The following is a 144,179-nucleotide window of genomic DNA, read 5'->3' as shown; positions in this document are numbered from 1 at the left end:
AAAAAACAATAAGTGCCATCATCACTGTACCTTTTGTTAGGTACTGGTGGCAACTGAAAAAAGTCACCACTGAATATCACTTGGATGCCTCCAAATATTTTATGATGATTTTTAATGCCACAAACATTTTAAATGGACTCAAATGTACCTTTACTTATCATTGAGCACTCGTCAACAATTAATACATCAGTGTCAATTATTGCACTTACAATGTTATCATATTTAGCATTGTTCTTTAATACGGATGCAATTTCAGTGGGTTCATGTCTTCCATCATCTATACCAGTGAATTTGTGCACTGTTAATGGACTCAAATGGTTGGGGTAAACAGCACAAGCTATACCAGTGCTGCACGTCAGTTGCACTTTTTTACCATTTTTAGTAAGCTCCTTACATATTTCTTCAATAACATGGCTTTAACAGTTCAGGCCGATCCTAATAACAAAAGGCTGTGACCTCCGATTGCAATATCAAATCCAATCTTTTGTTTTTTATTCAAAATCATTTTTACTTTTTGTGTTTTTAGCTCCTCTGGCCAGAGGCCAGCGGGGCTTATGTCATGGTCCTGTGTCCGTCGTGCGTGCGACCGTGCGTTAACTTTTTCTTTAAACATCTTCTCCTAAACTACTGGTCCGATTCTGATGAAATTTCTCAGGAATGTTCCTGGGGTGAATCTCTTTCAAATTTCTTCAAATTTGACCCTGCTCGGGGGTCAAAAAATTGAAAATTTGCTTAAATAAGTCCTATTTTGTGAAAACTTTAAAAATCTGCACATCCATAACCATTGGGCCTAGGGCTACCAAATGTGGTATGTAGTGACAGCTTATAGTCCTCTACCAAGTTTCTTCAAATTATGCCCCTGGGGTCAAATTTGACCCTGCCCGGGGGGTCAAAAATTGAAAATTTGCTTATATAAGGCCTATTTTGTGCAAACTTTAAAAATCTTCTTGTCCCTAACCGTATGGCATACTGCTTCCAAATTTGGTATGTAATGACTTCTAATAGTCCTCTACCAAGTTTGTTCAAATTAAGCCCCTCAGATCAAATTTCACCATTCCCCAGGGGTCACAAAAATGAACATATGCTTATTTTGGGCCCATTTTGTGCAAATTTTAAAAATCTTCCTGTCCGTAACCATTGGGCCTATTTCTACCAAATTCGGTATTAAGTGACATCTAATAGTTCTCTACTAAGTTTGTTCAAATTTTGTCCCTGGGGACAAATTTGACCCTGCCCTGGGGGTCACAAAAATGAACATATGCTTAAAGAAGGCCTATTTTGTGCAAACTTTAAATCTTCTTGTTCATAATTATAGAGCCTAGGGCTACTAAATTTGGTGTGTAGTGATATCTAATAGGCCTCTACCAAATTTCTTCAAATTATTCCCCAGGGCTAAAATTTGACCCTGCCCTGAGGGTCACAAAACTGAACATATGACGTTTACCAGGGGAGATTACTGCGGCCGTGTGGCTGTGACCAACAACAACAACAACAACATCTTGTAAACATGAGATAAAACCCTGTCATTTAGTGCCATTTTTTGATCAGATGGTGACTGCTTACAAAGGAATTGAAGTAAGAAAAAGTGTTATGATTGTTTTTCTTATAAACTGAAAAAAGTCGGGTTTTATTTAAATATGTCGAAAGTGAACATATATCCGGATAAAAATATTTCGGATGACATGTTCATTTCATGTCTTTTTTGTAGTGTTTAAGCCAGTTTAATAATATCTTATTGATTTTAAAAACACAACTTCCATGAACATAATTATTTCAAGAAAAGTCAATATATGATACTGCATGGTAAACTCAAACTTTGTATCTAAGAGAAGGTGTTTGAATTAATGAAGAGCAATGTTCTTAACTATCGTATATGCTGCTTTTTAATAACAAATGATTCATTGTTCCATTTGTGAATCGTGACTCATGAATTGTTGATATGATTGTCAATTGCTCAACGATCCATATATATTTCTGACCATTTTATAATTTTCTTAAAATAAGTTATGAATTGATCTTAGAAGTTAAATGTATTACTTAATTAAATACATTTATAAATATAAAGAAATAATCTTTAGATTATCATAATATTCTCAGGCCTGTTGGTCTTAGGGATGTGTGGGTTGTTAATTATGCCCCCCTTCAAAGAAGATGGGGTATATTGCTTTGCACATGTCTGTCAATCGGTCGGTCTGTCGGTCCGTCCACCAGGTGGTTTCCGAATGATAACTCAAGAACGCTTTGGCCTAGGATCATGAAACTTAATAGGAAAATTGATCATAATTCGCAGATGACCCCTATTGATTTTGAGGTCACTAGGTCAAAGGTCAAGGTCACGGTGACTCGAAATGGTAAAATGGTTTTTGGATGACAACTCAAGAACGCTTATTCCTAGGATCATGAAACTTGATAGGTAGACTGATCATGACTCGCAGATGACCCCTATTGATTTTCAGGTCACTAGGTCAAAGGTCAAGGTCACGGTGACCCGAAATAGTAAAATGGTTTCCGGATGATAACTGAAGAACGCTTATGGCTAGGATCATGAAACTTCATAGGTACATTGATCATGACTGGCAGGTGACACCTATTGATTTTCAGGTCACTAGGTCAAAGGTCAAGGTCACAGTGACAAAATAACCTATTCACACAATGGTTGTCACTACAACGGAGAGCCCATATGGGGGGCATGCATGTTTTACAAACAGCCCTTGTTTGTCACTTGATTTGACAACTTTCCTTCCAAAACCTCACGATACTCAACAAAACTGTCGACTAAAGGGTTTATTTTATGTTCTGACCAGTTAATCTTTCTTCTTTTCACTACTTCCATTTTGTAAACCCTTTTTTACAGACGACACTGTCAAATGCTCTCTTAGAGGTCCGCGCATTCACCAAACTCCTTTAAGAGAGTATAGAAAATCACTTACCCATTCGGAAAAATGTACGTAACTTTATACGTACGTAAATTTTCTTCCATAAAGTTACGCATTGTACCAGACACGGTCCCATGGGATATAAGGCAATGAAAGTTAGATCTAGCTACATAAATCTACTTATTTTAGCTCAATCTATAATATCTGTTTATTGACTGCCCGTCTGTAGATCTGCCGTGGAATCATATGGAATTCTATGGAAATCGTTAGATGGATTTCCGTGGAGTATTGGCACTAACTTTCCATCCGATTCCATGCAATCAATGGAAAAGTGAAAAAAAAACAGAAGAGGGACTTGATATTGGATGGAATTCCATAAAATGCCGTGGAATTCCATAGAATTCCGTGGCATTTCATATAATGCCGTGGAATGCCATAGAATGCCGTGGAATTCCATAGAACGCCGTGGAATTCCATAGAATCCCGTGGAATTCCATAGAATTATATGGAATTCCGTGAAAAGCTATGGAATTTAATAAAAAGCTGGAATAAAATAGAAAAAACCAGATTATAGATCAAAGGCATTTTATTGATTTTGAAAAACAAATGTGAATGTAACTAAAGGTTTCATCATAGAAGTTAAACAAGAACAAGATCTAGCATCCATCATTAACCACACACATGCAGTCACAGTACATATTCAAAAATGAGTGGTTTTACATGTTCATAAAGTACCAACTCTCTTAACCACAGGCATGCATGCACACATTCAAAAACACATCCATAAACATGCACGCATATACAGGTGAAAAAATAAAAACTTATAAAAGGCACAATATAAAACATAGAAGTAGAATTTTACATTTCTCTTATGACAAGTATATACTTCCTTTCTCACATATGTTCATAAACACACACAATTACATGCACACACACATCACGCACAATTGTTCTAGATTTTTTTTCTCATAAATTTTAACGTTCAACAACTGTTCCTTATTAATTCTAGAACACTTTCAGTATGATAACAGAAGTTCAGTTCTAGTTGATGTGTTCCAGTACAATTCTAGAAAAGTTCCGAAGGTTAACTTCAAATATTTAAGTCTGAAACCAACTTTCTGGAAAACAAATTCCCATGCAGACAGCCAGTATTCAAGTACTGAGCATAGTTAATAATAATACATAACAAATTAACAACTGTTGTAAATTTGTTATTTATTATACTATGCTCAGTACTGTTGAACAAGGACTTTATTCAATTATCCAAGTTTCAAATTCCTAAATTCAAAAAACAAACAAATAAATTAAGACAAAAACAAACACAAAATACAATTCACAAATAAATAACTGGTCTTTTTTATACAAGAAGTAACCAAAATAAAACATGTCACCAGCCACGGACTGCCAGGCTTAACACAGAGGCTAGTTTTTAAAAATGTTTGTCCAAGTCTTCCACTGCCATTTTCCTTTTCTTCTGAGAATACAGAACACCAGTCACTGCCTCCCGGGGACCTTTTTGGTATGAGGTACATTGTATACTGCTCACATGTGCTCTACAGAATAAAAAATCATAAAAATGTCCAAAGCAAAGAGTTATTTACATTCAAACTATAACAAGAGATTGCAAAGCAATATGGTCCCCTACCTGTTAAACTTCACTATTTTAAGTTTGTTAAATATATTTGTTGCCATATCAACCAGAATTCTTGCATTATAAACAACATGAAATGACGTGTAAAATGTCCTTATTGTCCAAAGCCATAAAGCGACAAATTTCTCGCCGACAAAATTGGCTTCCTTTGTCTTGCAATCAATATGCTGAACCAATCGTATGTTTGTTCATTAATGGCAATCGTCCAATTAAATAATAGCATGTGCATTGCCCCAACTTTCGAATCTTTTGCAGAGAACGGAGGTGGAGTTTAACGGTTAATTGAGCAAGTGTTTTACGCAAGTTGAGTTCCGATTTGCCGTAATTACTCGGCCTAAGCATTAAAACGACTAATACATTTATCTATGATTTTCCGAGAAATACCGACTTCCGATTTACAAACTAAATGTACAATTCCTTACAATGGCCGACGCTTGTGTTTACAAAATTCCTAAACACATATATCGTAAATAATGACGCAGTGTGTTGTTGGATTGTTACTAATTATCAAATTCAAGGTAAAACTATTTTTAACTACTATAATATCGGGTTTGTTTAATATAATAAACATGTTAATCAATATAGTTGCGTCACAAAATCGGAAATAAATTTGATGGGGTCGCAATTTTATTTACGCTGATTTTCCAATTGTCTGTATTTTTTTACCCGACTTATGAAGTGAACGTACACAAAATGTCACATTTTCGAACCATTTTTATACCCCCGACTTATGAACGGGTAGACCTATGACTGCATTTTTACGGTATATTGAATTCCAAAAAGACAAAATACTTTCAGGTGGTTAACATTAAATAACTTATCCTGCCCAGGGCATGACAATATTTACCATGAATTTGTGGCCCTGTAAGTCCTCTAGGTAAATGCGCTTAAAAAACCGCTTTGCTGTTGGGTTATTTCCCTGCCAAACTCTGCAGTATCTTCCATCAACTGGTCAATGGTAATTAAAGCACATAATGAAAATGTATAGGGAGGGGACGTAATTCATGAATTGTTTTAAATATTAAGTTGTTAAATGGTCTTTAGAAAGAGAACTAAAAACGAAGTAAATACATCGCAAAGCACTAAGCATAACTTAATTTGTTGGTATGATTAATACAAATTTATTATTGCTATAATTAGAATGATGTGTAATTCTATTGGTATGAAAATGCACACTCAGATACCTAAAAACCAATTCCATTGGTTTAATTTTTTATTTAAAGCAAATACGTTGAATTGATATCCCCCGCCAATATGCTTCTGGACACATAAGTATTATATTTGACACTCAAACAAGCATTTTTTAAAGATACGAAGGGCCTTAACCCCTTTATTAACAGATGGTGTACAATTCCATTTGGCGTGCATCATCTTCTTATCCATATATATACTCGAACCAGGTTTCAATGAAATCCGCCAAAGCACTTCCAGGATATGGCCTTGGACACACAAAAAAGCATTTTTTTCAAGATACAAAGGGCCATAACTCTTTTATTAACTAATGGTGTACAATGCCATTTGGCATGCATCATCCTCTTATCCATATACATACTCATACCAAGTTTCAGTGAAATCTGCCAAAGCACTTCCAAGATATAGCTACAGACGGATGGAAAGACAGACAGACGGAAGGATGGAAGGACGGACAGACAACGCCAAAACAATATCCCTCCGCCTATGGCGGGGGATAATAATAAACATTAACACCATTAATGAGCATTGAGTGCTCAACATGCACAATACAAAACTTCCTTAGCCTCAGTTCCATAACCTTGCATGATTAAATTCCGATACTACATGCAACGTTATTAATTTCTCCACATAGGTCTTATTACTTCCTTTTTCAACCTGCAAACTCCACTAAGGGAAAATTTGGGTGACAGCTGCTTTTAAACTAATATTTGCCATACTAAAACCTCAAATAACACATAAAAAGGTCTTCAATAATGTCATAAGAAGATTAAATTTAAAGGAATATTTAGAAATAATAAAAATCACAAACCTTCAGTTGTTCTATTCCTAGACATACTGCTCAAACACTGTATGCATCACTCTTTAGCAATATTTCATGTCACTTTCCAAATGATATAAATACATAAGTATTTTAAGAAAGTGTTTTTAATGGAAAAACTAATGAATTCTTCTGTTTGTTAAATTTCTTTAACTTTATTTTAACAAGTTAAACCAGTACATTGTCCACCATGTTTCATGTTTCAATCTAACAGGTAAACTTTCTGTATTTGAATTCAGCCAATTAGAAAAGGCTGTTATATCTTATAACCAATAGATTTGCATCAAACATACCCAACATCTGATGCACAACACACGCTGGGCTTGTCAGATAGATTGTTATTTGACAACCTGGACTGGCTGAGTTTGATATTGAGAAAAAACAGTGTGTATACCACTTGGACAGGGTTAAGGAATTTAAACTTGTAGAAATTGCTTTGAACGTAACAACTACTCCTATTTCTGCAGAACTACTACTTTAATTACTGCAGCATCAACAACAACACCAACAACAAAAACTATAACAGCAGCAACAACAACAGCAACAACAACAGCAGCAACAATAACTGCTACTACTGCAACAACTGCTACTACTGCTACTTCTATTGCTACTACTAATGCTACAGAACTGTTAATGCTACTATTTCTACTACTACTACTACCACCACAACCTCTACTGATATAAAAAAACACTACTGCTACTACATCAACTACTACAACAACAACACCTAATACTACAACAACTACTACTAATAATACAGCTACTACATCTACAACTACTACTACTACTGCTGCTGCTGCTGTCGCTACTATGAAGTCTATTTGGCTATTTGTAAGTGTAAGGTGTTCTATACGTGTTTTTATTCCCTATTAGAACTTTTGTAGAACTTACTGGTTCTTAAAGCGTTCTAGATGTGTTCTAGAACTATATTTTAAAACATTTTTAGAAATTTCTTGACCATATTTTGTCCTTGAAATGCTCTAAAAATGTTCTTGAAATTATTGGAACAGTTCCAGTACTAAGCCATTTTCCACAAATGTTCTGGATTTATTTAAAAAAAACTGTTTTGGAACAATTCCAGAACATACGTTTTAGAACACAAATATGGAACAGTTCCAGAACTGTTCCAATTTCTAGAACAAATTTATAATTATCTTTATTGAATTTTCTTTTAAATACAAAATACGTGATGCAAATAAATTCATACATGTATTAAACTACAAATACATTTCAGACAACCAGCGAAGATTTTCTAAGTTATTTTCCATTGATTTCCATCCAAGAAAATGTATAAGTTATTTTCCATAACGATTTCCGTTGAAAACAATGGCTAAGTCCAACTTTCCATGGTGTTTTCCATACATTCCGTGGAAATGCATGGAATTTTAGTCTAGATTCCGTGGAATTCCATAACAGCTTCAGATGGAAAATTGGCAAGTGGATGGAATTCCATCAAATTCCATGGATTTCCATCGATTTCCGTAGAATTCCATAATATTTTCTATGGAATTCCATAGAAAAGTGCTAATGACTATGGCAGATCTACAGACGGGTAAATAACCAGATGACAAAACTTCATTATCAGTACTATAGACTTTCTGCTCTGACTGCGTAATGATGATGAAGATAATGATCATTAATCAACTTACCTGAATATAAATTTATAAAGATTTGCATCATCCCATGTCATGGACAACAACGAATGTTTTTGTTCAGCATCAAGGGACCAAACCGACACAGATTCAGTAAATGGATTGGATACGTGGCAACCCAGGTGAAATGATTATGAATATATCATGAACAAAGTTCATGAACATTCAACACCCAGTTCATGAATGATTCTTGAACTGAAATTGAGACTATTCATGATTTTTTTTCATTTCATGAATTATTCATGAATATGAAAAGTTCATGAACTTAAGAACATTCATGAACATAATTATTGAATGTTTATAAGTTCATGAACTTCTTAAGTTCACGAATAATTCATGAAATGAAAATATCGAGAATAGTCTCATTTTCAGTTCAAGAATCATTCATGAATGATTCAAGAACTTGATGATTACTTTAAATTTCATGAATTTTGTTCATGCACTGTTCAAGAATTATTCATGAACTATGTGGTTCATGAATGTACTTAAGTGCATGAACTTTCCATGTTCATTAACAATTCATGAATATGAAAAGATCATGAATTGTCTCATTTTCAGTTCAAGAATCATTCATGAGTAATTCAAGAACTGTACGATTACTTTTCATGAATTGTGTTCATGAGCTGTTCACAAATTATTCATGCACTTTATGGGTTTTTTCCTTGTACTTTTTGGATGTTCTGTACTTTCTCAACAATACCTTTTTGGCTTGCTTCGTTAGGGAATTTATTCATTACAATGTCTTGTAGTAAAGTGAGTTTTGCCCGATCCATTGGAGGTCTTGGACCATCAGCCACGCATTTTGCTGTTCTTTTACCAGACACAGACTGGTTTTTAAGGTCTTCTTCAGAAAAAAGTTTTAACTAATAAGTTGTGGGTCTTCCAGCATAATTTTCCCGTTTGTGCGCTCTGTCTTGTCTTCTTTTAACTCTCATTAGAAATTTCCTCGCTTCCCTCCTCATCCTTTGTGACTTAAATATAGCCTTGGCATTCTCCTTCAAAGGGGCCCTGGGCCTATAACACGAGAATCTCCACATGTGAGCTGCCTGCCATGTTGACTTTAATCAGGTGTCGACATTTCTTTTTCAGCAACTTGCCTTGCAGGGCGAGTAGCTTAGAATTTCTACTTGCCCTGCTGAAATATGTACTTGCCCTGAAATTTATTGAAACGAAAATGCAATAAATCAGCAACTTATATGTTTAATGTGATTTTCTATTGGTTATCAAATAGAACTGTTAGTGTTAACTCATGAACTTCAATAAAGTTAATAAACTGTTATAACACACTTTTAACTTGTTTGTTTTTCATTTTGCCCTCATGGTCACGATCATTTTATGATTACACTTTAGGAGCAATTGGAGAGTCCGAAAGGCATTGTGTAAATCTCAAACAAGCCTCTGTGTGTACAAAAGGCAGTTTTCTCTAGAAATTAATACTAATTTTTTAGCAGTATTAAAAAACCGTATACCGTACTGTACAGGATACATTTAGAAACATACCGGTATCGATGCGTAACAGGAACAGGACTAATTTTAGCGCCGTGTGCAATAATCAACACCCGGTTAATTTTTAATCGCCTATTAAACGTTGTTTTGTTTGGCGCAAAATGTTTTAAAACGTGGAATATTTTTTTTCGGCCAGAAATGCCACTCGCCCTGCAGGACGAGCGCTGTTGGAATATTCACTCGTCCGGAGCCGATTTCTACTCATAATTACGAGCGGGCGAGTGGATTTGTCGATCCCTGCTTTAATGCAACGGCGTCTTTCAGTTCACTGTTTTGTCTGATCTTCAGCTTCACAAGAGTTATTTTCTAGCAACTGTTCTTTAAGAGTCTTCATCCTCTTTTTCATCTTTTGCATGTCTGATTTCAGCTGTTGAATGCTTTCTTCCCATTAATTCCTACTTACTATCTTCATATGTCCTCCTTTTACTGCAATTAAATTTTGCAATATATAAGGAATTGCATTTCACTATAATTCAATCAGTGGTTTTACAGCAAAAAATAGGCACATTCAGCACTTTTTGTGTGTGTATATTTTGTATATTAAGATAAAACAGAAATCCCAACAGTTAATATTATAGACTGATGATGTGCATGATAGATGAGCATTTCATAGTTTGTTAGAATAAAAAGGTTATGCTATAAAATGTTTTTTAGTAATAGTAATATTTTGGTGTGTTTGTTATTCATACTTGAGGAGTATGTACATTACCAATGTTTGAAATTCAACAATCTATATGATACCAGTCCGGTCAACCTACTCAAACAAATAAGGTTGTACAAGTGGATTTGGTCTTGACCTTCATGTAAAAGTATTTTTTGACTTTTGCAAAATGCTGTCAGAATGCAAACAATTGACAATAATTATAGCTCACACCTGGTGGGTTCTTTGGTTCAGGTGCGCACAAAATGAGACAAAAACTTACCCAAGTTTACTGGGGTTTTCCTGAACTGTTCCTTCATCAGACAATTCATGTAGATAAAAAAATAAAATGTATAAGTATGTGTTCAGTGTGTTGACTTGACATGACACACTTTCCATCACCATGCAGATCTTTAAGAGTATAGTGTATTAATACATCAGTTTTTGGATTAAGTTATCATTATACTTTGTACTTTACTATGTGAAAAGTCTTGTAAAAATATGTGACATTGATTTTCCCTCATAGCTATAGCTACACATAAAACAGCCAGTTTGAAATATTGTTTAAAGTCAGAGAATTTTATTATTCAGTTAAAGTTTGTTCTTGACACAAAAACATATGTCTCCCCTTTCCCATTGTCTACACACTTCCACATTAGGCGAGAATTTTTTAATAAAATGATTTTCGGACCCGCCGACTCCAATTTTTGACGAAACCAAAAAAAAAAAGGAAAATCTTTTTTTTTCGGATGCCAAAAGGTGGCTCTTAAACACGAAACGCTTGCCGGGTTTTAGAAAAAGTTCAAATGAGTTATAAATCATCATAATTAACCCAGTTTTAATTACCCACATTAATACGCGAACCTCCTTCATCGTGTGCATGTGCTGGAATTTACCAACAGCTACGCCATCATTGTTTGTGCAAGAAGTTGATGAACGCTACAACGCTTTAATCAGCAAAGTCTTCTAATTTCCCAATAATTATGCAACCGTCAAATAAAATCCCGAATGGAATCGATTTGTAAGTAAATATTTTATTATTTCTTTACAATTTTATAAAATTGATAGTATTAAAATGACTAAAAAATATTATGAAAGCAATAAGAAAAGAACGATTTTAATTTAACAGGTGCTCGAAATGCGAAACCCATTTACGCCTATCAACTTTAAACATTCCATATTTTACGCACAAATACTATTCATATTTTAGAGAATAAAATTTTATGTGTTGTTTATTGTAGTTGTAGTGACGAATTTGTGTGCATATAATATGTGTTTTTTGGTTATTTTCAATGGGTACGAAACTTTGGTTTTGTTCCGAACTGGTTCGTACCAAAAGTTCAAAAATCGCAAAATCAACAGTTTCTAAAACGATTTCAAACCATGAATGTCCAAATAAAATAGTCAAGTTTATGGGGGTTATTATCGGATTAACAGCTCCTTTATGACATTGAACTATCAATTATGTTATCCTGGGATAAACTGTCACGAAGATCAATAATTATAACGATTATTAGGTACGCTATTTCTTTAATCAATACCATGACATAAACACATGTTAACTTGTTTCAACAGGCATTGGTGTTTAACAAACTCATTATTAAAATGTTCTGGGAACGATATATTTTAATTAAGATACCAACTAATTCTGAAATCAAAAGTAGGTCCTTCACTCGATGTACTATATTTCGGATATGTTAATATTCGGATATATATAAAGATAGTGGCATTTATGTGTTGATTTGTTGTATATAGTTTGTACAAATATGTTTTGTGTTGAAGTGTTTCTACTTAATAATACAACTCAAGTCATTTATACGTTACTAATAATATTCTTTAATATGGTTTATATACAGTAAAATCTGAGAGTTGTAATCGCTTCGTCTCGCGGTCATGTTATTCCCATGCTACTAGTCTGCGCAGCTCTCGACAACACTTCCGGTTTGGCCTAGTCCCCGTCTCGTCTGGCCCGGTATCGTCTAACGACGTTTCACAACACTCCCCCCGACTTTGATGAGGCGGACCCTCTGCAGGGTGGGAGTAACGGAACCGGAAGTAGTGATGTAGATGGACCAACTACCGTGTGGGAGACCCGAAACACCGGAAACGGAAGTGAAGATGCAGACTGCAACATACAGAGGACTGCATTAACACTCCACGGACAATTTACTTAAAAACAGAATTAAAATATATTTTAAAATAAACTCTTTTTAACTTTATGGGATATTTTAAACACCCAATATTAAAGTTTTAACAACATAGGATTTCCATAGAAAACCCCAATATTAAAATCAATACTTCACAATTGTTTCTTTTGTTTAATGGGATTGTTTTTACATAACCCCATTTTACAAAAACAACGGAGTTATTAATACTTGACAGCAAATGGGATTTTAAATAAAACCCCAATACCGACCTAGCTGAAGTATTAATCCTTGATCCGGTACAACGTCTTGGCATTTTCTGCAGGTACAGACAGGATGTAGTCCGCTGACACTTGTCGAAGTTCGGCCACGATCTCTGCTGTCCTGTAAATTTGATTTGGTGACGAACATGGCTGTCCCTCTTGCATAAAGTAGGGCGCATCGGTTTCCAACAGAAGTCTGTATTTTTTCACCAAATTCAAAGAGTCACGTTGATTCCGGTCAAAATTCTTTACCATGCTGGTGAACCCAAATCACGTCTCGGGGAACTGCTCCAACCATCGCTCCAACACATATGGATAACCAGTAAAACAATGTAGGTGGATCCTCTGCATGCGGGAGATTCTTTTCTTAAGATGATGAAGAAGTAGGTAGGCTTCCGTCCCACAATCATCCTTCATCCCCCTACAATGAATTACCAGAACGTGTTCCTGTTTTACCAGGGGTGTTAGCCGCTGAAGCAGTTCCGATTGATATGCCCATTCGGATTCTGGGTCGGAGTGGTCTATCCCAATTTCTCCAAACGCCGTTACACGCTCTGACCGCAACAACCTTTGTAGACGCTCCACTGCTTCGTCCAGTAACCGGCGAGACTTCCGGGCATGATGTGGGTGGAGGCCCAATGCTACAACGATGTTGCAGGATAGTGCATTCAGCTGACTGATGGTAGGGTAAGTAGATGGGTCACAAAATACCGCTACCGACCCTCCTAGACGTACTCGATGGTTAGGTTCCACTGGTCCAGCATATAGAAGTTTGGTTATATCCTCTGCCCATGGGATGGATGTTTTCTCGGACAACCTATTTGGATGAAAATGACAATCCACCGCCATGGGGAGCTCTACTTCCTGGCATTCATTTGGATGTATTCCTTCCATACTGGCCGTTTCCTCTTCTTGATCACTCTGGGGCTTTTGGAAAATAGGTCCCGTGAAGAAGTTCTTCCAGAACGTACAACGCTCTACCTGAAGACTGGCACTAATGAGGTGTAATACTCTCCAGTGGAGTAATACAGCAACAGAATTTGGCGGCAGTATCTGAAACTTATCCGGAACAAGACGACCAAGGAACTGACAAAAGTGCTTCATTATTTCCGATTGTCTTGGAGATACTTCATGTTCTTTGAGTAGAGTATGCATCTTGACAAACTCCGGAAGTTCGTCCAAGGTACCCGGACGTCCTTTCAGCCATGAGACTACCATCTCCAAAGCATGGATACGGCCTTGAATGATATCTGTATCCGCTTCTGGAAGACTCTCCGAGAAGATGCCAGGAACATGATTATTTAACACATGTTTCTTAAGGTATTTGATCTCTCCTGCACATCCAGGAACAAACACTTAACGATCCTTCTTCTCTCGTTCCTAGTAAGTAAATGGGTATCTATCTTCCGGATCTTTCGGGGAGGTTGTAGATCTTCGGTTTCTCCAACAGTAACCCTCAGAGGAGGCAACTGTCTTCCCGATATAATGGGTCTTGTTGGATACTTTTTCCTCCCGTGACTTACTAAAAACCGAGCATGGAGGTATGTCCCTTTTCAGAGAATAGCTGACAGCAATGGGTTTTTCGGATGAACGTTCTGATGTTCTATCCAGTGTCCGATCTAGTGGTTATGTACGTGCCCTATCCAGTTTAGGTGATCTTTCCTTGGGATAAGGGCGTGCTTGATCCCTCCCTTGAGCCCTGGCATAGGGACGTTCTTTAACCCCTTAACGACTTTGGACATTCCGGTCTCTATACAAAGTACGTTCCTTATCCATTCTGCACACCTCCGCGTAGGTTCTTTGTGTTTTCGGTTGCCTATTTTCCTGAGTGCTCGTAGGACGCATGGAGACTTTGTGGATGGTACGTGTTAAGTCCCTTTCCATTTCTGGCGTCCTACTTCTTGGGATGGGACATGTTAAGTCCCTTTCCCGTTCAGGTGTTCGGCTCATTCTCTTTGACCTACTTCTTGGGATGGGACATGTTAAGTCCCTTTCCCGTTAAGGTGTTCGACTCATTCCATTTGGCCTTCTTCTTGGGATGGGACATGTTAAGTCCCTTTCCCCTGCTGTATTCCTGTTTCTTGGAATGGCACCTGCTATTTCCCTTTCACCTTCTGGGGTTCTGTTTCTTGGCCTTATATAAGGACATCCTCTGTCTGGCGTTCTTCTGTGAGGTTCCTTCACAGTGGGGCTATCGCTCGAGAGCCCTAGTTTGACCTTCTGAGGACTAAATTGGATCGTGAGGGTCGTTGTTTTGGCAGGGCTACTCATCTTTGGTATTCCCTGTAATGGTTTAGGACTGGCCAACAGTTCCTCTGGATCAATATCGAACAGTTCATCTGAATCAATATCGAACTCGTAGACAGTATTGGTTCCTTGTGTGGTCTTGAGCAATTCGTCCTCATCCAACTCGACCTCTTTGACCTCCTTAGTCCCTTCGTTGGATACCAGGAACTGCCTCCGTTCGACATTGGTACGAATGTCTTTCGATCCTGTTCCAGGTTGATAATCTTAAACTATTTTTGTCCTTGTTGGAGCCAAATTCCAAACGTTGTCACTGATCCAATTCCATCCCATGATCTGATAGGTATTCAAACCATTGGCAAACTTCCCAAGCCAAGAGCTGTACTTCTGCTTATCCTTCGAGCTGGCTTTCCTCATCAGATCCTTAGCTAATGCTGTAATCTTGACTATGTACTGATGAGCAAGCTCTTTGTGCGGTCCAGAAAGCAGCCCCTGTCGCATGGTGAAGTTGTCCACATCTTTGTGTAGTTTTTTTTATCCCACAGGTACTGCTTTACCTCTTCGATGAATTTATCGGATAACGCCATTCCTGAAACGAGAAGAATTAAGAATACATGTTATGCTAGCCTAACTACATGGGATTTGACTGAATCCAAACCCCAGTACCAGAAGTTGATGAGTCTTAATCTAATTGGGATTATAAGAATTTACCCCAGTTGTCCCTTTACAGGAAGTGCATTTGTACTTGTCAATGTCCAGAGCGTCTGTTTGTGTAATGTTTACACAAGATCCATGATACCAAGTATCACAATAGTCGCACTGGGTCATAAATCTTCCATCCCATGGTTTACGGCATGTGCAGTATATGTCTGCGGTGTCCGTTGAAGCGTCCGCTTGGGAACTTGTTAACCCGTTTTTTTGACCCAGTTAGGCAGTTTCCTATCCCTACAGGGCATCATCCGGTCATGGTTAACGACAAACACTGAGTTTCTCAATCGAACACGGTAGAGGTACGCAGACAACTTTTGTATAATTATTGCCGGACCTTTCCATGGTGGACACAATTTCTTGCACTTCCCTTTCAAGACGGCCGCGTCCAAAATATACACAACGTCCCCTTCTGCATATGGCCTTAGTAGAACTCTCAAGTCATAATTTCTCTTCATCCGTTTCGTTGAAGATTTCAAGGTTTTTCTGGCAGTGACATGAGCCTGCTGAATATCCTCCATTGACTTGGACACGTACTCTTCCTGGTTGTCATATCTACAGGGAACATGGGGAAACATTAACTGCGCTGGGGTGTTGACCTCCCTGCCTTACATTAACATATTGGCAGTAAAACCGGTGCTTCTGTTCACAGAGGCACTGAGTGCACCCGCAATCTGCTGAATGTTTTTGTCCCATGTATTTTGGTTTTTGCCAATAAAGCAGCGAACAGCATCCATCAGAGTACGGTTAAAACGTTCTACTTGTCCATTTGCTGCAGGTCTATATGGTGTTGTCCTTGTTTTGTGTATATCTAGAGCTTCGCATACTGCATGGAACAATTTACTGTCAAAGTTGCGCCCTTGGTCGGAAAATAGCTGTAGTGGATAACCAAATCTTGCGAAAAAGGTGTCTATAGCCGCTTTAGCCGTCACTTCCGCTTTCTGCGATGGTAATGGAACGCACTCTTTGTTCGGGCATTTAGTTAAGAAACCTTTTTCTAATAAATCCATTTTCCAGAATTTAGAGCGGGTTTTCGAGTTTCACCAGCATGCATTAACTGTCTTTTTCACAGTCCAGGTACAGGTTACAAGCTTGTTGTTTTTTAAAACTTGCAACGATAACCTCCTTATCAGGGCTATAGATAATTTTTTGGGTAATTGGGTTTTTCATCCCCTGTTTGACATCAATAGGGTTTTTGTAAATTCAATAGAGTTTTAGCAAAAAAATGTACCCCCTACTTTTGAGCTGATTTGGGTTTTTCGATCCCGGTTTTTAACTCAATTGGGTAATTTAGGGAATGACATATATAATATAATAAAAATCTACTAAGATTACTATATTATTATGTGTATGTGAAAAATAAATCGACATTAGTTAGTTTTAATTTATTGTTCATGTTTGTGCATAATGTACATTTCATAACTCCACTTTCCATATCCATCACCAGCCACGGGTGTTTGTTTCGCCACTCTATTAAAGTTTTTTCACTTACACTCCCCATAACGTCCGTTTTTGGGGTTTAAACTTAAATCTCCGATAATAACGGGCGAACTAAAATCTCGGGAGAAATGATCACATCGTGCAACAGATCGTTCAGCAAAGCAGCCCAGAAGCTTTCGGTTTCCCCCATATTCTGGCGTAAATATATGTCCAAAGATTTGTTTGTGTGAGATTCTCTTTCTACGGCCACGAATGGCCAGTTTGATATTTTAAGAAAATGAAAGTAGAAATGGGACGGGTCCACGAATAAATTACAGTAATTTACCCCAAAGATTGATAAGCGCTGGAAAGACTGCCTTATTTTCTTCATAAGACGGCATATATACTATTCGGTACATTTTTGTACGGGAAATAACCAGTCTAAAAAAACGCCCGGTGTTTGTAAGATTTGCGTTTCGTGACGCAAGGTTTTTTACGGGAATTACGTTCTTAAATTTATTTTTGCGTTTTTGTACACTTTATTGTGAATTTAATTATGTTTTTGGTTGTTTAAATTGCGTAATAACGCACATGCGCTTGTTATCTATAGCCCTGTCTTTATAATCAAAGTAGCGTCTCTTTCAGTATCACAGGACAAATGGGCAACTAAGGCCAGTAAGCTAATTAATTGCTTATCTGGGTCTTCTTCCTGTGTGGAATCCACTCCAGCAGACACAACTGAAACACACCATTTTCGTTTTCAAGTTAGAGAGCACAAAGCATTTTATGTCATGGCGTGGTTTCCGTCGTGCGTGTTCACAGTTTTCATCCGATTCTTTTCTAACTTGTTCAGTGTCTTTATATTAATGAGGACTCGAACCCTATTGAAAATGGGTTACATCAGAGTAAAAAGTCCAGAATTATCTCCCCTTGAATTTGAGAAAATTGTGAAATAAGGCTTGTTTACGCAATTAAGTCCACAGTTTTCATCCAATAATTTCCCAACATGCACAGTGTCTTTATCTGAATGATGAGTCAACCCCAATTGAAAATGAGCAACATCGTAGTTATAAGTCCAGAATTATCTCCCCTTGAATTTGAGTAAAAAATGAAAATCTTTAACATTTTGCCATAACCTTTGCAATATTGAAGATAGCAACTTCATATTTGGCATGCATGTGTATCTCATGGAGCTGCACAGTTTGAGTGGTAAAAGGTCAAGGTCATCCTTCAAGGTCAAAGGTGAAGAAAAAATCAAAGGGGCGCAGAAAGGGACATAGTATTTCCGACAAACACATTTCTTGTTTGTTTACGTATAAAGTTCTATCCTGTTGAAACTTCAACGGATGTTTTACATCATTAAGGGCCAGAACCCCATTCAGAGTGAAGACAATTTGTCCAACTTATTGTTGAAAAGGAGCCATTGAAGTTTACATTATACGTTTCTTGTTTATGCGATAAAATTTCCCATTTTGGGTCTGTTTATTTAAAACCTACTCAGATTGTTCGTACTATCAAGGGCTTGAGCCCTATTGATTCCAGCCAGTAGAGCGATTCAGGCCCTCATGGGCCTTTTGTTGTTTTTTTAAGCCATTGTGAATTGCCCTAGACCTATTAGAACACTAAATTTTGAGCTTGCAGTTTGACCATTCAAATGAACTGACCAAGTTTCTTTGTAATCAAAAAAAACTGTTGCAGTTATCGCGTTAAGAACCTACAGGTTTACGGATGGACTGACAACGGAGGCCTTGATGAAGGAATAGCTCAGGATGATCAAAGGTCCCTTAGCTAACTAGAAGCAGTCTGTTAAAGTTTCTTTGAAATTCATAGACTGGTTAAGAGTTGCGGTGACCAATGCACAACTCATTTCTATATACCCCCTGCCCATATCTGTTGGGGGAGGGGATTATAACCATCCAGAATTATCAACTAATGATGTATTAGATATTCACCTTGATTGGACTGTTGGTGTGGTCAATTTTGCTGACGTTGGTGTTGCTGTAATCTGATATGGTCTAAACTTGTGTACCTGAAGTGGTGCTTGCTGAAAAGGAATAACATAAACATCAAATTTTAAGACTAAAATATCACACTATTGTTGAATTAAAAGACCTAAATCATGGTTGTTTTCAGCGAAAAACTGTCTTTCTCCATATCAGTTTATCACAATTCACTCTTAGATTTTCCAATTGAGGTTGACATTTGTCACACAAATTGTGCCAAAAAAAATTCTTAATAAAAAATCCCATCACTGGTTTAGAAGTCTTAATACAGAGCAAACAAACGCTAAAAATGCAGTTGACCTTTGACCTTCGTGTGACTTTTTTTCGTCTCTTGCAAGATAATTCAACTCATATCGGGATGAATCAATCAGTATGTGGGATGAAACCCCGCCTGTAGATCTGCCGTAGAATCATATGGAATTCTACGGAAATTGTTCGATGGAATTCCGTTGAGTATTGGCACTAACTTTCCATACGATTCCATGCAATCAATGGAAAAGTGAAAACAAAACAGAAGAGGAACTTGATCTGGTATTGAATTCCATAGAATTCCATTTAATGTCGTGGAATTCCATAGAACGTCGTGGAATTCCATAGAATGCCGTGGAATTCCATAGAATGCCTAGGAATTCCATAGAACGCCGTGGAATTCCACAGAACGCCATATAATTCCATAGAATTATATGGAATTCCGTAGAAAGCTATGGAATTCAGTAGAACACCAGATTAAAATAGAGAAAAAGCAGAAAATAGATTCATTGCATTTTATTGATTTTGAACCAATAACTAGACGTGTTCTGGAATCATTCTTAAAATGCTCTAGAATGATTACAGAACAGTTGTTGAACAAATAAATGACAATAATGTCCAGAACAATTGTTCTAAAACAGTTCTAAAGGTTTGTTCTAGAACAATTCTTCATCCATTGTTCTAAAACTATTCCAGAATTGTTCTTAAATTAATTTTCAGAACTTTTTTAGAACATTTGTTCTAGAGTTTTTTCTCATTAAATTTTAACCTTCTACAACTGTTCCTTAATAATTTTAGAACACTTTCAGTATGATAACAGAAGTCGATGTGTTCCAGTACAATTCTAGAAAAGTTCCGAAGGTTAACTTCAAATATTAAAGACTGAAACCAACTTTCTAGAAAACAAATTCCCATGCAGACAGCCAGTATCAAAGTACTGAGCATAGTTAATAATAAGACATAACAAATTAACAACTGTTGTAAATTTGTTATTTATTATACTATGCTCAATACTGTTGAACACTGACTTTATTCAATTATCCAAGTTTCAAATTCCTAAATTTAAACAAACTATTAAATTAAGACAAAAAACAAACACAAAATACAATTCACAAAATAAATAACTGGTCTTTTTATACAAGAAGTAACCAAAATAAAACATGTCACCAGCCACAGACTGCCAGGCTTAACACAGAGGCTAGTTTTAAAAATGTTTGTCCAAGTCTTCCACTGCCATTTTCCTTTTTTTCTGAGAATATTGAACGCCAGTCACTGCCGCTGGGTCCTTTTTGGTATGAGGTAGATTGTATACTGCTCACATGTGCTCTACAGAATAAAAAATCATAAAAATGTCTAAAGTAAAGAGTTATTTACATTCAAACTATAACAAGAGATTGCCAAGCAATATGGTCCCCTACCTGTGAAACTCCACTATTTTAAGTTTTTTAAATATATTTGTTGCCATAGCAACCAGAATTCTTGCATTATAAAGAAAATGAAATGACGTGCAAAATGTCCTTATTGTCATCTGTTCATGTTTCAAGTTTCATGAAAAAATATTTAGAACTTTTAAAGTTATCCCAGGATCCAGAAAGGTGTAACTGACTTAGACCAATATATTGAATTCCAAAAAGATAAAATACTTTCAGGTGGTTAACATAAATAACTTATCTAGCTCAGGGCATGACAATATTTTCCATAAATTTGTGGCCCTGTAAGTCTTCTAGGTAAATGCGCCTAAAGAGCCGCTTTGCTGTCTTGGATTATTTCCCTGCCAAACTCTGCAATATCTTCCATCAACTGGTCAATGGTAATTAAAGCACATAATGAAAATGTATAGGGAACGTAATTTATGTATTGTTTTAAATATTAAGTTGTTAATTGGTCTTTAGAAAGAGAACTAAAAAACTGAATACACCGCAAAGCACTAAGCATAACTTAATTTGTTGGTATGATTAGTACAAACTTATTATTGCTATAATTAGAATGATGTGTAATTCTATTGGTATGAAAATGCACACTCAGATACCTAAAAGCCAATTCCATTGGTTTAATTTTTTATTTACCAGTTAATTCGTTGAATTGATATCCCCCGCCAATATGCTTCTGGAAACAAAAGTATTATATTTGACACTCAAACAGGCATTTTTTTAAAGATACAAAAGGCCATAACCCAGTTTTTAACAGATGGTGTACAATGCCATTTTGCGTGCATCATCCTCTTATCCATATATATACTCGTACCAGGTTTCAATGAAATCCGCCAAAGCACTTCCAGGATATGGCCTTGGACACACAAAAAAGCATTTTTTTCAAGATACAAAGGGCCATAACTCTGTTATTAACTAATGGTGTACAATGCAATTTGGCATGCATCATCCTCTTATCCATATACATACTCATACCAAGTTTCAGTGAAATCAGCAAAAGCACTCCCAAGATATGGCTACGGACGGATGGAAAGACGGACAGACGGAACGATGGAAGGACGGACGGACAACGCCAAAACAATATCCCTCCGCCTATGGCGGGGGATAATAATAAACATTAACACCATTAATGAGCATTGAGTGCTCAACATGCACAGTACAAAACTCCCTTAGCCTCAGTTCCATAACCTTGCATGATAAAATTCCGATACTACATTCAACGTTATTAATTTCTCCACATAGGTCTTATTACTTCCTTTTTCAAGCTGCAAACTCCACTAAGAGAACATTTATGTGACAGCTGCTTTTAAACTAATATTTGCCATACTAAAACCTCATATATCACATAAAAAGGTCAACAATAATGTCATAAGAAGATTAAATTTAAAGGAATATTTAGAAATAATAAAAATCACAAACCTTCAGTTGTTGTTCTATTCCTAGACAGACTGCAAAAACACTGTATGCATCACTCTTTAACAATATTTCATGTCACTTTCCAAATGATATCAATACATAAGTATTTTAAGAAAGTGTTTTTAATGGAAAAACTAATTAACTCTTCTGTTTGTTAAATTTCTTTAACTTTATTTTAACAAGTTAAACCAGTACGTTGCCCGACATGTCTTAACTCCAGTGTTTCAATCTAACGGGAAAACTTTCTGTATTTTAATTCAGCAAATTAGAAAAGGCTGTTATATCTTATAACCAATAGATTTGCAGCAAACATACCCAACATCTGATGCACAGCACACGTTGGGCTTATCAGATAGATTGTAATTTGACAACCTGGACTGGCTGAGTTTGATATTGAGAAAAAACAGTGTGTATACCACTTGGACAGGGTTAAGGAATTTAAACTTGTATAAATTGCTTTGAGAGTAACTACTACTACTACGTCTGCAGAACTACTACTTTAATTACTACAGCAACAACAACACCACCAGCAGTTCCAGAACTGTTCCAATTTCTAGAACAAATTTATAATTATCTTTATTGCATTTTCTTTTAAATACAAAATACGTGATGCAAATAAATTCATACATGTATTAAACTACAAATACATTTCAGACAACCACCAAAATTTTTCAAAGTTATTTTCCATTGATTTCCATGTAAGAAAATGTCTATGTTATTTTCCATCGGATTTCCATTGAAATAAATGGCTAAGTCCAACTTTCCATAGTGTTTTCAATGTATTCCGTAGAAAAGCATGGAATTTAAGGAGAGATTCCATGGAATTCCATAATAGCTTCAGATGGAAAATTGGCCAATGGATGGAATTCTATCAAATTCCATAGATTTCCATCGATTTCCATAGAATTCCATATCATTTTCTATAGAATTCCATAGAAAAGTGCTATTCACTATGGCAGAACCACAGACGGGACTGGGAGTACCCCGAGAAAAACCCACCTGAAACACAAGCAAGCAGAACTACCCGTCTGTAGATCTGCCGTAGAATCATATGGAATTCTACGGAAATTGTTCGATGGAATTCCGTGGAGTATTGACACTAACTTTCCATACGATTCCATGCAATCAATGGAAAAGTGAAAACAAAACAGAAGAGGAACTTGATCTGGTATGGAATTCCATAGAATTCCATATAATGTCGTGGAATTCCATAGAACGTCCTGGAATTCCATAGAATGCCATGGAATTCCATAGAACGCCGTGTAATTCCATAGAATTATGTGGAATTGCATAGAACTCCGTGAAATTCCATAGAACGCCATATAATTCCATAGAATTATATGGAATTCCGTAGAAACCCAGCAAACAAATGACGTCTTTTTATGGTTGCTAAGACGTTGTTCTTCGACGTCTTTATAGAGTCTTTTTTTGAAATGTTTATTGACGTCTTTCCGTGGTGTGAAAAAGACGTCTTTTGTGACGTCTTTATCACGTCTTATTTTCTTTGTTTTAAAATGGTTTTTTGACGTCTTTTCTCGACGTAAGAAGACGTCTTTTTGTGACGTCTTTATCACGTCTTATTTTGGTTGTTTTTGAAAGGTTTTTTGACGTCTCTTCGTGACGTGAAAAAGACGTCTTTTGGCGACGTCTTTATTAAGTCTTTTTTTGAAAGGTTTTTTGACGTCTTTTCGTAACTTAAAAAGACGTCTTTATGCAGTCATTTATTGGTTGTTTTTGAAAGATTTTTGACGTCTCTTTTTGACATGAAAAAGACGTCTTTTTGTGACGTCTTTATTAAGTCTTATTTTGGTTTGGTTTTTGAAAGGTTTTATAACGTCTTTTCGTGGTGTGAAAAAGACGTCTTTTGCGACTTCTTTATCAGGTGTGTTTTTGGTTGTTTTGAAAGGTTTTTCGACGTCTTTTTGTGACGTTTTCACACCACGAAAAGACGTCATAAAACCTTTCAAAAACAACCAAAATAAGACTTAATAAAGACATCACAAAAAGACGTCATTTTCACGTCACGAAGAGACGTACTATATTTCAGACGCAAAAAGCAACAAAAACATCACATATGTTTTACAAATATAGATTGCAAGTGTTCATGAAGCCAAGCCTCGTTTGCCGGGGTATAGAATAATCCAACAACTTTAACCTGCATATTTACATGCAATTTTATTTGCCTTTAATAGCATAACAAGGGGCAAAATTGTCACAAAACCAGGTTTTCAAAAAAGTATATTTACAACTAGAGCTTTGTCACAGACGTGACGTATACTTCCACATGCTGCATTAACACAGAATATTTTGCATGCTGTCTTCACAAAACAAAAGAAGCAAATTGATGGCGATTTTTAAGAATTATTATGCCAATATCATTTATGGCAATTTTGACCTGTGAACTCTTTCGCATTACACGCCGTCCAATGACTGTGAACAAAATTAATGTACAGTCATTTTAAAATCTCACAATGAATGACAAAGTTATGGCCCAGACAAGCTCATTAATGGTCATTTTTTACTGTTGAACTCTAAGTGTGACCTTTACCTTGGAGATATCGACTTAATTCTTTTGCATGACACACCGTCCAATGATTGTGAACAAATGTACCGAGCAATTTTAAATTCTCACAATGAAATGATATAGTTATGGCCCGGACAAGGTCATTTATGGCCATTTTTTACCTTTGAACTCAAAGTGTGACCTTGACCTCGGAGATATTGACGTAATTCTTTCGTATGACACATCGTCCAATGATGGTTAACAAATGTGCCCAATGATTTTAAAATCTCACAATAAACGACATAGTTATGGCCTGGAAAAGCTCATTTATGACCATTTTTGGCCTTTGAACTCAAAGTTTGACCTTGACCTTGGAGATATCGACGTAAATCTTTCGCATGACACACCGTCCAATGATGGTGACCAAATGTGCTAAATGATTTTAAAATGTCACAATGAACGACATAGTTAATGCCTGGACAAGCTTGTTATGCCCGCCAGCCAACATTCGCCAATCTAATAACCTGTTAATAACAAGGGCTGTTTGTAAAACATGCACGCCCCCCATGGGCTGTCAGTTGTAGTGGCAGCCATTGTGCGAATACGTTTTTTGTCACTGTGACCTTGACCTTTGACCTAGTGACCTGAAAATCAAAAGGGGTCATCTGCCAGTCATGATCAATGTGCCTATGAAGTTTCATGATCCTAGGCCTAATTATTCTTGAGTTATCATCAGGAAACCATTTTACTGTTTCGAGTCATTGTGACCTTGACCTTTGACCTAGTGACCTGAAACTCAATAGGGGTCATCTGCCAATCATGATCAATGTACTCATGAAGTTTCATGATCCTAGGCGTAAGCTTTCTTGAGTTATCATTCTGAAACCGTTTTACTGTTTCGAGTCACTGTGACCTTGATCTTTGACTTTAAAATCAATAGGGGTCATCTGCCAGTCATGATCAATGTACCTATGAAGTTTCATGATCCTAGGCCTAAGCGTTGTTGAGTTATCATCAGGAAACCATTTTGCTATTTCGAGTCACTGTGACCTTGATCTAGTGACCTGAAAATCAATAGGGGTCATCTGCCAGTCATGATCAATGTACCTATGAAGTTTCATGATCCTAGGCCTAAGCGTTTTTGAGTTATCATCCGGAAACCATCTGGTGGACGGACCGACCGACCAACGGACCGACCGACATGTGAAAAACAATATACCCCCTCTTCTTCGAAGGGGGGCATAATAATATCATTAATTTGAAATATGACACAATTTGGTCCTATAAAAACTTCTGTTCAAGAGTAACAACAGAACTGACATGTTTCATGCATAACAAAGTTGAATATAAACAACCACATTCAGTCTTAAGACATTAGCTAAATTTGGAGTTTTATGGAAACTGGGGGCCGTTAATGCGCTTCACCAACATGTAATGTGGAGCGGTTAACATGAAAACAGCTGTTACATAACTGGTAAACAATCAACTGAAAGCAATCATTCAAAACTAGAAAATTGTCATAATAATTGTTATTATTATTAACAACTATAATTCAACACTGGACAACTGTTACAAGCAAAAAAGTCAATACTTGTCAAATATAAAATAATTAAGAAGTATTACAACAGTGTTTTAATACACAATCTGATATTTTTGTGCAGAACATGCATTTATAATGGTCAGAATACCAAACTTTTAGCACTGTATGGCCATTCAAATATTAATATTTTAATAAATGTCATTACAGATGGCTTTGGTATAATACATAAAAATAAACAATTACGCAAACAATATTTCATTATTCCATATATGACCAAAATATTAGTTTATAGTGAGGATTAATTTGAAATAATGTATGAATTTACTTGTTTAGAGGTACAATAATACTCAAACAAGAGAGACAACTCCTATTTAGCATGTCACAATATTCTCCCTTGAAATGTTATTCACTAATTTCCACGAGATAGTTATTGCCTAATTTTATTAACCGAAAAGCATGAAATTAGACAAGGTATTACTTTTGCTAAACGTGTATTTTTATGTTCATAAATAAACATTTGATTAACTGAAAAGCATGAAATTAAACAAGGTATTTCGATTGCTAAATGTATATTTTTATGTTCATAATCCGATATTATGCATGTCTGTTTTATCTATAAGTATAATGCGCATTCTCTATTGCTTAACATAAGATGTAAATCATTAAAATATATGCTTTGCTGTTGATCTATATAAAAATGACAAAATACACCTATATACAGTAACACAGATAAATTTGTTAGGTTACTTACTTATTACATTAGATGAAAAGCTGGTCATCAATATGTCTACATACAAATATATGAAGTATAATGAACTTTTAATGCTAAAATGCAAATGTAAACACAAATGATGAGCATGTCAGTATATAATCCAACAAGAACAATCTACAACCCTAACTAGGATCATTAATCATGAAAACAATCATTTAGAAACAAAATTACTTGTAGAGTAATTAATATTATACATAATAATGTTTTATAGCGAAAGTCCTTTTCTAATCGTTCAACGAACTATCTACATTCAAATTAAGACAACCATCTAAATTTTCACTTTATTTAAATTGTTTTTTCCAACAATGTGTGCTTGAAATATCCAAATATTATAAATTCGCATAGCTTTTATAACGCGCTGAAATATTTTTAATATTAAACAAAGTATCTGTTGTCAATAAACAAATTGACAATTAACAGAAGATTAACATAGTTTGAATTAATCAAATTATTATTTTGATCTTTTACTATTACAACATTTTATGAGATTCTTGATAAAATACTGTCTCAAAAGAGCGAACTAATGAGTAGCGTTCAAAAACAGAGTGACAGACCGATCAAAATAGAAGCATCACTATTCTGAAATGTTCTGATAAATTATTTTACCTAGCACATATTGCTATTTTATCTGTTTAATATGGTCCAGAGTCTGTTGACTTCACATTAAGGTGATGGTTTTTCCAGCCTTCGGCCCACTCCGCCTTTTCTGTCAGGCGCATACTTCAAGATTTTTTAGATAACATCCTCTAAGTCTTTTTCTGTGTGGCTTATACTTTTGCTAACACTAGCTGTGCAGAATAAAAAATAACAATCACAAAAAGGCCTATCGTATGGCACAATTTTGGCTGCAAACTTGATACATTGTAGTTCAAGTGCATCATAATACATCGAGACAACAGCACTTGACACCTAACTGTTGTAGTGCATATAAAATCTGATAAAGGCTAGGTAAGCCCTGCATGGTCAGATACTGTTCTGTTGGATAATTGCCTGTGGTAAACCAAATACCGTATTCGTCCCATCTAGCGATCATGCTCCTATATAAACGCCTCCACATGTTTTCAGAATGCAAATGAATAAGCGCTTGTTCTAAAAAGCAATTGTACTACCTTTCTTTGGGGGAGCATAAAAACTGTCTGCTGACAGAATGCTCCACTTTTATCAGTGTTTGATAGTGTAGTGGAATTTATAAGTACATGTGTATTTGGGTTACCAGCCCATCTACAATGAGTCTCCCCTGTGACATACATTTGACATATATTAAATTTAACGTTATTTGCCCTTGTAAAATGGGTTCATTTTGGACTGTTAACATGCATACTTAATTTAAACAAAATACCTTTGACAGTTTCTGAGTAATAGAAAAAGGATAACCAGCAATTAAAATTTTTTATCCAAAAAGGACAACTCTCATAAAATTAAATTTAGAGTTATCTGCCCTTGTTATTTGTGTAGTGAAATCCAATGAGGTAGTCTGCCTATCTAAAATAAACATGATCAAAAAGGATAATAAATAATTAATAAAAAATGGATAATTACTAGGACAAACTTAAAACTAGTATTATTAGGACAAAAAGGTTAACCAAAACCGATGCCAACGAGATGGTCATGACAATAACTCCACTTTTTTCCCCAAACAGCGAAGCTAAACCATATTTTTGTACAGAACAAACTCAATACCTTTTATGACAGTATACACGGCAGTGGGCTTTACTCCAATTTTTGGTTCTAAGTTCGGCCTTGTCTGTCCGCTGAGGTTGAACCTCGACATGAGGGAGACATTCATCACCCTGAAATCAGAAGGCAATAAGTTCAAGTTTAAATTGTAACTTCAAGAAGTAAGTTCATAGAATCGAGACTTTTTGATGAATGTCATAAAAAGTTTTTTTATTACAGAACCAGTAATATGAGCAACAATATTAAAGAAAATTATTTAAACAAAGAAAAAGAAAAAACAGGTGATTTTTTTACAACTTTTAAAGAAAATGTCTGAATATTCCAAACAGTTTGTGTTACAAACGCTTTAAGATTTTAACTTATGATTTCTAGCAAACAAAACGGTACTTTTTTACAGTAATAATATAAACAAATAATATATATATAAATGACCGGCCAAGCGATTTTTCGTCCAAATGACATCCCAGTCATTGTTAAGAAAAAAATGAAATAATGTGTTATGTTAGATGTTTCCATGTTCTTAAAGTTTAGGAAATCCATTTGAAGTCATGATTTCTATTATAAAAAAAGTAGTTAACTTATTTATAGTTGTCTACAGTCATGAAAATAATATAATCTAAATTTTGCCAGTGTCATTTGGAAGAAAAATTGCTTGGCTGGTCACACTTATATACACACACATTTATTTATTATTCTGATAAATAAAATTTAAAAAATTGTTTAACCCTTTATTTCTTAACAGATCCGTTTAAGAAGCTTTTTATTGGATAGATAGATATTAATAGATATTAGCATAGATAAATTGATACTTATAGTGAACGAGCTTAATATATGGACTTGTATAAAAATAAATAGCAACAATCACAGTTTGATTTGATAATTTTATTACTTGTGATGTGCATTTTGCTTTAATTTTTTTTAATAGACTATTAAAAGAGCATAGTTAAGTATGTTAATATATAAACTTTATTGCAAAACTTATACTTACTTCTGCATCATTCTTTTCACATTTTCGCGAAGTTTTTCCCCCAACACATGACAATAGGCGGATCTAAAATGATTGCTAGAATTAGTTTTGAGAAAGAACTCCGACAGTAACCAAACACATACATTTGGGTTGTGAAAAGGTTATTGTTTACAAACTTTTATCATTTTCTTTGGCCAAAAATTGTCTACTATCATAATCATACTATATAATTATGGTCAAATATTTGTCACTTGACTGTATTCATTTAAGGGGCCTAATTGGCAAATAAGGGCATAGGAAAGCCTTAATCCACAGATACATGAACAGGTAAATGCATAAGCTTTACATAATGTTCCATTTATAAGTATAAAAATGCATATTAAACAAATTCAATTTACGTATTTACCAGTTGCTGTCGCTTTCCACAGATTTGAGCACGTTTTCTTACTACTCAAACTCCTCGACCGTTTCACAAGGGCCACCAGGACTTGAGTGCCTCCTGCCCTCGTGTTATAGGCTGTCCTCTGGCCTGTTCCTGCAGCATGCTCTTCATTTCAGAGAGAATTGAAATTACTCGCTTCTGGAATCCTAAATGAAACATATGAACAATTACAAGACATCCTTTAATACAACGTATAGTAATTTTGATTTTCATTAATTATCAATACAATCAAATAATTTTAGTTAAAATATTACCGATATATACAAATAAACACACAATTAAGATAGAAGAACTTACTAGCTTCTGGCATTGGGTAATTGCTATTGTGTTGGTTGGATTGCCCAAGGCTTTTTGGCGTTTTAGTGTCTAAAAAAGAACATTGCGATGAACAATTATAATCATTTATGTTATATTCAAACCTCCATGAAAGTTTGTATTTTTTAAGGATGCAGTTCCAAGTTCCTAAGTAAACAATATATTTTGTAATGGTTGTTTGAAAACTGTGTCTTGTTTACACTCAGGGGAAGAGGCACTAACCTTCATATGTGGGGGACAACCAGCTTGTAACAAACATATTATGGGATAAGTTTCAATCCATATGTTACTCATAGGAAAATGAAATTTCCAGGTGTACATGTAACTCTCATTTTTGCAAAACAAAATGCACGAATTTAAGAATATTCCTGAGGGGATGTAACTTATATTTGGGTACATCTATGGAATAAAGTCGTGTGAAATAAAGCTAACACTGACTATACATATAAATGTAGAAAAGTAATATTACAACTGTTTCTGTAATAGATTTCTCATGAATAAAGGTAACTAACTATTTGGTGGGCTTCTGATTGGGGTCGAACTGGCGTCATCTGAAACCTTAATTATAATTTTCAATGCACTCAATCTCTGTCTTGTAATCTGTAAAGCACTGAGTTTGACCCCCCCCCCTCCTCATACTTGTGTGGTGAATGATCATGCATGGGATTTTCTATAATCATGTGGTACTGGTATTGGTACAAGCACTTGTTATGTCTAAGTTTATAACTCTGGCAAGTGTAAATCACTACAAATGAAAAGTGTGTCATGCACATCTACATTATGTGCCGATGACCAAGTCATTCACTTAAAAAATGAAAGTCGAGCCATAAGTCTGATCAGAAAGACACACAGTCAACTAAATAACCAACCAACTGACTCCTATACACCCCTTCCACACATTTTTAGGAGGATTATAAGAAATCCATTTTGGTGAGCACAGCTCTTGATCCTTCTTCTTCATTTCAGTTTCTTGATGTGTTTAACTAGTTGTATATATATATATCCTTAAAAATAGAACTTTCATAATAATGAATCATTGGGATTTAAATATATAAAGAAGTGAAACCCCAGCTGCCCCAGCAGTATGGAACTCTCGTTAATAACTACATAAAAAGTCAATTAATTCCTAAGATAATGCTGACTCTTTGACCTGCTTGTACTTGAGCAGAATTCTTCAGAAACAGACCGTGGTTCCAAAGGCTATCTAGATCTTGACTTCTCTGAAACCCAAATAGATATTATGCATTATGCCTCCAGATCAACAGTCTTTACACTAGCTAGAAGACCAACAACACAATGCTGGTAAAACGAAATTTGGGTTATTTGAAATAAGAAAGCAATATATTGGGGCTATTTGATTTTGTATTCTGTTTCTATGAAAGCATTATTATTTAGGCTAGTGGTTTAAATATATTACCATGGACATAGAGACTTCATGAATGTATTATTTTGAACTGCAAGTGTTTGTGATTAGCAATAGAGTCTATACATTATATCCGTGGCTATCGCTGAATACCAAATGGGCTAGGCCAAACATAATGCATATAGTCTGCAATAAAATACTATTTATCATTTAAAAATTACCAAAATAAGATTGAGACAAACTGTCTCGGTTCGCACCACCCTTCTTTCGTGGACTCCTTGGGCTATGTCCATCTGGGCCTGTATTCACCAACCACCTAAGGGAAAAAAATTACCTAAGGTTGTCATTTTGCCTTAGGTTTTTGCTGTTTTTCCCTTAAATTTAAGGAAATGCCTTAAGTCATATTCACAAACTTCCTAACCTTAGAAATACGCCTAAGGTTGACCGTTTTTTCCCTTAAAGTTAAGGGACGTGTACACCTCCCTTAAGTCCAAAGAAATCACCTTAAAAATGGCGCCGTAGCAGACGAATTGCCGTTGTTTTCGCCTTTTTTTGAGCAAACTCCATCCCAAAGGTATGTATTCTTTGAAATGTATCACCGTTCTAAACACAGACCGATATGTATTCCAATTACTTTCAGAGTCCGGCTTTTAAACAGTATAACGGAAGTAACATTGTTGTTAACTTACGCGAATTTTGTGATTACCATAATAATTGCATTTTTGTATCATTTAACGTCATTTTCAGTGCATGCATCATATGTTTGAAGAAATGGAAGGGATATGAGTTTAAAGTGGCAATATGAACTTGAAACTGGGATGTGTTTACATATCTGTCATTGTGGTTATACTGTATCGCATGTCAGATTGTGTTTACCTTTCCCTTTTGCAATGTACGAATGTGTGTTACTGTATCATCTCGGAATTATTAAGTAAGTACACACTTTTTTCTATTAATTTGCTTAAATGATTGACTTTCTTTTTCAGAATGGCAAGACGTTTCATTAATAGAGTTGATTTACTCGACAGTCTTCAAAATTCTGAGTTGATTGAACGCTATCGTTTGGATAGGCAAGGGATTTTATTTTTAAATGACAAACTGACTCCTTTTATTGGACCAACAAGCTTCGGGAACAATAGTTTAAATAGTATTGAAAAGATTTTGATTGCTTTAAGATATTTTGCTACATCTAGCATTCAACTTAATGATGGAGATATCCATGAGGTTTCGCAGCCTACAGTTTCAAGGGTCATATCCCAAGTTACTCAAGCTTTGACTGAGCCTGAAATTGTACGACAATTCATCAGTGTTCCAACTGCTCCCGGAGAAATCCGACAAATAAAGGAAGACTTTTTCAATATTGCAAGGTTTCCAAATGTAATTGGCGTTATCGATGGGACGCATGTCCAGATTCAAGCCCCAGTTGTTGATGAACCGGCGTATGTGAATCGGATGGGTTACCATTCCATAAACACACAGGTAATCCTTTTTTTTTATTATATTTTTAATTATTGTAAAAAATGCTATATAATATATTATATTCTTCGGGTTTGTTAATTGGTGTTCAATGTTTATTATTATGTATGAAGATTTAATCATTAATATAAATCAAGAAAAAACATTTTCAATGTATGCATTTAATTTCATGATTTATACTGATACCATTTGTTATTTGCATGATAAATATGGATAATTGATTTAAAATTCCTAAAACAATCCAATAATAAATTTGGGGCCAATTTAACAGTCTTCTTTCTTATATTTTTATTATACTGAAATGCATGGATTGTGACATTTTTATACAACTTCTTATTTCTTGTTCATAAGTTTTCCAATATGGTATAGTGTTTTCACTATACTACAAATAAAACAGTGGAAACAAGATGCTTTTGTGAAACACTATGTCCCCCATATCTTTGACCTTGAGGGATGACCTTGACCTTTCACCACTCAAAATGTGCAGCTCCATGAGATACACATGCATGCCAAATATCAAGTTGCTATCTTCAATATTGCAAAAGTTATGGCCAATGTTAAAGTTTGACGCAAAAAAACAAACAGACACGGCAAAATCAATATGTCCCCCAGTATAGACTATTAATACTATGAATGTATCTCTATATCATGTTTTTTTACAGATCATGTTTGATGCCATTTGTCTGATTAGAGACATTGTACCGCTGTGGCCTGGGGCTGTCCATGATGCCAGAATCTTAAGGCAAAGTGGCCTATTTCAAATCATGGAGCAGAATGTTGTCGATGACCAACATCAATATCTACTTGGGGATTCGGGATATCCGTGCAAGAGATGGCTCCTCACTCCATTTATGAATCCAGCTGATGAGCACCAGCTGATTTACAACCGGTTAGATAAATTGCATTTGTAAATTCTACAACATTGGTACAGATATTCCCTAATAAACACCATAACCAATATAAAAGCACCCCTCATGCTAAATATAAATCTTTCACTGAAATGTTTGAATAATTAATGAGCTACACAGTCAAGTCTCTACGATTTGCTTATAAGGTAAATGTGAATAAGTGGGTGTTTATTTGTAAATACTGTATTTTGATATTGTGTTTAACTTCCATTAAATGTGTTTATGCCCCCAAAGGTGGGCATATAGTGATTGCAATGTCCGTCTATAAGAAATTCTGTCACACTTTGCGTTTAGGTTTCAAAAAATGTGGAAAAACACTTTGCGTTTAGGTTTATAAAAATGTGGAAAAAGGGAGCATATGTCATTCTATGGTGACAAGCCTTGTTAATGTAATACATTTCATAAAAAAAAAACTATTAAGTTATACAATAATGATGTGCAATTCTAAGTACTTAATACATATTAATGACTGGTGCTTTTATTGCAGGTGAATTACCCACTTGATCATGAACGTGATATAATGCTTTTGCTACAAAAGAGAAAATTAAACATCATACTTTAACCATTACTTTTGTATTAAAGGGCACACAAACGTACGAGATCTGTTGTTGAGCGTTCCATTGGAATTTTGAAAAGGAGATGGGCTATTCTTCACAATGAAATTCGATTGCATCCATTAAAGTCGTGCAAGTGAGTTTAATATTCCATTATAAAACCCTGTAATTAAGTAACTTTGATACACAGTTAACAGTCACTAAGGCCAATGTAATTGTTTAACACAATGTGTTAGTCACTGAGAGATAGGTTTGTTCTATACATGAAGTTTTATATTAACACAATACAGCTTCAAAAAACATATTTCTTACAAAAATAAGCTTGTATGACAACAGCTGACTTACAATTTTAATGTCATATGTTTTTTCAAGTAACATTTATGGTTAATTCTTGCCCCTGTGCTGACCTTGAAAAGAAAACAAAACTCTTAACAGCATTTGAATTAATGTAACTAACTTGCATTAAAAATACATATTTATCAAGTATTATTTATGTTATAAATAATGTTTTATATATTCCATGTTCTTCTGACATTTTAATGCAGCTTGTGTCACTTAATTGTCATTTATATTAACAGGGTGATTTTGTCATGCGCTGTTCTGCATAATATATGCAACATGCGAAATCTGCCAATGGATCCTTTGGACATAGGTGCCTTACAAGATCATCCTGAAAATTACAATGGAAATGAATATGGCCTTCGTTACAGGAATGTAGTAGCAAATACATTTTTTTAGATCATGTTCACGTTATTGAACAAGTCATGTTTTCAGAGCTGTTAATGCAAATAATTTGCATACTAAATACAACTATTTTAGCATGTATGGCATTTTTTTCAAAAATCATAAGACATACACAATGTAGATGAAGTTCATGTGAATCTTTATCTTCAAAACAAAATAAAAGTAATGTTTGATTAAATACAACAACAACATGTATAATATAATTCTATTATTATTTTTACTCCTCGCCCAATCGCACCAACTGGGCCTCATAGAACCGTATTTGAAGTTCTAGCTTCCTCTTCTTCAGACGCTTAATCTCATGCAGACTGCAGTGACTGCAACTAAATGGATATTTAAAACATGGCATTTTAAATATATATTTTTTATTTCCTTCTCAACTCTAAATTTGATTATTTTGTTGTTGGCTTCTTTTTTTGTATAATGAAAAATGGTAAATATGTATAACACTACAGGTTCAATCATTCGAATTTTGCACATGTTTATGTTATCAAGATCCATGTGTAGAATAATTTATTATTTTGTTAAATACATGACATACAATTTACATACCATGAATGTGAAGGCTCGTCTCGAGGAGAAATAGCTGAGCTACTAGAGCCATTCTCAGACACTGATGGGGTATATCTGAAATAAGTGCATCATTTCTCAAGCCAGATGTATTTGCCATTACAATATTTGATATTCAAGATATGTTTGTTATATATTAAAATGTAAATAATGCATTATGATAGCGAGCTAGTTTTTGTTTGCAATTTATATGCATATATATATATATATCAGATTGCTGTTTATACATGTAACTATTTATTAAAATTTCTGTTTTTGAATTTGTATGCAAGTTAATTGCAATAATAATATTTTCATAATTCATGTCTCACCTTCTTTTCTGATTTACTGAAACTGGAGTGGACATCGCACCACTAAAATAAGGTAATGATAAATTTCTATTATAGACCTATTTAAAATGTGTTTTCCCTTTTAAACCTTTATATAACACATTTGTGCATTATTTTCTTGTTTTTATATTGTTATCAATTCAAGCTATCATCAATTGTGACATTATTATGTATTTGCATGCTTACCTTGAGGTGCACGTGGTCATGTTGTTTTCAGTATCTTGCTGATCATCATCACTGTAAGCATATTGAAAAAAAAAATTATCAACATAATTTTTGTCAATAATTCAAATGTGTTGTAACATTGTATTTGTTTCTTTATGTATTTGTGATTTGTATATGAATTGTCAAAATATTGTGATTAACATTCATGTTCATTTCTTTACTTTTTGACATGTTTAGATGAGACATACTCTTTAATTATAAATTGAAGTGAAGAGGGTGTCTTAATTGTTCCATTTATTAAGTAACTGCATCACCTGTGGTTATGTATATATGTTGAATGTGTCATTGTCATAATCTATTAATTTTAAATTAATGAATTAAACAAAATAATCAAATGAATTATTTAAAAACAAACGAATTCGTACTGTTATTATTATTGTTTGTATACAATTTGTTATTAACACTTGCATTTATATTAAGCAAATATCAATTATATCCTGTATATTCAAATATAGCAACATTTTAAGGCTAATTTCTATGCCATTCAATTATGGTATGCTATTTTTACAATATGTACATCACTGAAAGAACTTATAGTAAGAGTAAATTTTCTACATTTTGTATGCATTTTAATGTTACTTGATTTTATTTTTACCGCATATGAGTCAATTGCAGCATAGATGTGTCTAGGCTGCTGGGCTCAATGCCCATAACATCCACTCCCTCTTTCCCGATAACGTTCATTACCGCCTCGGTGAGGATGGTACATTTGGAGTTGAAGGGAGGCCTTCCTGTTCAAAATACAAGAAGATTTATTTAACGTTGGACATGATAAACACTACATAAGCATAAAGCTTTTCCCGACAAAAAAAAGTACATGGTATACATAACAAAATAAAAGCAGCTGTAAGATGAAAGCGAATGGTTATCATAAAACAAAGACATGCATGGCAAGGCATGGTAAAACAATGACGGATTTAAGACATGATGTTATCACAGTTAATACCGGTACATAATCATAAAACATAGACATGCATGGCAAGACATGGTAAAACAATGACGGATTTAAGACATTATATTATTACAGTTAATACAGATTAAATAGTTCATACAATGGGTTAAGATGACATATAATAAGATAAACTATAAGGGAAGTAACTAGTACTGAGTTAAAACATAAGATGTAAGAAGTATAATGTCCCTTGCATTAGAAGGATATTGCATGTATGTTAAAGAATTGCAGTTAAATGACAGTGTTGGTTTAAATTATAAGTAGAGAGTATAAAGATGTATACTGACTATGAAAAATGAAGAATTATGATGAACATGCCTACTCAAAACGAAAAGGTAGGAATGCAAAGTATTTTGAGTATAATACAATAGTATGCACTTAACAAAATGTAATACAAAGCAAAAATAAAAAACTACAAAGTGATAATTTGACAGCTGCACCAACAGGAGAGAACTTTTATTACAGACTGTGATCCTTAGTTTATTCGAAGGAAACAATTGTCTGTGAAACAAAAAAAGTGTACTATAAAAGTGTTCTATAAAAGTGTACTATAAAAGTGTACTTTAAAAGATGCAATCATATATAACAATCACACACAAAATGAACAACAAAAGTTATGTTTGTTGTAACCATTGTTAAAATTGCCACTTTATCATATGCAACATTGTTTTGACAAACTGTATTAATAGGTAATCATAATGTTAATAAATATAAGTTAATATTCAAGATAATGTTGATGGATATTAATTTGAACATTGCTAAATGATTCTGACAAATTAATATGGTCCTTGCAAGTTGTAAAGTTGAATGTTATACTTTGTCTTATAATGTTGTATCAGATCAACTATATAACAAATACATCAACTTTCACACCAATAAATAAAGATGTTATTTTTTTACTTGAGGAAAGGGCTTTCCAATTTGGGTGAGAGTGAATAATATATTTAACAAAAATGAATAAAAGGTGAGACCTTGTACAAGGTCAAAGAAAAAGCCATATTTAAAGTTTCATACCAGTCAATGTCAGCATTCGCTGATGATCTTGGTAAATCTCTTTGGGTAGATGTAAGATTCTCCCATTTCTTTTCTAGGTCACTGCCTTTTCTTTGAGTACCCGTACTGTTGGAATTGAAGGCGGTCTCAACATTTCCCCACATTTCCTTTTTCACAGAGCTAGAAATTTCTGAATAACAGACAACACAGAACTTAAAATATTTACATTATAGCAGGCTTTCTCTCATTTCAATATTTCATGTTAATGTACACTCTGTACTGTGATTTTTTATGTTTAATGAGAGAATATGATTCATCCTTTTTTCAATAGGCAGTGGCTAGAGGTACAGATCCGTACCTCTAGAATCTGGTTCTAGAGGTACGGACCGTACCTCTAGCCAAACCACTGGGGTTCTGCTACAGGTACGGACCTCCCGTTTTCACATATTGTGTGCCCTTTTTATTGTTAAATTGTTCCACACTTATGTAAGATCAATAACAACAAAGTATTAACCTTAATTTCAACCCATTGCCTTTAATATGGGATACATATTGTGTTAACACAATACAAAATTCTAATTAGATACAGTGTAATAAACTTTTCTGTGAAAGGCATTACAAGCAAAGGTTTTTATTTTTTAGTAACTGCGCAATAAATGATTTTACAAGAGGATCGAGGAATGTATTAAATGCAATTGGACATACATATGTCAATAAAATACTAAATTATGCTCATACTTTGAAAGACAGTCATTAAAAATATCTGCAATTATTCTGTTTGGATGCTTATGAATAAAATTATCGAAAGTAATCAATATGTCATTCACACACGTCACTGTTTCGTGATATATACAATAACAATTTATTAATATTATGTTTAATAAAAACACTTACGGCTGGTAAACCTATGCCTGTCCAGTTTATGCCTGGACATACCAAAGTTTGAGTAGTCCTCTCCCATCAAATGAGCGAGGAGAATATTTTCTTGCAGCGTGAAGTTGGGCGCTCGTTGTTTCGCCATTTTTTTTTCAACTATCGTCTGCATTCACTTCCGTGTTTTTTTTCCAAATTTGTGTACATGTGTGTTGATGATCAAGAGATCGACGACAACAGCATAAAATCGATACAGATACTTTGTAACAGCTGTTTCGATAGATGCCGGAAGCGTAAACCTCTTACATTATGCACTTTTTATATTAATTAATCATCATCTACAAGTAATATTTAGAACTTTCTTAACAGCACATTTGTCCGCTAATAACATTCCGCCATTTTGCGAGCACTGTCAGGGTCATGTTACTAAATATAGTAATATTTCTGAGTGAACGGTCAAGTTTAAGAATTTATTACAAACGAAATCACATTAATTTTCCCTAAGTATTTAAGGGTAAATCTTACCTTAGGTGATACCTAAGGGACGTTTTGAGTGAGAAAGTTAAGGAAATTTTTGCCTAAGGTAAATTCTTAGATAAGTAAGGAAATTTTATCCTTAATACTTAGGTGGTTGGTGAATACGGGCCCTGATACTTCATCTGGATATGCAAGGCATTTCAAAGAAAATTGTAATTTATACATTGATTACACTTCAAGTTTCATAGACTTTAAACAACCAAGTCAATAATAGTTCTAGTAATACATCTGTAGACTATATATAGAAACATTTGACATCAATGCGTGAATGGTTGTCACATGATGTCTGGCTAGTCTTAATTTTGGAGATCAAGACATTGGTAAAAAACTAACAAATTGGCCTTGGCCGCCTAAAATAGTCTGCTACACAAAATCAAGTTGTAAATAATAATTAACACGAGTTAAGCGGTCGGAGACTATAAATATAACGCCACCCAAACTGGGCATTGACAGAGACGATGACCTTTGACCTAGTGACCCCAATTTCAATAGGGGTCATCTATTGTCCAAGGCTTATACACATGTAAAGTATCAAGCCAATCGGGCAATCCGTTCTCAAGTTATTGATCGGAAATGAACTGGTCTACTGACAGACAGACCGACCGACAGATAAACCGACCAACATGCAACAATATACCCCCTATTCTTCGAAGGGGAGCATAAAAAGTACAATAACAATGATTTTAGAAGACAAGTAATTTTAAACCTCCTTTGTTTAAAAATAGAAATTTCAAAAAGATTATTGTAGTTGTTTTTGACATATTGTATCTGCTATTATTCTACAAGGTTTCGGGAAAAAAAAATCAACAAATTTGGTAAAATACTTGTGTTTTGCATTGGGGATGAGTCAGATAATTAATTCTGACTCGCAGGAGCTATAGAAAACGTTATTAGACAAGATAATTAAATAGTGTATCATTATGCAATAAACAAAAATAATGTTCCATAGATTAGAACCCAAGTCAACAATTATTATATCATTAACAATGGTTCACGCAGCTATATAACATGTAAACAGGTTGTGTGTAGTGTAACTACAGAAGCAAAAATTTGTTCATCAAGCCTTTCACGATTTAGATTCCATACTTACTTATTAAATTATTACATCAATACTTACGAGATGATAATTTCCTTTTAAATAAAGGAAATGAACGCCACTTCAGGGAAGGCTGGCGGCATTCAAGAATGTACTTCTTTGCATCTGACACCGGGGGCCAATGGACCTTTTTGTCCATGATCCAACACGACGGAACAACACCTTCAATCTATTCGCTTCCCTCAATCCATACTGCACGGGTCCAAATATGGTCTGAAAATAATTCAGTATGGATGCAATTATATTTCATGACATTGATATTGTACGAGAGAACATTTTGAGGTCAGTTTTAGGGGGAAAACTTGTTTTGCCACGGGATATAATGTCAAATGTCAAAATAGATAAAGGAATGAACAAGAGATGTGTTTGTAAGAAACACAATGCCCCCTACTGCGCCAATTTGATTTTTTTTAAATAAATATTTTTTGACCTTTGACCTTGTAGGATGACCTTGACCTTTCACTGCTCATAATTTGCAGCTCCATGAGATACACATGCATGCCAAACATCAAGTTGCTATAATCAATATTGCAAAAAAAAATCCACATTTTTCAAAACCTAAATGCAAATGGTGATGGAATTTCAGAAGGACAGACAGACGGACAGTGGGATCACTATGCCCACCTTCGGGGGCATAAAAAAGGAATTAAATTAATCAATACATAATTGTTCTTTGCTAACCTAGCTGAAACACACTTATAGTTTGTGAAGCAATGGCAGCAAGACAACCACGAGAGACAGGCAGGCAGGCACATTTCCGCCACAGGTCCTGTTCCTCAATGAGCCGTCTTGTGGTATGATGAAGGTTTGATTGTCTTATGTCTTACATAGACAACACCCAATGTCTTTGAATTGATTGGTGATGTAAAGAAATCTTCAAGTTTGCTTTTCTTCAAGACATCACAAACATAATGTCGATAATCGCGAATCTCTTTGACAAACACAAATTCTTCTGATCGCAGCATGAAGCATGAGTTTTTCATCTGTGTCGAAATTTTGGAGTTCAGAGTTTTTCTCTCCCATTTCTTTTGTCCAGAATATTGGGACTCTGCTAGCCTCTTTATCCTCTTTATGACTTGAGCAGCTGGATTTCGCGAATTTTTCACTAGACGTTTTATTATTTGCAAATGATTTTCAAATGGAAAAGCAGAAATCTCATTTAACGAACATTTAAAATGTAGAACATCATCAACTAAGTTTGTCAAATTATGAACATTGTACACAGTGAATGCATCTGTGTACAACCTCTCACTTACTTCTACAAAACTGTTTAACAATTGCCGAGCTTGGTCAATTCTTGCATGCAGTTTGTCGTCATCTGTGTTTAGCAAAATGCTAATAGCAATACTAAACTTTAAGAAATGCTCATACACATGAGAAGAAACAACTTTTTTCAAACATATCAATCCGGTATATAACAAGAATTGACGGAACTCAGTTGCCTTCCAACGATCCAATTCATTTAATGGTCTTGGTTGTCTATGAAATTCAGATGGCAACTGTCCTGAAAGCGACAGTAGGTTTTCTGAAATCTGTGTTAATTGAGCATTTGAAAGTCTACACTCTGGAGGACCAGATTTGAGAAATGTCAATAAACGTTTTACAACACCTTAACATACCAAATGCATATAGTCTAGGCTAAATGCTTGAATACAATTAATTCCAGCATTCGCTAATGGACTCAAACTAAACTGATGGTAAACATATGTCAAAGAATTAAATTCTGCAGTAGTCCTCTGCATATGAACAATTCCAGGGGGGTATGTCACTCTATTTTTTTTTATATTCACCCTTAACAGTGCAACGTTCACATGCATGATAGCCTGTATGAGACTTAATACACTTAAAAAAAGCACGAGCAGGCGCGTCACAAATGAAAGCTTTGATATGCACTGTGAAGTTTTTGTCTGAAAAATTGACACCATCATTGACAACTTGTTGAAGTTCAGTCAAAAATTCCTCAAGAAAATCAGAAAGACAATTTGGCTTTGACTTGCCATAAAAAATTGCAACAAGAAAAGTGTCAAAACCATTGAAATTGCACAATTTAGGCCAGAACTGGTCAAGTGAAGATTTAAACAATTGTATGCCATTTATGTTTATATTAATTGAAATGATGATATTAGTTTAAACAAATTGTAGCTCAGTTTCTAAAATACTTAATATTCCTTTCCGTAATCCAATATAAGAGAAACTCCCACCACACTTGTTAATAATGTTAACATGAACTGGAGTTTTTAGGAGTGTTCTTACATCTTTGGGCAGATCAGTGTGACCTTCTGAGCGAAGAATTGCAAGTAAGTCGTTAGTACCACTTCTACTGGGATTATGTTTGGTAACCCAACAAGAAAGTTTTTTCTTGAAGCGATGGTTCATTTTCTTGCAGAACTTCATCAATGTCTGCATCAGTGTCAGATGTATCTACATCACTTCTATAACCAAAGTCATTATTTGAAATTATGGAATTGTCCGAAGAACTTTCTTCAGCATCAGAATGTATATCAGCAGGAATACTTTGTATTGATTCATCAGAGCCAGAGGTATTTGACAGATCCCCCTCACTTTCACTACTGCTCACACCAGCTAATGCCTCTGCTTCAGCATTAAATCTTCTCCATCGTCTTAAATACATGCAGTTGGTGCAATGAATATATAGTTTATATAAATTGCTGCCTGCATAGTGCTTTGATTAATTCAGAATATTAATTATTTCAGCTTGTGGTTGGATCTGAAAAAAAATAATATTCCCAATGGCAAAAAATATCTTTTTTCCCAAATCCAATAACTTAATTCCAATGGATAGTTTCAGTTTAAAAGTTTTGAATTAATGAGATTTTCAAAGTAGAAAGAGGACTAGTAGGTTCTATAGTCACCTTTTAACTTATTTGTTTTTATTCATATGATTCTATTTTTTAACAATTTACATGGAAATTCATTGGTTTTTACAATATTTCCCAATTTGGGGTGAATTGTCACCTGAATTCCCAATTTCAAGGGTATAGTTCATGTTCCGAACATGGTGAAAAAAAGCCCTTTCACTAGAAACTGTGATTTTTTCAGTTTTGGGGGAAGGGGGTCAGTGCCCATTTGGTGGGGAAAATTATCGTACCTTTTCCAGTAGTCAGTTTATGTTTATTCAAATATATTACGAAATCTCCAATAAATGAGTATAAGCATAAATTGGTATGACGTCTCCGTGGTACGAATTTGCCTCAGCCAATCATCACAATTAAATGGTGAAGACACCTCTGACATTACATGTACATTTTAAATCCGCACAAACTTGAAACACACTTAGCTGCCAGCTAGAACTTATTTTCATTTACTTTTTATCGGAGTTCAAACTGTTACTAGGACAAACAACAACGTGAATAACAAGCTATACAGCTTTGACACGAAAACATATGACAAATCATTGGAATAGAATATTCAATACAAAAAGGAATCTAGATCATCCCGTACTTCACGTTATTATTTGAAAATGCTTACCTGGTTGTTCTTTGTCCATTGTTATTGTGTCTTAAAACCCTATAATAAAGTAGTGACTGTGATAATTTAAAATTTAAACACCACGAGACGACGCAAACGAAAAACAGCGAACTCTATACTTTCCGCGTTCGATGGTGACGTCACTGCGTTATTTATTTCAGTGAAATTGACGTTTTCGAAAAATAACAACAAAGGGAGAGTACTCTTAAGAACTAGTAACGCGCTTGTGTTCTTAATGACAAAAAGGCTCGAAATTCACGAAAAGAGTGATTCCAATTGGGTGTTATCGTTCTTTTGGCAAGTATTAGACTTTTCGGTATTAAGTCATATTTTGTTTGGCCTGTCACAAGGACCGGCAATATTAGAAACTTCGCCGGACCGTAAAGAATTTTGCCGGACTAGACCGGCGGTGTGGCCTTTTCAGGAAGCCTGCCCAACCTTTCCACATAATCTGGCATATGTAGACAAACATGATGCACATTTAAACCCGCCTGATCCTTGACCATAAAATTCAACAAAAGGCTGATAAAACTTTTTCAGCAGTAATTGTGCTCTTTCAAGACCTTCTTCAGTGATTTCATCCGCTAACAGAATGAAATTGGATTCAGAAAGTAAAGCACAGTGGCTTTAAAGTGTGCATAATTCCTCTCTAGGTCTCGAGGCAAACGCTCAATAAAGTGAGGTGGTTTTACTTAACAACTTCTCAGAAATGTGCTTTAGTTCCTTGCCAATGAAATGATCTTTCGCACTTTCAGTGAGCGAAAACCATTTGTTCAAAATGGTCCTAAACTGGACATGCCTTTGAATCCTTTAATTCTTCTATTTATGGATGCATTTCTCATTAATTCACATTATAATGTGACCTGATCGGAAACAACTCATTTTCTTTCTGATATGGATATCTTCGGCAGTGCCCACGACCTTGCACTACAGTAACACCAGTCTCTTCACATGTAATACAAGCCTCTGCTCCATTACCGGTATACAAAGTCGTATTGAGAGCAGCCGCCTTTGCAGGCACAGCACCCTAAGATAAACTGTGTATAGCTCTTCTTCCACTTCAATTTGAATACCACTTTGTGTCAAAGAGTAAATTTCTTGACGAACATGAGACAGAAGCAGTTCAAAGTGTGGTTTCCCTTTTCCCTGCCATAATGCTAAAAGCAGTAAGTTTTCCCTTGAAAACCTCATTTCTGGACCCATTAATTGCCATAAAGACTGGCCACCCTTGATAATGAGTATAAGTTCACTCCATCAGTGCCCATGTGAAATGAATTTCATGAAATCATGCACCTTTCAAGCCACACTTGAATAATTCATGAACTTACCTTGAATAGTTTGTAACCTCACTTCATGAACTTTTAGAAATGAATTGTCCTTAAAACATATTCATAAACTGTTCATGAATAAATGAAGAATCAGATCAAGTTCATAAAAAAGTCTTAAACCGCTAAAGATGCATATAACAAACTGATCAAGAACTGATATGAGTCAGGCAAAGTTCTCAAAATGTTCTTTAAGTGTCCTAGTTATAGTGTCACGTAATTATGTATCGTTCGTGGAAAACACACAGTAACAAACAAATTTCATTTCCGTTTTTATTTATGTTGAATATACTCTAACACAACGCTTACTATTGTTCGTGAAATACAATTTTACAGCGCGGTGGCCAACATGGCCACCACGTCAAGAAGACGTGACAACTCTCAAAGTTCTTTTCCAAATCTAACCACAGAATTTTTTATCTTACAACAACCACACAGCATTTTATTCATGGGTACATAAGCATAAAATTTAGATATTTCCTATCCCATTCTTGATTGGTTGACTATACTTTTCCCTTGATTTACTAAACCCAGCCCCTTCGAATAACCCTTGTTGATTGGAAGGATCGCTCATGCATCTACCATATGTCACAGTTTGTGATGACCATGTGCAGATAATTTCGTTAAGCATACTCGATCATATAACCAGATGTTCTCTATGGACAAACAACATTGGTAATATGAAACCTAACACTTTTATAATCAATTATGTAAACCCCGATACACATTCAATCCGAACTTGTATCTGTTATGTACCTTGGGAAATTGGAATTACACTTTTATAGTCAATTATTTAAATTTCATTATATACTATATCTGAATTTGGACTTGTTATGTCAGGACTAAGACAAACCAACAGATGTTCCCGATAATTGAACTACATTGGAGAAATGAAACCATACTTCCATAATCAATTTTTCAAACTTCATTACATACCCCATCCGAAGACATCTGTTATGTTAATTCCTAAATACCCGCAACATACAGCTACTTTACAAGATGAACTCTCAAATAGTTTGATCACTTTAAACTTTTAACTTCTGTTTACGTATAAGATAGAAATATGGATGTAAATAACCTTTCAACATTTTCTTACCTATCAGTAATTATAACAATTACTAATTAATTACTCAAATATATTATTAAAATATTTCCCTATTATTAAATCTATCTGTACTTAAATTTCTATCATAAGAATAAACTATAAGCATATACCGTTATGTCACAATAGAAAATGAACTGATCATGAACTAATAATGGATTGATACAGTTCTTCAAAAGTTCTTTATGTGTCCATAATGTCAATAGGGAACTGATCGTGAATTGGTAATGGGTTGTCATGGCTCTGTAGAAGTTCTTATAGTACCCATGATGTGTAAAATGAACTTATCTTGAACTTATAATGGATCACGAATGTTCTTGAGTGTGTAACAATAATTTTTTTTATAATATACCTGTTTAATGCTTTTAACAAAATACAGGTTGTATCAATCGTTGAAATAAAAAAATCCTGTATTACGCTACTCGCTGTTTCCAATTCCGTATTACCATACTAGCCGGACTACTTCGACCCATTTAATGACGTCACATTACAAGCACCGAAAATAGAAATATTTTGCGTAAAAATCTATCTCTCAAAATTTCAGGGTCTGTACTAGGTCACTAACTAGTCAAGGAAAGACATAAGTGACTATCGATAAACACTGATTTGCTTCTTATATGAGAAAAAAAACACTACCGAAATAGTATAGTGTCGCGTTCAGAGAAAATCATTTTATTATCTAACCACACATGCTTGCCGTTCTCGGTCAACACGTCTGTAAATTGCTCATGAACAAGGCTACCCTTATTTGCAAGTTTGCTGTATTTTCTTTTTTAAATTCAATTTTATATCGAAATGCAGAGTGCTAAAATACGCCATTGACCACTCGCAATTAGATTTAAAAAGACCCGCGTCATGCAAAAATGGGTCTTATGTCATATGCGCCCATCATAGCTATAGCCAATCCTGCACATCTCTCCGTCTGGTCATCGTACTTTCGCGTTGTTGCATTTTCGCCATCGTACTATCGCATTGTCGCCATCGTACTATCGCATTGCCGCCATCGTACTTTCGCACTATCGCATCGTCGCCCTCTGGATTGTAATGTGTTACCACGATGGTCCTAACGGTATTCCGTAGTATTAACCTGGAAAATTTAGTTCGCAGTGAATATAACACAAGACGACGGCCACGTCTATGTCGTTCGTTACATATATTCAAACTGGTGAATACGTGGCAAATGTAATGTTAAAACTGTTTGTAGATCTAGATTGCACGTTTTCTGTTTCAAAAAGTTTCAGGCCTATCCGCGGGAAATTCTATATTTTAATTCATTTGACGCTAATAAAGGTCATATAAGGTTAAAAGCTTGCTTAAAGGGGCCTTTTCACGCTTTGGTAAATTGACAAAATTGAAAAAAAAATGTTTCAGATTCGCAAATTTTCATTGAAGTTATGATTTTTGTGAGGAAACAGTAATACTGAACGTTTACCATGCTCTAAAATATCAATTATGTGCATCTTTTGACGATAAAAAAAAACTGAAAATTATTAAGCGTTGCAACGCGAAACGATTGAATAATTTGGAGAATTCTGTTCTTGTCATAGTATTTTTTTATACTACGAGGATTGCATATGTAAAGTAAAAATACATTTGTAATGGTATGAGAGCGAATGGTCTAATGGATAGAGCGACAGACTTTTGCTTCATGGCTCCAGGGGTCAGTGGTTCGAGCCCCGTTGAGGATTACTTTTTTTTACTTTAATCAATCTTTAATTGTATTCTTTTCTTTTTTTTACTTGAGAGTTTTAGACTCAATGTTAACATTTATCAATAAAGCATTTAACGACAAACTTCAATTCCTGCCAAAATCTGTGAAAAGGCCCCTTTAAACAGCTACGACGAAAAAGACATAGCATATCAAATTGTGGATTATGATCAGTGCCCTCACACAATTAATTCGAACAAATGTATGACCCAGACATATTAGCGAGTAGCGTGGCTCGTTCTATTTAAATCATAGCCGTGCTGATATTTATTCTTTCACTAATCTAGCTGTTGTGTTGAAAGCAGAAAAACGCGTGTAACATTTATCAGATCCACCGCCTGGTGCCACGCAGGCGCGTTCGGTAGCTCTTTATATAGATAAGAGGCATCATTTAGATGATTTTAGTTCATTTGTCCTTCTAAAAATAAGCATCGATTTCAATATTTTCTATCATAATTTTAATAAATAACATAATTAAACAACGGTATGTAACGTTGAGTTGAAATACCGCGAGTGTATTACAACTTGATAAATTTGAACTTAAAAAAAAATGTTACGATTGTCTCACTTTGAATGTGCAATGTATGACTTACAATTTCTAACACAGAATTTAATCAACGCAACGATAAACTTCAAATAAAAACTACGATTTACCTATTTATATTCAACAAAATTTAATTCAGCACATACTAACAACTGAAAGATAGATATCTGCTTCGATCATCGAGCATCTACTAAGCAAGGGTCGAACCAGGAGTCTCCTTGAGACTTCTGGACGGTGAAGCGTCAGTTCTGGGAAACTGGAAATGGCGATTCGCCAAAAACTAAACACTATTAATCACATAATATTGTGTAGTTCGCAAACTAGGTGCGAAACTAATGTTCTTGTCAATTGTACTGGCGTTTAACAGGATTATGATGGTAGTTCTGCTGAGTTCAAAGTTTTTATTTCTGAACGCTAGATGCGATCTAGTAACATAAATTGAACACGATACAAAAATCGCCATTTTCATTTACATTTTAACTGTAATCGCCAGCGGATAGATACAATAGCTGGCGATTGTGTCGATGGGAAAACGCTAATATCCCTACTTTAAAATTAAATTTGAAAAAATACGTTTTAAATAATTAAATTAAACAAAAAGGTTTGAATGGTTGTTTTTGTTTTTTGTCACCTGTTTGTCGAATATTCCCCCCATGACAAGCGTGTTATTAATTGCAAAATTTATAATAAAAAGCGTTTTTGCTGATACTATTTTTTAATCAAAAGACAAGTATAACACAATTTAATATGGGCTGGTAAAAAGTCTAAACAATATATCAATGAAATCTTACCTTGAAAAAGGATAGTTCATTTAATTTTCTGTTTCATCCAAAACAACCCGACATCAGGGGCGTAGATAGCCTCCCAACATTGGGGGGCGGTCCAGTTTCTGTACTGGGAACATAAAGAGGTTCGTTTGAGAGGGTTGTCCTCTCCCGTGGTTCCGAAAAAAATACAATTACAATTAATATGGTGCGTTTTGGGGGAACTTTCATGTTGATATAAATGTTATTATTTTCTTTCCAAAAACTCTAATTACAACATAAAATTAAGTAAATGATACGAGAAATAAAAACGTCTCTCCGTGGTGTTGTAGCAGCTGCATGAAGTTCCCCTCATCGTCGTCGTGCTCACGTAGCGCGATGCCCTGGCGTGCGAGGAACCGTATGCTGCGTAGGATTTGCAGCAGCTGCTTCCGGTTGTCGGCCTTCTCCTTAGCGTGCCCCGCTGACAGCATCTCTCCCACGTCACGCGTCGTGGCGGGAAGCGTCACCAGTCGCTCGACCGCCTCCTTGTGGCACTCGCTTTCGTCGTGCTTCCGGAACTTCTCGGTACCCGCTTTCCAGTTGGAGAAGCCGTCACTGATGAAGCTGCCGTCCACCTTCGTGTTGCCGATCTTGCCCAACTTCTTGGCCGCCATGCAGAGATGGCAGAACGCAAGGTCCCGGCTCTGAAAAGAATAACAGTGCAATAAATTTTGTGTGAAATATTAATGATAATAATAAGAAACATTATTAAGCAACAAAATTTTTTACAATACGAGTATTTTTTGTATGCTGTGTCTTTTTTTTCTAAATTTCGTTTGTATTTAGATCAACGTTAGGTTCATAAAAGATAAGAACGATCGCAAATTAAAATTTAATACTAATATACATACCTCATCGTAGTGGAGCCATGTGAAGGAATCAAACCAACAAGATTGGAATGAACGCTGTTCTGGCTTTTTCTTCCCGAATGTACGCTTAGGAAACGCAAAATTTCGAGGCTGATTAGGAATACACATTTTGAACATTAAACAATTATTTATATGATATTGTTTCAATGATTTCTAATCAAATAATAACTGATGTACTTAGAGAACAAAAATATTTTCAAACTAATTACTGTTTTTCACGCGTATATTTACTCAAAATTGTTTTAAGTGGCAGTTACCCTTGAATTGAAGCGATCAATTAAAATTAAAAGAATCGCCTGTCCCTAATCAAAACACCGACAGTGCAATCACGGAAAAGAACAATTAAACAATTAACGCAATGACATTTACCCCCGGCCCCTAGTTTATGACACCTAACAAGGGATATTGACACATCACTATTGGCAACCTCAGGGCAGACGGAGAGGGGACACATGGCTTCTGCACTGACGGCGCGTGATTACAAAAATACTGGTTTTGGGGCGGCGATTTTTGGGGGATTTTACGTTTATTTATATAACGATGACTAGCCGAAATATTGGGGGGCGCCCCCCCCCCCCCCCATTATCAAGGCCCTGGACATACACAACTTGACTATGACGTAATGGTCATTGAACGTCACGTCGATGTGTGCTAAACATTGGCGGAAAAAGGTATATAATTGACTTTTCTAAAGTGTTTATGGTCCGCTGTGGAGCATTTTGTTACATCTTACGCAACGTTTTCGCAACATTCTTCATTATTAAAGAAGTAATTATATTGCCAGTCTGGTACGATATGAATTCATCAACACATTATTTGTGAAAAAAGACATTATATACTTTATTTTGATATTAGATTATGAGATTGTGTTTCCTTAAACGATTTTAGCACACTGATTTAGCCGGGAAAATGCCAAAAATAGCGTTGTACGCCAATATCTGACGCGACGTCACGTGTATTCATACCATACGTAAGTCTTCGTAAATAAAAATTATACTACGGGAGATCCCACCATTTGTGTCCTCACATTGCTTATTATGAGTTTATTTTTTCACCATCGAAATATATGCTATTCTAACATTTGATTTACACGCAGTTTTCTTTCGACACATTGAAATCATACTTTTAGAGCCGCGTCATGCGAAAATGGGACCTTCAGGCCGCTAACCTTCTTCTTGCATTCATCAACAGTTCGGCTTATTAAGCTGGTGCTGTTGACACTAAAAATGCAATTTCAGTCTAGCAAAAATTCATAACATGTTATACTTTTACCACCAGCATCAGTTATAAGCTCTAAAAATGAAAAAATGTAGAATACATACATCTATTCAAATTCAGATTTAATACTGTGCAGTAACTTTAATTTAGCAATGACACTACATGCTTAAATTGTACCTTGTATCAGTTTAATGTCAAAACAGGGGCTTCAAATAAATTTATCAATCACCAGTTACTAAATAGTTCATATCTAAATTATTTTCTAAATTTTGTTTTGTTTCTTGAATGTTTGTGACGATATGATTAATCTGGGGCTTTGTATGTTAAAGTTTAAACCACTTACGCGTCCATAACGCTTTCCCATGCTTTCCGTTTGTCCATTCCAGTGAGGGAAATAGACAGACCACCCTCGAGCACGTCATATTTATTCTCGTACTCGGAAACGAGCGTCTCAAACTCGTTTTTGGACCAATTCGCTTTATTTACCTTCGTTTTCGCGTCCATTGTTTACAGTAGATACTGTTGCAGACGAAGACTTTCTTATGCGTCCGCGCGCACCTGACAGGCTAAACAACACTTAGGTGCAGCGTAAATTTTGCGCACATTTTAGTGAAACGGCGTACGCAATAATTTACGTTCGGCGTAAATTATGTGCGTAAACCTAAAGTTGCGTAAATATACGCTATGTTAGTGAAACACACTCTTAGTGTGCATTGGCTAGCGTAGCTCAAGCCATTTCTGCGCAGTCTGGTCAGGAGCTTTGCTGTCCGAAATAAATAACGCAAGGTTTTGTGGTCTCATTATATATTTCCTGACCTACTGTTAATTGCGCAGGCAACCATAATTACGCTAGCCGCATATGTCATAAGACCCATTTTCGCATGAAGCGGGTCTAGAAAATTACTTTGTATCTTATAAATGAAACATCTTAGCACAATACATTTCGATAGAAAATCGAAGTCAAACTATGTTATTTATAGCAAACTGGCAAATTTCGGTAGCCTGAACAGTCTTTCAAGAACGATTTCCATACTGACTTAACGATTACGGCGAACTTTTGGTGTGAGATAATGAAACGATTTCCGTCTTGTCATGACACTAGATTATTTCGGTAGTTTTTGTTTACTCATCTTGAAAGCAATACTATGTTATCAACGTTTATCGATGGTCCATTATGTGTTCCCCGGACGATTAAGTTTCCGAGTACCGACTCAAAATGCTAAGTATTATTTTAACATTGATCACACACAATAATATCGAAAATGATAAAAACAAACAGTTGTGTTGTTTTCTGTCGAGTTTATGCGAATATGGATAAATTATTTCCGGTTGTCACGATTTTTTCCAATGAACTGCGTTATACCTATCATTATGAAACAATAATTAAATTAAATTTATATGCATATTGTAATGCATTGCAGTATCTTCTACCATGTTCATTGTTGTGTAGTTAAAAAGTAAACAATTGTCATTTGTTAATTATTTTAATCACTCATCTATCACTCCTTCATCAGGTTTATACATATACTTTAAGGACAGCACATATAAGCTGAGATGATGATTTGCCATGTGTATTTAAAAGATTATTAACCAAAAGTATTTGCTAAAAATTACTGTCAATGTCCAAACTTCAATAAAGCTAGTCCAACCGTCATCTTGCAATGATTCTTTTGATTATATCCATTTCCAAGTGACTTAACATTGTATAATTATAATAATACAACTACAAGTTACTTTAAGATACTATTTCATTGTCGTTAAATGTTCAATCGTGTTGTTTATAGTGTAAAATTCGCCATTCCTAAAAAGCACTTTTCAGCAGTTTCAATATTTCGGATATATTGTACCGTAATATTTCTTCTCTGTCATAACTTCATTTTTGTTTAGGTCAGAGAAAAGTATATTTGTTTATTGTTAGATGTAGAATCTTTTGCTCATATATATATGCTCATAAATGTTTTGTTAGTTAAAATATAATATTATTGTTGAATGTTTACCGCTAGAGAACTTTGTTTAGGATTTAGGATTTCTAAATGCATTTGATTGGTTGTTGTAATCCGATTGGCTGAGGAAATTCCTAAGTCATTTTGTTTGGTTAGTTCGCAGAATCACGCAGAATCCTTAATCCTAAGTTGCTGAGCGACAGGTATAAATAGCACGGATAAACAACATTTGGTATCTTTCATGATCTCAACAACTTCCGTTCATTACGGCATAAAAATCAGAACTTTATTAATTATTTAGATCTTATTGTCAGATCTTCTCCATTCTGAGAGTGGTAAGCTATTTTAAAGTTAAAACTAACTTTACATATTTGGTTACAGTATTTAGTACATTAAAAATGATTCATCCTATGTCTTATGAACTCCAGAGAGCTCAAGAATTTATCTTCGCTGAAAGAAAATACTTTTGATAAGATCTGTGTTTAAAGTCTGCATTGAAGTGCCCTTTGAAACATGTCGACTCAATAATGCGATAATATTAGTAACTTTTAGTATCTGCAAATAAAAGATGTTGAAAACATGAACCGCAGTTGTTTTGAAGCCACCCTGCCAAGAGCGGCTAAATTATAGGCTGGGTAAAACTAAATGGTAGCGGTACATTACAATATTAAAATAAAACATCTCCTTGTAATGTATTTTTGTTTGCTTTACACAATAAAATAATAGTGTTTTTTTATCACTTAGTACAATAGTATTGGAATTTTCTCCAGTTTATCTGATTAAGAATCGGCCATTATTGAGGTTGGTAACTAATAGCCGCATCTGAGTACGTGTATGTGTGTAGTTCGGTGTTCATTTAGAAGCCGGCTGGTTCTTCGCGAATGCATCTATTGGCTGACTTGCCCATGTGACCTCTAAGAAGAGCTGTGTTTTCTATGATCACTCGTGAAATAACAAACGATCTTACACTGACATGAACACATATCCTCTATATTATTTATACTTTTCGCGGAAAAGTTCATGTATGCATAATTAAAATAGTGCACAATTTCACGTTGTATTTTGCGCAGCACAGGAAGTCATTAAGAACCTAATGCTATAAATAGGTCAGTTTAAAACTTTAAATCATTTTTCTGTAAGGGCTTACCTCCCCTAACTGTTAACAGCGCGTTACGCTTAAAATTAGCCAACTCTATGTACGGAACTTAGAGGTTTACAACGAACAAATTATTCACATATTAATAGGCATCATTCAAGCTTTTTAAGTACATTCCAACCCCAAGGAATTGCGTTTGATTTTTTATCATAGTATAAGTTATCGAAATCGTTCATCGACATCTTTCATTGCGATGTCTTCTAACAAAAACATTATGTAATACTAATGGACATTCCAAGCAAACTGAAGAACTAACAGTTGAGCCGATTCGGTTTCCCTCTCTGTGAAAGTCACGTTTTATCAATGAACAATGCAACATCTTCTAAGGACTAATTAAGTTATACCACAATTAATAAATACATGGCATGAACACGAACTTTAAATACGTGGAGTATTGTGGGCTATGGGTGTAAGTAATGATAAAAAAGCGGATTGCAGATGTGCATTATACGTTTCACAATATTCCTGTTTTATTATTATGATGATTACGGCGAAGATCTTGAATCCCGAATATGTGTTCCAACAAATAATGTTGCATATGCAACTTTTCACACAGATTTACATTGTTTCTTACATTTTATTGACAGTATTGTTTTAAACAAGGGGCCTTGGTTCATACTTTTGTTCTGTCTCGAACGTTCTTAAGTTATATTCATTAGATTTATAGCAGTTTGTTCAATGGAATATATCACATGTTATAAAAAATTAACATCGGTATGTTGGTCTTTATGTAATTTGTGAATATGAATGGTATGCACAAGAAAATTCAGATTTTTTTCATATTTAAAAACATATAATTACAATTACGCAGACGAAAGTGCAAGAAAGAAAAGAAGCATATATGTAAATAATATATATATATATATATATATATATATATATATATATATATATATATATATATATATATATATATATATATATATATATATATATATATATATATGTATACATGTAGAATTGTGTAAACCAGCTATTTACTCGGATATGCGACAAGCGATATAATTTATAATGTTTGTGTTAATACATTTTGTATTTATTTGAATGTGAAATACAAAACGTACAGTATACAAATGATTTTTTTACCTGAACTATGATATTAGGATTGAATTTTGCGTTTTTTCATTGGAATCTTTGTTCTTGTACTGACCAATTGCTTAATAATACTTCGTGACCATTGAGATTAACAATTTCTAGAATTGATTAATATGTTTAAGTAAACTTACATGGCTTTTCTCTTGATTAGAATGTCAACAAGCAGATCGTTTATTCAGCCGTTGCGTTATGTGTCACCCCTAACGCGTCAGTTACCAGTTCATCTGCTTTTGCGTTATCGTCCCCCCTTACAGTTAATTTGATCAGCACTTCGGTTAATTCGGAATAGTCTCTCCTGCAGCGTTATTCACTCTCACTTGCTCTTCAGATGTTGCGTTATTTGTTTCCTGTCTAGCGCCATCATTAACGAACTCCTCGGATATTGCGTTATTTGTCTCCCATGTAGCGTCATTTACAAACTCTTCGACGACTGCGTTATTTTTTCTTCTTAAATCGTCGTTTGGAAGATCAGGTGCCGCTGCAGAATATACCTCCACGTTACCGGCATTTACCAGCTGGTCGGCAACTGCAAAATTATTCTCGCCTTGACCGACATTCTCCGGTTGTTCAGCCACTGCAAATTGTACCGCAACTGGAGCGCCACTCCTCTCGGCTATTCGGCCTACTACATAAGACGGTTCGGAAGAAATAAAGCTCGGATCCAATGACCCATCGTACAGATGTGTCTCCCCACGCTGGGTAATGCCGATGTGGTTGATTTCATGATAAATGTTGTTGTCTTCTGCAAACGTGAGATACATTTTTCTAAATATAATGAATGAAGTTGTGTTTGTACGTTACGGAGCGAAAACGAAATACGGCCAAAATGTGCACCCATTCAAGTAACGTTGTAACTATCAAATACCCGCCTTTGGTGGCATAAAGATTGAAATCTTGAAATCATTTGGGGTTTATTAACCCGCACAGATACAAAATTATGGCACATTGCAATCAACGTGAATGCAAAACGGTTCGGGTGAAATATGTGAATTGTCAAGATGGAAAAAAGCTCATTTAAATGCAACAGCAAACGAATGTGTTATTCAATACGTACACAATCAATCCATTACGCTTTCAATGTTTCAATAGTGACGATGACTCACGAGACGTTTATCATTCTAAAGTTTGATGGAAAAAATAATGTTTGCATTTTTACTACAATGCGTTGTGGGTTCCAAGTGAAAAGTAGAGTACAAATAAATACAATAACAACTTACAAAATGAATCATGCAAATGTGAAGAAATGACGAAATCAAGCAGATATGACGTATTTACAAGCTCCAATGCAGATGTATTAAATTGCTCAATGCAACATGTTCAACACATTCGTGATAACGATAAAATGTGTAACACTATTACAAGCACACAATTTATATTATATCAATTCCATTAGCATATACAAGTTTCACTATGGATTTATCTGCAATTTGGTCAGAAGATTCTTCTATACATATAAAGAAGTGAAACTCCAGCTCCTGGAGTAGTATTGAATTCTCATTATATACAATTAGTTGGTCCTTTATTCAAGGCAAGTAACCAATTGTCAAAACAGTACAAAACAGCACAAAACAACACAGTACAAAACAACATACATAACACATAAAAGAATAAAGCTGGGGTCACTACCTTGGAAGGTCAATGCAACGCATAGGGGGTTTAAACCGGTTTTAGAGCGCTCAACCTCACACTTGGCCCAGCAATATTCATAATACATTTAATTGTAAATAAAATTTTAACCTTATAGCATTGCAACTCAAATTAAACAATAATAAAAGATTATTAAAACGCATTCAATGTATAACCATTTAATTACTCAATGGTAGGAAAGAGACCAGAGCAACAGAGCTACAACTTTTTGAAAAACGATGAAATGAAACTAAGAACAAGTGTCAACGTCATGACATCTTTATCTTAGGAAATAGCACAATAAAGTTAATATTTCAGATCATCATCGCGCACATACAGGAAGAAGCAGCAATAATGGGTGTAACAGTCCAATATTACATAGCTTGTTTGTTTATGTGACTGCTAAAAAATAAATCAAACAAGAAACGCCTGTAAGAGAGAAAAAAAATGAACGCTATAAACTCAATGACCTATGCATATAGATTAAAACTGTGAAAGTTGGTCGTATGAAGCAATATAAGGGCGATGACGTCACAAAAATCAATCTAGCCAGAAACAGAGAAAGAGTATCGTATGACGTAATTGACAAGCGAAGACACGATGACGTGCACAAAATCCAGGGGCAGTAATGTAAAATAAAAATATTAAAGGGGCGGTAATGTAAAATTGAATCACCAATAAAACAAGCTTAGGTGATTAAATATTAAGAATCAAACGTACAAAGTGGTAATTCCATTAATGATTCCAAATTTTAAGAGAAGAAATATATAGTGAATCGAAAACCAACAAGCACGTGTTTTTATGTACGTTAGCATCATATCCTTTTGATAAAAATGAGTAAATTAAATTGAAAAGTTTAATATAAACATTTTCTTTTACAAACTTTAATTTGCGAACACGCTTCAAAACATCTCCATAAAATGATGGGTGGAAAATTCCATTAGTTAAATGCCATTTAAAAAAAGAAACATTATATTTTGAAATTAAGTCATCATACTTTGAGCGATATTAAGCGAATTTAAATCTTTGGTTATGATACAAAAAACCTTGTTTTAGCAATTTCTTCGTTAATATACGAGTTCGATCATTAAAATCTTTAATACATGAACATGCTCTGGCATAATGTACCAACTGCGAAATGTTAATACCATAGGATGGACCTTTAGGGATGTTACCATCTAGGAACGGAATATTCACAGTTTCAAAGTAAAAGTCGTCTCCTTTGTGGTATAATCTAGTTTTTAACATATTATTATTAATAATAATTTGTAAGTCTAAATACGCAGCGTCTGTACTGGATTGATACGATCTATTTAAGACTAGATCGTTCGGGTAGATTTTGTTAATATATTGTTCAAAGAATGGATTATCTAAATTAAAAACAAAATATATTTTTAAAGGCTGGTTGCAGTTAAGATGGTGATGTTAAAACTGAAATGAATTGAAGATGCTATTTCAATAATGTTTCGTGTATATTTCAATTATTTCACACTAGTACACGTGGGTAAATTGTTTTTAATTTGTATTTTGTCAATCTAGTGCAATCATATTTATTTAATAAATACATCTAAGACCTCTGATTCAGATCTAGATGCATGACTGATTAAACAATTATTAAAAATAGCATAGGGGCATGATTCTTATTCAAGCCGGGAATGCGTATACTTTGGTAACAGATGACACTTCGATAACAGAGAACAACAAAAGCCACGCGCGATTGGAGATTTCTTCAGCTTTTTTGCATTTATGTTCTGTTTATTCGGTTTTTAGACACGGTAAATGGTTTGGTCTAGTAATGGTATAGCACTTCGTATTGTGAGGAAAGAAATTCGCAGAAAAACTGTGGATAATATAAACAAAAACGATAAAATCCATCGATAATCAGCATGAATTGGATGATCAGTATGGTTTAAAAAAAATACTTGGAAATAAACAAAGAACGTGCCTACTTTTTGAAATAAAAGTTCAATGTATTCTAAAATGTTTCAACATGTAACATTTTAGTTTACTAACGTATTTGAGAAACTTCAAATATTTAAAGAGTCTGATGCCAAACTTTCATGGACACTTCTTTAACCGATCATCTCAATGACAATGTTACTTATATCCCCGATTAGTTGACACTTTTTACAAGATTAAATACACTCTTTTAAGTGAATCAAAAAATAAAGAATTCGCTTTTGAATACTGTTATAGTATGCAGGCAATGCATAAAAATGTATGTACTGGGGAAATTAAAAACATTTTACCGAATCATTTTTTTATCCCTTTGGAATATTACTATTATTTTATATAAAAGATCAATGTGAAACTAATTCGATATGTCTGATGAGTACCGTCTATATGGCCATATATTTTCCAGTGTTCGCGTCATCCAACAGCCGGATCATCACATAGTACACGAGCACAAACGATTTTAACTAACGTTCCCTGTAGCGAACCGTTTGGTCTCAATCATGTATAATAATATCATTATAAAGCTACTTAGTACATTTACTTATTTATTAGATATCATGTCATGAAACATCGGTCTGATGCACGTAAAAAGCGCTTGTGGCATCGCAACTTAAACTAAAACTATCGGGGTAAACTTAAACTAATGCACCTGCGCAAAGACGTGTGTAACTAAAAATAAATTGTGGACACACTGGTCGAGCAGATGCTCCCTATGTATAGGTCGAGCTGAAGCTCTCTATGTCATGTAAGCATGTTCGGGCGTACGGTCGAGCTAAAGCTCTCTATATATGTGACATGAGTAGTGAGTGGTGATAAGGTGTGGTGTATTATCCTCTTCTAACCATTTACCTAAAATCAATGAGCAGTTTTCAAAGGAAGCATTGAAGTGTAAAGTGGAATAAATGCGGCCTGTTAGGCCTGTGGTCTGTTAGTGATATGGGTAATAAAAAACGTAACAAGCGCTTGTAGCATCGCAACCTAAACTAAAACTATAGGGGCAAACTTAAACTAATGCGCCTGCGCAGGGACGTGTGTTGCTAAAAATAAATTGTGGACACACGGATCGAGCTGATGCTCTCTATATATGGGTCGAGCTGAAGCTCTCTATGTCATGTAAGTATGTATGGGCGTAGGGTCGAGCTAAAGCTAGTGGTGATAAGGTGTGGTGTGTTATCCTCTTCTAACCATTTAACTAATATCGATATGTAGTATCCAATGCAAGCATTGTTGTGTAAAGTGGAATATATGCGGCCTGTTAGGCATGTGGTGTGTTAGTGATATGAGTAAATAAAAACGCAACAAGCGCTTGTGGCATCGCAACCTATACTAAAACTATCGGGGTAAACTTAAACTAATGCGCCTGCGCAAGGGCATGTGTTACTAAAAAGAAATAAATTGTGGATCTTGGATAAATATCCAAGATCCACAATTTATTTATTTTTAGTATACATATATGCATCGGGGTTTAGCATCAGTAAAATATATATACACACCTGTGGACTGACTTACTTCCAACGTACTATCAAACGTTATCTCATCGTAGTCGTCATTAAGCTGTTTGAATAAAAAAGTACACCAAACTTAACATTCCAAAAAATAAAAAAAGGATAAATCAACCTTTGATAATTAAGACACTGTTCTCAGTACAGTTCCACTTTTTTGACTTACGTGTTTAGTATTACAATTAAGCCGAACGTAAGTCTCATTGTAAGGCGATCCAATTAAGTTTGTTTCAATAATAATGACATGGCGCAATCAATTAAACGTCTTTCAGAATTAAAAAGTAAAAAAGTTTTGTAAATCGTTAATGCGTAAAATAATTTAGAAAAAACAAACAAACAGATATATACGTTAGTAAACAAGTATTTTACAATTATGAAAATATTAATTGACAGAAGAAAATAAATATTTTTCGTTGGAGTTTTGCAAGAAATAATATATCGACTTACTACATGTAGGTAGTCATGTGTTGGGTCGTGTGCGACGCTTACTAAGCTCAACGACTGTCCTTCAACGCTTATTGGCCCAGGATCTATGTTGATGATCGCCTTTCTTGGAAATTGAAACAACAACAACGCCGTCTTTTATTAAAGTTAGTTTGCAAACGAATGCCTATCCTTTCATATAGTCATTATAATTTATTGCAATAAATACTTGAAGCAGAAATAAAAGGGACAGCATGATTAAAGGAAACGATTTAATTATACCCATTTCGGAATTGTCTCCAGGTTTGTCTGCAAAGTCGTCGGCAATAACCTCGACGACAGCCATACAAAGTGCCTATTATGCCGACAACACATCCCACTATCCCCATCCCGCCAGTTACGACCCAGATAACTGTCCCGGAGTCTTCGCTGTTATCAGATTCTAGAATATTTATATAAAAAAACACTTCGAAATTCAAACGTAACATTCAATAAACATGCTTGATTACAGAAATGTTTTAGTACTGTCGCTATTTATAATACGATCATGTTTGTATACAATCTTATACTTTACATTAAAATGATTTTAGGAATGTGCAGTACGGCATATGTTAATGTTTATGTTTGTATGGATCAACAAAATATAAGGACTGGGCGGTATCAAACATGTTTTATTTTTTGTAGCTTTCACACACTTCCTCTTCCTCGTCGTTATCAACACATACTTATCTGGTCAATTATTCGTCAAGTGCATTGCCCACGCCTTTCTAATAATTTAAGGGCGATTACGTGATAATTATGAGTCATCTAATAATATAGAAAACTGAAAACAATTGAGTTTCAGTTTTTAAGAAACACAATCAACATTACAATACAGATTTTACAGCAAATAACGACTAAATATAAGGGTCCACCAAACTTGGTCTTTCCAATTATATTAACGAATGCGAGACCTTTTTAATACTTAACACGGTTGCAACAGTTTACTGATTCTCACACAAAATCTTTTCGATTACGTACTTACATTGCACAAGTAAACATGTAAAAAAATAAACACTATATTGCACAATAGAACTTCGGTTACTCTTACAACTACACTAATTTGATTCTTTAAGTCACGGAATCATGCAATGATTCTATAAGTCACGGGATCATGCAATGATTCTATAAGTCACGGAATCATGCAATGATTCTATAAGTCACGGGATCATGCAATGATTCTATAAGTCACGGGATCATGCAATTTTCAAATCGCTTATATCAAGGCTGCCGTGTTTGAATATCTTTGTCCTTTCGTTTAAAATACTGACAACTTATAGCTTTATGAATGGTGTTAGTCAAGTCAACTCAATTTTATTGACTAATACATTAGAAAATAGGCAAACAACATAAAAGGACATGTAATGGCGGTGTAAATAAATGCTTTTTAAACGTGGTGATGAAACAAATGTATAGTATATCTAATGGGCATGCAATAATATTTAATTAAATTTGTGTGAAAAATTGCCACAAAAACATACGCAACTTGAACAAACAATATATGCATGTTTACTTAATTAATACTCATTGTAATTCATACTTACTGTGCCAAGATCTTTGATCGAAGGCTACTCTAGTAAATTTAGCTAAGGTTAATTAATATCTTCCTATTAGTAGTAGATCTAAGTTCCTTAGTTCATCTCCTAAACTTCATTGTATTGGAGATCGCCTACTTGTATTAAGCCGAACTGACACATGTATACGGTATTATTCAAGCACCATACGTATAATAAAACACTGTCAACTATTTCTCAATATAATTGTATAATTTTGATCTTAAACGTATTTTGAAAATTACATAGCGCTGGATACACACAATAATTAATAAAGCGAAACAACGTTTGGGTTATTGAACATATTATCTATTTGTTGTGTAATAATCGTTTAATATTGATTGATCAATATTACATTAGATATCTTTATCATAACAGTTTGTTTTCTTTATAAACGATTCCCTTAATAGTTACACTTGCAAATCTTTTCCCTACAATTATATAATTATGAAGTTCAAATAATTTAACGAGAGTTATTATTGTCTTACGTTACAATATAAAGAAGTGAAACTCCAGCTGCTGGAGCAGTATTGAATTTTCATTAAAAACAATTAGTTGGTCCTTTATTTAAGGCAAGTGACCGATTGCCCAAACAGTACAAAACAGCACAATACAGCACAATACAAACCAACATAAACACAAAATATGAATAAAGCTGGGGTCCCCGCCTTGGAACGGTCAATGCAAAGCATTGGGGGTTTAAACCTGGTTATAGAGCGCTCAACCTCACACTTGGCCCAGCAATATTCATAATACATTTAGGTGTAAATAAAATTTAACGTCATAGCATTGTAACTCAAATTAAACAATAATAAAAGGGAATTGAAACGCATTTAATTTAATTACTATTTAATTACTCAATTGCATTGATGTTACAAGAGTAACATAATTACAACTTTTTGACGAACGATCAAATAAAACTATCAACAATTGTCAACTACATTCCTTCTTTATAGAAAAGATTTGAGAATATAGAATCATAGAGTTAATATCTCAGATAATCATCGCGCAAATACAGGAAGAAGCAGAAATAATGGGTGTAAAAATTCCATATTACATAGCTTGGTTGTTTATGTGACTGCTAAACAAATTAAAAATAATTAAATCAAACAAGAAACGCCTATCAGAGAGAAAATATAAATAAAATGGAACGTTATAAACCCAATGACCTATGCATAAAGATTACAACTGGGAAAGTCGGTCGTATGACGTCACAAAAATCTATAATGACATAATGACGTGAACAAATTCCAAGGGCAGTACTAAATAAAAATGCATTAAAAAATACACCCAATTAATAATACTATTCATCTTATTTTAGTTCATGTATTAACACTTTCATGTATAATGTTATGTTTTCGGATATCTGCACTTTTATTTTTCAAATAAGCTTTATTTGACGTTGACTTGACTACTATTAAAACACTGTATTCGGATTTTAAGATTGTCCATCATTAAACGGTGTACAAAACACTTTCAACACATTATGTCGAGATAACACTTTGATGATTTTTCAACCTAAATATATTGAAGGCTCATGTAAAATGGCTTGCGAGTCAAACAAAAATTTGATATATTTAACTCGTGTTGTTGTTGTTTATTAGTACTAGTTCGTTTTAACTGACAAGACATTGAATTTAGGATGTGCTTCATTTATTGTTCATATTTGAAAAGCAGGTTATACAATCAAACATGTGCGAGGATTGTTCATAAGAGAATACCAAGCATATTCAATAGCATTAATTTGAAAATGATTGCTTTAATTTGAGTCTATCGGGTGATAAAATGATAACATTAACAACTAGAACAACTATTATGATTTAGTGTCGTCGGTAAATATCATTTCGTATAAGTCTTCTAAACGTGACATATTAGGTTAATTACCTTGATTAGTATATTTAGTAGAATCACTCGTAGTGCTAGGGCCGCCGCCATTTTCATGTTTTGGGGATTCTTCATCGAAACGCTGTAGTGCCGGTGCGAAATCATCAGTGTCTAAGTAGCACATTTAACATTAAGCGTTCAAACATAGTTTGTTTGTACCAGATGAAACTCGGAAAACTCTATTTTTTGGTGTCAACCCTAAACTTCTGTGTATTACTTTTCATAATATTGGTATAATAAACGTCCATATATTAAGTTTCAACTTAGTTGCATCAAGAATATGAAGAATTGTGTGATTGGAAATGTTTTATAGTGGGAAATAACGTGTGTACAGTTAAACAATTAACGAAAAATACCTATGTTAGCCGACCTATATACTCTATTTATAGGGCGATGTTAAAAACTTAGAGGAAACACAAACAGTTTAGTTTTGTTTAACTATTGTGGTATTGATAACGCAACAAACACATTTTGACAAACAAATAAAGTTAATATCTTGTTGATATGCCTTCACGTACCGTTCTCGCAGACATATCTGTGAGCGTTAGTGCAGTCATCTATGTTCCGTTCAAAACTCAGATTCTGTGAAAGTTGTTCGGTCGTACATAATGAAAATGGGACACCAGTATCTAAATCGTAAAGACGTAGATCAACTGACATAAAAATGCGAGTGAAGAAGGGCTATTATGTTATGCTTTCCGGTGGTATATAGAGAAATATCAGTGAAATAAAACTGATATTTCACTGTTGGAAACAGTTAAACTCTTTTACAATGTAAATTAATGGTGAAAAAGCAATAAAATAAAAATAAAATGTGTTGGATTTGATGGAATATCGATTTTAATTTACTCGTGATCATAAAAAAAATATATTTTATATGATCACTCGTAAAATAAAATCGATATCTCATCGAATCCAACAAATATCCTCTATTTATTCGATCTTAAATGGCATATGATATCACTTGTTTTTCTCTTTGTTAAAACAAATGAATGGAATTTTTCATCGGTATGTGAACTGTAGGTAACTGACGGTATTATGCTTACATAAAGATAATAAAAACCAGACAGTTTATTCACCGTTACAAAGCCAAAAATACCGTTCTATTACTTTAATAACTATACTTTGCGTTTATATCATACGGCTGCATTGCAATCTGCCGGATATAACATTGCAAGATATATTTTTGATATCAGTACAACAAGAAGTTATTGTATCAGTCGATGATAGGAGGAAGGTCGTATTACTCGGAATCAACTTAAAGGTAATCATTTTTAGTAAAATCGAATCACATTTAACAAAACAAACACTTTTACACCAAAATGTAATATATTCTAAACACAAAATGCAAAACAAACAGCAAATAACAAGTTTTACAAATATTAAGCGCAAGTGCTCATGACGTCATTATCAACACGTCAAATGACAAAAATCCTATCCTTTCCCGCGAAAAAAATGCAGCTTTTAAGATTTTTTGTTATTTCTTTAAAATCGGGGACGTAGAGGTTTGATAAATATATATTCTCTAAAAAATCACATTTGAAAGGCCAAAATAAACTTTTTTACCGCTTCCGATAGAATACCATTAGTTTTTTATTTTTATTTTTTCTAACGACAAACGCCAAAGTAATCGTCACATTATGTTTTTGTTTCGCTATTTACAAATGAAAAGCAACGTCGTTATATTTCGCGCAATAATGACGTCATTTCGCTCCTTATTTAAGAAATCGTGCCTTTAGAGAAAATTATTTGATTTCAAGAGATTATGTATTTTAATCGTATGTATCATAGAAATTTATAACATCACAGGTGACACAATACTACGAGGGGTAAAAATTATGTTATCAAACCTAATTACATGTAACACATTTTCCTTTTCAGTAATGCTTTTTCGCTGTTTGAAAAAAAAAACTATAAAGGGTTTAATTATCGATTTTTGCGAGAAAAATAACAGAATGACGTCATCATTCGAAGTTATATCAAACAAACCAATGACATTATTGTTTCATCCATGTTATTTTCCTATAGACCACCATAAAGTATAAAACAACATTTCTATTTAAAAGATTATTCATCAAATTGCAGCATTTACGTGACAATACTAGAAGTTGTTTATTTAACACAGAGATTATACCATAACATTCTAATTGATAGATATTATATAATGATATAAGAACTATCTTCTTAAGTATTTAAAAGCCGCATCCGTCGTTTTAACAAAGATACTCTTTCAGATTGGCTAAAGTTTAAACACTATACGGGACGTTTTTGTTTTCAGCATATTAGCCTGTTTGCGTCTTAATGTCAACGGTTAAAATTAATTGGGAATAAAACTATGTAAAACCATGCAAACACATGTTTGATTCATTAACTTACCAGAAAGTATATCGTCAATACAAAGATTTTTATATTCATATTGTGAGATTAAATGCCCGTGTTCACTCGTGTCCGTTTTCTGTCCACTAAGTCCGTTATTTCTTTGTTAACTTACCATCTAATTCAACAAGTTTACCGCCTGGGTACTTTGTAAGCCAAACAAGTTCATCGTCGCCAAGCAGTTGAACATATTGTTTTATTGTTGTATTGATATTGATTGATAACGGAGCCAACGACTTTCCGATTGACGTGCAAATAGTTTGGGCTTCCGTCCAGTTCATAGCAGTTCGTGTATCGGCACACTTTCTTATACCTGAAGCCATAACATTATTTATTTTTTTAAATAAATGTTTATACACTCTACCTTAACTAACTTAACAGGTTTGAGGAATTTCTGTACGAACACACATTTAACGATAAGCAGAAGGCAAAATGCTTCGTAAAATAAATCAAATAAAGTAAAAATGTGTGTTACCAACAGTTTGCTCATTTGGAGTGTATTTTAATATCATTCGTTACTGTTAAATAATATTTTAAATAATATTATTATATGTTTTTACCCCATGAAAACCACATAAATCATACTTCCCGAAACAATGTCCAAATTTAGGGAAATGCTTGTAATATTGTGTATTTTATAACAGTTCAGTAACAATTCCCATTAAATTGAGTGATTTTTCCGTTTATGTAAATTCGTGTTTTTTTATTAAAAGCAGTACTTTTGTTTAATATACTTCTTCTCTAATGTTGGTATTTCTAGATAAAAAACCTTGGCTACACGTGTATGTGCTAAACAAAACACGTAAAACTGGTTTACATACCTGAAAGCAAGTGGCAGATGCAATTATCCCCGACCATATTTGAACGAGTATATCCCGACCATAAGGCCACTTTTTTCCCTGTGAGTAAATAAACCGATGAACATGTTTTTAAAACCTGAGTTTTCCATACACTCAATGACATTAAGTATACTATTTCTCTACAAGTGTATTTTTATATAAAGGCGAAATTGAGTCCGCAAATGCTTGTATAAATACTAAGGAAATACATCATGATGCCAATTAAAATCATATTAACAGTTCGATCACCGGTTAACGCAAATAAACCGAATAGCAAAAGCGACTTCCGGCAGCGCCAACAATAAACTAAATAGCGAAAGCGACTTCCAGCTGCGCAAACAATAAACTAAACATACGCTTAAGTTTTAAAATTGTACACGCATATAACAATATGGTTTATGTATTGCGTTGACATATCATTATATGTATGTACCATATAAACACATGCAGATAGTGTGTTAACGAACAGTTTATAATATGCTTCATACGATATATCTAGTTCTATACTAGAACGAAAACGTTCTTCCATATTAAGTAAAAGTTACATTGAACTTGACCATATCATGTGGAATATTTTGAATATATGTATTATGTTTCATTACAATTGTCTTTATGATTAAGTGTAAACATTCTTAAAATCTACTTAACGTTAATTATAACTTGATGTATTGCAACATATACAGTATGTAGTGCCATCATATATCATGAGATTGGCTTAACCTCCCATTCATAAAGGCGACAAAATAGTATATGTGTAACACATTAGTAGATTAGTTTAACTTTGTTTTAAAGTGTAGAATGTATTCAGAATTAAGTTATTAATTAATACCATTTTATTACAGAAACCGATCTAACATAATCCAATTTGGTTGAGTTATTAACAACTGAAAATAAAACTTTGCTGCAAAAATTATATTGTAACATATATAAATATTTAAGTTAGGCGTTGTAATACGTATTATTCTGTTGATATATGTACGTGTTCAACGGCCCATTAAAATTAAGTATCAAAACTGTTTTTGAATGTACTTAAGTGTATATGGGGTTTGTTTGTATAATATTTATGTGGCGTGTTCTGAGACTTTTGGTGCTAATTCGGCAAGTGTCATTATAATGATAATGACACAAACTCATTTGAAATGAAGTCGCTAAACTTGCGCTTAATTTTTGTTTAGATTGCCTTAAGTGTTCTGTGATTTTACTGTTTAGCGTGTTTAAGTAACATAAAAATCGGCACAGACTGGCCTTGGAAAGAATTGTCTATCAAACAAATAGTTGATTTTGACCATTTAATTTCAATGAGCTGACTTGTTACTCCCCTTTTAACGAATTTGGCCATTGCTAGTTTATAGCCGCAAACAAGACTTCAACACATGACGTTGATACCGATTTTATTCATTTAACCACACAAAGTACAGTTGATTAAAAGCATAACACTTACCTTGTTCACAGACAAGTTTAATCATTGTTTATGAATTCTTGAAGGATATGTGCTGGAAAACTTTACAGATAAGTTATAAAATGATTAAACTTTTAGTCATTTGTTAAAACATAATGTTGTCACGTAATCGTTCATATTTCATGGACGACGCATAGTTATAACAATGTTCATTACTCTTAAATTACTGGTGTGTAGCCTATCATTCGATATCTCGTCATGCGCATATTGCCAAGATGACGAGATTTGCATTAACTACCATTATCTCGTGTCGCGCATGGGACAAGTCCGTCCCTCTCTTTTAATGTTAGAGAGAAATAGTTCAGTTAGCGTTTAGACCTAGAGGTGTACAGATGGAAAAAAGACACAAAACTATTTCTTTCTAACATTTGCCCCGTGAAACTCAGTTATGAATCCCATTGGTCAGTGTTCTATACGGGTTGATTTACAACCTAGGCCTGGAGAAGTCACTATTCAAGTATGCACACGCTTATCAGCATTGTGATACAAATAAATAATGCAAATACAGCCCAAGCCTTGTGTTAACAGCATCGTTCCCTTTTTGTTGTTAAACATACACCAGATCTAAATATTTAATCTTTTGACTGTCATGTATACTCGCTATTGATAAACTTGTCAATATTTCTTACATAAAGAACCCATATATTTCACCCAAGTTCCTATCATAATGCGACAATGTTTTTGTTATTTAAGTGTTTCAATTTTAACGTAATTCCCCATGTGTTCGATAACTGGTTCGTCCACCACATTGTCAATAATAACCGCAAGGGGAGTTAGACAGTATAGATAGATAGATAGATAGATAGATAGATAGATAGATAGATAGATAGATAGATAGATAGATAGATAGATAGATAGATAGAGATAGATTGATTGATTGATTGATTGATTGATTGATTGATTGATTGATTGATAGATAGATAGATAGATAGATAGATAGATAGATAGATAGATAGATAGATAGATAGATAGATAGATAGATAGATAGATAGATAGATAGATAGATAGATAGATAGATAGATAGATAGATAGATAGATAGATAGATAGATAGATAGATAGATAGATAGATAGATAGATAGATAGATAGATAGATAGATAGATAGATAGATAGATAGATAGATAGATAGATAGATAGATAGATAGATAGATAGATAGATAGATAGATAGATAGATAGATAGATAGATAGATAGATAGATAGATAGATAGATAGATAGATAGATAGATAGATAGATAGATAGATAGATAGATAGATAGATAGATAGATAGATAGATAGATAGATAGATAGATAGATAGATAGATAGATAGATAGATAGATAGATAGATAGATAGATAGATAGATAGATAGATAGATAGATATCTGACCTTCTTGAGAAGAAGTTTGATAAGTTATTAATACCACACCACCAGAAAACACTAAGCATGTTTGCTAAGTGCATGTGATATATTAAGAGGATGAAATGGAAAACTGTGCAAAAGCAACTCTCCCAGTCTATCCTACTTGCAGATGTAATAATGCAAGTTGCCAACCAAAATGGGACTAATAAAAGCTCATATTACAGCTAGTTGCTGTAACAAATTTACAATCACAAGCAGTCTTTGATTTTGTGCAATGACAATGCTAGATATTAGAGTAACAATAGCTCTCATGTTGATATAATATGTTTAAATGTTGAAGACATTTTACCTATACTCACTTTATTACAGTATGCATTTTTAATGATTTATATTCCACAATAACTGCTTAAAATAACTGCATGAATTAATTAATTTTTAAATGGTTACCATGGTAACCACAAAGTTTTAATCATAGTCATGTAAAAACTCTGTACTATTTATGATGCCTGAATGTTTTGTTTTTTTGATAAGTTTTATGATATGAAATTGTAAAATTAAATTATATATATATAAAGCTTATAAGGTTGCATCAACATATGAAGTTTGAATGTTGTATGTTCATTTGTTCAAAATTTATTTCATGAAAATAAATCGGGTGGACAAACAGACAAAAAATCGGGACGGACGTAACATACTGGGACAGGGACGGTCGGGGAAAACTGATTCCTATATAGCCCCCAAACAGACTTTGTGGCGGTATAATAATGTGTGTGGGGGGGTGGGGGGGGGGGGGCAACACTAGCATTGTGATACAATGTAATTTTAGCACAAACTGGCAAACGAGTTAGTTATTAAGATAAAACTGTCAGCTTTACATATCTACAGTGGACATTGAATAACCACATTTTATATAAGACAAAGGATTCAAGTTTCTGAAATGATGTTGGATGAAAGCAAAATAATATCATTGAATGTATTAATAAGCATTAAAAGTAAATTTGTATGCATATGTGCCCACATACACTTACTATAGGCCTCTACAAAGCAAAGAAATTGCATTAAAATGGCTGAAAATAAGGTTTTTTGTCACGAAAAAGAATTAAAAAGTCACTGCCCACATATGGTTTCCTGGTCTTCCCCAGATGGTATCAATGTTTTCCCAACATGGTCATTAAAAACGCAAATTTCTCCACAATAAATAGTTTTCTGGAGAAACCCTGCTGAGAGGTTATGGCAGACATGTGAAAGTTTGTATAAATCCTTTAATTATTGTAGTGGCTTGCAAATTAAAGCAGTTTTGTCTCCCCTAAATGCCTGAACATGGACCGTTTTGCCCGATCTTCTACTTCAGGGAGCCACATTACGCTCCTTTTTTAAAGAAAATTTGTCAGGATTTTGTCTGCATGTAGGCAATTTTAATACACAGTTGTTTCAAATTGGACTTTGAAAAATTTATTTTTTCCAATTTACTTACCCTATTTAAGTTCATGCCATCAATTTTCATTATCTTTTCAATGAAGGTTTTATTGCGGTATCATGTCTATTCAAAATGTCATCTAAAACAAGATGACTGCAATGAAATTTACCCATTGTAATTACATCTGATTAAATCGCTGTATGCCCACATGCTATTGTTTTTATATCAGACATTAAATTACATTTTAGCCATGTATTTTATTTTCGTAGGTGATCTTAATATGGTTTATTAAATTAGTGCAAATCAATATCAAACGTCTCTATTCCTATTCATTTGTGTGTGTGTGTGTATATTTTTCAGTATAATTGTATAATTTATATTACATATTCCCTTTCGCATGCCTATATTTTCTTTTCGAAAAGGTAGCAAGCAAGGGCTAACGCTTATGCTATTGTAACATGCGTGAGCTATTATTGATATGTATTGTTTTATTACAGCTACCTGGAAGATAGATACTTATACAGAACAGTTATGTTACAATTAATATCATGTATTGTTATACAACTATCAAACAAGTATATACTTTATGAAAACAAGTATAATAAGCATGTGCCCTTATGAAATGAATTGTGTTATTTGGTTAAGTAGATAGTGTTAATTTCATTAAAATAATTTTTCATATTTAGACCTAATATATGTAGAATACTATATATTTTATATGTTGTTTTACTTAATTAGCTTTATTACAATTTCGGGTAATTAAACATATTTGGTTATATAATAAGTTATAAAAACAGTAAATAAAACTATATTTATTAAAATATTTATTGTTACAATTAAACGTATTATTCATTTGTATAATAAAAAATATTGACTTAGTAAACACTGTACGCTTACTTTCTCCACTTTGGCGTTTGGCCTTCTGGATGTTTTGTTTAATAAACTTGAAAAACTTGAATATTTTAATACGATAAATCTGTGTGCGAGCTTATCATACAAATGTATTTAAGATATTGAGCGTAAAATACGGTATTTATGAACAGTGAATTTGACCAATCACATATGCGTCATAAGCTAGGTTGGAGTATGAGGAAGTTTCAGTACAATAAATATATTTGCTCTCTTGGAATGAAGCGTGATCCAATATGCTTTTTAGGCGCTTTTATTTCCAGATAAGAACGAGAATGACGTATATTTGTCTTAAAACTGGTTGTAGTTTAATTCACAACAGCTGTCATGAACGATAAATGCGTTTACTTTGCTGTTAACGCATCACTACTTAACGAAACGCATTTTTATAAGATACATTTGGAAAAAAATTCCGGATAAAAGACGTTCTATTCGGGACAGCACGATTTTATATCAGAACGAACGTAGTATCTATTACACTCGTTCGTCCTATGTACATAAAGCCTACGTTCAATAAATGTCAATTTCGTTTAAAACAGACCTCGAATTCTACTTAATATATTATTGACAAATGTAAGCACAATTGCTGGGAAAAAAAGATAATCGATAACGCTTATGTTAAATTTACAATTTCCACGTGTGTATTTTGTATCATATTTTTTATCATTATTCTGTTTTATTTTGTTGATTATTTTTCCCGTAATCATAATTATGTCGTTATGTCAAAGGCTTGCCTTTGTCATTTTCCTTAGTCAGTTGACGTCTCAAATTTATTTAAAGTTAATGTTCTTTTGCATGTTTTAATGCTTATGAAATACATTCTCAACTATAACATACTCAATCAATCACATGTACAGAAATTAACATTCAAACTTACCAAAACTTTATTAAAAGATTCTTAAACGTTGTTCTTTTGTTAATTTTTATAGTTGAAATGTCTGTAAAAATATATGTCTTACCATGTTAACGTTTAAAAACATTAAAAAAACAATTCACTGAATACATAAAACGAATAATCCATGGCGAATCGAATTCAATAACCATGACCATATCGACCGATAAAATCATGTATATATATCTACCTTTGGGATATTCGAACACCATCACTTTGCCGTTCGTCCAGATGACGTCACCCGGCTTAATCCATGGAAGGCGTCCGAGAAAATTGGACGCTAGAATTCGATTTTGCTTTCTACAACTTTCTTGTGCGGACTTCCAATCAGTTTCCTCGGAAACGTAATGAAAGTTGTCCTCTGTCAATCAATTCATGTTACGTTTATACACGGTATGAAAAGTTCAGTTGATTTGACATTGTTGTTTTATATAAATTTCATTTCGAACTAGTAAATAAATCGATTACAGCAAAATAAAAGAAAATAAATAGGACGATCACGAATACTATATAGATAAAATACACTTTTTGCAATAGTATTTGTTTATTTTATTAAATACATGTTGTTGTTTAAATAAAAACTCCATAACGTGAACTAAAATGACAAGCCTTCTTTCATGGCAACACGTACTAGTTTTCAAAACATGTGTGAAATGCACGAAAATTATAGCAAGATAGCCAAAAAAGCGTCCAATAATTATAAAATCCCTGTTTATAACAGTGGAATAAAGTCTTTGTCAAAGAAAAAACGTATACTTACCGCTTTGAACGCTAGAGTGAATAAGTCCGAAAAATAAAAACACTGTTGTTTTAAACGCCATGATAATTTTCTCATGAATATCTACCAAACACAATGATTATTATGTTGTGTATGTGGGTTTAAGACAACGTGAGAACACCGGCTAGTTTAATACTACACAGATACAGCGAATTAAATCTCCGGAAATTCACTTGCCGATAAATGAGTGTCCTTGTTCCGGTTATACTTATGTTAAGCAGATCGAATACTGAAAAACCATTTATTTTCGTCGGCATGAAATATCGTGGTTTTGTAAGGAGGTCTTTGCAGGAGATGGGCCCTATTCATAAGACTGATAAAATAACATGTAGCTGTCCTACATGTGTTTACAAAAGGTAAAGAAATCGAAAAAATACATACAAAACTACTTCGAAAAATCTTAAAAGTAAACTAATCTACAATTCTAGCCGGTATGTACGGAAAATTAGGACGATACCCGATATTCATAATACGCAAATTACATATATTCCGCTTTTGGTTAAAACTACTTGGATCGAGTGATAACAGTATCACAATCAAAGCGCTGAAGGCACTGAAGATGTTCGCTATTGCATAATTTAACACGCAATTCATTTTTCAAAATCAATCGCAAGTTTGAAATGAACACACGCCATTCAACTTTAAAAAGTGTGTGTCATAGCGCACGGGTCGAGTTTTGTGTGCACTTTTTAAAATCCTTATTATTTCATAGAAATAACGAAGACAAAATAAAAACAGCATGCTTTTTTAGAAGTTCTGAAAGCAAAGAAAGTATGATGAAAATGGTAATGAGAACTTAATATAAAGAAAATTTGCAGTCACCATCATATTAAAGGAATATTTTTTCTAATATCAAATGACTATCTCACCAAGAATATAAATTCATAATGAAAGTTCCGTGTACAAAACTTTTGATTTTTGACACCATATACAAATTCAAAATATACAATAATCTTCGTATCTTGTATATGGAGGAATAAAAGTATATAAACATTGCTGTTTATGCTTTACTTGTTACCCGAGCAGTTCACACGGTGTCAACAACGCTAACATAAACATAGGTATAGAGCACTAATGCGCTTTTAGGCGAAGCTGTTTCAGTTTTCATCTTAGTGACTTTAACATAACGCCAACAGACACGCATGAATATTTTCGAATATTTAATAAGCTGATTCGAGATACAACCTCTGAATTTTTGCAACATCACTGCGTATGTGCTCAATTCAAAGGATGTAGCACTGTTCAGTGTAAGGAATTCCGGACTACTCTCTGTATGCTCAAACGACACAAATTGTGGCCCTGTTACAATTACGCGTTACAATCCATCTCGCAGAATTTCAATTTCGCCTCCAAGATGAGAAAACAATCATTAGCGAAATAGTATAGTGTCACGATAAGAGAAATTCGTTTAATTATCATACCACAATGTTTGCCGTACTTGGTCAGCACGTCTGGAAATCATTCCTTAATGCGTCGATAGGCTGCCATTATTAACAAGTTTGCTATTTTGAATTAAATTTTGTATCAAAAAGCATTGTTTTTAAATGTGGGATTTTCAATTCGCAATGAGATTTGTAATGACCCTCGTCATGCGAAAATGGGTCTTATTCCATATGCGCCCATCATATAAATAGCCCACTCAGCTATCCCTCCTTCTGGTAAGGAGAAACATAACATATTGAGTGATTTTAAAGCGAACAGCGTCGCCTATGGCCTGACTGCGCAAGAGCACATGTTGGGTTTAACAAACGCTTGCCGAAACGCATAAGACACATTTTCGCATGACGGCGCTATTGACGTGTGATTTAAATGTGACGAAAGAAAACTGCGTTTAAATCAAATATAAACATACGATATATTTCGATAATGAAGAAAGATACTCATAACAAGGCATATGAGGACACATATGAAGTGCTCTCCCGTAGTATATTTTTTATTTACTCACACTAATGTGTGGTTTGACAATGCTAACACACATTTCATGCGGTGAATATGCAGCTTACAAGTGAAAAACACAACACAATAGTTTAACTTTTGTTTAATTGTATTCAATTATTTAGAAAAGTAAATTGCTAACTTTATTTATACGCCGACTACATTTTTAAAATTGTTATAAATATATTTAATATAATATATTTAGTTGTTTTCGGTTTTAGCGAATATAAAGCATTTTCGAGGTTGCCTATGGTATGCCTGAGTAATTGATGAACTCATATCCAACTGTCAATGTATTGAGAACTGTGAATATAAACAAGCTAAACCTTCTACTAAGCTTCTACTATTGCGTTGCTAGCACCCGTAAATACAAAAGATCGCCGCTATGTGTTGAGAACCAAGAACGCTTTCCAGAAATACCCGATGTAGTAGCTTCAACGAGGTTATGAAACAGGTCATTCGTATTATTATTATAAATTATTTGTTATATTCGGGTTAAGCGATTATGATTTTTTTTAGTCTATCGTATCGCTGAAGTTATTGTTGAACTTATGTTCAACGTTTTATAAATTGAGAATATAAATAAGCGTCAACTTTTTCCCAAATCTCTCAATTTACGACCTGTACTACGTCATTGAGTTGTATGTGAGAGCGTAACCTATTGCGTTGTTATCGCCCGTAAACTTTCCTTTGTTTATCGACAGGCGCATCTATTAATAGCCTCATATCATGAATGCCAAAACACCCGCGAAAAAGAACCACGTGACCAAATAGGACGCTAAACGCAAATACCATGCGACTACGACTTTAATTATGTAAGAACGCTCCGCAATTTCTCTGAAGCCGGGGCCTTGTGATTGCTTTTACGTAAAGAATTGACCTCTAACTGAAGTAAGCAAAGGAAACGCAGCACCTAATTGACCCATTCCTTCTATGTGCGAAGGCAGATTGAATTTTACTAATGTATGGTTTGCCTATTATAACACACATTATAATGCGGTAAATATGCGACTAAAAGTAAAAAACACTATAATTAAACTTTGGTTTTTAATTAAGTTATTTAGAAACCAAAATTCCAAACCTTATTTCAAAACAGCAAGACTACATTTTTTAGAGAATATTCTTGTTATATTTAAATGTTTTTTAACAGTTTCAGCGATAATGAATCATTTTTATGTTGTCTATCGTATCCCTGTAATAATTGTTGAACTCGTGGTCAACGTGTTATTAATTGAGACCTGTGAATATAAACAAGCGTAACCTTATACTAGTGCGTAATTCTCACCCGGACTCCCCTTTGTTTATCGCCAGCCTCAGATTTATGAATGAGATGAGCGAAAATACTACGTCACGCAGACGCAGCAGAAAGTGGACTATTTTAATCATTCATAAACAATCTCCTCCGCGACACGTGCAATACGATCATTGTTTTTTTTATTCTTTTCTATAAAACACCATTCGAAACTATTGCATTTAACACGATATTAATATAATGTTTCCATTTGTGAATAAACATAATTGGAGAACTCAAACCTCTTGCATAAATTATACAACTCTTTCTTCGCGCGTAGTGTAAGCGGGAATTGGGCTAATCATACCCAGGCCGTATCGACCTGAATTTTACATCAAGCACATTAGACGGTCGCTAAAGCGACCATCTAAAAACAATATATTCTGTGACATTTAACGATGCACAACAAAATATCGCATACATAATATTGCATACAACCATCGAAAATGGGCGTCACACATAAAAAACGCTCTTGACGAGCTTGGGTTAAGCAATATATGGGCGGATCAAACAACTATCATAAAGCAAACAGATCAAACATTCATTTACAATACAATTAAACAACGTTTATTAGATAACTTCAAGCAAAGCTGGTATAGTGAGATAAATAATTCCCCTAGACTCATGAGCTATTGTAGATTTAAACAAACATTTGAGTTAGAACCATATCTTGACTATATAACAAATAAGAAATACAATACATCACTAACTTGATTTCGATTATCGTCACATTAATTAGCAATCGAAAGAGGTCGTTATAATTACATACTACGCGAAAATAGAAAATGTAAGTTTTGCAACGGACACGCTATAGAAAACGAGTATCACTTTCTACTTGTTTGTCCTTTATATAGAGAAATTAGAAAGGAACATTTAAAACCATATTTTCAAAGGTGGTCAACGTTAAATATATTTGACTTTATAATGCAGTCGGCAAATAAAAAAGACATTATAAACCTTGCTAAAAATATTTTTAATGCTAATGAAATGCGTAATAATATAGACAATCATTTATAATTGTTAACTTTTACAAGATTATAGCCATGTTAATTGATTTTTTTCATTGAATATATTTGTATAATTTAAATAACTCTACAATTTCCTCGTGTTACAGTTGAAGATATAATTATATTGATTAATGCTGTATTACTGTTTTTTGTAAACTTCTCTTATTGAATAATGTAATGATATTATTATACACACTGCGTAACTGTCTGTTTTGTGGCAAAAAAGCATTGTATTGTGCTTATATGCTAATGAAGGTTGTTGTTGTTTTTTTTGTTGTTGTTTACCTATGATCTTCTTTCACACAGATTTAGTGACACAGCTTGTTGAATTTAATTACGAATTGATTAGCATTTTTAGTTGTTCACTCGCGAACAACGGATTTAACCAAACACTTTCGCCTTCGCATTAATTAACTACGATTCATTGAACAAAGAAGTACTGTTTAATCATTATTTCAGAGAATTCAGTTCTTCAACTTCATTCATTTACAAATTGACATACACTGTGAAAAATATGTTAAATGCGGAATATTACGCTAGTCAATTGTTCCATGAGTTTGTATCACTCGAGTAGCTTGTGTGATGACGTATCACACGAGAGGCGGAGCCTCGAATGTGATGCGAAATAGCACAAGCCACGAGAGTGATACACACTCTTGAAACAATTGACTAGCGTAATATGCCTTTTATTATATACAACAACTAACGAAAACAGTTAACACATGCATTTTTACCTTTACAAAACTGACAAAACAATGACTAAAACGGTACGCCATAGTTTATTTAAGACGCGTATGAATACAGTTTATGTAAATTAACGTGTAAACATTCGAACCGGGAAAACACAGGTTTCCGACACGCGTACCTTAATGCCATCGTTAATCCAATGTTTACAACAATTAAGCTGACAACTTTAATCCGATGTTTATAACAAAACGTTTAAACGATATGCACTTCCACTTCTATCTTCCATGTCTTTATCGAAACTTAGTTTAAACCACACTATTTTATTGTATTCCTATCGAAATATACATTTATGCATGATAAACACACACACTCCAAAATACGTTTTTAACACATAGTTTACTGTTAAAAAACACCACGTCCGACATGTTCTTACAGAGTTTAGATTAAACAATTGTGTTTTGTCACAGAAATTACGTCACACGATGTACTACGTAATATATTTCGTAATATAAGATATTTCTATTTTCTTTTTTAATGTGACGTCATTATATGGGTCGAAGTAGTCCGGCTAGTATGGTAATACGGAATTGGAAACAGCGAGTAGCGTAATACGGGATTTTTTATTTCAACGATTGATTCAACCTGTATTTTGTTAAAAGCATTAAATAGGTATATAATAAATGTAATTATTTTGAACATATCCAAAGGAACAAAACAGTCGATAAGCAAGGTGGTGTTTATACTTGTCGCGGAAGAGTACATTTATGCATGATAATTAAGATGTGCATGTCAGTGCAATATTTCATGTCAGAGTCACATGGTATTTCAGTGCAGCACAGGCAGTCATTAAGACTATAAGGCTATAAATAGGTATGTTTAAAGCATTTGTTGTAAGGTATTACCTCTCCTAGCTGTTAATAACGCGTTACGCTTCAAATCATCCAACTCTCTTTACGGATCTTAAATGTTTATAACCAACAGACTATTCATATATTAATAAGTATCACTCATGCTTTTTAAGCAGATCTTTTCCCCAATGAATAGCGTTGGCTTATTTATCATTGTAATAGTTATCGACATCGTTCATCGACATCTTCTATAGCGATGTCTTCTAACATAAACAAAAGGAACCTTCATCTGCACAAAATGCAAGAACAAAAATATTATAGCATAATAAAAAATCAATATAATTATTCAAATAATTTGCAAAATATAGTTTTAATTTTACAAAATGTACATATAAAAGGACAATTTATGATAGTTTAATCTGCAATAATACTGGGATTTCCAAGCACGCCTTAAGAACAATCAGTCGATTCAATCCATTTACCCTCTGTGTGAAAATAAATTTTATTTTATCAATGAACGATGCAGCATCTCTTCAGGACTGATTAAGATTTGGCACAATTAATATTAGCATAACAAAGTAAATCAATGCATAATATGAACACACAATTTAAAAACGTGGTGTATTGTGTTTTATGGTTGTTGTTAGTTATCATAGCATGAAAAGTGGATTGCAGTGGTACATAATACTTTTCACAATTTTTCTTTTTATTCGTATCCTAATCTTTCTCACCATCACCATTTTCTGCCACAGATTATCACCATGATCATCAACAACAGCAACAACAACGAAAACCTCGCACCTTTAAACATTTTGTTATCACCATTATCAACAACAACATCTCACTACCATAACTGCCGTTATTTCCGTTGTGTTCGTCATCAATATGCTATCGTCATAAACATCTTCTAACCCGTATAATCACATAATTGGCGTCGCTCTGGAGAGCGGCGACTAGTATGTAATGCATTTTTTTCGCTTATGGGAGGAGAAGTTATTTTACGGATTAATGAATATATTTTTGTTTTAAGAATATCTTGCATAGTGGTGATTTTTTGTGTAAATTAGTGTAAATAAGTACTGCATTTGTGCCTATTACATTTATAACAACATTTATTGCCAATAATGCAAAGCTAATTGTTTTAATTAATAACTGATCCACAACTGATCACAGGGGAAAGATCACAGGGACTGGGCAAATACGCGAAACTTTATTTTGTGGTTTTTCTAATTTGCTTATTTAGTGGAGAATCAATGTAGTACGATATTTGACGACCTATCGCGCAAGCAATTTTATTGGAAGGCGTAGTGGTACGAAAACGTACAATGTATTAGTTTATTAATAGACATATAATAACGATCGCTATACACAACTTCACCAAATAGCAGTACATATATGATGTCAGCCGGAATAGCTCAGTTGGGAGAGCGTTAGACTGAAGTTGTTAACGCAACAATCATCTAAAGGCCCCCGGTTCAATCCCGGGTTCCTGCACGAACGGAACAGTTCGACGGCTGACATTTTTTCAGTCAGGTTAATAAATATAATAAAGCTTTATTTTATGCAGACATTTTAAAATCCATTTTACTACAATTGGACATTTTTAATGGATGCCGCGTGGTGACAACGTTAATTAATTTTTTTTGCATCACTTAAATATCTTATAAAAAATACACGTGTTTTTATTTTAACAAATAAATGCAAACAACACATCTATTATCCATGTATTTTTATGGTTGTCTATCATAGGCCCTAAGAACTATCCGACCACAAATGGAGCGCGAAGCGCGACACGTATTATTGATTGTAACAATGAGTTGCGATAAAGGAAGCAGCCGCTTATCAAGGAGGAGCTGTGTCCCAGCAACCCGTTTCCTTAGAGTCAAGCACTCCTCTGAGTTTTTTTAAGAACCACATATAGAGCGCGAAGCGCGACACGTATTACTATCCAGGTGGTATGGGCCCTTTAGCATTATCCGAACATTACGTCCATAGTTATCTTCCTTAGAATTTGAGAAATTTTGAAATCGTTGTTCGAAGTCCATAATTTTCATCCGATTGTTCCCAAACTTGCACAGGTTTTTTATCAATGAGGACCCAACCCAAACTCTCTATATGAGCAATATCGGACCATAAGTCCAGAATTATGTCTCTTTGAATTTAAAATTAAAGTGAAAAACTGCTTGGTTAGGTGATTATGTCAACATTTTTCATCAGTTTCTTTCCAAACTTACAGTGTCTTCATATCAATGAGCATTTTAACCTCATTAAAAATGAGAAACATCGGGACAATAAGTCCAGAATTTTTTTCTATTAAATTTGACAAAATAAACAATTTCCACTTGTTTAAAAGATTTCACAACTTTCGTCTGAATCTTGCCAAACTCGTTAAGTGTTTTTATATCAGTATTACTCGAACCCTATTGAAAATGATGAATATCGGAGCAATAAATATATTATGATATTTTACTAAATTTCAAAGTATTGTGAAATGCAGCTTCTTTATGCAGTTTTTATTCATTTTTTTCTCAAACTTTTATAGTGTTTTCATACCAATGAGTACTTAACCCCTAGCGTAAATGAGCATCGTCAGAATAACTTCAGAATCATCTCCCCTTGAAGTTGAGAAAAATATGAAATTACGCCCTACAAGATGAAGCAGATTTTTTAAAACCTACACAGTTCTGTTCCATTAATGAAAACTGCACACGGATGCCAGTAAAAAAGGAAACCAATGTAAAAAATGAACTATGAAATATTTGGGGGTTACAACACAAAATCATAGATAATGTTTATTTGGGAGTTATAACACAACATCATAAATAATGGTTCTTTAGGGGTTATAACACAAAATTATAGATAATGGTTATACCAGTATCTTTTTCTATTTTGTTTAAAATAATCGGCCACTATATTAATATTTACAGTAGAAAAAAATCGATCCATGTAACTTCATTGAGTGCCTTATACACTGAAATTCCCGACGCCCTTTGATGCTTTGCATCAATACTTATCTTGTACAACATATAGATATCATCATTATTAGAGCATAGAAGTAACATAAATACTCAAAATCAACGAATATTTCGCTAAATATTTCGTACAATAAAGTTAATACATAATCAATGTTCCTTATAGCAAAAGCCAAAGTTTAAACGCTAAATGTGGCCTGGTAACATAGAGTTAACGAGATACAAAATGCTCGTTTTCATTTTATGTGCGACAATATATTCCATGTTAATTTCCAGCCACGATATCCGAACATTTACAAGCAAACTCGAGACTGGCTTCGGTCAGCGTCAGAAGAACGACGCATTCATGAGAACGACGTCGTTTTTCCAAATCTGCCCGAAGCAAATCTCGCGTTCATATCCGTTGATTTGGAGTGTTTATGGGCTTTTCATCACTAGTTTCAAAGTAATAATTCAGTAACCAGACATTTGTATTCCTGATATGTCCACATCAAAGCGAATGTATATTTACCGATTAAAGCAATATTGATAATCTGGAGGTGTTAAAAAGGCTACTTAGTGTGCTGATATTAATTACGACATTGACGATAATGATGACGATGATGATGATGATGATAATGACGGAGATGAGGATGACGATGAAGATGATGAGGACGACGACGACCATGATGATGATTATGATGATGATGATGATGATGATGATGATGATGATGATGATGATGATGATGATGATGATGATGTTGTTGATGATGATGATGATGATGATGGATTCATGGAAATTGGTTCCTACAGACAATTGTTCCTATGCTTATTTTGACACATGCGGACATTTTTTTCCAGCGTTTTTTTTTGACAACCCGAACAATGGTTCCTTCATTTGAAGGACAGTCTGGCCATTGGTTGCTACTTTATATTGAAACACTGTTAATTTGTTCAGACTGTTTTGTTGCCCCGGACATTCGGTCGTAAGTTATATTTATTATAATTAGTGCATATGTGTCAAGGAATAAAACATGAGAACAACATAAGAAGTTGCACATTTTCTTTGTTAAACTTGTAATAATTATGTTATGCACTAAAATGTGTGGAAAGAAGCTCATATATAAATTTATAAATATATAATAACAATCAATTACGCAAAAGAAACTAAAAACAGAATCACATATCTACATTTATATAAATATAAACATTATGAAATACAAATATACATTTTTGACATAGCTGAAATGTATACATTTTAGCAATAATGATCAACAACACGCCCTAGTTCCCAAGATACAATTAACGAAATTGAGCAAATAATATGCAATATATTTTAAAAGTTTACTTTTAAACAAGTGTTTCTGCCAATTGTTTAGCAAAAAAAAGGTCTGAACAATATGTTGGATTGCAGGCTAATTATAACGTGATAACCTTTGATCTGCGTTTACCATATTTTTAAGTTTGGCATCTAATTGTTTTAACTAATTTGCAGAGTATTAAAATAATGTATTAACCAATGTCCGGGCTGTCAAAAAAACGTAGGAACAATTGTATGCGGTGTCAAAATAACATGGAAACAATTGTCCGCATTTTTCACTCGTGTTCGACCATACTTATTGTAAAACGCCATTAGCAATACCTTATTGATTACACTTGTCGGTTTCCAATACGACATATAGTATTATTTCAGATTACATACTTTCATACACGTATATGATACATATCTGTAAAAGTATGAGTATAATTTATATTGTACATAATTACAACTCACGCAAGTAAAAATCAAAACATCACAACAGTTTTTGTTCATGACAAAAATAATAAAAGATGATAATAATATTATAAGTTTATAACAATTATTTTAAAAGCAGATAACTTGTACTTGGATAATACAGTATTACTTATACTCGTAAAAATCACTTGATATTCGGTATTGATTTGAATGTTTGGTTAAACATCCAAATACAATATATAGCACATGTAGTTCACAACAAACATGAGCATGTTTTTGCATCCGAAGGTATAGACATATTATACCAATAAGGATTAAGCAAACAGTAGTTCACAGGCTATGCCTGTTTTTGCATAAAAGTAGATAAAACTCTGAGCAGGATTTACATCAAAATATGGGTGCAACAAATAAACACATAAATACAAAGTGTCCTTACATGAATATTTTCATCCCAAGAATGAATTCCCGTCAAACCATACGTATGTAGATATCATTGATGGTCAAATATCTTGATCAAGAAATCTAGTAACGATTATCAGTCACCATCAAAGTAACTGTCAAAGAAAGCCGCTAGGGAACTAAACGTTGGCCTCTCCTCTGGCCGTGCATTCCAGCACTTGATCATAACGTCATACATTCGCGGGGAACACGTGTTTGGCTGTGACATGCGGTACCCGTGCGTGACCTTTTCAATTGTCTCCTGATTGGTCATACCTGAGATTTTTTGCAAACATAAGATCATTATTCTTATGAACTCTTTATGTTGCCAAAATGACACAACCTTGGGAATTGTTTGTGCCTTACGATAAATGCATAAAAAAAAAATTATGAATGTGTGTCGCCTATTCACTGTTCGTGTTCATTATCTTTATCTTAATAGCGTTTGCGAAATATGTATGTATTACAAGAGTACGAACTGTATTGGCGAAAGTTGACTTAAAGACGATGTTGATACAAATCTTCGATTATTCAACTTAAAAAGTTCTTATACAAATAAAATCATGGACACGTTTACTTCTAAGCATTTGTATGGATTTATACGTTTATTTAATTATCATAACGCTTTAATTACATATATTTTATAATTAATAATGTGCTAGTCTACTATTGTTTCTATAAATAAGCGATTAAAGAGGCCTTTGCACACATTTTGGCATGTTTTGAAGTTTGTCATGAAATGCTTTCTATTGATAAATGAAAAAAATTGCTCTGAAAAGCTCCAGTAAAAAAAATCAAGAATAAAATTTAAAAAGAAAAAAAGTTACCCTCATCAAGGCTCGAACCACTGACACCTGGTGTCCTGGTGTAAAAAGTCTGCGTCTTAGACCTATCGACCATTCTTTCGCATACAATGTTTGATGTATTTTATACTATATATAAGCAATAATCGTAATTTCACAACATATAGCGACAACAACAGAACTCTCCAAATTATTCAATCGTTTCGCGTTGCAACGCTGTATAATTTTCAGGTTTTTAAATCGTCAAAAGATGCATATTTTGGCTATATAAGAGTAGGGTAAATGTTCAGTATTAATGTTTCCTCACAAATATCATAACACAATCGAAAATTTGCAAATCTGAAACAACTTTTTGAATTTTTGTCAATTTGCCAAAACGTGAAAAGGCCCCTTTAAAAACCCATATGTTATATGCTTTTACTACTATACCATACCTACGTAAGGTGTATGACCTAGGGTGACTAATTCATACAGTAGAATCCCGAAAGACCAAACATCCGCCTTGGCCGAGAACTTGCCATTCAGTAACACTTCTGGTGCCGTCCACTTGATCGGAAGAGTTAGTTCTTAAAATGGAGTCAAAAATAAGCATAATTTTGATTTATGTTAACATACGCTTTCTAAGGCAAAGCAAACAAAACACATCTCTAACTTACTTTCATTCCTGGAGAATTCGTATGTTCTGTTGAGATAGTGTTGTTGATGAACATAATTGTGGAATTTGTCTTAAGAAACTATTCGCGTTTCATGTTAGAACACTTAATAAATAATTCGTTGTCAAATTTCCGAACTTGTGTAAATCTGAAACTTAAGATTGCCAGCAGAAAAAGAGAGACACAATTCGATTCTAACCTTGCCCTGGACGTTCGTATTCGTCTTCTTTCAGCACTGAAGCAAAACTGAAAGTGCCCAATTTACAAACGTTCTTGTCCATGAATACGTTTCTTGCAGCCAGATCTGCATGTAGGATCTTCTTTCGTTCCAGGTACACCATGCCTGACACTATCTGAGGTTCGAAAAACAAATGACTTATTTGTTCAAAAGCGTTAATATTGTTTTGATCTGTCAATCGCTTGATGTTGTGTATATGCCACATAGTATACATACATGCTTATAACTTTGAAATGTTTATATCACTTATATCGAAACTGGAAGTTAATACCCAGATCATGCTAGTTATTATTACATTTAAAACACTTAACTTTAACATGTGTAAACTTTATTCTTTAATAACATTATCAGGGCACTGCTTCCTGACCCCATTATGCAGTCTTTTATAAAAAGCGACTGACTTCAGGGCAATAAAGCAAACACCATACAATGAGATAAGGTTGAAAGATTGCCATGGGGCAGGTATCTGAACCTGTTTTAAGGCATGCCAAATCTCAAACATAAATCTTATCAAAATATCAAATGAGTCCACTTACTTGTCCCGCACAATCCACCACTTCAGGGGTCTTAATATAGCGACCTTCACCAGTCCTCAACCAATGCAACAAGGTACCATTTAAGAGCTCCGTGACAATCAAAACGGGTTCACCCTTTGAGCATATTCCATACAATTTAACCAGATTTTCGTTTCTAAACTGCTTCATAATCCCTGCTTCGGCAAGAAATTTCTCCTTTGCAACGGTACCTGGTTTAAGTGCTTTTACGCACACGTGGATGGTGCGTTCTAATTTTCCTGTTATTGCAAGATAACACAGATATAGCTAGAACCAGCTAAAATTGAATGTGTACAAAAATGACTTGAAGTTGTGTTACACTTTTAGATCTTTGTACGATTTATAGAACAAGCTTCCAGGTATGCTAACTAAAAAATACTTGTGTGTTTTACGATACCTTCCCATACATCACCAAATTTGTATTTTCCAGTAGACTTGATAAGCTGCAGACACGAACGGTCTATTTCCCATGGCTCTTTTTTAAGAGATCTACTTTGTACCACAGCTATAGATACAATATAAAATAGTTAACTTTATTATCGCCAAACTTCCTTTAGAATATGGTTAAAAGGTAAAACTATATTATATGCTAACATGGTTTGTAGCTATATTTAAGTTTTTTTAATTAATTAATTTAGTTTGAAACTTTTCAAACAAACACTTAGCATACACAAGATAGGATATCATATGGTTGTCCATTTATAAAGTCTTACATGTTAGATGTTCGATCGATGAATTCTTAAAAAAAGTTTTCGAGATATTCGAAACAGGGTCTATGCTCCGAATGTTTATTCCAGTATTTCATCATCATCTCGTACATTGCATACGGGCAGTTGACAGGCCTTGGCATTCGGTAGCCCCGATCAACTATTTCTACCACGTCCTCAATGCTCATTCCTTCCAGTTTAAATATAAAAATATATGGCATGTTTACTAATGACAAAGGGCAATCAAAGAAACAATCCGATTTCAATTTGAAATTTCAGCATGTAGCAACATCATACTAAATTTTACCTATATATTTATTTCGTATGCTTACGTGTCATGAATGCGTTTATGTATATTTACTATATTATGCTTTTCTATGTAGGATTAAGGTAAACCATTATTTTAATTGTTATTATTTGGTGATAAAGACGTTTTAACATAAATATAATAAACTTGTATACATGAGCAATTGGAATGCAACTCTTTTTTTAAATGACATACAACACAAACGACCCAATGTTCGGAAGTGAAATATGTTTACGTATATACCAAGGCTGACAATATTTGTATATTTTGTGTCCGGTTAGAATAGGCTCGTTTTGCTTCGAACATTAAACAAATATACCTTCATATGGGGTTTGACAATCGGTCATCAGTTCAAAGAGAAGCACGCCATAACTCCACACATCTGATTTGAGCGAATGTTTATTGTATTTTATTGTTTCTGGTGCGGTCCATCTAACGGGAATTTTATCTGTTATTAAAAGGTTTTTCAGTCAATGGACATGAATGACGATTGATCAATGACGATTTGCATATCAAAGATAAAATTCAAACATTTAGTCACTGTTAATTAAATAAAATACATACATAATAGTAATGATTACTTGATATACTCCATATTAATGAAACATGGAAAAAGTTTGACGTGCCAAATTCAAAAGCGCCGATACCAGATCGATCGTTTTATTTGCATACATGATTTTGAATTAAATGGATTTTATTAAAATGTGCTCATTTTAATGTCTTATATTTATCATGTAAAATACTAACAATAACATTCTACACGTTCTTAATACATCCCACTGATTAACTATTTGAAACCCACTGTGTCAACAAAATATTGCCCGAAATCGCTCAGCTTTGTAATGTTTGTAAGACGATACAAAAGTTTCTTTTGTCAAATACATATATTTCGACGCTGAATAATTTTAACGATTTGAAGCGATGGTTAACCATGTAAAAATGTTAAAATCTGTACGTCGGTTTAGGTGGGGATGACGTCCAAACTAAACGTGTATACAGTTACAATATGCGACGGACGACGCACTACCAAGGCTATTTTAAAAGCGCAGCCATCTTCTCACGATGCTTTGTCAATAAAGAATTGGAAATGTTTTGATATATGTTAGGAATTTTGCCTACTATATTTCAGTCAAGACACTGTGCAACATGTTTTAAAGCCGGGTTTCAAAATGACTACCCAACGTTCCAACTAACTAAACTTTATAGTTAGTAGTAAACATATTCGTACAAAATATTGTTTATTTGGATGGTTCATTAAAGCTCCAATGTCAACTAACTTCAACAACCAAATTAACAAGCAAATCATTTTCAACGACACATTATTTACTCGTGTGCATGTTAAAAATTGACATAACTGCTGAGGGCTTTTGTGAAAACCCCCAACAACAAAAAAATAAAATCATCCAGTGAAACCATAAGCATAATACAAACTTGTTTGGCAATATGAAATAATTTACATAATGGCCTGAATATTGCCTTATTTAGAGCTCGAACAAGTATGTTTTTGAATTCATTTAAAGACAATGATTGTTTAACATAAAAAAGACTTTCAAAATATAAAAGTGAATTTTTCTTCCTCCACTGGACAAGTCGCAGGTACCATCGTCCGTTGTTTTTGCAGAATGAAAACCAGCAACCTTAGTATTTCCTGAACTGGTGATGAAAACGTTGCGTGCCTGAAGATCCCTGTGTACGATCTTTTCATTCTCCAAATATGCCATGGCACTAGCAACCTACAATAATACAAATATTTTGAAAGCATAGTCCGTTTTGCCAGATTCAGTTACTTGCGTCGAATCGAAGTGTGTTTAATTATACCTTGTACTTCTAAGACATAGAAGGCATAGAGATAAAACATGTGTTCAACATATGCTTAAACAACAAAGCTACACATTTGCTAATTGGCAAAACTGGCAGCCTTTGTAGAAAGCGATTCAATAACCGAAAGTATTAACATATATGCATGCATTTACGTAATTGAAATACTTTTATATTACCTTCACGTTTTCAATTATCTTTTTAGGTCAGTTTACATGCATTTGTCATCACATAAATACAGTTATGGTGTGTGGGATCTTTAACAACATATTTAAAAACAGGCGTTTAAAAAAAGACCGTCATTGCAACTGATGGATGCTCCCAAATGTTGCGCAATATCTATGTAAGATTTTAGTATTTGAAAACACGGGAGAACATTTGATAGATCTTTGACACAGCAACAATCGTATTAATATTACTTTTGATGGAAATGATAGCACATTATTTACAGCCTATGCTGCATGAACGTTATCAAAATGGAAGCGGAAGTGTCCGTGATAATTCATATCAATAAATTTCCTCAAAAGCCACTGATGCGGAATGACCTCACACGATGCGCTTATCAAACCTATAAGAATTTCATCGAATTAATAGCATTTGTTCGCGAGATCTCGCGCGGAAACAAATTAATTTATTCGTAACGAAAGGCAAACGACTCCCTTAAACATAATAAGCGCGGAACGACTTCCAAATATTTGCATGTCTTCTATGGATGCGTATATTCCGACCAGTTGTAATTTAGATATGGCTTTGAATTTAATTTATATTCAATCAGACATAAAACATAAAGTAAAAATGAGATATCTTCTTAAAACGTGGTATAACTGATTGAAAACCTATTTGACCTTAACAAACTTACAAAGATGCGAATGTTCTCCCTATGGGGAGCTGCATTTGAAGTGTGTCACATGAGATCATTAATTTATGAGATCTCGCGCGGAAACGACAAATACTTAGCAATAATCAAAGCACAATAACTCTGAAAATCATTAGACCGAAACAAGCCGGCTACAATGAGCATGTACACCATATGGTATGTAGTATATCAAGTTTCATAATCGAGTAATCGAGAGAATCTCAACAGCAAACTCAATACCATAAGAATAGATCTATCCCGGAAAAGCACGAGTTTAGAAACACCCACTAATCACCCCGGTACAAACAACGCTGGTCCATTAAATCAACCAATGATAGCTTACTTTAAATTATAACGGTTGATACGGTGTGATTTTGAAAGGATTATAAAAAGGTCATGTTTATTTGTACCAGCAGATTAGTGGGTATTTCAAAAAAGGTGCTTTTTCCGGGATACATATAATGATGGGAAACATGATAACACAATACGCGTCCATTTCTGTTTGTATAGTGATTTATTTTTGTTGCTTATATTCTGACATAAACGCTTTCAAATGTTCTTATAATATTCTAAACGACTTGATATGTGCGGCCGCCTATCTACATACCGAATACATATTTAGTGTATACCTGCTTACCTGCTTTGCAAACTGTACAAGGCCAGCTAAGGTAATAGAGCGCCCGTTGTTGCTTCTCAAGAAATCGAACAAACTTTCGTTTAAGTCTTCAGTGATGATAAGTATAGGATCACTTTTTGAGCATACTCCGTGTAACTGTATTATACATTCATGCTGACACTTTTTTAAGATCTCTGCTTCTTCCAAAAAAGCTTCTTTTGAAATCGGCATATTCGTTGAGGATCTGACGATGACATTCGTTGAACCGTTTAGGGTACCTGACATATATAAACATACTTTTATTGTTAGTGTATTATAGGTATAGACCACAGGTTATACGCTTTTCTACACGTACTAGAAAGACAAAGACAATATTATATAAGTTTTTATATGCATATAATATTTCTTTTAATACACCTTACCCGAATGGTGTTATGTTTTAGTCATATTAAATTTATCCTCGTCACAAAATGTTTAATGTTGAGTTTACTTATTTTTCTTTAAATGCAAATCTACAAACATCGACACCATCACCAACAACATCAGTAAAGACCAGATGTCATCGGCCAAAGATTTGCTTGGGGGAAAGGATGGAAGAATAAGTCATGGGTGGCGGCCGAGAACATGAACGAACCTCCGCGACCAAAGAAGAACTCTAGGAAAAAATACTAAAGAGGGAGGTGAAACAGATTATGAAAGATGTCAAGGAGGAATGGATTGAGGAGCAAGAAGGAGCAAGTTATCAACATTGACACATATATTATCACAGGCATCATTAAGAAGGTCTACAGCACCCTCAAGAAGACCAGTCAGCCCAATGCCAGTGTTATAGCAGACTCTGACGAAAACATACTGACTGAGAATGCCACAGTCAAAAACAGGGGCATTAAATGAGCACAATGGAGTGAACCATCTTCTGAAGAGTCATCAATGAAAAACACCAACATGAACTCTTGCACAAGTTCATCGACTTTATGAAAGAGTTCGATAGTTCTTGGAATGAGTTCATGTCACAGGTTCTGAGAGTATTAAACATTAACAAAGGTCTTGTGAAAGTCATGACTTTTAAGGTTACGCCAGAAGGTTAAGCAGTGGACAGATTGGTGAATTCTTCAGGACATTAGTGGTCGTAGTCAGTGATGTCTTATCTTTTTCGTCCGGTTTTACCTTTCTCGTGAGAAGATAACGCAGGAGACACTTTACGACCGCCATACTGCTATATACATGTATATCGGTATCAGACCCATATGCAACTTGAGATTTGCTTATGGCATTGACATCTTGGGTGGCACCAGTAGTGAACCCTAAGCCCTCACCGGCATAATCTGTACAAGAGCAGGAGCATACGGGACTGAGATCAGCGCGGAGACGTCGAAAATGCTGGTGAATATTACGAACAACAAAAGTGCAGACATCGCCATTAACGGTGAGAAGATAGTAGAAGTTACCAGTTTTACGGACTTGAGAGTAACCCTGCCCAAGGTTGATACCAGTATCGCTAAGGTCAGAATCAGAATTATAATGGCGACCGCAGCTTTTGCCAGATTGAGTAGATTGTGGATAAATAGCTCCATCAGATTCACCACCAAGAATAGGTTCTACATGTCTTTCGTGGTATCCTACTCTAAGACTGCGAGACCTTGACACTTTACGATGACATAGAACGCAGGATACAGGGTTCTGAACACAAGAAGTCCGCTCCACATCTTCTAGTAAAGCACAAGACAAACGAGAACGTCCAGAACATGACAACAACACGTGTTGGCGAAGAAGGACAACTCCTAACGACTATCAAATTACGAAAGCAGACTTGGTTTGAACGTCATTTGACACGACTCTCTATGCAAGACTGTGCTACAGAGCACGCTAGAGGAAGGTCGCATTCGATAGAAACGATGTACAATGCGGAAAAGTGTTCGTCTCTCCCAAAGGTTGAGCAGAATGGCGGAGGTTCTTTGTGTCGTCATCCCTCGCCCTCCAACCCCCCCACAAAAAAAAATCTTCAGACCTGTCAAAGGAATGATGATGCTGATGTTTATGCTAATCATGACACACATTTTGATGTGTTTATACTTTTAAACGCTATTTTTCAAACAAAACCATATGAACTTGCATATGTGAATTCGAGATTTAATTGATTAAAAACGGTAAATTTATTGTAAACATGTAATACATTTAACAATACCTTTCCAAAATTCTCCATACCGACCACTGTATTGCACTGTATATCTGTGTGACTTATGTGTGAGCCGAACCGCCGAGCGCTCCAGTTCAATAACTGCATTGTGGTCTATAGAAGGCTTTTTCATAAGAGGCACGGGTATTAAGGATCCAGACATATCTCGTATACCAACTGCAGGAAAAAAGGTCTATTGAAATTTACTTATGACCGCGGCTGTCTTGTTTGTATTGGACATATGTAACAATATTTTAACGAATGTGTACTCTCCATTATTTGAAGTGCGAAGGTTTTGTGCTGTAGTTTTATATTTTCTGAGATGCTCTGAATATTTGTAGAGGTATATAGAACGACATACTGCAATACTGGAAAACTAATTTGACAAAAAGAGGTAATCATCATTTTCCTAAAAGATTCACATTATCATTTGGTGAAGCTTATATGACAATATTTGTGTAACTACGACAAGTCTGTGTATCGTGATAAGACAATTGCAAAATCAAACCCAGAAGATTAGTAGTCCTAGTCTTTCTGGTAAAGTGTAAGCGATAAAATTACTAAGATGGTGGAACGACATTTATAAATCAGCCCCTTCTTACACTAAATGGTCGGGACATTGATCGTAACATGCCCTTACATAGTTGAACATATCAATATATAACACTTTAACATGTCCTCATATATGTTGCCATTTACCTATAGTATGGCTTCATATAGTTGCAGTTAAAACACGGTCAAAGTAAACTTTACTTTGCTTTCTTACCATAGTATTTAATTTTACGAAAATAAAACGGAAACAATTTGCAATTGTATAACATAGAATATTGTTTGTATGTATGTCCATTTTCTAAAGTTTGAAGAGTTTTCTAACAGCATTGATTTGTTTTCTTAACGCATGTAAAATAAATTACACACATGTGTGACATTAAACGAGAATCAATCGTCACTCCTCATATTGTTTTTCTTGTGTCGCCATATACAAATTAAATTGCGACCTTTTGATGATTTACGTAAAAAAAAAATCCCGGGATGTATCAACTGTTTCCTTGTATTTCAATGCATCCTCTTTTGTAAACATCACGAGATAAAAATATATTTGCAGTTATGTGAATTTGTAAGTATGTATTCCTTTTTCTTGACATTATATTATTCTATGACTTGTTGTTATTTCACTGTCTATATTCAACACGTTTATGAATATAAAATTCGAATATATTCGAATATTCAAAAATGCAAACACTTATTGCCAAACCGGTTGTCCAAACAAATTAATGTGAGTCTATGCCCTTAAGAAATAAGTAAATACTTGTTAGGTAAATAATTAATGTTATTGCTACGTTAACAAAAACTTATTAACAGATAATTGTCATACGCAAACATATTTAAGTTTTCCAAAATCACCAAATGTGGAAAAATCGGATAACTATGCTCCTGAATTAAGAAACGGGACGAAACAGTTTGAATTTTGACGCAACTACAGCTTTAGTTGTACATAGGTTTTCAAGTATTAATACGCCTAAGCCTTTCAGTTTTTCGTTTTGTACGAACACTGCCGACTCTACTTGAAATTCAAAACCGATGGTAAATAATTTATTGACGAACAGTCTTTGCATAACCACATTGTCAATTCAGAGAATAAATACAAACACCCGTCAAATACCGGCGAAAAATGCCTTCGAATACATCATACTTCATAACAGTTATTATTTTGCTCGCTTACAATGCACCAGGTATGCTAGTGCATTCGACCCTTTTATATTCAAGTTTATGTAAAATATTTATTGGATGTTTATGGATATAGATGTGTATGATAATACAGTAACGTATACTAACGATGATTGAACCATACTAATAATTTACCTTCAGAGGGTATTGATGAACATTCTTGTAAATTATTTAAGCAGGCTTGCGTGAATTGATGGATCTCGTCAACTTTCCTTTGGAAATATCGATCTCTCTCTGTCCTTGCAGTCTGCAGAATAAGCCTCGCATCTTGCACAATATTGACCATTTCAGTTTGGGGTATTGGTATTTCATCGTTCTGTAACTATGTTTTATTTAAATGTCAATCGAGTGATTTAACTCAAAGGTATAACGAAAAGGAATCTAGCATAATATGTTTGAATAAACTTACCTGTTTTATGTAAAGTGAAAGAATCTCATGACCACCTGTCGAAACGGATGTTTGTTTGACGTAAAAGGAATAAAAATTAGCACTGCTATGAATGTAAGTATAACACAAATATTGCATTTGATCATAAAATCTGTATTTGTTACATTTTGCTTGAAGTTAATTTACTTTTATCAAGTTTATCATAGTATAATTGTGAAATTTACTATGATAATTATTAAACTAAATTTTATGAGATATTCTTACTGTTTCTGCTAAACACCGCGAATGTACATGCATACACAAGTAAATTTAATTCTTATGTTTAATTATGATAACGAAAGCGAACACAATAAAATATAAAATCGTATACAAATATCGAGTCACGTTATTAAATTTGAAAAGATAGCATGACATAAAATGAATAAACAAAATATTAACAAGTCATTATGTATCTAAAATATGAAATCCGCCTACACATGTTTAATTTGCTAGCACTTACACGTCGCAGTAAATTGTCTTTTAGTAGACCACATGATTCTTGATCCAGGGACCGAGTGCCTTCCAAGAGCGATATCAGAGTCATGAACAAGTCTTGAAGTATAGTTTCCGAATATTCACTGTCTGGGAAGTGAAGTACTTTTCTTTCTACACGAAGCGCCTTTATAAATATAAAGAAGTGAAACTCCAGCTGCTGGAGCAGTATTGAATTTTCATTAAAAACAATTAGATGGTCCTTTATTTAAGGCAAGTGACCGATTGCCCAAACAGTGCAAAACAGCACAATACAAACCAACATAAACACAAAATATGAATAAAGCTGGGGTCACCGCCTTGGAACGGTCAATGCAAAGCATTGGGGGTTTAAACCGGGTATAGAGCGCTCAACCTCACACTTGGCCCAACAATATTCATAATACATTTAAGTGAAAATAAAATTTAACGTCATAGCATTGTGACTCAAATCAAACAATAAGAAAAGGGAATTAAAACGCATTCAATTTAGTTACAGTTTAATTACTCAATGGTATTGAAGATACCAAAGCAACAGAGTTACAACTTTTTGACGAACGATAAAATGAAACTACAAACAAGTGTCAACTACATTCCTTCTTTATAGAAAAAGATTTAAAAATATAGCGTCATTAAGTTGATATTTCAGATAATCATCGCGCAAATACAGGAAGAAGCAGCAATAATGGCTGTAAAAATTCCATATTACATTGCTTGGTTGTTTATGTGACTGCTAAAAAGTAAATTAATAATAATTAAATCAAAAAAGAAACGCCTATCAGAGAGAAAATATAAATAAAATTGAACATTATAAACCCAATGACCTATGCATGTAGCTTACATGTACCCAGGAACAGAGAAAGAGTTATGACGTAATTGACAGGCAAAGACACAATGACGTGAAAAAAATCCAGGGACGGTACTGTAAAGTAATAATAAAACTATTAATGGGGGGGGCTACTGCAAAATTGTACGTCTAATAAAACAAGTTTAGTTGATTTAATATTAAGAATCAAATATATAAAAATAGTAATTCCATTAAAGCGACATTATTGGAATCATACAGTATATAGGTGTATTGACAACTGACGACAGAAATGATTTGATGTACGATTTGAGTCCAAAAGTAGTTTTCATGCAGATTTGTTCATACGACACAAAGACACAATTTTGTTCAACAGTGAAAAATGCCCTTATAAAACAAGTTTTGTTGATAAAATATTAAGAATCAAATATATAAAAATAGTAAATCCATTAAAGCGACATTATTTGAATCAAACAGTATATAGGTGTTTTGACAACTGACGACAGAAATGATTTAATGTACGATTTGAGTCCAAATGTAGTTTTCATGCAGATTCGTTCATACGACACAAAGACACAATTTTGTTTAACAGTGAAAAATGCCTATAATATCACTAATGATTCCAAATTTTAAGAGAAGAAAGATATATTGAATCAAAAACCATCAAACACGTGTTTTTAAGTACATAAGCATCGTATCCATTTGATAAAAACAAGTTAATTAAATTGAAAAGTTTAAAAATAAACATTTGGTTTAACATCTTTTAATTTGCGGACACGCTTCAAGACATCTCCGTAAAATGATGGATGGAGATTCCATTATTTAAATGCCATTTTAAAGAAACATTATATTTTGAAAGTAAATCACCATACTTAGAGTAAAATTTAGCAAATTTACTTATTAGGTTATGATACAAAAAGCCTTGTTTAAGCAATTTTTTTGTTAATATTAGATTACGATCATTAAAATCTTTAATACATGAACATGCTCTGGCATAACGTACCAACTGCGAAATGTAAATACCATAGGAAGGTCCTTTAGGGATGTTGCCATCTAGGAACGGAAAATTCACAATTTCAAAGTTAAAATCGTCCCGTTTGTCGTATAAACTAGTTTTGTAAAGTCATATTTAACAAGAGATTGCCAAGCAATATTGTCCCCTACCGGTGAAACTTTACCATTGTCAGATTATATATATATACATATATATATATGTGTGTGTGTGTGTGTGTGTGTGTGTGTGTGTGTGTGTGTGTGTGTGTGTGTGTGTGTGTGTGTGTGTGTGTGTGTGTGTGTGTGTGTGTGTGTGTGTGTGTGTGTGTGTGTGTGTGTGTGTGTGTGTGTGTGTGTTGCCATAGCAACCAGAATTCTTGACATCGGAACAAAATGAAATGACGTGCGTTATCTCCATATTGCCATCTATCCATGTTTCAAGTTTCATGAAAAAAATATGAAGAACTTTTAAAGTTATCGCAGGATCCAGAAAAGTGTGACAGACAGACTGACTGACAGACTGACTGACAGACGGAGTGCAAACCATAAGTCACCTCCGGTTTCAACGGTAGGGGACAAAAAGTATAAACATATTGCTTCATGGTTTTGTTTAATACTGATTTTAATTATCGTGGATCGGTTATATAAGTAAACAACAGTAGTAAGCTATGGTGCTTTGAACGAGTGCTACATTGTATAGAATATTAATTGTGTTGCATTTTGTGCTTAAATACTATTGCCATAATTTTAAGAATGACACCATTGCAATTAAAATGAAATAGAATAAACGTTGAAACCACTTATCTATATTGAACATCTATATTTGCATTTCATGTAGATGGTCGTCAATGGGGTAATACTTAAGTCGTAAAGATCCGGATACGGTTAAAATATTTCGTCATGTATGGATAATCCCTAGTCATAATAAAAAGGACTATTGTCAAGCAATAAAAGTCCCCTACTTATGCAGGATCCACCATTTTCAGCAATATTTGTAGTTTATTTGTTGCCATAGCAACCGGAATTCTTGACGTAGGAACAAAATTAAATGACGTGCATAATCGCCATCTAGCCATCTAGCCATGTTTCAAGTTTTATGAAAAAAATATGAAGAAATTTAAAAGTTATCTCACGATCCACCATTTTCATCATCATTTCTGTTCTATTTGTTGCCATAGCAACCAGAGTTCTTGACGAAGGAACACAATGAAATGACGAGCATTATCTCCATATTGCCATCTGACCATGTTTCAAGTTTCATGAAAAAATGAAAATATAATATAAATGAATATATAAAAAAACTTTTTAAGTTATCGCAAGATCTAGAAAAGTGTGACTGACAGACACACAGAGCACAAGCCATAAGTCCCTCTCCGGTTTCACCGGTAGGGGACTAATAAAAACATTCAAGCGTGTGTAACGCTGTGTCGACGATTCGGATGATAAAATACAGGTAAGTCTTGTTTGTTTGTGGAAATTCTATTACGTCATACTAATTCCGGAATGAAATGAGATTTCAACGCAAAAACAACCCTTGCTTGCAGGATAACTATTGGAGGCAATACACCAACTTTTTGCGTAACAAACCTCTACGCTGTAATGTAGCGTCTTGAAAAGAGCAGCTGCTTTCTTTTTCCAATGGCGTATCATAGAATCTAGCAAATGTCATATCTGTTGACCATCCAGCGATTTCATCATCTCAGGAATTGGAAGGCCACTTTGTTTCGCTCTGGAAGTTTCAGCACACCGCGCACTATGAGCTTTACATTTGTCAACTCCAATGCCAGATCTTTCATCACACATTTAATCCATCTACTCACAGTAGTTGAGACTATAACCTTATGAGGATAAATGTAACTTATTAACAATTTCTTTTCACTATTGCGCAGTGTACTTGTGCGTTTAATATATTCTGTAAAAGTACTTTATACACAAACATCATTGTCTGGCACATATTTACACAATCGAAGGATTGGATTCACTTTTCCTCTCCTTGTTTGTTTTAACAACCCACTATAGAACAATACATGAGAGTCATTGATTTTAACAATGTTTTCCAATATCAATAATGCAATTGAATGGCTTCGACTTGCTTAAGTCAAAACAATAAGCATAACAAGTTTGTAAGATAAGATTTGTAACGATAAATCATTTACTGGTGTTAGTGTTTTGAGATAACACAGAACTTTGGATACATCCCAAGTTTCTTGATATTTTGGATTTGCGGGTCTTAAATTATGAACACCAGTGAGGAATCGAACTACTGAAGGATGACATCCAACTGAATAACCATCCTGTTTTTCACACAAATTAGACAAAGCATTTCTAGCTGTATAAAGTGTTTCATATCTCAGTCCAGATTCATATAATTCTGTAAGAAATTCAATACAATATTCTATAGGGCTTTGAAATGGATCAATTTTCCTTTTATTGCAGAAATAAACCCATATGTTAATGGACGTGGAATACTGCTTCTGTGTAGTTTTTCTCCATGATGCCATGATGATGTCAATATACTGGTTAGATAGGATTCGCTTTTCTTAGGATTTCCGGATATGCGACATACCATCAGATGTAGTTTGTAGGCTAATGGATGAATCTTCTGTGTTTGTAGTATTTTCAAAATGATCGGACCAACCTTCAGAATATAAGGATCGCTAGTCAACATCTCCAGGATGCTGGTATAGAAATTATGTGTGATCCAAAAAGGTGCAACCAGGAAAATTTATGCCTTGTCATGTCAGGCTTTCTGCAGAACTTGTGCAATGCATCTGAAAGGCGGAAATGCATATATGTATTTGTTATGCCAATCAACAGAAAATGCATCTACTGCTTCAGCATCAGGATCTGGCTTCCAAACCTACTGATCTGTTTATTTAAACGAGAAGCAAACATGTCTTTTCCCGGCAAACCAAAGCATTGCACTTCCTTTAAGAAAACAGATTAATCCAATTTCCATTCAAGATTTTCATTAAAATTTCGAGAACTAAAATCTGCTTCATTCATCATACCTGGGATATGTGTAGCTGAAACCCAAATTTCTCTGTTTTTACAGCAAAGCCTTTCTCTAGCAATGTCATTCAGAAGTACAGTTTTTTTCGGCCCATTTTATTTATATAAGCAGCAGTTTCATCCCATCTACAACAAATTGTATCATTAAGATATATATAGCACCCCATCCAAAATCATTTTCATCTGTTGTTATTATTAACTCAGGGTTATATGAGTTATTTTTCTATGTTGCTGTGGTGAACATTCAATCCACCAGCTTAGTTCCTGATTCATTTTCTTCGAAATGGACATGATTGCTTCATAATCGCCAGCTTTATGATGAAGGGCATGAATTTGTTCATAATTCTTAGTTCTGTAAAAAAAGCGGACTATATTAAACAGCTGAGAAAGATATAACCAACAAACAAAACCAAAACCCTTGCAGCATCTCGAATTTTTGCCTTTTTCTGTGTATACAAATCTACGCATGCTTGTACTATTTTTTGAATTTTTACTTCTGGAAGAGTGACTAACATATTTTCAGAATCAATAATGCTTCCGAGAAATGTTAGTTTTTGAGTTGGTACTAATACCGATTTATTTTCGTGAATCATAAACACTAAATCAGTAATGAGATTTACTGTATCTTGTATGTTTAATTGACATTCAACATACGTGTCAGCCAGAAGTAACGAATCGTCTATGTAGCCAGAATGTTTATGCCAAAGCATACGCAGAGATGCATTAACCGGCTTCATGAGTTTTGTAAATAACTTTGGGGCAGATGAAATGCCATTCGGCAGTACTTTAAACTTGTAAATGTTTCCTAAATGATTAAATCTGAGCTTTACTTGCTCTTCCTAAGCAACTGGTACACTGTTATGGCCATGGCGAATATCAATACTTGCAAAATAAATACCTGGCTTTACCAATTTTAAAGCTGCTTCAAACGTGTCCATCTTAAAATGATGGTATTGAATATGACTATTTAATAATTTCAAATTTAAAATCATCCTATATTCACCCGCAGTTTGTTTTGGAATAATGAAAATTGGAGAAATATATTCAATAGGGTGATGATCAATTTCCTCAATAACACACATTGCCAATAAATTGTGTAGTTCTTTATTTATAATTTGTTCTTCTTTTTATGATAATCTACCTTTATAACAGTTTGCAATGCTCAACAATACATGTATCTAGGACATTATTATCATTTGTCTTTTTTTCCAATTTTCTATCTGTTTTTTTATATTACCAGTAACAAAAGTACCAACCTTCTCTACTTCTTCTGTTGGGATCTGGAGTTTTTTGGAAAGGCTTCAGTCCGAAAAGGGCCATTTCCTCTGCCTCTGTCGCGGAAGCCTCGTCCGCGAAGATCATATAGGTTGAACCCAGCTCGGCGTCCACGGGTACAGCCCCTCATAGGAACACCACGCCCCACTTTGCCAATACGATTCATTTTGTTGATTTCTCTGACATTGTTATTAACATCCGTGTCATTCCCATACAACAGGTCTGTATAGGGTAATGATGCCGAAGCTCTTTTCGCTTTGTGTTCATCCTTTTATTAGCATGACCCAACAGGGCGATGGCAGTTAGTCCTAACTCGACATGCTCCGACTTGGGCGATGAATTTGCTTACAAATGTCATCAAGGTTGTCTCCATATAAACCATTTCTAAAAGAGTTGTTGACAAGACTTGCCAGGTCAGGATGAATATCAGCATCAACTTGTTCATGTTAATAACATATGTCGGACAGCTGTTTGAAAATGGATTTTTGTTCCGACTCAATAGAGGATTCTTCGTGTTCTGTTTCAACATCATAACAATCATCATAATTACTATCATCTTCTATGGGTTCGTTACAAGCGGCCAATAATTCATTGGAACGATGTTCTTGTTTTTCTATGCGCTCATTTTGAGCATTGACATAAGAATTAAGCACACGCAAAATTTCTAAGACTTCGTTCATGTTCGCATTCGTGGCGGTTACCTGACGGAAGTCACCTGACTTCACAGATGAAGTCATTGATGCGTTTGCATTTTCACTCGGTGGTTTAGGCTCTTTCATGCCTGTAACGGCCGAAACCGTAGACTGTTTTGAGTTCTGTACTTTTTTGTCCGCCATTACACACGTGCAACGAAGACTAGAAGACTACCTTACGACAATTGCCGTAAAATAACAAAGTCGTAAATGGACTTATATTTTAATCTGCGAACAGATATATTTAATGTATTTTGTCCGAAAACAATATAATACAATTAAGTTACCAAGATAGCTATTTCGTAGAGACCAATATTCCGAAGAATATCAAAATCTAGTAAGTCTCTAACTGACGAGAAATATCGTCACGGTCTAGTTGTTCTCAGTGTAAAAACCAAAAACTGATGTACACTGTCTGAGATCCAACAACGCACTGGCGAATTACGATACGGTTATTGCACATCTCATTTGATTCCGGAAATAGTATGACGTAATAGAATTGCATTTTGTATAGGTGATCGTCCACGGGGATAAACTCCATAATGGACACATATTGTACCAAGAAGCTTTACGTCTGTTTGTGTATACATGTACATGTATTCTTAGTTATAATTATGATTGCAAAGCTTACTTAACACAACTTGTTAATGTAGATAAAGACATTTAAAGTGACAGGTACTTGCCTTTTGTAACAAGTATAAATTGATACGCATGTGTTTCATATATGTTGTTCGCTACGTTCAATTCTATGGATAATATATATTATATATGATATATAATACTACAATTAATTGGCCATCTTCATTACAATGAGTTTTCCAAGTTTTATGGACACATGTTAGAAATACCCCAAAATATTATGTTTTATTATCTAGCTTGATAAATTATTTAGAAATATTTTATTTTAAGATATACTTGTGCCGTGATTTGTTCGTCTAATAAAACATATTGTAATGTATTGTAATTAAAAAAATACCTTCGTAAACAGTGGATGCGGCCCTGCCAAAATGGCCGAATTTTGTAAGGAAAAACACATGTCAAAGTGCACGCAGTTCTGCATGATACTGATCAAGTCACTCAAGTCTAGTTCTTGAAACGAGGTAATGCCATTGCAGCCGCCTAGAGGAAGGAAACACTTTGCAAGTTGCCAAGCATCTATAGGAGGCCACGCCTCATCATCGATGTTTGCCCAAGACGGAAGATATTGTCGGTGTAGCTTGATGATATTATTCCTGCCCTGATCATTTACATTTTCAGGACTCTGGATTGGTAGATCGACTGGTGTAGATGTATTTATAATGTAGCAGGCAGTCGTATCCGTAAAATTGTCGTCCGTTTGGCATTTCATCTCACTCTCGATGAATTCGTTTTTCCATGTTTTGCCGACCGACTGATGGATCTTTTGAATTTCCGTCTCCACAAAAGCAGCTAATGAATTCTTTGTCAGCTTTAATGCTATGTATGCCTTCAGCCACTTGTTTGTTTTCTTGTCGGTAAAAACATTTACAGATGTAGCCATCCTTCAAAAACATATTTTGTATTTGTAATCACGTCATGGTAAAATATTGCCGCACAACGCTATGCAATAGGCATTGTATTAAGACATAATAATTTAAACATGTTATTATACTTAAAAAACTTGGTAGAGTGTAACCTGTAACTTGGTTTCAGGTTATGTAGGGGTTTTTCTAGAGCGGAAGTAATTCGCTGGTCAATTTTTAGAAAGTATTTGGAGCTACAAATAGAAATCTAATTACTTGCATGTTTTTCATTTACAATCATGCATGTTAAGTTAGTTATAGCATTAAGAAGTATTTCTGTTTTGTATTTGTATGAATCATTCTCGATTCTTTCTTCTATATACATAACATATATTATATGTTTATATGAACTTTCACTGTGCAATAATTAACTGTCCGAACTAACCAACCAGGCATTTATGAGCAGAGAGGTCTGAGGTAGAATATATTCAGTATGGAAACTGTGTAAGAGAGTAACATATATGTTAAAGTTAATGGTTAACTTATATTTGAACACCGGAATAACACAACTAACTTTTCTATCTTTTGACTAGTTTTTATTTTGAAACGTTTTTTAACAATAGGTTAAGTTCCAATTCAAAAATAAAAACAAATAAAATAACAGAGCATTTTGGGACACTTGTGTACTTTGATTTCAAATAAGTGTGACCTTAGACAAAGAGGCAAATTATGTCCGGATTTAATTCGGAACCTTAGTAAACTGACTGTCCTTTGTCATGATGGATTTTATCATAAATAATAGTCAGATGGTTGTGATACCAACAGATTCACATCTTCATTTGAAGAAAAATGTAGTCATCTGCAAGAATTGTGTTATTTTTTATATTGTCATACATGTTCGCGACTGTGCAAAACAATGAACAATGTTGGCAGCAATTAACATTACCCGGTATTTGATAATTTGAAATACATAATATATGTGTTTTAAATAGAATAGTTCCTTACATGTTAAACTCGTTTTGCTACGTTTATATCACATGGGTGCAGTTTATTATATGAAATGGCGAAAAGAATGTTTAAATAGAAACTGAATTGTGGCCAAATTAATTAACAAAATAATGGCGACAATTTTTTAAAATTGGCGAAATTAAGAGGCGACAATTAACTTTTTGAGCCAGCGAGATCCCTGCTATGCCTAAAAATATCGAAAATATGAGTATTTTTCACAGTTTTGGCATTTGTGGTTTACATCGTTGGAACTCGTGATAGTATTAGCCATTGTATCCCAATAGTTTGTATCCCTTAGTTCGCATCCATTCTCCAGCAATCAGAGCAGAGTATATACTAAAATACGACGTAGATGTTTGGATGCTTTTGATTTGCTTTGATTTATAAAACTTAGTAACGCCCGGAAATCATTCATATTTAGGAGCATGTCGTTGACGTATTGAAATGCATTACAACAAATTCTCGATGAACTTTCAATTAGCAAATTTTCAACAATTTAACAATTTAATTTACCGACGAACACATGTTATCGCAACGGATGCAAAGGAAAATTGCAAATTACATATCCCCGCAAACACCACCAAATATGATTACAACGTACATATACTAATAAAGACGATTTTTGCTCAATTCATATTTGTCAGTAGATGCAAGTTTATGTCGGGGGATTTTGTCTAAGTGCGATAAGGCTTTTTGTGACAAAAATTCAGTAAAATCATGATGTGTTACTTAATAGTTAAAAGTACATTTGTAAATATTTGTAAATAGATCGTAAGTAATTAATTTCGCATTTGAATTGTGGCCACTCATGTAGCAAATTAAAGTATGACTGCAAACCACGCCAGGTAAGTTTTAAACTATTTATTTTAGCTCGATTGTATAAGCCTTATGCTTATTTAAATGCTTCCGATTTCGTTTCCTGTGCAGACCCAGTACTCGGTGTCTTTGTGGGAAATAAAAATGGGGATCGAACCCGGAAAACATATCCACTACGCAATATACGGCCATCAATGATTCATTTGTTTATGCGAAACAGTCAACCAGGAAGGGTAAAAACTGTTAAACCGAAACTCGTTTGATCTACACGCGGAAGATACATGTGAGTATTTACATGCGGAAGATAAATGTGAGTATTTACAAGTACGCATTTAAATCAAATTCAATTGCCTATGAAATAATATTATTATGTTATCCAACTTTATGAAAATACGATATTCGTCTAAGAGAGAAGTTAATGTGCTAAAGTATGTATCTGTTAATGCCCAACTACTTACAATTCCTACTTAGCGTATGTTTACTACGAGCTATTGCGGGTTGAATAGGCGAGTAATTTCAGCGTATGCGAAAATAAAAATAGTAAATCGTCTTGTTTGAGCTTACACCTCCTAAATTGAAGGTAAATCTTGATTTATAAAACAAAAAAATATATATTTATTTGTTACGAAAGAAATACTTTATCAAGAATATATGACAATATTAAACACAATCTTAATAAGTAATATTATTTAAATAATTATTATACATTTACCTGTCGTCAAAATGTACATCCTTTCAGTATGGGAACATATATGATTATGAAATAAATAGTTTCGTTCACCGTATATGAGGAAGAAAAAGAGTACGTTGTATGTTGGTAAGTTGGAATATATTGATTTTGATATATACATACTTGATATACATGAGCCACGCTCTGTGAAAAGGGGGTTTACTGCATGTGCGTATAGTATCGTCGAAGATTAGCCTGTGCAGTCCGCACATGCTAATCAGGGACGACGCTTTCCGCCTTAAGTGGATTTTTACTAAGAAGAGACTTTCTGTACACGAAAAATATAAAAGCGGAAAGTGTCGTCCCTGATTAGCCTGAGTGGACTGCACAGGCTTATCTGGAACGACACTTTACGCACGTTCATTAACCCTCCTTTACACAGAGCATGACCCCCTACACACACACACACACATACGCACGCACGCACGCACTCACACACGCACGCACGCACGCACACACACACACACACACACACACACACACACCACACACACACACACACACACACACACACACACACACACACACACACACACACACAATATAATAAGTCAATTTTATTTGCGGATAAACAAATGAAATGAATGGGCAGAATCCCCAAAACTAATTGTTTTCTGTTACGTAGGAATGTCATGACATGATAAAAATTCTTATCTTTGCACATGATTTAAGAATTTACGAGGGCAGATATTTATGATAACATGTTCATTGTATTGTATGCGCTCCTCACCAAAGTTAAGCTAAACATCATTAAGAGGTACCATAGAATCCAACCAAGCATACTTTGATGTTTGCAACTCCTCTTATAAAAAAATATAGATATATATTTCAGCAAGAGATATTGCTGTTACGTAAATTAGCGAAGAAATCGAGGATTTTACATTTTTATGACATTTAATCTCGATTATTCTCACTTTTACAATCACAATTATTAGCAATACAATATATAAAATGAGGAAAGCAAAACTGTTAGTGTCTTTCGTTCGACAGCATGTACATGTATATTAGGTCATATCGCTTTTATGAAATACATTGTTCTGCACGGCTTCGTTTATTACCGCAGTATATTTGCACAACAACTAAGGAATCCTGGCATCAATATATCTATATATCGCCATATGTTCGTGAATATCAAAACAAAAATCCCATAATCATAAATAATATTTATAATATTTGAATTTTCCATATCAAGAGACAAAATATGTTTGATTACTAATGCAATATATTGGCACATTTCTTTATGATCCACGCGCTTTTAAAAATACAAAACTTACAAATAGCAGTACCTTGCCAAGTGTTCGGTTTTCAAAACTTTGAAAATAAAAGGGAACGTTTGAAATCTTATTAGTTGACGTGCAGTGTATTGCATTTTAAATTTTAGTTATAATTTATACACTCGCTTGTTATTGCGCGGTAAACTTTCACATTTGACAACACTGCGTTTTGAAACTGCATCCATGCCAATAATACTTTTCAGACACAAAGTTAACGGTATGTCGACTTTCATATTGGTAAAAACAGTTTTAAGTGTTTCTTTTTCAGAACAAATTGACTTAATGATAACATATTTAGGTAAAAAGTCCAAGAAGCAAGTCGTTGCCTTAAAAAGTGCATATATTCATAACCAAGAGGCTAGTTTGAAAAAAGATTGGTCTAGGTTAGATGAAAGATCGGTCTAGAGGTTAGATGAAAGATCGGTCTAGAGGTTAGATGAAAGATTGGTCTAGGTTAGATAAAAGATTGGTCTAGGTTAGATGAAAGATTGGTCTAGGTTAGATGAAAGATTGGTCTAGGTTAGATGAAAGATTGGTCTAGGTTAGATGAAAGATTGGTCTAGGTTAGATGAAAGATATCGAGTCGCAGAGAATATGCGTCTTGTTCTGTGAAAACTGGGCTTTATTCATGTGCGTAAAGTGTCGTCTCAGATTAGCCTGTGCAGTCCGCACAGGCTAATCAGGGACGACACTTTCCGCTGTTATGGTATTTTTAGTTTGAAGGAAGTCCCTTCTTACCGAAAATCAAGTTTAAGCGGAAAGTGTCGTCCCTGATTAGCCTGTGCGGACTGCACAGGCTAATCCGGGACGACACTTTACGCACATAAATTAAGCCCAGTTTTCTCAGAACAAGACACATAAATACAGCTAAGTAATTAATAAATTAGATTCGTTTCCAGAGATTACAATACGAGAACCACGGCAACTTTATGATCTATCGGATATGTTGGTTCAAATCCAATGACTAAAGCAAGATCACAGTTATTCAAACTCTGTGTCCAGCTTTGAATCATTTGTAGGCGTGTCTCTAATTGCATCCAAATTGCCACCAAGAATATAAGAAAAATGGGCTATTTGTGCAAGCTCATATAAAAAACAGAGGTTGTATTTCCCCTCCATATGCAGTTGTGGTTGACTTCGTTAACGAACTAGTCAAAATTAGGAATGATCCTAGTTTTAGATATGACCTTACAGAAGACCGCTATCACAGAAGCGATGTCACATCAGTCTTCGCAAAAAAGTAGTTTGATTTCAAGAACACTGATGTACCAGCAAAAACCGAGAGTGTAAAAAGTGAAAAATTGTGACCAATTCATAATGCTAATCATAGTTTGATTCAGAGTAAAGTGTTTAGAATCAAGTCATAAAATGATAAGAAAATTTTATTGTTTCAAAAAAATACATGTTTTAATTGTTGCGTTTCAAAGAATCATCACTCCAAAGAGTGTGTTGTTAATACAAAGTTTGAAGTGCGCGGCAGTACATAACGTCGATGCACAACAATGCACGATTGAGAGGTTGGGCGCAGCATGGCGGGGAAGGAAAGCAGTTTACTTCTGTTAATTCCAGATGTACAGCGATTGGTGGAACTGGTAAATTAATGCCTTGTCTTGAGCTAAAGCGTTACTTGCAAAAGTGTATTGTAAAGATCACACAGATAATGTTGAACATTGCTATTTTGTTATACATGATCGGTCTGACAGAGTAGGCATCGCATCTTGAAGACCATGTGTCTCCAGAACAAAAACGTTTTCCGCTCGATCAAACCACGGTCATATACAAATATTTAATAGATTATATTTTTTATTAACAATAAATCCATGATTATACTTATAAAGTATAAGAATTCAATGCGAACATAGATGCATGTAAAAATGCAAATTATCAAAACATCTAGTAGCTGAAAAGCAAAAAGTGATTACTAAGTAAATGACAATTTATTTTAAATCGCGATGGATGTTATACACTGTATCATTCAATGTTATTTAACAAACCAAAACACATGATATAAAAAGTGATAAATTGGTCTGTGGATATACCACCAGACCGAATAAAATAGTATTTAACCATTAGGTGTTTTATTATTTCTTTATTTTTCATTCGAATTGTTTTAGCAAGTCAACTACATGTTAGTGGTGAATAGCGCAAATTTAATAAATTTACTGGAAAAAAAATGAAATAATGGTGCAGGCCTTCAATGTTTATGTCCCACCTTTTGAAAATATGTGCCCACCTTCAATCCATGATAACATCCTTTTTTTATAAATTTCCTTTTTGTTGTGTAAAAAGGTAAATATAGACACACACATCGTATTTGTATTGCTTATTTATTATTTTTATTAAGTAATATACAGTCATTTATATTTAATATTAACATCTAATTAGTTTAAATAAAGAACATTCCTCGTGGAAAATATGCTGAGTGGACGATTGAATGTAAGCGCTAAAGTGAAAACAGCAACTTTAAGTCACTTGCAATGTACAAAGTTAACCATTCGAAGATTGTCCGCGACATAATTTACCCTAACCATTTGCAGCGCCCCCAATCCCTCCATCTTTAGTCAGGCTTAATCTCATAAAATTGAGGGGAAACAATTGGCAACGTAAGAAAAACGAATTTGCTATTAGTATCATCTATGGAACTATTATAGTCCGAACATAAAATCCGGCTTGCGTTAATTATATACATGTTTTAATACATATATCTCTAGTAGCAATAAGGCGACGATGGATTTGTCAATAGGAAGTAGCTGCCCGGTTTGGACGTAGGGTCTACGTGGAAACCCATTTTGGCGCATGCGCCATTCTGACAGTCCTGACATTGCATCCAAGAGGTTGCGTCGATGTGCGGACATAGGGAGGCTTTGAATTGGCAGGCGGAATTGATGGACTCTGTAAAAAATTCGAGGACGCGCATATGACTACAGATGAAGTTGTTGATAAGCTCTGAAACAAAGATCATATGTCATTTAAATAGCATTACAAATACAACTTTCACATTTGAAAATAAACGCAGCATTATGATGGGATAATCCGGTCACGTAACCCATCTTTTATTTTCCGATGAATACACCCTACGCATGCAAATAAACTCATAAATATCAATGACAACAGTACCGTAAAATGGACTCATTACTTGATTTTACATGTATCGCGCGAATCTTAACGACATTTGTTTTTATTTTACAATATTGAAGTGACATGTTTGGCGCATGCATCAAAGGTGTGCAGTTCGACGAAGATGAAACCGAACGTTAAACAGGAATCGTACAACCGCGAATATAAGTCCATTGGGAACGTAGTAGTTTAATGAATTTCGGCTTTTGAACACATTACACTGAATATTAAAGAATTGAATAGTATCAAAACAGTGTCTCGTCTTTGCCAAATCAACGATTGAAAAGATATGCTTTATCTCGCTTTTTAATAGAAAACAGTTTTATGACACAGGGCAATCGCTTAAAGAAACTTTCGCTACAGTTAACGTTATCGAAGCAGTAGAGAAAAACTGGCGATTACTATTTGATTGTATTGTTTCTACTCACGGAAGTTGCCCGAGAAGAGCCATTTTATTTGAGCAAAGTATGTGGTCGGACACCCGGGCTGGTCCTTCCCTCCGTTAGGGTAGAAATCCACGGCGCCCACAGGCTGTTTGATCCCGAAGCCTGAAGTCAACAAAAATAAAACGGTTGAACTTTCAGGGCTTAGCGTTTTGATTATCCAAAACAATAACTAAGCCTTACTTAGACATTGGCACACATGTTGATTAAATAGCTGTACTTTGATTTAGTATATGTGTATGCACTTGAGGTGGCATGTTCTTTGGGGTATTTGTATTTCCATAAGTATGGCTCCCTTTTAAAGAAGAAGCTTATCCAATAACAGTGTCAGATAACATCATTCATATATTTTATTTCGATACACGCTTTCAGCTCAATATAAAATCACGCCCTCAAAAAAAAGCTCTCTTCAATGAAAATTAAACTATGCTACAAATTGGGATCGACAAAACGCAGGCGTTTGAAGAAACTGTATAAACAGCAACACGAACACACAAAAACCTGCGGAATCGGACTTCACCTTTGACATGCTACTGCAATTCTATCACTATAACACAGTCGACATTTAATTATCAAAAGTATTTGTAAATTTTCAGTCGCGGTTTCGTTATCAAAAGCTATTATGCAAAATCCCCAACATAGGAACAAAAAGATACTAATAATCATTATATGAAATAATGTTTTGCTTTAACCAGTTATACATACATCCACACAAAAAGTCCATGCAACTGGCTTATTTTGTTCGCATCGTGTCGAGAGTGTGTCCGAGAATGCATGAGGACGTCCTAAATTCTAACGCAATATGTGAAAATGTAATACGGAGTTCCGTTTTAGTCATTATAATTTCATATAAAATTAATTGAAGTTCATATATAATTGAACTGCTTCACCGTACATAAGCTAAGACATATTTATCTTGTAAAATGCCAAATGAGTATGTTTCAGTCTTGTGGCTTGCAATACTATTATCACACGACAGGGAGGGTGCCCCCCTTTTTCCACTTTTGTTATACGGCCTTGCATACGCCACTCGGATGATACATGCATTTAAAAAATTAATAGTGTAATATTCCGGATGTATTGACCGTCGATAGGCATATATGAGGTCAGTTATTAGTTAAATGACTATTGGACGCTTCTACAAAAGTCGAAAATACGACAGAGCTGATTATAATGTCTTGAATGTTCGATGTATGATCGATCAGCAATAGCTAAATAAAATTTAAACAATAATGCATCCGCCTTTTCCCTTTATTGATTAATGTTAACACCATATCCGCATACATTATTTTCATATGGAAAAAATGTATCAAACTACCCCATTAGAAGCCTCCATTTTGGTAATGGCACAGAAACCTTCCATATAGTCTAATGTATCTTAGTCTCCACCTAGGAAGCCATTTTATATACCCTAATGGTTGATGTTTATCTATCGATTTACTTCCACTATTGTTTAATATAAATGTATTTATTATCGTTGTGTGAATGAATAAACTGGTTATACAGGTTTTTGAAGGTGATATATGTCCAATGGTGCGGAAATCAAGATTTCCTCATGCACAGATTTGTAGGTTTAGTCATTCGACAGGCAAGCAGGGTAGAGCGAAGACTTGATTTAAACCGTTTTATTTATTTTCTCAACCACATTTCATTGTGAAATTTGATTTATTTTTGTGTCGTATTGGCGTTGGTAATTTATTAATATGGACAGTCAGGATGAGAGGAGAGATCGCTTCGCCGGCGGGGACAGGGCTGGCACAGTAAATGGACACACGTAGCGACCACGTGGTAGCGGTCAAGAAGGTAGGCCCTCGGGGATAGAGGAGAATTGTTTGGTTTACATATAATACGCACATTGTGAAGAAAAGTATCATTTCTCACGTTTTTCTCTTGTAAAATGTAGTTTAAAGAGGCATGTCCTTTTTTCGGAAAATCATTGGTGCCAATCCTGATATAATTGACTGTATTGTCGGCGCTTACGCATTACCATTCTTATAATTACCTGAAAAATGTGTATCTGTAAATAACCAATCAGCTTTAAAGCAGATAGATTAGCAGATATTAACGAGTCGGTGCAGGATATGTAAAATACTGGCTGTATTGAAGAATTAAAAGACATCCCTCATGTTAGTCAATCAAGTGTAGCCGTGAATGAAGCCGGAAGCTGGATTTGTGATCAATGAGGACAAGTCAATATAAGTACCAGTTCAGAGGCTAGAATGGGTAGGATTAATCTGGGATAGCCAAATGTTTTCTTTTGAAATTTTCGATAGAAGAATAACTGATTTTAAAAATACTCTTTTAAAGGTATTTTCTTCCATGCCAATGGTTTCGGCAAGGGATTTAGCTAGATGTACGGGGAAAATTGTTTCAATGATGCCTGTTATTGGTAGTCTGGCTAGGTAAAGACTAGATATCTTTATTCTGAAATCGTTTCTAGACCGTCAATGCATAGAGTTATAGCCCTTGAACCAGATAGCTTATTTATTTCCGAATTTAGATTTTGGTTAGGTCGCATAGATGGCATACAATCAAGACATTTTAGTAAAACTACATGTGTCGAAGTTTTAAAAGTTTACAGTGATGCAAGTGGGTTTGTTGGTGGGGCTTATATTGTTGATATGTCAGGTTTTATTTTTCACGATATATGGTCAAATGACGATTTCAATACATGTTCTACTTATAGAATACTTAATGGAGTAGTTCTAGTTTTACGTGCCTATGGGATTTTTTTAAGGGTGGGGGGCTGTTAAGAGGTTTTCTGACTCTGAATCACGTGTAAAGTTGGTAAAGGTAGGAAGTTCTAAAATTGAGTAACATGATCTAGTACTAAGCATTTTAGTATGTGTTTGAAGATGAATATAGGACTAGAAATACAATGGATTCCAAGAGAATTAAACTCCATTGCCAGTATAAGTAAAATGAGCAATACAGATGAATTGTAAATCTCACGAGATTTCTTTGAGTATTTAAATGGTAGCTCGGGTCCGATTTTGATTGATCGCTTGGCTACTGTTAAAAATGGAAATACTTAAAGATATAATTCAAAATTCTTTGATTTTGAAACAGAAGCAGATTGCTTTACACAGTTTTGGGGTGCCGATTTGAGTTGGTTGATGCCCCTATTTATCTCGTAGGAAAAACAATTTTGCACTTTCTAGAATGCAACGCATATGGCGTTTTGGTGGTACACAGATGGCCTAGTGCAGCATTTTGGCCATTCTTATTTGAGGCTGGTAATGTAAAAATGCACTTTGAGAATGATATTATTGTGTTTGACAAAGGGCAAACTATTTGTATGAGTAATAACCACTCTGTTTGAGTTCAAGACCTTTTTCAAGAAATGTTCTTGCTATTCGAATTTAACTATACTATATGTCGTTTATATGTGAATCAGTGATATAAATGGTTTGACTGTTTTGCTATACTTATGGTATAGTTGGGATTTTTCACGTGTTTATATGTGTAGAAATGATTCAATGGATGTTGTTTTTGTATAGCCATTAAGTATGTATAGAAACCATGTTGGTGTATGTCCGTTTGCACCTGGTGCTTACGCAGTCGTGTACAGTACACGAGGAATGGAATATTTGCAAAAAAGAAAGCAAAAACAGTACTTGCAAAAAAGAAAGCAAGGGTTAAAAATAATAGTTTTAAAAGTATAATACTTGCAAAAAAGATAGCAAGGGTAATATTTATTTCAAATTGGAAAATACTTGCAAAAAAGAAAGCAAGGGAAACGTTTTTTTTACAGAAAGTCAATTTAAAATGTTGGTGTGTGTGTTTCGTGTCTGTCTGCCTCTGAGGTAGACGCGATTGTGTGTGGCATTTCGTGGGCTCATGGGGTTGTGGGATCGTGTGGTCGTTGTAATTCTGGTCTGGTTGTGTTTTCTGATGATGGATTGAAAAGGGCCAATTCTGGGCCGCTGGTTCGGAGGTGCTTAGTGACTAAAGCGGATGTGTAGAGGCTTTGATTATTTGATGTGAGATGTGTAACGGTGTGTTTGGTGCGTTTTTTGGGGGGTTTGGCGGTTTGGGGACTTTGAATTGAAAGGATGCGATACAAGATTTTTGAGGATTGTGCTATAATTATTATTTTCAATAGTAAAATGGTTCAATTGTGCAAGGGCGAACAGGTTTTGACATTTTGTAAAACAAATGCAGTTTTATGCCCTGTCTTCTACTTGAAAAAATGTATCTTGGTTGAAACTATTCTAGATAATGCAATATATGTCTCGTTTAGAAACATAGCAAATGGTAAGAAAATGAATAAATACATTTAAGTTGGCTCAAAGCAGATGAGTTACAGTAGACAAAGAGATATTTTGCACCACATCTTTCGTGAAATTTGACTTAAACCTAATGTTTACGGGTTGCATTAATTTCGGTCAGGGGAAGCAACTGCTGTTGCAAATAGCGGTGTATCTGATAGTGTTAAAAAAGCATGGACAGTGGAAGACTGTTGGCGCTTAGGATCACTGCGTGAGAGATTCGGATGAAACACAAACAATTGTTTCTTCTCGTTTGGATTTGTAAATATATATGGTACTTGGTGTTGTATGTTGTTAGTTGTGCGTTGTTTTTTTTGCCCCGTTCTTTTTCTGTCGATAAAATACCCTGCTTGTCATGACACCTAAACAAATGTGTTTGTTTTTATTCTAAATGGTTAGATGATAAATAATTTATGTTTGTCATAAAATGTAATGGAATATAAAACATAAACAAAGCCCCCTCAACAAAAACTACCGCTTTTGAATCATGTTTGTAAACTCGACAAATTGCTAAGCCGAGTGTTAATCACAGTTAGCTCCCGTCGCAGGGTGTTGATCGACACTTATTGCAAAACTAGTCAGTGCGAAATGATATGTTTTTGTATGAGTGCAGGCCAGTCGGGATGTTCATACGCAAAATTCAAATTAGAGGCCCAACGTGTTTTTACAGAGCGTACAATATATATAATACCACCACTGAGAATATGCTCCGCGTCCGTGTGTATGACGTCAACAAAGATAGCGTCATCTGGATCTAGACGAACGGCTTGGTCAGTTCCCTCAAAGGCCGGCCCAGCGGGGTCAAGTCCTGAATCAAGATATCGAACGTGTTTTCACAGAAAGACAGACATGACCAGTCAAAAAAGCAGGATCTAATATCTTTCAAAATACCAGCATCTTAATCTCAGAAAGGAGAGGTAACACGAACTATCAAAGGAACAGAGTGAAGCAATCTGCAATTCTTACATTCCTTGCAATTTTTGTTTGTTTGTTTTCCTTCTGAAAGTAGCCTGATGGACTTTGGCTTTTGTCTGAAATACAAATTATTGATTTACACTTACCCGTAATTCGACCGATGCCGTCTACGTGTTCACCGGCATATCCGGCTGCGTGCGCACCCAGACTGTGTCCAATTATATGAACTGTATGGAGATCTATGTCCAACAGGCGCTTTAGCACAATTAATAGTTGTGCCACATGCGATCCGACGACCCGGGTATTGGCCACAGACTGCAAGTAGTTGAATTCGCGCGCCCCGGCACTCCAGTCGACAACGACCACGTTGTAATCGTCCTGTAGAAATGTTAAAGCCGGTTGTTGTGCAGTATTTTGAATTCATTGCAACTTTCAACATTTGAAAAGTCGCCGTTTTGAATACAAAACAAATGTTATTCGATCTTTTTGTATATGCTTCTATATAGACTCTCGTGACGACGACGAAAATGACGATACGTGTGGATTTTGCTGATGAGTATGCGTGATATCGATTGTAATGGTGATGATAATGGTAGCCATGATAAGTATGATGAGTGTCAGAGATGCATATGATAATAAAGAAGAAGAAGACGCTGGTGGTAATGATAAGGTTAGTGACAAAATGATAGTGATATTTTTTTAACAATCCTAAGAAAAAATTAAAACAAAATTAAACGCACGTGTTTTAATAGCGCCTTGACCATTTTCTGAACCCATGGCCGATTGTAATTGTCTATATATCCATGGATGATAATTTTAATGAGATTATGTCGACAGAATGATTTCCATTCGCATTTCCGTCTATGATCGCTGAGCAATAGCTCTTCTGGTGTGCGCGTTGAGTTGCGCGTAAACAACATGAACTTCGTGCCGATTACATCCGGGTCTCGAGGCAGAAGCCCGCCAGCGTTAGTGAAAGGAGGATCTGCGGAGAAACAGCCAAGCGTCCCGAAACACACTTCTTGTGGCGTCGAAGAGAAAAGCCAACCTGATGAAAAAATAAAACTTTACTAGCATCAATCAAGCTATGACTTGATTCAATTTTTATTATTAACACAATTCAGTTCAATAACTACATTTCTTGTAAATTTCCTTATAATTAGTTTTCGAGTACATTTACTTATAACTACACGCTGTTTTTCGTATTTATTCATTTGCCACGATGTGAAAAAAAACACGATGAGCCTAAATAAAAACATTGATTTATTAATTTTTATTTGGATTGGTAAGATCTTAAAAATTTTAAAATGGCCACTTCAGCAACTAATTAAGTAGCCTACAACAGCAGCTATGGCTGATAAATGCGGTAACTTCTGTACAAAAACCAACAATAACAACATACAAAAAACACATCTTCCAACAGTTTAAGTACAATTCCTATGCAAATCTTGAAAGACATTATTAAGGATTAAATCAACATTTGCTGGGTTCTGATAAGAAACCTATCTTGCGTTAATCGCAAACGATCGAGCGCAGCATAAAAACAATCGTTCCAGTTTACGCCACGTGTTGTTCCGTTGCAAATAATGTTGCATTGTGGGAGCAGTTTCGATTCATAAAAAACTGACAATTTAAACACGTATTTTATCACATTAATATGTTTTTAACTGCTCGTATGCATTTAATGTAGACAGATATCGAAATACAAAGATATTACTGGAAGTTGTTACACAGTCAGCTTCGTTTATGAATTCAAGTGGAATACGTTAAATTTCAGATAATATTTAACGGATAATACATTATGCTATGTATGTAGTTCCCTAGGAAGTCATGGATAGGTTAAACATCTGACGAACGCGTATGTCATGAAAATGTGGTTGATTAAAAAATGTCATTTATAAATTATAAAATGCCATAAAGTAGATAAAAATAGAACATATATTTTCACAATAATAGTTCAACTGGGTAATATAATCAAAGCGCTGAAGGCACTGAAGATGTTCGCTATTGCATAATTTAACACGCAATTCATTTTTGAAAATCAATCGCAAGTTTGAAATGAACACACGACATTCAACTTTATAAAGTGTGTGTCATAGCGCACGGGTCGAGTTTTGTGTGCATTTTTATCATCCTTATTATTTCATAGAAATAACTAAGACAAAATAAAAACAACATGCTTTTTGGAAGTTCTGAAAGCATAGAAAGTATGATGAAAATGGTTATGATAACTTAATATAAAGAAAATTTGCAGTCACCATCATATTAAAGGAATATTTTTTTCTAATATCAAATGACTATCTCACCAAGAATATAAATTCATAATGAAAGTTCCGTGTACAAAACTTTTGATTTTTGACACCATATACAAATTCAAAATATACAACAATCTTCGTATCTTGTATATGGAGGAATAAAAGTATATAAACATTGCTGTTTATGCTTTACTTATTACCCGAGCAGTTCACACGGTGTCAACAACGCTAACATAAACATAGGTATAGAGCACTCATGCGCTTTTAGGCGTAGCTGTTTCAGTTTTCATCTTAGTGACTTTTACATAACGCCAACAGACACGCATGAATATTTTCGAATATTTAATAAGCTGATTCGAGATACAACCTCTGAATTTTTGCAACATCACTTCGTATGTGCTCAATTCAAAGGATTTAGCACTGTTCAGTGTAAGGAATTCCGGAATACTCTCTGTATGCTCAAACGACACAAATTGTGGCCCTGTTACAATTACGCGTTACAATCCATCTCGCAGAATTTCACTTTCGCCTCCAAGATGAGAAAACAATCATTAGCGAAATAGTATAGTGTCACGATAAGAGAAAATCGTTTAATTATCAAACCACAATGTTTGCCGCACTTGGTCAGCACGTCTGGAAATCATTCCTTAATGTGTGGATAGGCTGCCATTATTAACAAGTTTGCTATTTCCAATTCAATTTTGTATCAAAAAGCATTGTTCTTAAATGTGGCATTTTCAATTCGCAATCAGATTTGTAATGACCCTCGTCATGTGAAAATGGGTCTTATTCCATATGCGCCCATCATATAAATAGCCCACTCAGCTATCACTCCTTCTGGTAAGGAGAAACATAACATATTGAGTGATTTTAAAGCGAACAGCGTCGCCTATGGCCTGACTGCGCAAAAGCACATGTTGGGTTTAACAAACGCTTGCCGAAACGCATAAGACCCATTTTCGCATGACGGCGCTATTGACGTGTGATTTAAATGTGTCGAAAGAAAACTGCGTTTAAATCAAATATAAACATACGATATATTTCGATAGTGAAGAAAGATACTCATAACAAGGCATATGAGGACACAAATGAAGTGCTCTCCCGTAGTATATTTTTTATTTTACTCACACTAATGTGTGGTTTGACAATGCTAACACACATTTCATGCGGTGAATATGCAGCTTACAAGTGAAAAACACAACACAATAGTTAAACTTTTGTTTAATTGTATTTAATTATTTAGAAAAGTAAATTGCTAACTTTATTTCAAAGTCAGCGTATACGCCGACTACATTTTTAAAAGACATTTATTGTTATAAATATATTTAATATAATATATTAGGTTGTTTTCGGTTTTAGCGATTAAAAAGCATTTTCGAGGTTGCCTATAGTATGCCTGTAGTAATTCATGAACTCATATCCAACTGTCTATGTATTGAGAACTGTGAATATAAACAAGCTTAACCTTCTACTAACCTTCTGCTATTGCATTCGTATTATTATTATAAATTGTTATGTTCGGGTTTAGCAATTATGAAACTTTTTTTTTGTCTATCGTATCGCTGAAGTTATTGTTGAACTTATGTTCAACGTTTTATAAATTGAGAATATAAACAAAGACCTATAGATAATATGGGTCTTTGATATAAATAAGCGTCAACTTTTTCCCGAATCTCTCATTTTACGACCTGTACTACGTCATTGAGTTGTATGCGAGAGCGTAACCTATTGCGTTGTTATAACCCGTAAACTTTCCTTTGTTTATCGACAGACGCATCTATTAATAGCCTCATATATCATGAATGCCAAAACTACCGGGAAAAAGAACCACGTGACCAAATAGGACGCAAAACGCAAATACCATGCGACTACGACTTTTATTATGTAAGAAAGCTCCGCAATTCCTTTTACTTAAATAATTGACCTCTAACGGAAGTGAGCAAAGGAAACGCAGCACCTAATTGACCCATTCCTTCTATGTGCGAAGGCAGATTGAATTTTACTAATGTATGGTTTGCCTATTATAACACACATTATAATGCGGTAAATATGCGACTAACAAGTCAAAAACACTATAATTAAACTTTTGTTTTGAATTAAGTTATTTAGAAAACAAAATTCCAAACCTTATTTCAAAACAGCAAGACTACATTTTTTAGAGAATATTATTGTAATATTTAAATGTTTTTTTAACAGTTTCAGCGATAATGAAACATTTTTTTATGTTGTCTATCGTATCCCTGTAATAATTGTTGAACTCGTGGTCAACGTATTATTAATTGAGACCTGTGAATATAAACAAGCGTAACCTTATACTACTGCGTTATTCTCACACGGACTCCCCTTTGTTTATCGCCAGCCTCAGATTTATGAATGAGCTGAGCGAAAATATTACGTCACGCACACGCAGCAGAAAGTGGACTATTTTAATCATTCATAAACAATCTCCTCCGCGACACGTACAATACGATCATTGTTTATTGATTCTTTTCTATAAAACACCGTTCGAAAATATTTAATGCAACACGATATTAATATAATGTTGCCATTTGTGAATACACATAATTGGAGAACTCAAACCTCTTGCATAAATTATACAACTCTTTCTTGCGCGGATACGCAAGCGGGTATTGGGTTAATCATACCTAGTCGTATCGACCTGAATTTCACACTAAGCACTTTAGACGGGCGCTAAAGCGCCCATCTAAAAACTATCGAGAAATACTTGTATACAAAACATGTATATAAAAACGTACTAAAAAGTTAAAACAAAATACAGACCTTAGATGCGTTATAAAAATGAAGATGAAAATGCGTTTTAGTAATACAATGTACATACACAAACATAAAGTACACGACTGAGTATTATGGCGGAGACTTATGTGTGCATATAATATATATTATTTATGTTTTTATCTAGGTGGTAATTAAAGGATCATATACCTCACGGACCCGAATGTTGTGAAGAAAAGAACACAGACAGTTTGGTTGATTGAAAAAAGGGCATTTTCTATTAATTTAAAAAAGAAGATAAAACATGGAATATAGTTTTCCTGAATGGCATAGTGGGCGCTAAAACACGACACAAGGGGAACCGGAACGGGAACCACGCCGACCACGAATATTTAACTGTACCACGACACGCCATAAGTGGCCTTTTATTTCCACTAACATAGCAAAAATTTGGCTTATAGATTGGCTAATTTTTTAGTAGTTATTTTTTTCACAATTTCCCACTAAATTAAATATTCAATTACATGCAGATATATAACAAATCTCTGCATTCTTTCTTCAATAATTAAAGGAAGTTTATTTATCCAATATGTTTCAATGTAGCAATTACTCATTTAGACTAAAACAATGAAATATAGAAAATATAGCAAAATTGATATAAAAAAAACTTAACAAAGAATACACAAAATAGGATCGCACCAAACATTGAGTCGGTCGTATTAGTGGAAAACATTTTTTTATGAATAATTTTTAATTTTAATTTTTAATTTTATTTTTTAATAATTTTTAAAAACATCGTTAAAGCCGTACAACATTTAACTAAATAATCAAATACGATTCATCCAAGCGGTATTATAGGGAAGGGAATTCTACATACATGTAATTTTAGTCTTGATTGAAAACACTTTGTTGATCTTGTTTAATTAACATGACACAATGCTTTACATTATGGTAATTGAAATCCACTCTTAACATAATTTTAGCGTTTCACTGCATATAATTCACTACTTAAAAATGAACGAGATGGCATTTTAAGTCACTAATTTTAATTAGCGTTTACATATATCGTATATTTCATAGTTGATGACAGGTGAATTTAAATTTGACATAAATTAAAGTACATAATTATTTCGAACGGTATTCGTTGTTTGTCACACATTGAACAATTATAACAAAGCAACCGCACGGACAAGCGTTTTCATAATCTATATGTAAAAAAACTATCGCAATATTATTCATACATTTAATGATCACACTCAACAACAACCACACCAAAAATGTGTAAACATCCACGAAAGGTAATCTAAACTACTTGCGCTAAGTTCAACAGTAGTTTAAAGAAAGGTAAAAAACACATACCGGTACCAAGGTGAAATCCAAATTGAACGAAAAATATCACAACATAAACAAGCATTATAACAACGCGTCCTTTAACGCATTAGTATGGGTTTAATTAAACCAAGACGCTGTCAAAATAAGTCACAGGGAGATCATTTAAACTGATGTATTATTTTCACGCAAATTTTTATTACTGATATTCGCACATCCTCGGATCGCTTAAGCGTAACGTCAAAAAGTCCGACTACACTTTGTAACATGAAAACGACGAAACAACGATGTAAAAAATTAACGACGTTAATAAAAATGGGACCTGGCCAACGGACACGATCGAGCATTATTATGAGAAGTTTTCATGATCGCAAACGATTCTAAGAGAAAATCGGATGCTTTAAATTAAATGAGCGATCAAGTTTTGCTAGGATTACACGAAGCGATCTTATCAAGCGATCTTATCAAGATGAAGCAATGTGCAGCTGTGTTTAAATACATGAACAAATGTGTCTTGTTCTGTAAAAATTCTGCGCAATGAATCGTTATTTCGACTACGAAATGAGAGAATACACTTTTCTTGGTACGGACGTATTCAAACAAGTATTCATTTGAGCCTTGTTTTGAGAAAACTGGGCTTAATGCATGTGCGTAAAATTTCTTCCCATATTAGCCTGTGCAGTCCGCACGGGCTAATCATGGACGACACTTTCCGCCTAAACTTGATTTTCGGTAAGGAGAGACTTCCTTGAAACTAAAAATACCATAAAAGCGGAAAGATTCGTCCCTGATTAAATCTGCGGACTGCACAGGCTAATCTGGGACGACACTTTACGCACATGCATTAAGCCCAGTTTTCTCAAAACAAGGCTCAAATGAATACTTGTTTGAATACGTCCGTACCAAGAAAAGTGTTTACTCTCATTTCGTAGTCGAAATAACGATTCATTTCGCAGAATAAAATAGCTGCACGATAGACAAATATAAAAAGTACAAAATTACAAATAAAATACAAAAATACATGTATAGTTGAAACACATAAATAGATATGTTTGAAAACTTCACTCAAATAAATGAGCAAATAAACTCATTGGACACGTGCCGAGTATTCGCACTTATTTTTTTCTTTATGTTGAAATAAGCCAAACACAATAAAATAAAAACATGCTATGAAAATAAACATAATGATGTCATAGCCCAGCACTTGACAGCTTTATCAAATTACTCCTAACATAAAGCTAAGTTTATTCTATGGAGGTTAAAGGGGCATTTTCCCGTTTTGGTTTTATAAAATTGACAAAATTAAAAAAGTTCGTTAATATTCCTCATATTTTCGTTTTAGTTATGATAGTTGTGAGGAAGCAGTAATACTGAACATTTACCATGCTCTAAAATATCCATTTTATGCTTTTTTTAACGATTATAAAACTGAAAATTATAAAGCGTTGCAACGCGAAACGATTGAATAATTTAGAGAGTTCTGTTATTGTCGTTATATTTTGTGAAACTAAGAGAATTGCTTATGTAAAGTATAAAATACATCCAACATTTTATGAACACGGATGGCCGAGTTGTCTAAGTGGAAGACTTTTACTCCAGGACCCAGGGGTCAGTGGTTCGAGCGCTGTTGAGGTTTACATTTTTTTTCTTAAAGTTGTATTCTTAATTTTTTACTGGAGCTTTTAAGATCCATTTTTTACATGTATGTATCAATATAAAGCATTTAATGACAAACTTCAATACATGCCAAAATTTGTGAAAAGGCCCCTTTAATTTGACAATTAATAACGCCTTTTCATGCGTCATTTACTTCTTCGGCTTGGTCTTGGTACATCGAAACGCAGACGGTTGAGCATATTATGACTTTTGCAGTTAGTAGTTTGCTTGCAAACTATGTATCAGAATACAGTGAGTAAGGAGATGGACGTTGATTGCGAAACCCGGAAGTTCGAGTTTGGTGTAAAATGGACATGGGCGGATGATATTATAAATCATTTGATTTTGCCTCAAAGTGGCCTTTTAACAGATTTTGGCATATTTTTAAGTTTGTCATTAAATGCTTTATATTAATAAATGTAAACATTGGATCTTAAAAGCTTCAGTAAAAAATCAAGAATAAAATTAAAAAAAGGAAAAAAAAGTAGCCGGTACCAGAGCTCGTACCAGTGACCCCGGAGTCCTGGAGTTAGTCTGAAGCAAAAACGCATTAGCCCTCTCGGCTATTCCGCCGGATATACACAGTGGAAGTATTTTATACTTTATATAAGCAATCTTCGTAGTTTCGTAAATTTAAACGACAACAACAGAACTCTCCAAATTATTCAATCGTTTCGCGTTGCAACGCTTTATAATTTTTAGGTTTTCAAATCGTCAAAAGATACATATTATGGCTATATTGGACTATGGTAAATGTTCAGTAATACTGTTTCCTCACAAATATCATAACTAAAACGAAAATTTGCGAATCTGAAACAACTTTTTTCAATTTTGTCAATTTACCAAAGCGTGAAAAGATCCCTTTAAAGAACTGCGAGTCATTAGAATCAGTATGCATTTACGCTTTCAATACATGAAGCCTAAAATATGTTGTTTGATAAAGTGGTTAAAATGAACTTTTGTTTATTTACAAAACCGTGAAAAGATCCCTTTAAGAAAAAGTACCCACTTTAAGTCCACTTTCTCCAACGATCTTAATTTTGGATTGCTTTTATTTTCACTTGAACAGTCTTCATAAGCCCTCGGCATTTGGATTGGTTCGTTCGATGCCCGGAAGTTTTAGTCAAAAATACTTGACTACAAATAAACAAGTAGAGCAACTATGTAGCGCGAAAATAATATCCGTTTCCAGGATTCATATATTAATAATGTCAAAATATCCAATGTTGCTTCGGGAAAATGGACATATAATTGAGTGCGTAGCTTTATAAAGTCTGATCAAATAATAAGATAAGTAAATTGGCCGGTTTCTTTTCTAGATGCTTAATTACCCGAACTGGTCGGAAAAAATCGGAACAGTATCTAAAACTGAAAATAAAATGATCCTAAAACTGTGGAATCGGTAAAAGAAAGAATTGCACATCGTAGCTTATAAATATGTTAAACTAAAGTGAATAGAATCGAAACATGTTAGCCTCGTTTTGGAAAACTGGGCCTAATCACTTTGCGTAAAGTTTCGTCAAATATAAGCCTGTATAGTCCGCACAGGCTAATCCGGGACGAAACTTTCCGCGTTTATGGCATGTTTCTTTTAAAGAAAACCTCTTCTTAGAGAAAATCCTGTTTATATGGAAGTTGTCGTCCTTGATAAGCCTATGCAGACTACACAGGCTAATCTGGGACGACACTTAAGCACATGTGTTAAGCCCAGTTTCCCAGAGCGAGGCTCATATCACTGAACGGTATTTTTAGACCACTCGAAGGGGCGTGTCACTGCGCCTAGTGGTATCCTTACATTTAGCCACTCGAAGGGGCGTGTCACCGCGCTAGTGGTATCCTTACATTTAGCCACTCGAAGGGGCGTGTCACCGCGCTAGTGGTATCCTTACATTTAGCCACTTGAAGGGGCGTGTCACTGCGGTAGTGGTATCTTTACATTTAGCAACACGAAGGGGCGTGTCACTGCGCTAGTGGTATCCTTACATTTAGCCACTCGAAGGGGCGTATCACTGCGCTAGTGGTATCCTTACATTTAGTCACTCGAAGGGGCGTGTTACTGCGCTAGTGGTATCCTTACATTTAGCCACTCGAAGGGGCGTGTCACTTCGCTAGTGGTATCCTTACATTTAGTCATTCGAAGGGGCGTGTCACTGCGCTAGTGGTATCCTTACATTTAGTCACTCGAAGGGGCGTGTCACTGCGCTAGTGGTATCCTTATATTTAGCCACTCGAAGGGGCGTGTCACTGCGCTAGTGGTATCCTTACATTTAGCCACTCGAAGGGGCGTATCACTGCGCTAGTGGTATCCTTACATTTAGTCACTCGAAGGGGCGTGTCACTGCGCTAGTGGTATCCTTACATTTAGTCACTCGAAGGGGCGTGTCACTGCGCTAGTCGTATCCTTACATTTAGTCACTCGAAGGGGCGTGTCACTGCGCTAGTGGTTTCCTTACATTTAGACGCATTGAGCACAACTAAAGGTATATTCTTATATAGCATAATGCAATCAGTTTACTAGGTGCACTTAAGAGCTTCTTTCTCCCAATAAAACTCTAACACTAACGTACGATATGTATTACGTACACACTTAAAGGACACTTCAATCATAGGCACAAATCTCTTCTTCTGGCAAAGGAGGGTGTTTACATATGGTTTAAGCTCGTTGGAGAAACATTATTCGACTCTGCATAACTTTTTGGTCTAAAATGCAAATAAATGCATATGTAATACATGATGCATGTGTCGCGTGGCTGTGATACAAACTTTGAAGTTTGCTGTGTATGAAAGGATATAGTTATTCATCTATTTTTGTTAATGTATTATTTGATACGGGTTTGTTTATTTGTTGTCTTCAATAACGATGAACTAGTTTCTTCCTATTATTAATAAATTTCAAGTGTTGACAACCAGTGCACATTGCATGTTACATATTAAAGTAAGCCGTGTATCGTTAATGCATAAACGTTTCGCTCCAATGCGCCTGTGGTCTATACTGTGCATACTGAAAATAGAATAGCGTACACATGAATATCCACTCCTACAGGTACACGCAAAAGACCTGATAAGCGTGACCTATCCACTCAAGTATTGAGCAAGAAGTTGGGAACAAAAGAACAAACTATCAGACTCTTATAGCATGCAGTCATTTACAGGGATCTCGAAGCTGGGAACAACAGAACACATTATCAAACTCTGATATCATGCAGTCATTAACCAGGGTATCGAAGTTGGGAACAAAATAACAAGTTATCTAACTCTGATATCATGCAGTCATTAACCAGGGTCTCGAAGTTGGGAACAAAAGAACAGACTATCAGACTCTGAAACCATTCAGTCGAAAACCAGGGTCTCAAAGTTGGGAACAAAAGAACAACCTATCAGACTCTGATATCATGCAGTCATTAACCAGGATCTAGAAGTTGGGAACAAAAGAACAAACTATCAGACTCTGAAATCATGCAATCGAAAACCAGGGTCTCAAAGTTGGGAACAAAATAACAAGTTATCTAACTCTGATATCATGCAGTCATTTACCAGGATCTCGAAGTTGGGAACAAAGGAACAAACTATCAGACTCTGAAATCATGCAGTCGAAAACCAGGGTCTCAAAGTTGGGAACAAAATAACAAATTATCTAACTCTGATACCATGCAGTCGAAAATCAGGGTCTCGACATTGGGAACAAAAGAACAAACTATCAGACTCTGATATCATGCAGTCATTAACCAGGATCTCAAAATTGGGAACAATAGAACAAGTTATCTTACTCTGATATCATGCAGTCGAAAACCAGGTTTATCTGAGAGGCGATTAGGAAACAATAACGCACCGGATGCACGATATGTTCAAAGTTGACATTGAAGACATGATCAAGATAAGTTCTAATATACATGCTTTCATCCCACAGGTCAGCAGTCAGTACCGAATAAACGCCTCCCTTAGAGAAAGAATTGAGTCCTTGGTACATGAAAATAAACGCCGTAAAGATCAAGGCCCGGTTGCTAAAACCTTTAACGGTCGGTTAAGGTAACAGTTTTTTTAACTTAAGACACAAATACAATGTTTTGTAAAAGCAATCATACTATCGAACATATTGAATTATTAGATCATACAAATTTAGTTACAAATAACAACGATAATAAAGAGTTAACAATTTAGTCACATATGAACATATTTTCAACCGGAAACTAACGGCTTTTAGATTAACTGGCCATTACAGTTTTGAACAACCAGGCACAGGTAAGCGAGTAAAAGTTGCAAGCAGATCGCGCGTAACTTGTCACCGGAATACCGAAAGCCGGGCGGGGGACACTAGCAAGATTGTTCTTGAGATGGCGATTGGTTCGAAGAACTGCTCGATCACGTCCCTGGTCGCAATACGGTTAAACGCATGGGGACATCATTATCAAGCTTACGTCACACATAAACATGCAAAACCGTATAATGTGAAGTTACTTGCTAAACATTATTTGAAAATTAATATCAAAGGAATTTCATGAAAAAGGCACTTATTAAGCATACCAGTTAGATGTTTTTGACGTGCTCAAATTGGAATGCCTTGAAGAAAATGCACGGACCCACGATGGAACTATTTTCGTGCAATACTTTGAGCGCATGATCCATGAAACATATAACCAAGGTACGGTTTGATGCCAATAGATCTTACGCATCAGTAACTATTGTCAATAGAGCATAGATGAAAATGCATGTCCACGTTTTTTTGCACATTTACTGTGTACATACATGTATCTGTTAATAAAATTTATTTGTGCACATTTGAATAAAATGTTCAATGTCCATCTGGGTGTTAACGAGTGACTATTGTGTTTGAGTCACATCGAAATACATATATGCAAATATTCCAAAGAGGTTATGGTTTGTGCTCCGTTTTTGCAGGGATGCTAATTTTGGATATCATTCATACTTTACCACAACACAAAGCATCGTGCGACTATACATGTAGTCCGCGAACACTTATTTAGTTCCACAACGGGCCTTACATTTCGCTTTCGTGTGGCTTTTATATCTGGAAATACCTTATGTCGTACAAACGTTATATACATACTTCAATGATAAAACAAACAATATTAAATTTCTACTGACATGGCAAGCGAGTATAAACGATTTCAATGTCAACACTTTATTCTAGCAATCTCAAACCAGCATATGGATTTGACCGAAATATGCGATTTAAAATCAATTTACACACATTATTTATTTTCTTCAATGAAATAAACCCATTTATGCCTAGTGGACTCTCCAATTCTTCTAAATTGGATCAATTTATTTCCAAAAATATTAGGGATGTATAGTATATTTATTTCTATAATATTTAGAATATTTATCACTATATATAGAACAAAAGGCATAAATAGGACTTTAAAGCGTTTACATGTAAGCCTTTGAAATTGGCGTTATTACGCCTGTTTTAGCATTTGTACGCCTTTTTAGCGTTATTCCTTTTTTAAGCGTGTGTACGCCTTTGAGTTTGGCGTTATAACGCCTTTTTAGCGTTTGCACGCATTTAAGTTTGTGTGATAAAGCTTTTTTAGCATTTGTTTGTCTTTAGTTTGGTGTTATTACGCCTTTTCAGCGTCATTATGCATTTTTAGCGTTATTACACCTATTTTAGCGTGTATAGCCTTTTAGTTTGGCAATACTGTGCCTTTGTTAGCGTTATTACGCGTTAATTATTGTTATAATGCGCTTGTTTACGTCATTATGTGTTTTTTTTGCGTAGAAACGCCCTTTTTTGATATTTATACCACTTCGAATTATTTTTCAGTAGTGCTAATAGGCTGTCGTACGACGGATTTCCTGCTGCTAAAGATAGCTTGCAATTGAATACAACTATATCTTCTTTAATTTTCTGAAACTTCTTGGATAACGTTGGCCTAACTCGTGTGCCGGATATTTTCCGTGTAGTTCAGGTGCTTATTATGCCCCCTTCGAAGAAGAGGGGGTATATTGCTTTGCACATGTCGGTCGGTCTGTCGGTCTGTCGGTCCGTCCACCAGGTGATTTCCGGATGATAACTCAAGAACGCTTAGGCTTAGTATCATGAAACTTCATAGGTAGATAGATCATTACTCGCAGATGACCCCTATTGATTTTGAGGTCACCAGGTCAAAGGTCAAGGCCATGGTGACCCGAAATAGTAAAATGGTTTCCGGATGATAACTCAAGAACGCTTAGGCTTAGTATCATGAAACTTCATAGGTAGATAGATCATGACTCGAAGATGACCCCTATTGATTTTGAGGTCAGTAGGTCGAAGGTCAAGATCACGGTGATCCGAAATAGTAAAATGATTTCCGGCTAATAACTCAAGAACACATATGCCTAGGATCATGAAACTTCATGGGTAGATTGATCATAACTTGCAGATAACCCCTATTGATTTTGAGGTCACTAGGTCAAAGGTCAAGGTCACGGTGACCCGAAATAGTTAAATGGTTTCCGGATGATAACTCAAGAACGCTTACGCCTAGGATCATAAAACTTCATAGGTACATTAATCATGACTCGCAGATGACCCATATTGATTTTCAAGTCACTAGGTCAAAGGTCAAAGTCACGGTGACCCGAAACAGTAAAATTGTTTACGGATGATAACTCAAGAACGCTTTTGCCTAGGATCATGACACTTCATAGGTACATTGATCATGACTCGCAGATGACCCCTATTGATTTTCAGGTCATAAGGTAAAAGGTCAAGGTCACAGTGACAAAAAACGTATTCACACAATGGCTGCCACTACAACGGACAGCACATATGGGGGCATGCATGTTTTACAAACAGCCCTTAAGTGTTTTGTGATTTGGCTGAATGGAAAACAAATAAGTTACACAATTCGAAATATTACGTGAAAAATATTCCTTAAGCAAAAACGTGGCCGAACGAAAACTGTTTTTTAAGCAAGCGTCATTAAATAAACAAACATCGGCAACAACTACAACTCCTCCCATTTAAAATCCATTCATTTTTAATGATAGTAATTTAATAACAAGTGACTCTTTTGCATCGTCATCGTTGATTTCCAACAGCTAAGTGCTGACTGATATTCAATCTTGTTGAATGCAGTAGTTCTTCAGAAGAAGATGAAGTGCCTCCTAATAAAATGATGCCTAGAGAAATAAGTTTATGACTGAAGACTTTGTGTGAGCTTATTATGTGCAAAACTGTTTATCATGATGGTGTTTGTGTTGCTAGTTATTTTAGATGTTGAACGCTTTTATGTAGTTTTAAATCCCAATTTATTTTCCCAATTTCTTGAAAGTGCCGATAAAATTTCCATTTTAAAAGCCGTGGGCTATCTTCCCAAAAAGCTGGAAAGAAACCTGATTGAATAATAAACAAGGACAAATCGAAAGTTATTTCTTTAATATACAAAATTGCATTTTCAAATTTTTCAATCATATCAGTCTTTAAAAATGTTTACCGAAAGATATTCAGTAAAATATATGTACTTAAAAACGATTACAAACTCAGACTAGTATTTCTGGTATTATTTAGCCCGCAACGAAGCGTTCGGCCTATCTATTGTTTACTTCTATTTAATACGTCAATGCGTTCACTGTTGCAGTATTACATTTCGTGATTTCGTAAACGCTTCCTGAATAAAACTTTTAATTGTCGAAGAGTCAGTAAACAACTATTATTTCGGTAGCAGTGTAGGCTTACGTAATTTTTTTTTATCCAAAAGGGAAAACGTTCTCTAGCTATTATTTAGAGCTATTTGTAATTATAATTAGTTTTCATCAGTTTTATTATAAAGGGTAGCGGATAATTGTTTAGTTTTTAACTGTTAAGACTTGGTATGTTCAAATACGGATTTATTACAATTTTCTAATCATTTCTATCTAAATTATAAGCAGGACATTTGTTGGAATTTGGTGGAATATCGATTTTTAATCGACAAGGGATCATAGAAAATAGTTTTTTTATGATCACGATCACAATTATCGATACCTTTCACTGTTAATGTTCACTGTTTGAAACAGTTAATTATCAGCTTTAATTCACTGATATTTCTCTTAACACCGCTGGAAAGCGTAACATAAAATAAAAAATTAAAATATTTAAGTGGTAATTTTATATGTAACCTTCCATAAGTTAAAACTATAGGAATGCAGTAATTTACTATACGTCGACGCTGTACTATATGTTTGGATATAGTGTGAACATACACAACTTCACGGATTGAAACATTAACCTAGAATCATTAGCCTAATATTAAATTTGAACTTAGTATAATATTTTCAATAGACTGCATTTATTTCTCCTGGTTTTATAAACACACAAAAACATTCAAACACGTCACACCATCAATATGAAATAATTTCAATTCTTTTTTTAAATTCCCTACTTTTCACAGGAATAGCGTTCATTCATCGACCATGAAAGTGTGGTTTGTAGCCCTCGGGCTCGCTGTCCTGCAATCCCAAGGCGATGGTCGTCTGCTACGATTTAAACGAGGTAAGTTGAATCGTATTCACCTTTTTGTACATGGACTTCTTGTGTATATTTTTATTTAACGTTTACCATCATTCTACCGTTTTTAACTATTTATAATTTATATATGTCTCCATTAATTCAAGAATACATGCTGTATGATAATAAATATAGCAGAAACATTATCATAGAGATTACAACCGTTATTTTTGTACGACAAATGAACATATTCCTTTATAACACAGGGAATTAATAATACCATTCGACAGATTTCATTAGCGCAACAATTAAAAATATTATTCTGTCTACTTCGGTAAAACAATTTTACTGTTGCAAAACATGAACGAAATATATACTAGCCGTGCTGTGTGGAAACAGGTTTAATGCATTTGCGTAAAGTGTCGTCCCCAATTAGCCTGTGCAGTTTGCACAGGCTAATCAGGGACGACTCTTTCCGCTTATATGATAGTTTGTTGTAAAGAAAGTCTTTTTAGCAAAAATCCGGTTTCGGCGGAAAGTGTCGTCCTTGATTAGCCTGTGCGGACTACACAGGCTAATCTGGGATGATACTAAACGCACATGCATTAAATCCCCTTTTCACAGAGCACGGCTCATATATATTTCGTTCAACTTTTGCAACAGTAAAATTGTTTTATCACGGCCTATATGTATTGCTAAAACATGGACAAAACACCTACGGAATCAAATGATGCCGTGTCTTAAGTTACATTTACACATAATATAAATTGTTCCAGGGCACAACAACGTATATACCTAAGGAAACTTAAACGAATATTAAATAGTAAAATTCACTTCGTTAGTATCGCGCAAATGCTAATACAACTCGATAACAATAATATATCTATGTCTTAGAGATATGTAGTAAAAGTATAATTCAAATCATTTGCGAAATCTTGTCGCCCATGAAGTATTGTTGCTCAATTTTCTGATATCCGACTCTTACTCAGAATATCCGGTGTCGCCTGTTCCTGGTCCAAACCAGTCCGCACCAGTTACCGACACCCAGATACCAACCTTGAACGAAGATGGTTGTGCGCGAGTTCTGCCCACCTACGCACACGAAATTAAGATGGTACCATCTGCGTTGTACATTCTACCGCCATTCGGCGAATCTTTACCACATGGGTATCGCGACTGGACGCATTTCCATGAACAATTTTACAACAGCCGACCTATGTATTTAGAAAACTGGATGAAGACGAAAGAATGGAACGACAAGCCGGAATGTGGGGCAAGTTCCTCGACAGAAGCGTTTACGGATACAGCATCAACACACAAATCGACAACATCTGCAATGAGTTCATCCACGACGGCTATGTCATCTACCACATCAGACATAAGCCAATCTTCAACGGACAAACCATCTACAACAATAGTGATTAACTCCTCTACAACGGACAAACCATCTACAACAACAGGGATTAACTCCTCTACAACGGACAAACCATCTACAACAATAGTGATTAACTCCTCTACAACGGACAAACCATCTACAACAACAGTGATTAACTCCTCTACAACGGACAAACCATCTACAACAACATGGATTAACTCCTCTACAACGGACAAACCATCTACAACAACAGCGATTAACTCCTCTACAACGGACAAACCATCTACAACAACAGGGTTTAACTCGTCTTCAACAGACATGACTACACCAACAAGCAAACCAACATTAAGCAATTATTCTACTACAACAAGCGGACCGTCTTCAACATTAAGTACCAGCACTTATACAACAACTCAAACATCTACACCATTAAGCACCAGCCTAACAACAACAAGCAAACCAACAACGGTAACCACCAGCACTACTACAACAACAAATCCAACAACAACAATATCCAATAGCACTACTACAACAACCAAACCAACAACAAATCCAACAACAACAATATCCAATAGCACTACTACAACAACCAAACCAACAACAACAGTAACCTCCAGCACCACTACAACAACCAAACCAACAACAACCATAACCAACAGCACTACTTTAACAACCACACCACCAACAACAGTAACCAATAGCACTTCTACAACAACCAAACCGACATCACCAGTTACCACTAGCACTTCTTCAACAACCAAACCAACTACAACCATAACCAACAGCACCACTACAACAACCACATCACCAACAACACCAGCTACCACTAGCACAACTACAACAACCAAACCAACCACACCAGTAACCACTAGCACTACAACAACAACCAAACCAACAACAACAGTAACCACCAGCACCACTTCAACAACTAAACCAACAACAACAGTAACCAACAGCACTACTACAACAACCACACCACCAACAACAGTAACCAATAACACTTCTACAACAACCAAACCAACATCACCAGTTACAACTAGCACTTCTGCAACAACCAAATCACCTACAACCATAACTAACAGCACCACTACAACAACCACACCACCAACAACACCAGTTACCACTAGCACTACTACAACAACCAAACCAACCACACCAGTAACCACTAGCACTTCTACAACAACCAAACCAACAACAACAGTAACCACCAGCACCACTACATCAACCAAACCACCAACACCAGTACCGAACAGCACTACTACAACAACCAAACCAACAACACCAGTAACCAACAACACTACTACAACAATAAAACCAACAACACCAGTAACCAACAATACTACTACAACAAGAAAACCAACAACAACAGTAACCAACAGCACTACCACAGCAACCAAACTAACAACAACAGTTACAACCAGCATCACAACAAGCAAACCAGTTTCGCCATATGTGTCAAGCTATGCTTCGTCAGCTACAACGGACAGATCTCCCTCTTCTACTGGTAGTTTATTGACAAAAGAGACAACTTTGTCACCCAGTTCTATAACCGCTACAGAGCAACTTTCGACAGGTACTATTTAAAGCTTTTTAACTGTTTATGGCTGTAAGAAATGTTCCCAAGTTCTTTTGTTTCTATCCAAAATACTTTGGAATCCTTCGGCATTATTAATGCAGTCAAAAGTAAAGGAAGACGTGTGCTTGGTTTAATGCTAATTTTAATAATCTTATTCTAATGTGTTTTCGGTCTAGTTCAAAACATATGAAAGCTAAACATGTGTATAATATCTTCCAGATAAATGAAAAACATACGATATGTATTAGTAAATGGTGGAACATGTTCCAAAAACATTTAAATTAAATACGGGCTTAGTCTTTAATATTTATTACATATAGCATACAGTATTTATATTGTGTTTGTTATATAATTCACAATATACGTTTATACGGGGTTGCAAAAGAAGGGTTATTGTTTTTCACACAGGAGAAGACGACAGTAAGACTGCAATCATAGCAGGCGGCGCGGCTGCCGGGGCGGTTGTCGCCATAGGCATAGGGATCGCCATTGCTATGAAAATCAAAGCAGCGCTCGGAGCTACTGCCAGCGTTGGTGCTGTTCCGGGAGCCCCTAGCTATACGGCGCCCTCGCTGCCGGGACAGGCCAGCTACAGTCCCCCTCAGACCTCAAACCCAGGTCAAGGTCAATGTCAGGGGACGCAGAACCATGGAAACGATGGACCGGCGAAGTCAAAGGCCAAACTGCCGGATTCTTCCCAGCGTCCAATTCAGTTAAAACCGTTGCAAAATGCGCCACAGCCGAATCTTGGAAACAACGGTCTCTGGTTGGGTAACGAGCCTCCCCTTCCGCCCATTAATGGCGGCGACGTCCCGGGAATAGCGCAATACGCAGCTGCACAGGTACCGGGACCTGCTGTTTATTAAAGTGGGAAAATGGCAAAAAATATCATGCATGAATTTTATGTTATTGACTTTTAAATTTAAATGCATGCTATAATCGTGATAAGATGTTTTCATAATCATAGATTTGTTTGTTTAATCTCATGTCAATTACAATGTGAATATATCTATGTTCGTACACTGAAACAATATTTTGATCGCATAAACGTTTTTCTCTGTAGACTTTGCTTTTATGTGCCATTACGTGTGACCTTGTGTTGTTTTGTCAAAACACAGCTCTCACCGGTACATTATAGTTTAAAATTTAGGGACACTATTTTGTTATTCAATACAATATGTCATATAGTTTATTTCTTTATATTGTGACTGAACTATGTTACGAATAATGTTTTTTGTATTTATTTGTTTGGAAAATACAATCATTTGCCTTGGTGTGTTAGATTTTGTGAACAAAATCCACTTGTGGAAAGTATGAGATTTGATCATTGGCCATTATATTTCTTAACTTGAGTGAACAAAGTAGCCTTTAATTTAGGATTACGTTAATTATGATATCGTTTGAAACGCTTGAATAATTTTGAGATCAAATACTGAAACTACAAACAATTCTACAGCTTAAACAATATTTCTTCGTAAACTCTCAAAACACTGTTGATAGACCAGTTCGAAAACACTTTTTATTTGTCTGCTGCAATTCCTTCAATTGCTACGCAGAAAATATACCCAGTGATGTGTGTTAAAGTACAAATATCTAAGCAACAATTCTGACCCAGATCTGATTCAAATTTTCTCGAAAACTATGAGATCTGCTTTTGTAAAAATGTATGCGTAATGCAACCATTTCCAACACATGTAGACTAGTACGGATCTTTTTTTTAAATCAAAATCTGGGGGTATCTCCTAGTATGTTTTATCTGCCGAACAATAGTCAATAAGTGGTTATATATTATAATATACCATTGAGAGATGTAACAAGTTATTCAACAAGAATTAATCGCCAACTAAGGCTCGATTGGTCAATGTCGGGTCTGGTACTACTTATATGTACCCCGGGTACTCTTAAGTATACTTACATGCACCCAGGGTGCGGTAAATTTACTAAAACATACCCGGGATTTAAACGCTATATCAATCGTTGTCGGCTTTTTTAAAATTAATAATGTTCACAGTATGTCAGATTTTCTGTTGAATGACCTCTTCATGATCGAAACTCGTACTCAAAAAGCATGTTGAAGCAGTTTTTTTTTAAAGAGAATTTTGTTTAAGATAAACAATATCGTTTTACGGTAATCGGTAGCGCGTTTTACGACTACGGATTTTGGGCGGGAAAACAACTCGGGTACAGTCTTATATCGAGCGGGTACGTTAAAGTATATTTACCGTACCCGGGGTGCATGTAAATATACTTAAGAGTACCCGGGGTTCATGTAAGTAGTACCCGAGCCGACAATAACCAATGGAGCCCAACTAAGTTTTTCTTTATAAAGCATATGCGATATAAGCATATGAGATATGATCCCACTGTTCATGTTTTATGCACTTATCTTTAAATGAAAGTGTGATATCAACATCCTATACACCGTTTTCACGGTCAGCGAGCATGCATGGCGGCCAGCTTGACGGTATAGCTTCCAGTAAGTTTCAAGGAACAAATGATAATCCTCGCGACGATAATACCCTTTTTCGGCGTAAGCTGTATTAAGCCAGCTTTTCACCCTGACTTGACCTTTGTAAGTGTCCAATAATATTCAAATAAAATTTCCCGCGGCTAGGTACGAATGAATACACTTCATTTATTCCATTGGCTGATTTGAGTATAACACCAGCACATTGGAAACATATCCGCGTCTTTGTAACACTGTTTTACTGCATGAAACAATTTTATCTCTGTTGAAAAGGCTCAATAGATAGAACAGTTTTACAATCAATTTTCGACATAGATACAGTTTGTGCGTTCACCTTTTATTTTCAGAGAATTACCAGCGCAAAAGCGTTTATACTAAAGGCTATATTCTAATATTTAGTACTTACTTGCATTGCATTTCAACCCGCGAGGTTTCGGGTCAATTCGCGGCCAGTGTGTGAAAGTCAGAGTTTATATACAGTTCATCCCCGGAGTTCGCAGAAGGGGTTGCGATCTTTTCATTGAAGGAAAAAATTGGAATCAAGTAACAGAGCAGAACTTATTAAGCTATCACTTTTTATAAAAGAATCACTCACTATGCGTTCTGAAATTTTAAATGCTCCTGATATATCCAATACGTAAATGTTTGTTGATCTATTTATGTATTAATACACATGGAGCAATTGTTTTAACTGATCGATTGCAACAAATGTAATTGTATTTACATTAAAATTGTTAACTGTGATTAAATACGCATAATGAAAATTGTAGTTGTATTTATAAAAATTGTTAACCGCGTCTGTATAAATATATTCTGCAAATTCATATGTATATTCATTACTAGCTCATCTCCACTACAGAGATGGCATTGTCATGTATGTTTACTTCACACCTTTTTCCTTCCTGTTGATTTGTTGTTGTTATTATAATTATATATATATATTTTTTTTTTTATCGGAAATGCGGAAAAGAAAATGTCTTAGCATGTTGACATGTTATTTGTAAATGTATGTGTTTAGACGATGTACTATGTACAAGTCTTGAATAAAATGTCTGTCTGTCTGTCTGTCTGCTATTTTTGTCTGATGGAGTAAATAGTTCGTTTAGTCGCTTTGTCGATATATCAATATTTTAGGCACAGCTGTTGCCTTGGTCGTGTACAGTTAGCGTAAACAAGCCGTCGTTTCAGCAGAGAATTGTTACCTAACTTTAATGCATCGCATTCCAATCCGCAAGGTATCAAGGTCAGTTTGCGGTCAGTTGCAGAAATCTTTATATAAACGCCGTCTCGTAAACTTTGTGCACTTGAAGTCTGTTTTGATCAGAAAGATACTAAATAAAGATATTCGGCGATATTATTGCGGTATGTCAATCATCGATTTTTAATATATTTTCAATATTTGCATGATAAGGACCAATTTTGATAAAATAAATTAGAAATATTTATCCATTTAGACCAGTTTATTAAGCATGAGCACAATAATTCACTATACTATAATTATGCAATTAAATAAGATTCGAGTATTGCCGGCTGACCTATATGCACTCGTTTATTTTCATGTTTCTTGTGTTTTTCTATTCTGTAAATATAGATATCGGAGTAATAATATCACATAAAGCAAAATAAGCCACGAAATCTGGCGCAACACCCCGTAATTGATTTGCTTGTGATGTAGCTAAGAACTGCGCAGAAAAAAGGCATCCGCTACTTTTTATCTCATAGAGATAACTTTTGATCGTTCATAAACATCGACCACAATCAACGCCGTATATCTTTTTTAAAGATATTTCTTGTTTACTTTAATTTATTTTTTGCCGCTCACACAATTAAGCTCCTGCTCAAAAATTCGTTGCGATTAAAGTAGATATATGAAGCGAATATTAATACGAAATAAACTCTTATCATTTTCTTACTGATATGATTGGAAAGTGAGCGGCATTTTAAAATGAAACACAATCAATAAAGGGTATAAAAAGGCGAATAATACCTGTTAAGGTAAGGACGCCGCCATCTTGATCGTCACGTGATTACCCGGTCTGGATATTGTTTGCGAAATCAGAACAGAAGATACAATATCGAACAATGTGTGTTATTGTCCCCTACCGGTTTCACCGGAGTGGACTTATGGTTTGCGCTCTGTGCGTCTGGCTGCCTGTCACACTTTTCTGGATCCTGCGATAACTTTAAAAGTTTTCATATTTTACATGAAACTTGAAACATGGTCAGATGGCAATATGGAGATTATGCACGTATTTTCATTTTGTTCCTACGTCAAGAATTCTGGTTGCTATGGAAACAAATATATAAAATATATTTTGACAATGTCAGTGGAGCCGGGACATATATTGCTTGGCTATAGTTTTGTTTTATATAGAATCATTTGTTATTAGATTTACGCTTGACGACTGGTCTGCAAACCTTAAAGAATAACATGTTCATAGAAAAGAAGATTTTATACACACTCTCTGGTTTCAAAAGAGTTGCTCAATTTCTGAAAAAGTGTTTAACACTCATAAAGACAATCTCATGAAGGTTTTGTTTATTGTCGGGAATTTAACACATTGTGTTTAAGGAGAAAAAGATTTAAAAGACAATACTTTCAATGTGTTATTTAATCCATAGGCGGACCCAGGGGGGGGGGCGGACGCGACCCCCCCTCTAAATCGCCAAATTAAAGTCAATTCATTTGATGTTTACCACTTAACTAGATCTTAATCACCTATTAAACTCATTTTTATTCTTGTTCACACACAACATTTCCCCACTAATCACAGACAATCGCTAAATGTTTTAACTTTAGACTAGCTGTCGCCAGTTTTTTTTTAAGTCGAACTTTGCTGAAAGTACATAAGGCGTGACATGCTCGAGAAGTGGTTGTCAAAGCCTTCATCATCACTTAAATCGTGGAGCTTACGAGGGGAGGCCTCCCTGAACCCCTCTAGCAGAGCTTGCCCTGCACTCACCAGGGGCACTAGCGGCCCCCCTGGATCCCCAGCAAATCTTTAAATATCCCACCCCTCCCCCGCCCCTAACCAGAAATCCTGTATCCGCCCCTGTTTTTTAATCAATATACATTTCATAAATAAAAACAATTATTGTGAATATGAATAGAACATAAAGATAATAAAATAGTAAAATAAATAAACAATGAATCAAAGTAATTAAATAGAGTTCACAAATTTATTGTAAACATATTACGCGAATATCAACGTTTGAAAGCTTCTACTTGGATACATATACATAAGTGAAAAAAATACACACTTATGATAAATCGATATTGTAACAAGGATATATATGTATCCAATTTTCTTAAAAGCAAGGGATTTCAATCCTAAGTTGGGCAACGCATTTTTTACGTGGAGGCAAACTTAACATTACCAAACGCGCATTGCAAAAAAATGTAAAATTGCTATATATGCAATTAAGAATCATAGCATATTAAAATCGACACTCTTCTCTTTATGTGAGATCCTCAAGTTACACACTGCAATAACATTCCCCGAAAAACGCTCTAAGAAATGTAACACTTTTGGTTATCAGGCGTTGAAGGACCATAACGCAAATATCATCGTACACACCGTTCAATCACTTCCAGCGACGACTGTGGATCATGCGACGACTGAGATACTGTTAACATGTCGGTGGAAAGCGGAGTGTAAGTATTTCCCTATTCTTTATATTTTACGTATTTATTTGAGCAGGTGTGAGTGTGTTCTTTGCGAGACTAAGTGAGAAGGACTTTGTGAACGTAATCCCTACCTTCCTAGTTGCTTACTTTTCAAGAATTCCGTTAGCATGTGTTCAAAAATATAACAAAATTCACCACTCTCCCATGCCTGTCACCGCTTTATAATCCCTAAAGTATGTGACTTTCGCTGTACTTGGACAGATGACATATTATCCAGGCGGACTTTATGTCACTGTACGCGCGGGTTTCTGTTTGAGTTGACATATCCAATTTGAATCTACTCCTAGAAGCCAT

At 34.7% G+C, this 144,179-nt stretch overlaps 7 protein-coding genes across 8 annotated transcripts; 2 read left to right on the top strand and 5 right to left on the bottom strand.

Annotated features, from left to right (window-relative positions):
• The first annotated feature begins 32,926 nt into the window (after positions 1 to 32,926).
• Positions 32,927 to 35,682, top strand: LOC127874247 (putative nuclease HARBI1). Its single transcript, XM_052418472.1, has 4 exons — positions 32,927 to 33,270; positions 33,930 to 34,156; positions 34,758 to 34,865; positions 35,308 to 35,682. The coding sequence occupies exons 1-4, from the start codon at positions 33,244 to 33,246 to the stop codon at positions 35,465 to 35,467; spliced, it is 522 nt and encodes a 173-aa protein (XP_052274432.1). The 5' UTR covers positions 32,927 to 33,243; the 3' UTR covers positions 35,468 to 35,682.
• On the bottom strand, positions 35,596 to 39,574 carry LOC127872246 (uncharacterized). Its single transcript, XM_052415577.1, has 8 exons — positions 39,437 to 39,574; positions 38,564 to 38,732; positions 37,697 to 37,701; positions 37,193 to 37,328; positions 36,559 to 36,609; positions 36,355 to 36,396; positions 36,026 to 36,100; positions 35,596 to 35,796 (listed from the first exon to the last, which is right to left on the bottom strand). The coding sequence occupies exons 1-8, from the start codon at positions 39,561 to 39,563 to the stop codon at positions 35,691 to 35,693; spliced, it is 711 nt and encodes a 236-aa protein (XP_052271537.1). The 5' UTR covers positions 39,564 to 39,574; the 3' UTR covers positions 35,596 to 35,690.
• A 16,619-nt stretch (positions 39,575 to 56,193) lies between these two features.
• On the bottom strand, positions 56,194 to 65,396 carry LOC127874248 (uncharacterized). Its single transcript, XM_052418473.1, has 5 exons — positions 65,287 to 65,396; positions 62,093 to 62,252; positions 61,835 to 61,937; positions 61,379 to 61,439; positions 56,194 to 57,045 (listed from the first exon to the last, which is right to left on the bottom strand). The coding sequence occupies exons 2-5, from the start codon at positions 62,197 to 62,199 to the stop codon at positions 56,579 to 56,581; spliced, it is 738 nt and encodes a 245-aa protein (XP_052274433.1). The 5' UTR covers positions 62,200 to 62,252; positions 65,287 to 65,396; the 3' UTR covers positions 56,194 to 56,578.
• Positions 65,397 to 86,274: 20,878 nt separating this feature from the next.
• LOC127874249 (proto-oncogene tyrosine-protein kinase Yrk-like) lies at positions 86,275 to 89,892 on the bottom strand. 2 transcript variants are annotated; one of them, XM_052418474.1, is made up of 7 exons: positions 89,768 to 89,892; positions 89,148 to 89,331; positions 88,832 to 88,939; positions 88,417 to 88,673; positions 87,842 to 87,995; positions 87,424 to 87,555; positions 86,275 to 86,462 (listed from the first exon to the last, which is right to left on the bottom strand). In XM_052418474.1, the coding sequence occupies exons 4-7, from the start codon at positions 88,582 to 88,584 to the stop codon at positions 86,284 to 86,286; spliced, it is 633 nt and encodes a 210-aa protein (XP_052274434.1). In that variant the 5' UTR covers positions 88,585 to 88,673; positions 88,832 to 88,939; positions 89,148 to 89,331; positions 89,768 to 89,892; the 3' UTR covers positions 86,275 to 86,283. The 2 variants fall into 2 exon arrangements, with proteins under 2 accessions (XP_052274434.1, XP_052274435.1); XM_052418475.1 differs by lacking the exons at positions 88,832 to 88,939; positions 89,148 to 89,331; positions 89,768 to 89,892 and having other exon boundaries at positions 88,417 to 88,722.
• Positions 88,702 to 108,385, bottom strand: LOC127872245 (uncharacterized). The gene is made up of 9 exons (XM_052415576.1): positions 108,335 to 108,385; positions 105,294 to 105,837; positions 97,530 to 97,688; positions 96,778 to 96,964; positions 94,924 to 95,091; positions 92,760 to 93,016; positions 91,031 to 91,181; positions 89,253 to 89,331; positions 88,702 to 88,711 (listed from the first exon to the last, which is right to left on the bottom strand). Exons 2-9 carry the CDS (start codon positions 105,834 to 105,836, stop codon positions 88,702 to 88,704), a joined length of 1,554 nt encoding a protein of 517 aa, XP_052271536.1. The 5' UTR covers position 105,837; positions 108,335 to 108,385.
• Positions 108,386 to 111,493: 3,108 nt separating this feature from the next.
• Positions 111,494 to 118,792, bottom strand: LOC127872244 (pancreatic triacylglycerol lipase-like; the record flags this gene model as incomplete). The annotated part of the gene is made up of 4 exons (XM_052415575.1): positions 111,494 to 112,572; positions 113,172 to 113,291; positions 118,149 to 118,265; positions 118,519 to 118,792. Coding segments are annotated over 4 exons (750 nt in total), but the record flags the coding sequence as incomplete, so codon positions are not given.
• A 15,954-nt stretch (positions 118,793 to 134,746) lies between these two features.
• Positions 134,747 to 138,978, top strand: LOC127874238 (mucin-5AC-like). Its single transcript, XM_052418457.1, has 3 exons — positions 134,747 to 134,824; positions 135,769 to 137,727; positions 138,139 to 138,978. The coding sequence occupies exons 2-3, from the start codon at positions 135,891 to 135,893 to the stop codon at positions 138,594 to 138,596; spliced, it is 2,295 nt and encodes a 764-aa protein (XP_052274417.1). The 5' UTR covers positions 134,747 to 134,824; positions 135,769 to 135,890; the 3' UTR covers positions 138,597 to 138,978.
• The last annotated feature ends 5,201 nt before the right edge of the window (positions 138,979 to 144,179 follow it).

This window comes from Dreissena polymorpha, chromosome 3 (genome assembly GCF_020536995.1).
Source record: "Dreissena polymorpha isolate Duluth1 chromosome 3, UMN_Dpol_1.0, whole genome shotgun sequence".
NCBI lineage: Eukaryota > Metazoa > Mollusca > Bivalvia > Myida > Dreissenidae > Dreissena > Dreissena polymorpha.
The sequence above is the reverse complement of the archived record's forward strand: the minus strand, read 5'-3'. Positions and strand labels throughout refer to the sequence as shown.

Excerpts from the sequence above, each read along its gene's own strand:
- LOC127874248 (XM_052418473.1), bottom strand. The coding sequence starts at position 62,199 with ATGGGGATAGTGGGATGTGTTGTCGGCATAATAGGCACTTTGTATGGC. Across the intron at positions 61,440-61,834 it reads CACATGACTACCTACATGTA|CTTAATGACGACTACGATGA; the intron begins GTAAGTCGATAT and ends TTATTCAAACAG. Across the intron at positions 57,046-61,378 it reads GGAAGTAAGTCAGTCCACAG|AAGACAACAACATTTATCAT; the intron begins GTGTGTATATAT and ends TCACGTTTGCAG.
- LOC127874249 (XM_052418474.1), bottom strand. The coding sequence starts at position 88,584 with ATGAAGCAGTTTAGAAACGAAAATCTGGTTAAATTGTATGGAATATGC. Across the intron at positions 87,556-87,841 it reads ATACGAACGTCCAGGGCAAG|AACTAACTCTTCCGATCAAG; the intron begins GTTAGAATCGAA and ends CTCCATTTTAAG. Across the intron at positions 86,463-87,423 it reads AGGTCATACACCTTACGTAG|GTATGACCAATCAGGAGACA; the intron begins GTATGGTATAGT and ends AAAAAATCTCAG.
- LOC127874247 (XM_052418472.1), top strand. The coding sequence starts at position 33,244 with ATGGGTTACCATTCCATAAACACACAG. Across the intron at positions 34,157-34,757 it reads CACCAGCTGATTTACAACCG|GGCACACAAACGTACGAGAT; the intron begins GTTAGATAAATT and ends TTTGTATTAAAG. Across the intron at positions 34,866-35,307 it reads CATCCATTAAAGTCGTGCAA|GGTGATTTTGTCATGCGCTG; the intron begins GTGAGTTTAATA and ends TTATATTAACAG.
- LOC127874238 (XM_052418457.1), top strand. The coding sequence starts at position 135,891 with ATGGTACCATCTGCGTTGTACATTCTACCGCCATTCGGCGAATCTTTA. Across the intron at positions 137,728-138,138 it reads TACAGAGCAACTTTCGACAG|GAGAAGACGACAGTAAGACT; the intron begins GTACTATTTAAA and ends TTTTTCACACAG.
- LOC127872246 (XM_052415577.1), bottom strand. The coding sequence starts at position 39,563 with ATGGCGAAACAACGAGCGCCCAACTTCACGCTGCAAGAAAATATTCTC. Across the intron at positions 36,101-36,354 it reads TCAGTAAATCAGAAAAGAAG|ATATACCCCATCAGTGTCTG; the intron begins GTGAGACATGAA and ends CACTTATTTCAG. Across the intron at positions 35,797-36,025 it reads GACGAGCCTTCACATTCATG|TTGCAGTCACTGCAGTCTGC; the intron begins GTATGTAAATTG and ends ATATCCATTTAG.
- LOC127872245 (XM_052415576.1), bottom strand. The coding sequence starts at position 105,836 with ATGGCTACATCTGTAAATGTTTTTACCGACAAGAAAACAAACAAGTGG. Across the intron at positions 91,182-92,759 it reads TTGTACAGTTTGCAAAGCAG|GTTGCTAGTGCCATGGCATA; the intron begins GTAAGCAGGTAT and ends GTATTATTGTAG. Across the intron at positions 89,332-91,030 it reads TGGTACCTGCGACTTGTCCA|GAATGAGCATTGAGGACGTG; the intron begins GTGGAGGAAGAA and ends TTAAACTGGAAG.